This window comes from Scyliorhinus canicula, chromosome 11, assembly GCF_902713615.1.
Source record: "Scyliorhinus canicula chromosome 11, sScyCan1.1, whole genome shotgun sequence".
Lineage (NCBI taxonomy): Eukaryota > Metazoa > Chordata > Chondrichthyes > Carcharhiniformes > Scyliorhinidae > Scyliorhinus > Scyliorhinus canicula.
In genome coordinates this window covers 41,064,126-41,208,304 of record NC_052156.1, presented here as the reverse complement: position 1 = coordinate 41,208,304, position 144,179 = coordinate 41,064,126, and the positions used below count along the sequence as shown (strand labels likewise).

The 144,179-nt window shown below is 46.0% G+C and overlaps 3 protein-coding genes and 1 pseudogene across 8 annotated transcripts in view; 3 read left to right on the top strand and 1 right to left on the bottom strand.

Moving 5' to 3' along the window:
• The window catches only part of LOC119974027 (dynein heavy chain 12, axonemal-like), a 63,165-nt gene extending 47,729 nt beyond the window's left edge, over nt 1-15,436 (top strand). For all 3 annotated transcript variants that reach the window (XM_038812829.1, XM_038812827.1, XM_038812828.1), the window contains 4 exons: nt 3,734-3,905; nt 8,349-8,892; nt 12,276-12,429; nt 15,050-15,436. In XM_038812829.1, coding sequence (XP_038668757.1) covers nt 3,734-3,905; nt 8,349-8,892; nt 12,276-12,429; nt 15,050-15,216 — 1,037 coding nt within the window. In that variant the 3' untranslated portion in view covers nt 15,217-15,436. The remainder of the gene's footprint in view (nt 1-3,733; nt 3,906-8,348; nt 8,893-12,275; nt 12,430-15,049) is intronic.
• An 8,166-nt stretch (nt 15,437-23,602) lies between these two features.
• On the bottom strand, nt 23,603-120,009 carry appl1 (adaptor protein, phosphotyrosine interaction, PH domain and leucine zipper containing 1). 4 transcript variants are annotated; one of them, XM_038812824.1, is made up of 23 exons: nt 119,849-119,980; nt 114,704-114,820; nt 101,893-101,991; nt 98,138-98,197; nt 93,786-93,857; nt 92,176-92,263; nt 91,310-91,351; nt 90,204-90,262; nt 89,795-89,941; nt 85,632-85,714; nt 74,209-74,367; nt 71,097-71,285; nt 56,931-56,973; nt 55,211-55,267; nt 51,642-51,733; nt 50,982-51,164; nt 50,253-50,305; nt 48,648-48,822; nt 48,515-48,551; nt 47,905-48,051; nt 36,854-36,904; nt 32,611-32,700; nt 23,603-26,005 (listed from the first exon to the last, which is right to left on the bottom strand). In XM_038812824.1, exons 3-23 carry the CDS (start codon nt 101,914-101,916, stop codon nt 25,853-25,855), a joined length of 2,004 nt encoding a protein of 667 aa, XP_038668752.1. In that variant the 5' UTR covers nt 101,917-101,991; nt 114,704-114,820; nt 119,849-119,980; the 3' UTR covers nt 23,603-25,852. The 4 variants fall into 4 exon arrangements, with proteins under 4 accessions (XP_038668752.1, XP_038668751.1, XP_038668754.1 ...); XM_038812823.1 differs by lacking the exon at nt 114,704-114,820 and having other exon boundaries at nt 119,849-120,009; XM_038812826.1 differs by lacking the exons at nt 114,704-114,820; nt 119,849-119,980 and adding an exon at nt 92,709-92,742 and having other exon boundaries at nt 101,893-101,949.
• Nucleotides 120,010-124,156: 4,147 nt separating this feature from the next.
• LOC119973685 lies at nt 124,157-124,600 on the top strand (annotated as a pseudogene).
• A 13,016-nt stretch (nt 124,601-137,616) lies between these two features.
• hesx1 (HESX homeobox 1) lies at nt 137,617-141,063 on the top strand. The gene is made up of 4 exons (XM_038812822.1): nt 137,617-138,303; nt 138,585-138,778; nt 139,395-139,496; nt 139,615-141,063. The coding sequence occupies exons 1-4, from the start codon at nt 138,120-138,122 to the stop codon at nt 139,735-139,737; spliced, it is 603 nt and encodes a 200-aa protein (XP_038668750.1). The 5' UTR covers nt 137,617-138,119; the 3' UTR covers nt 139,738-141,063.
• Nucleotides 141,064-144,179: the final 3,116 nt, after the last annotated feature.

Genomic DNA, 144,179 nt, shown 5'->3' with positions numbered 1-144,179 from the left:
TTAGGGAGCACCCATAGTTGTTGCTACATGGTTGAAGCAATGTTTGATGGTTAAAACCCAAAGCAGAGTGACGCACTGTCAGTTGAGGCCTAACAGGATGATGCAAGGCCGCAGCATCTTGCTTGATCCTAACTGAGATACAAACCCAAATTTCAGTGCACCATCAATGATTAGAACGCATGAATTGCTGAATAGGAAAAGACCAAGGTCCATCTACTGTTCTGGCAGTCACATGATACAAAATGAATGGAGTGGCTGAACAATCAGAGCCCTCAATCTCTACCAATTAATCTACATCAGAACCAGACATGGTAGACCTTCCTATTCGGCCCAAGCATGTCACCCTTGCCATGTGTTATAAAGTTGCTGAATACAACATGAATAAAACACCACAGGATACCTCTTGATCCATTGTGCCTGTGTCAGCTTTTTGAAAGAGCTATCCATATGTCGCATTCCTTACTTCTTCCATTGCAATTTATTTAACTTCAGGTATTTACAATTTATGGCTCAAATTACTCCTCAACCCAATATCAACAAAAGAAAATCTAATTTACATTGAATAAATACATTCTATCGACTTCCACCACCTCCCTCAGGAACTGGTTCCACAGGCTGACCACTCGCTCACTGAAATGCTGGGTGGAATCTTGTGGAGATGACAGACCTGAGCTGCTGGCTAGAGAGCTGGCAAGACTTCCACATCGCCTCTTTTTGGGAAGACCCGTCTCACCTTGTGCTATTCAGGCACTTGACAGGCCAGCGGACGCCTTCGCCTGAGACCCCAGGGGTGTGGGTCCAGCTCACTGAGTGCTGCTGGCAAATCAGAGGCTGGCAGCTCCACAGTGCACAGCAGCCCACCAAGGAGAGGATGGTTGCTGCTACTACACTCACCGCAGCCTTGAACTGAAAGTGGATCCAGGCATAGCTTTTTTTTAAATGTTTTTTATTGAGTTTTCATATTTTATATCCAACAAATTACAAATTATTAGAAAAAAAATACACGCAAAAATTAACATGTATATTTACAGGTAAGCATCTTCATAATAACAACTGTGGCCGCCCCCTTTAGCCGGCATACATATTTTACATTCCCCAATATGGCCGAGGCACATGTTTATAGGCATTTATTTGCAGTTTGGTTTTGGGCCTTAGCTTGCCATCAAACCTCCATAACGAACCCGTAGCCCCCCCCGGCTACCTTCCCCCGATTCCCGTCCATTTTCCCCTGATTCTCCGAGGGTCAGACGACGGCTTCCACAGAACGTGGGAGCCATTCATGCAATTGTTCCGGGACCTGTTTGTGGCCAACGAACAAGATCCAGGCATAGCTGAGTGACTGCAGAGTCATAAGGTGGGGGTTGCAGGGAAGGGGGTGAGGTGGTTAGCAGTAAGGTCAGGGGGTGGCTTTCACTAGTAAGTTAGTAGTAAGAAGGAAACTCAAGCAGACTGGTGGAATGAATTACCAGGGAGATTGTTGAAGCAGACAAGTACAGTAGGCTTTAAAAAAGAGATTGATGGGTGTGGCAAGCAAGCAGGTTGCTAGCGTTGATCTATGAAAGGTGACCAGCTTAATTGCCTGTTGACTTTTTTTTAACCTGTAATTGTTGTTTTAGAACACAGGAACAGGAGGAGCTAGTTTCATCATTCAATTAGATCATGACTGGTCTGTATCTCAGTTCTATTTTTATTCTCTTTTGGTCCATTTCTCTTGACACATTTTCCTAATAGAAATCTGACGATCTTTGTCTTAAAATATTGAATTTATCCGACATCAACCCCACTTCGGTGAGAGATTTTCACTTTTTCACTATCTGTGATGTGAAATATACGTCCTGATTCACTCCTGAAGGGCCAAGTTTTTGTTTTCAGATTTCTTTTATTCTAGATTCCCGCAGGGCAGCACGGTGGCACAGTGGTTAGCATTGCTGCCTACGGCGCTGAGGACCCGGGTTCGAATCCCGGCCCTGGGACACTGTCTGTGTCTCCCCGTGTCTGCGTGGGTTTCGCCCCCACAACCCAAAGATGTGCAGGTTAGGTGGATTGGCTACTCTAAATTGCCCCTTAATTGGAAAAAAATAATTGGGTACTCTAAATTTATTTATTTTTTAAATAGAAAAAAAAAATTCTAGATTCCCGCATCAGAGAAAATAGCTTCCCTGTATTCTGGTCGACTGATTTTTTCTTATTTGAAATGCCTCAGTTAGACCACTCCTCAATCTGCTAAGTTAAGAGACTATGAAACAAGTTTATGAAATTTATTCTTTAACTTTATTCTTAGTTTCTAGTCATCTGCTATCAAAAAAAATCCAATTTGACTTCCTTGGATCCAAAGCAGATGATATCACGCTGCCCAATATTGAAATCCGTCTGCCATATTTTTGTCTATAAACTGAATCTGTTTATGTCCCTTCATAACTTCATGCTCCCATCTACACAACTTACTGTTCCCTCTAATTTAATAATTGCAAGTTTGGATGTATACGTTTCTATTCTTTAATTCACATCATCGATATATGTGATGAAAAGCTGAGGTAAGGATCCCTGTAATGGCCCTTGGAGAACACAGCTTGCCCCATCGGGGAGCATGGTAGCATAGTGGTTAGCACAGTTGCTTCACAGTACCAGGGTCTCAGGTCCGATTCCCAGCTTGAGTCACTGTCTGTGCGGAGTCTGCACGTTCTCCCCATGTCTGCGTGGGTTTCCACCGGGTGCTCCGATTTCCTTCCACAATCCAAAGATGTGCAGGTTAGGTGGGTTGGCCATGCTAAATTGCCCTTAGTGTCCAAAAAGGTTCAGTAGTGTTGCTGGGTTATGGGGATGGGGGTGGAGGTGTGGGCTTGGAGGAGGGGGTTGCTCTTTCCAAGGGCTGGTGCAGACTCAATGGGCCAAATGGCCTCTTTCTGCACTGTCAATTCTATGATTCATTGCACCAAGTGCAATCCCTTTATCCCTTTTCTCTATCTCCTATCTATCAACCAATTATCAAACCATGTCCCAAGGTTACATGTGCTCTTATGTTCACTCATAGGCTTCAGAACTAATAAAGTGTCCATCTGTTGTTATTTTTGGCACATCCATTATTAGAGCATATTTTATTCTGCATTTGTTTGTCTAAGTTTATTTGTAGAACCTATCAGATACATAAATAGGGAAAATAAGTTTAGAGACTTAATAGGTTTGGAATTGTATATATTTTAATATGGGGCAAATCACTGTTTAAAAATAACTGGGGTCTTATTTTATAATAAAGTGCCCAGTGAAGTGATAAGGGAATGCATCATGGAAGCTGATTTTATTCCCTCATCAGAATATTCACCAGGCGATCTTTTCGTTTAATATTGTTTCTCCTTCCAGTCTGTCTCCCAAACAGTCTGCTGTTGAAAGGCTATGCAAATGTGACTTTCGAGCAGAAAGATCCTTGGTCTGTGCTCAGCTGCCTGGTCAACACATGTGTCACAATTGGCTTTTTCGACTTTACAACATCAAATCTTCTTATGATACCAAATCGTGTTTAGTGCTAAATTTTCGGAATTTTTTGCTGCAAACTCTTGGGCCTGTTCAGACTCATTCCACATTATTCTGTTACAGCTGAGAAAAGGGAGGACACGCTTGATCTAACTCAGAGTTGAATCCAAACCAAGCTTAAGTATATAAGAGTGGGCATCATACCCACGTCCCATCCAACTTCACCCTACTACCTACCTTAAACTAAACTGTCTCTCTTCCACAGGAGCCAATGTCTTGTCTCAAGCTTCTGATGGTCTGTCTGTGTTATTTGAGGCTGCTAAAGTTGCAAACTCAGAATGCCTGGCACTCCTGTTGGAACATGGGGCTGATGCCAATGTTCCCAAAATCTCTGGTCACCTGCCCATTCACAGGGCATCTTACAGAGGGCACTATCAGTAAGTCTGAGGAAAATATATTGGGCAGAGCATAGCTACAATTGTGATTTTGTTTTTGCATTTTGAATAAAAACCTCACGAGAAATTGTAATACCATGTTTTGAAAATGTTTGTTAATGTTAAAATACGGTGACTGACTGTAGGTCAGTGATTAATAGTGGAGTTGGCCCCCCTGCCCCCAATCCAACTATCCACCCCCCCATCTTGACCACACATTCCCCTGACTCATCCAGCATCTCACCCCAACCCACACACTCATTGCCTACCTACCCACTCACCCATCCACCCAACATTCCCCCCACCCACTCACCCATCCACTCAACACCCCCATCCACCCAACACCCCCATCCATTCAGCACCCCCCATCCACCCAACACCCCCATCCACCAACACCCCCCATCCACCCAACACCCCCCACTCACTCCCCCATCCACCCAACACCCCCATCCACTCAACACCCCCCATCCACTCAACACCTCCCATCCACCCAACACCCCCCATCCACCCAACACCCCCCATCCACCCAACACCCCCACCCACCAACACCCCCATCCACTCAACACCCCCCATCCACCCAACACCCCCCATCCACCCAACACCCCCATCCACCAACACCCCCATCCACCCAACACCCCCCACTCACTCCCCCATCCACCCAACACCCCCATCCACTCAACACCCCCCATCCACTCAACACCTCCCATCCACCCAACACCCCCCATCCACCCAACACCCCCCATCCACCCAACACCCCCATCCCCTCAACACCCCTGTCCACCCAACAACCCCCATCCACCCAACACCCCCCATCCACCCAACACCCCCATCCACCCAACACCCCCATCCACCCAACACCCCCATCCAGTCACCCATCCACCCAACACTCCCATCCACCCAACACTCCCCCATCTACTCACCCATCCACCCAACACCCCCATCCATTCAACACCCCCCATCCATCCAACACCCCCATCCACCAACACTCCCATCCACCCAACACCCCCATCCACCAACACCCCCATCCACCCAACACCCCCCATCCACTCAACACCCCCCATCCACCCAACACCCCCCATCGACCCAACACCCCCATCCCCTCAACACCCCTGTCCACCCAACAACCCCCATCCACCCAACACCCCCCATCCACCCAACACCCCCATCCATCCAACACCCCCATCCACCAACACCCCCATCCACCCAACACCCCCATCCACCAACACCCCATCCAGCCAACACCCCCATCCACTCAACACCCACCCCCCATCCACTCAACACCTCCCATCCACCCAACACCCCCCATCCACCCAACACCCCCATCTACCCAACACCCCCATCCCCTCAACACCCCCATCCACCCAACAACCCCCCATCCACCCAACACCCCCATCCACCAACACCCCCATCCAGTCACCCATCCACCCAACACTCCCATCCACCCAACACTCCCCCATCCACTCACCCATCCACCCAACACCCCCCACCCACTCACCCATCCACCCAATACCCCCACCCCCTCACCCATCCACCTAACACCTGCATCCACTCAACAGCCCCCATCCACCCAACACCCCCACCCACTCACCCATCCACTTAACATCCCCCATACAATTAACATCCCCTCACCCACTCACCCATTCTCTCAACATTGCCCCCCCCCCCCACCCAACCCATCCACTCACTCACCAATGCACTAAATCCCTTTGCACCTTTACAATGTTACCTGGTGCTGTAAAAGTGGGGCATGGCCTTTCCGCTGCTCCATTGTTCTCTGTGGATGGAATGGTAGCAGCTGTGACAGGATGACCCAGCTGCAAGCACGGAAAAAGATAGGGCTGTAATAACCCCACAGCCAGCGGTGATCACCCCAGCATCGCCACTGACTGGAAAATCTGACTCAAAGGTCAATGACCTTTCATCAGAACTTTACCTGTGGCGTGGTGCTCCACAAGGAGTCCCAGCTGGGAACAATTTATTTTGTAAAATAGAAACAGAAGGTGTTGAAAAAACCCAGCAGACTTGGCGGCATTTGTGGAGAGAGAAACTGAGTTAATGATTTGAGTCCGTATGACTGCTAAAGAGAGGGAGAAATGTAATGGATTATATGCTGTTTAAGAGGGGATGGAACAACAGTGTGAAGGCATAAAGTAAAGATAGAAAAGTATGTCAGTAGGTGAACAAAGGTCAATGCTCATTGAAAGTAAAACTGACAAACAAGTGATGGATGGCGCAATGGCAGGGGTGGGGCCCGTTTGCATTAGGACAAAAACATTTTTGGTTTTCAAAAAAAGAGAAAAGTCACAAAGTTGTTGAACTCAATGTTGAGTCCTGAGGGCTGTAAGGTGCTGTGGTAGTCACCACCGACGTATATATTGTATATAGCGGATGTCGATGTAGTTACTTTATGATAAGGCCCTGTACTACAGGTACCGGGGTAGTTCCCTGCCTGCTGGGTCTGCCCAGTAGGCGGAGTATAAATATGTGTGCTCCCCATACAGCAGCCATTTCACCAGCTGCTGTAGGAGGCCGCACATCTTAGTGTAATAAAGCCTCGATTGCATCCAACTCTCGTCTTTGTGTAATTGATCGTGCATCAGGTGCCCAATTGGAAGAGGAGGTGCTGATTCTCCAGTTTGCATTGGGTTTCACTGGAACATTGTAGCAGACCAAGAACGGACATGTGGGCATGACAGCAAGATGCTGAGTTGAAATGGCGAGTGACAGGAAGGTTAGGGTCATGCTTGTAGTTGAGCAAAGATATTCCACAAAGCGGTCACCCAGTCTGCATTTAGTCTCCTCAGTGTAGTCTGCATTGGGAGCAGTGAATACATTAGACCAGATTGAAGGAGATGCAAGTGAAATGCTGCCTCACCTGAAAGAAGTGTTTGGGGCCTTGGGCTATGAGGAGGAAGGAGGTAAAGAGGCAAGTGTTGCACCGTCTGCAATTGCAGGAGAAGGTGTCATGGGGATGAGGTGATGGATGGAGCGGACCCTGTGGAATTCTGACAGTGGGGATGAGCGGAAGATGTGTTTTGTGCTGTTTCTCTCTCTACAGATGCTGCCAGACCTGTTGAGTATTTCTAACACCTTCTGTTTTTAGTTTAGGTTTCCATCATCCGCAATATTTTGCTTTCATTTTATGTTGTTTTGTACCTTCACACTTTCTTTCCCCTTTGGGGAATAGTGGAGAAGTTTTGGAAGGATCAACAGGCTGATTTATCAGTCTGTTGAACCACATCATAGACATTCCTTCCGTGGTCAAAAAGCCCCGGGTTGTCTTTTGCACCCAGAGTCTCTGGCTCCAAGGTAGGGGCAGGGGCGCTATTTACTGAACCACAAGATTTCTACAACTGGGAACTGGCAAAGCACCTTATCATCAGCCATTGTCAGAGCTCCATTCAAAAACCATGCAAAACATGTCACCTACATGCTTCTAAATAAAATAATCATTCTTAAATAGTTAGGAATATCTGTCTAGGACCCATTTTTAAATGGGAGATATTATTGATATTATTGTCACACTTGCACATCCTGTGTTAATCTTCCAGGTCAAGTGGCACAGTTAGAAAACATACCCTCGGAGTAGCCCGATAACCTGGACAATGCCAGGTGTAAGCATTTATGAGATAGGAAAGTAATAATGGCATCATTCCAACTTTTGCATTTCAGCAGAGTTTCCTGCTGTTGCTTATCCCTGTTTGCATTTCCACTACATTGCATCAGCTGATGGCTGGAAGTGGAATTGGCAAATTCTGCAGTAGCTTGCAAGCCCCGTGATGTGTTCAGACTCCATCACCACCCTGGCAAGAGAAGTCAGATCATGTCTAACTATAGCTGACAGTGAGAGAACAGTGCACGTGCTGTGAGCTGCAGCTTTATAACACTGGGAGCCTGAAGTCGGTGGGCTTATGTAAACAAAACCGAATAAGGGAACTTCCGTTCAGCTTCAGTGTTCACTTTAATATGAAATAAAAGCACAAATTGCTGGAAATTACAATTTGCTGCTCAACATTTGTGGTTAAAAAATGAACAGGTGTGCAGTGGTTAGCACTGCTGCCTCAAGGCTCCGAGGATCTGGGTTCGATCCCGGCCCCGGGTCACTGTCCGTGTGGAGTTTGCACATTCTCCCCGTGTCTGCGTGGGTCTCACCCCCACAACCCAGAGATGTGTATGGTAGGTGGTTTGGCCACGCTAAATAGCCCCTTAATTGGAAAAAAAAGAATTGGATACTCTAAATTTATTCTAAAATAATGAACAGGTAGATGATTAAATTGCAGACCCTTTGCCTGAAGGATACAAATCTGAAATATTAATTTAATCTGTCTCCTTTTTTAGTACCAGTGGATCCACTGTGTATTTCTGGAATTTTATTTTTATTTCCAATTTCGGTGAATTGCAGCTTTTCTCAATTACTAAAATGTATTATTGCCTGGTTTACCATAGATCAGTGAAGCAGTTAATTCCAGTGACGGATTACTCTGCTATTAAGGAGAGTGGGATAAGTCCAGTGCATTCTGCAGCAGCAGGTGGCCAGTATGAATGCCTCAAGTTGCTTCTGCAGTTCCACTTTGATGTCAATTTCATGCTCAGTCCCAGGCTTCGCAGAGGTTATGATGACCACAGAAAATCTGCTCTCTATTTTGCCGTGTCAAATAATGATGTCTTCTCCGCCCGCCTCCTCCTGAAGGCTGGAGCCTTCCCCAATCAAGATCCCATCAACTGTCTCCAGCTCGCTCTGAGACTGGGCAACTATGAACTCATAAACCTGCTTCTTCGCCATGGAGCAAATGTAAATTACTATTGCAGAGTGAACACAACTCACTTCCCGTCTGCGCTGCAGTATGCATTAAATGATGAAGTTATGTTGCGGATGTTATTCAGTTACGAGTACGACATCCATCGCTGCTTCGATTGTCCACATGAAAACAAAATTCATCCACTGTATTCCTCTGAAGGATGGACACCTTCAGTCATTAAAGACAACATGGTAGGTACCGGATTAGTCTGCATATTCCATTCAATGTCAGGGTAACTGGGCACTTTACAATGGCTTTGAAACCCCTGGCCAATCACTATTAGAATCACAGAATCATAGAATTTGCAGTGCAGCAGGAGGCCATTCGGAAAGGTCACCCTACCTAAACCCACACCTCCACCCTATCCCCGTAACGCAGTAACCCCACCTAATCTTTTTGAACACTAAGGGCAAGTTAGCATGACCATTCCACCTAACCTGCACATCTTTGGACTGTGGGAGGAAACCAGAGCACCTGGAGGAAACCCACGCAGACAAGGGGCGAATGTGCAGACTCCACACTGACAATGACCCAAGCCGGAAATCAAACCTGGGACCCTGTGAACCAACTGTGCTAACCACTGTACCACCATGACGCCCTTGATTGAGTTTTTTGAGGAGGTGACAAAGATGATTGATGAGGGGAAGGTGGCAGATGTTGTTTACATGGACTTCAGTAAAGCCTTTGACAAGATGCCATATGGCAGACTGGTACAAAAGGTGAAGACACACGGGATCAGAGGGGAAGTGGTAAGATGGATATAGAACTGGTTCGGTCACAGAAGGCAAAGGGTAGCAGTAGAAGGGTGTTTTTCTGAATGGAAGGTTGTGACTAGTGGTGTTCCACAGGGATCTGTGCTGGGGCCTCTGTTGTTTGTAATATATATAAATGATTTGGAGGAAAATGTAGCCAGTCTGATTAGTAATTTTGCAGATGGCACCAAGGTTGGTGGAGCGGCAAATAGTGTTGAGGATTGTCAGAAGATACAGCAGGACATAAATAGATTGGAGACTTGGGCAGAGAAATGGCAAATGGAGTTTTATCCGAACAAATGTGAGATAATGCATTTTGGTAGGTCTAACATAGAGGGGATAAATACCGTAAACGGCAAAACTCTTAGGAATATAGAAAGTCAGAGAGATCTGGGTGTACATGTCCACAGATCTTTGAAGGTGGCAACACAAGTGGACAAGGTAGTTAAGAAAGCATACGGAATGCTTGCCTTCATTGGACAGGGCATCGAGTATAAAATCTGGCAAGTTGCAGTTGTGTAGAACCTTGGTAAGGCCGCACTTGGAATATTGCGCATGATTCTGGTCACCACACTACCAGAAGAATGTGGAGGTTTTGGAGAGGGTGCAGAGGAGGTTTAACCAGGATGTTGCCTGGTATGGAGGGTGTTAGCTATGTGGAGAGGCTGAATATACTCGGACCGTTTTTATTAGAAAGACGGAGGTTTCCATATTTGCCAACATACTGCAGTCATTAGCGTTAATCTTTATTAAAGTAAACCAGGTGACTCTTTCTGATGAATGCACATGTTCAGTTGAACAAAGGAACCGGGAACCTTCTAATCAGCTACAAATCCCATGCACATAGTCCTGACTTTCCAGTTTGCCAACTGAGGAGTTGGTATCTTCTTTCTTTCCATTTGTTTGTTTGGTACGATGGATTCTGTCCACATGTTGAATAGACATTCTAAGCACCCATTGAAGTAAATGGACTATGGCGGTCAGCACCTTACGAGTTGAGAACTGTCCTGCTTCAGGTGCGTGGTGGCTGACTAGTGGGATACAATGGTTCCTCCAAAAATTGGCAACAGGTGGTAGGACCAGTTGAGTTGGGCTTATCACTCAGAACTACTGTCTCCTGTGTTGTGTTAACACTCTGCAGTTAAACTGGAATGTCCTCTCCAGGGTGTAACCTGGGCAAAATCTATGGACTGGGCTGCCCAAATGTCAGGGTTGTCCTCCTGACTTCCCTAGTTGAGTCCAAAGAAATGTCAAGAATTGTGTTTGGCACCAGCTTTGTTGAAGGAGTTACTGGAAAACTGACATGTTTGGACATTAGTTAAGGGCAGCACAATGGCACAGTGGTTAGAACTGTTGCCTCATGGTGCTGAGGACCAGGGTTCGATCCTGGCCCCCGGTCACTGTCCATGTGGGATTTGCACCACGACAACCCAAAAATGTGCAAGATAGGTAGATTGGCCTCGCTAAATTGCCCCTTAGTTGGGAACAAATATTTTCTAAGTTTTTTAAATTAAAATTTAGAGTATCCAGGGCAGCACGGTGGCCTAGTGGTTAGCACAGCTGCCTCACGGTGCTGAGGTCCCAGGTTCCCATGCAAACATGGGGAGAATGTGCAAACTCCACATGGACAGTGACCCAGAGCCGGGATCGAACTTGGATCTTTGGCACTGTGAGGCAGCAATGCTAACCACTGCATCACCATGCTGCCCAGGGTTTTCTAAATTTATTAAAAAGAAATGTTTGGACATCAGTCTGCCTCTGGGCTCCATTCCAGATTTTTGCCAGTCTTTATCCCTTAGCCTTTTGACACATGAGTTATCCGCAAGGTAATGGGGCTATTTGGCTGGGAGTATGGTTCATTTGTAAAAAGCATGTCCACGTGCCAGTGTCCAAGGTCAAACTTTCTCTGAAGCCTGAGGCCACGAGGGACTCTTATCTTATTTTCTTACCTACCTTCCAGAAGTTCTGCTTTTTAATCCGGATACTTTGTGCACCCATAGCCACAAAGTGAGTACATGTATTGATGAAGTTTTGAACTCCAGATTCTGGGTTAATTTAGTTGATCTCAGACGAAAAGGCAAGTCATTTCCATGGCTTTGGACAAGTAGGGGAAGATCTTTCAGGACTTTCACATCTGCTTGTCCTGATGTAACCTCTGCTGGAAAGTGTGTGTGGGCACACGAGGGGAGGACAGGATGCAACTTCCTCTGCATAACTGACCTGCCGCCTGCTGTTTCCCACTCAGTCTCTTGTCTGATGAATCAACACTGCTCAGTGCTGAAACTGTGTCAAAAGTGGAAAGATTTAATTCTTCAGCACCAAAATATTTTAACTTGAAACACAGAAATTCACCAAAATGGTAATGAATTACTGGACTGCTGAGGTACAAAATAGATTCCTGGACACAAACCTCTGGAGAAGTACCCTGGTCCACTGATCTGAATATTCCAACAACCATACCTCACTCAAGCAAATGTTTACTCTATGGGAATTCAGCTTCAGCCTTTGCTTTTTTGTTGTAATTTGAAAAGATGATAACAATCCATTGACTTCTTTGAAAACAGTTAAGATGTCAGCAGTGGGAGAGGGGTACAAAGGAGATAGGGGAGCCGAGGAGCTGGAGGAATGGGGGGGGGGGGGGTGTTAGGTATTTTAGTTGTTTTCATTATTTGCATCCCTCTTTGCTTGTTTTGTTTTATGGCTGTGTTTCATATATATATATATAAATGCCTCAATAAAATATGCTTCAAAAAGAGGAAGGAAACAGTCCATGACACAAAATTTATACAAATATTCTTTAATCTTTTGAATTTTTATTTCAGTTTTGTGACGTAATTACATTAAACTGGTTAAAGCACCTGTCTGGGAAAGTGGTCCGTGTGATGTTGGATTATGTGGCTTATGTTCGTTTCTGCTCTAAACTAAAAGCCACACTTAAACAACAAAGTGAATGGCCAGAGATCACACATATCTTGAGTAAGTTCCTGATCATTTGGTCTCAATGTCTTTGGTGATCAGTAATGAATATTAGAATTGCCAGGACACATTAAGGGTTTGTTTCTACTGTGAACCTAGTGTTTCAAAATACCAAAATTGCAGTATAAACTTCAACATTGAACCCAACCCCTCAGGTGTCAAACCTGTTTTAACATGTTCATTGGAGCCCCTTGGGATTTAAATCTCCTTAAAATTAATTTAGAATGCGGATGTTTGCACCCAAGTTCTGAATAATGTTACAATCTCAGTGGGGACCAGAAACTTTAAAAAAATAAATTAAAACTCAGTTATTAACTGAAAAAAATTATGCCACAAGATTTCCCAATTTAAACAACTATAACACTATTTCATAAACACATATACTTTAAACCCCCAAATCACAACAGACCACTTAAGTTCTACTTTTATTATTATCCAAGAGTTCCTCTGTACTTTCTAGGATCTTGCGGGTTACTTCACTTCACCTGGGACCAAATCAAGGTGTGCTACAGCTCTCAGGAAGTCACTTTTATTCTCCTCCGTGTTCCCACTATTCTTGAAGCATGATATTTCTTGGGGTCCTTTAACTAGTACCCGGCTAGGTGACCCACCAATGGTCCAGAGTATCGTATGTTGGGCAGATTTGTAAATGTGTTTTGAAAAGTTGGAGGAAAACTAGAACCCTTGGGGAGTCTGTTCTACATCCTCCAAATGTTATGCCGATTGCATAACAACGGAGCCATAAACACATCAAGAGCACAACACTTATATCTTGACAAGTAGACCAATATAACAACATGGATAATAACCTGGACTATAAGAAAAACGCCAAATGGCTACCTAATATATTCACACCCCCCACCAAACATCCTACCAGGTTCAGGTGTCATGGTACGACAAATAACTTCCTTGATAAAATACAAAAGATACCATAATGTTCCCGCAGGAAGTTCCTGATTGGTGGGTGATGTCCAGAACCAAGGGTCACATCTGAGGATACGGGGCAGACCATTTAGGACAGAGAGGAGGAGAAATTTCTTCACCCAGAAGTTCCACAGGCTGTGGAACTCATTCCCACAGAAAGTGGTTGAGGCCAAAACATTGTGGGCAGGATTCTCCAAACTGCCAGACCCGTTTTCTGGCACGGCGTGCCCCTGCCAGCAGGATACTTCATTCCGGCAGCCAGCCAATGGGGTTTCCCATTGTGGCCAACCCCACACCAACGGGAAATCAGCGGGCGTGAGTGCGCTGCCGGCAAAGTGGAGGATCTTGCCAACGGACAATCTTGTCTTGAATGTTTTCAAGAAGCAGTTAGATATAGCGCTTATGGTAAAGGGGATCCAAGGATATGGGGAAAGGCAGGATTAGGCTATTGAGTTGGATGATCAACCATGATCATAACGAATGGCGGGACAGAGTGGAAGGACAAAATGGCCTCCTCCTGCTCCTATTTTCTATGTTTCTGCAACTCTTTCTTTTTTAAAAAAACTTAAGAGTCCCCAATTCATTTTTTTCATTAAAGGGCAAATTCTAGCATGGCCAATGCACGTAGTCTGCATATCTTTGCGGTGTGGAGGCCAAACCCATGCAAACATGGGGAGAATGTGCAAACTCCACACAGACAGTGACCCAGAGCCAGGATCGAACCTGGGTCTTCAGTGCCGCGAGGCAGCAGTGCTAACCACTGGCCCACCATGCTGCCCTAACTGTCTCTTTTCAAAGCATCACCACGAATTCAAGGCAGCACACCACCACCTTCTCATGAGCAATTAGGGAGTGGCAAGAAATACTAGCCTAGCCAGCAATGCCCATATCCTGTGAACAAATACATTTTAATAAAGGCCAACCTGAACAATGTTACTGACCATCTCCATGGTAGATGCTGGCTCAATATGAAGAAAAGTGGGGACAAACTCTTTCGGAGAGATTGTGTTGCCAAAAATCTCTGATGCAAATACAACCATTTTTAGATGTAGGAAAAGTATAAATGACTACAGCTGCAGACTCAAGTAGAGCCCTCCTGTAGCTGTGGTGCAATTGAGGATGTTGCCAGTTTGGAATGGCTGCTGAATACACACTAGTCTGCAGTGAGGTTATTTCAGACTCCAAAATACTGCATCTACTGATTGGTTAACACATGTATGATGGGCCTAAGCTCTTTTGACATAGTTTAACTTCTAAGCAATCTTAATAGACAACCAAAGTTTTTTGTTATTAAAAAGTCAGCATTTAAACAATTATGAACAACAATGTGAAAGCAATGCAAAGCTATTTGTATAGATTAATGCTTTTGCTTCCACAGCATTCACAAATTAGGTGCCCCTCTTAATTTGGTACACGCATCATAAAGGCACCATTTAAATGTGCTGAAGAATTTGCTGGGGTGTTGTAGAAATCTGCCCAAATTTGTATCTTTCTGATTTCGATGTTACAAATGTAGTAAATGCTAAATTCTGGTATTTCCCGAAGCATTTTGTCTTTTGATACATCTAAGTTACATGAAACTTTGTGTGTCGAGATTTGTGGAAAGTGATGTGAACTAATTAACACTCTTTAAAAAAATTAATTCATAATCTCTTAAGTAGGTGCACATTTATGATTATTCCCTCATTAATTCCAGAAAACCCACGTTGTTTGAAGCATCTGTGCAGGCTGAAGATCAGAAAATGCATGGGCCGGATGAGGTTGAGGTGTCCGGTATTTATGACCTTCCTGTCATTGCCCATGCGTCTTAAAGAATATATTCGCTTTAAAGAATACAACCTTTATGATGGGCAAGAAACTTGATACATATCTGATAATCCATTTTTACATTTTAAAGATATCTTCATAGATCTGGATAATTCATAGATCGGTGCTGTGCAATATTTAATAAGTGAAGATTACCATTTAACTTGATCTATCCATTAAATCAAGATACATAAATCACAATATAGATGAATCATTTCACTACCATTACTTTCATTATTTTTGAATTTAAAGAAATTAAATGGGCCTGTTGTTTCAATGTGCTGTCATTGTCACTGAATTATTTTGCTGAGGAGCACCAATGTCTAGAATGAAAGCAGTAAGAAGTCTTACAACACCAGTTGTCTTAAACACGTGTTTGAAACAAACCTGTTGGACTTTAACCTGGTGTTGTAAGACTTCTTACTGTGCCGACCCCAGTCCAACGCCGGCATCTCCACATCATAGAATGAAAGCAGGGAGGGGAAGAATTAAAATAAATGAGGTACATTATCAAACTGTTGGAGTCAACTGTCATTGAAAGTTCACTAAAGCACTGGCTTACCCGGCTTATTATGACAGATGTATTTTTGGTGACTTAATTGTGTAAAGTTTAAACAAATACTTAGGCAGAGTGGTTCTTGAATAAATGTTTAATATCAACAAACAAATGAAACAAACTGCTCTTTCCAGTATTTAACTTTGTTTTTAGGGTTTATTATTCATTGAACATCAACCGATGTACATATATTTCCATTTTTTAAGTAAAAGCAAGTACAATATCATTAATCAAAATATATTGGTACAGGAGTGTAACAGTTTGAATAGTTTTAAACAAATTGATTAATGTATCTTTAGTCATAAAAATATTGTAAATAATACACCAAACGCTTGTTAGACACAGGTAGGATCCTCTGGTAGCGGGATCCTCCGCTTCACCAGCTGGACACCAATGCCCACAAGTTTCTCGATGATGTGGGGTGGCCACAATGGAAACCCCATTGGCCGGCTATGGGAACGGACTGGCGGGACAGAGAAGCCCGCTCAGTATCTTTGTGATATCAATGGTCGATCTCTGATTTAAGAATAAGGTCTAATGAGTTGCATCTTCAATTCATTTCAACTTAGCAATGTCTCAGAGCAGAAAACAGGAATTAGATTTGTTTTTCTTTCTACCAAGTGAATGAACATCTAACAACTTTTCCCTTTCATTGACCAAGAACCTTGTTGGTAAATTATTTAAGAATCTATTCACAATACTCAAATTGTGGTAACCTATCAATTACTCAACATTCATCCACTCTGTGTCCCTGTATAGATTTAAAGAAACTAGTTTGCAAACTGATTTCAGATCTTTGTTATTTTTGGCTAAATGCAGCTCTAAGTGCTGACTGAGTGCTAATAAGCTGTTAAGACTTATTCAAACAACTTTGAGTTTATATCATGTAACCACTGCATTTAACATCATTGAATAGCAGCAGACAATTGTTCAGTTGGACAAAAGACAGCAAATAGGGTTTGAAAGAAATATTTTTAAATATGTAATCATGTAGTTACTGATGATTTTGTTTTTCAAGAAAGCTGCAGAGTGGGCTTATTCTTCCCAGACCTGAACTGTAAAATAAGAACATCTTTCCTTAACATTCGTACCACAATTTTGTGATGCTGTTTGGACGCCACACCAGCACTAGTTGCATGGTGTTAGATTTGGAGTATAAATAGGGTGTCGAGGCCTAAACTGAGTATGAAGTGTATTTAGATCATCTCATTCTTGGTGCCTCATTTGATTCAAACTGCCTTTACACTATAACTGCATTTTCTGCTGGACAACACCACCACAGTTACAGTGTGAATGCAGCGTTAGATCTTAACTAAATGCATGGATGATTTTGAATGGTAGGTTCATATAACTATTTTAGATAGTTGACAGTAAAAATGTTTTTCCAAGTTCCTTTTGCTGGCCAAGCAATAGGCCCTAGTTAAATTAGTGTCAGTATTAGTTTTGGGTTAAAGTGAATGTGGTAGTCGAGTAGGGAATTGGACAATTTTTGGAAGCTATTACCGTCTTGCGTTTCTAATCTGACCATGCCTGTATTGGCTCCACTATGACATGTACTTGGCAGAATATAATGTTATAAATAAACAACCCTAAAAGATTAAAACATTTGGAAAGCAATTGGCACCTGCCCGTTGCCTCATTTTTCCAGTCCGTAAATAATTTTATTCCGGGGGGGGGGGGGGGGGGGGGGAAGAGAGAGAGAGAGAGAGAGAAAGCATGCTTAAGCTAAAAGGTGGGTTTGGGGCTGGGGAAGGCAGCGGTTTAATATTGAAAATTCCACATCATTATGTCACACTCTGTTCCTTTTGTTGGCACAGAGGAATGCGAATAAGAAAACGATACATGGTGGAGTATGAAAACATATCTGGAAGTAAAGTGAAAATATTACTCAGGAGTGTCTCACTACTGAAAATATTACTCTTGCTGATATTGCATTTTTGTATTTGTACAACTGCAACTTTCCATTGCAAGGTCATTAAGGTTATTTTTATCCTTTTTCTGAAGCTTTGCTTTCACCTGTATAAATTTTATGGGGGCAGCAAGGTGGTGCAGTGGTTAGCACTGCAGCCTACGGCACTGAGGACCCGGGTTCGATCCCCGCCCTGGGTCACTGTCCGTGTGGAGTTTACACATTCTCCCCATCTGCGTGGGTTTCACTCCCACAACCCAAAGATGTGCAGGGTAGGTGGATTAGCTATGCTAAATTGCCCCTTAATTGGAAAAAAATAATTGGGCACTCAAAATTTATTTTTTAAAGAAAAAACAAATATGACATTTTGTGAAATTTGCTGCTCATTTGAATCCAGACAACAACTTGCATTTATATAGTGCAAGACACTTCACAAAGTGTCGAACAACCAAAGGAGGTCTGCTAAGGAGAGTAAAAGGCTGGTGGAGAAGATGTTTAAGGAGTGAATTCCAGAACTTTTGGCCAAGGCGAGTGAAGGTAAGATGGGGAGTATCAAAATCGTGGATGTGTGTAAGACCAGAGTTGGAGGAGCAGAGAGATCGCAAAAGCTTTTAGGACTAAGGAGTTTACAGAGTGGAGAGTGTGACTACAAAGGAATTTAAAAACAAGGACTAGAATTTTAAAGTTAAATTGTCGCCAGACTGGGAGACATCCCAAGGTGCAGGACAGGAGAATTATAAAGCAAATTTGCCACTGAGCCACACCAATGTTAGACGGTTGTTGGAAGCCAATCACCTCAGCCCCAGGCATCATTGTATGAGTTTCTCAGGGTGGTATCCTAAGCACAATCATCTTCAGCTGCTTCACCAATGACCTTTCCTCCATCATAAGGTTTGCTGATGATTGTAGTGTTCAGTACCATTCGAGACTCCTCAGGTATGGAAGGAGTCCATACCCACATATACACCAAGACCTGGGCAACATTCAGGCTTGAACTGATTATGTGGCAAGTATTACAAGTGTGACAGAACAGAATCAAACACTCTTGTTTTTATAAAGATATATCCTTATTGCTACGTCTTATTTTTAAACTCAACTTTTCCGCTGAACAGAGACAGAGTGTCAGCCATCTTGATGTCCCCAGAACAAAACAAATTCACTTGTGTTTCGGGAATGTCACACCTTGTTATGTCCAAGAGAGTTGAGGTCAAGGATAGCTGATTAGCATTTCTACCTGAATGCAGGGTTAATGTGGGCAAGAGGATACAGGAAGGTTACAGGTTTCCCTACAAATTAATGTATACCAAAGACAAGCAGATAGCAGCAATTCTATGTGGTTAGCAGAGAGAAAAGTCTGTTTGACTTTGCGAGCTATCACAGCTGGATGGAAGAGAGATGATCTCTAGTCGAAGAGTCACTCCTTACAGCTGTCTACGGATCGGGAGATTTGTTCTGGCATGGCTGGGGGAGAAGAACCATGTGAACAGGCTAGCGCTGGATTTAAGAAAATGGCTGGTGATAGCCATTCAAAGTTGGTGCTCTGCAAAGCAGGGACATGGGAGGCAGGGACACAGGAACCCACTAGAAGTTGAAGTAACTAAAGTTCATTGGAAAGAGTGATGGGTGACAAGTATATAAATGGAATTTCACTTCCTGTAGTTAAAATAGTTGCCCACAAAAATAAAGTAGTGCTTCGTCAATAATGTTAGTCATTTGTTACAATAAAGGTTTAAAGGTGTTAATTGTGAAAGCTTGTCGGTAATTCTTTCAGCTAATAATTGGAAGTTATAATCCCGTTTTAAAAAGTTATAGATGTCTAGAGATCATAACAGAAGAAATGTTCATGCTACGCAAGAGACGAGTTATGACCATCCCCAATAGAAGAGAATCTAACTACCTTCCCTTGACATTCAATGGCATTACCATTTCTGAATCCCCACCATCAACATTCTGGGGGTTACCAGTGACCAGAACTTGAAATGGACCAGCCATGTAAATACTGTTGCTAAAGAGCCGTTCGGAATTCACCTCCTGATCCCTCAAAGTCTGCCCACCTTCTACAAGGCACAAGTCAGGAGTGTGATGGAATATTCCTTTCTTGCCAGGATGGGCATAGCTCCACAAATATTTAAGAAGTTCAACACCATTCAAGACAAAGCAGCTTAGCACCTTATCCACCACCTTCAAAATCCACTCCTGCCACCAATGAATAGTTGTTGCAATGTGTACCATCTACAAAATGCAATGAGGCAACTCACCAAGCCTCCATTAATGGCATCTTCCAAAACAGCAACCACCCAAAAGAACAAGGTCAGCAGATGTATGGAAACACCAGTACCTGCATGTTCCCTTCCATGCCACTTAGCAACCTAACTTTGAACACTCGCCATTCCTTCACTATCGCTGGGTCAGAAATCTGGAGCTCCCATCATCATTTTGGATTAACCTTGGACTGTAACAGTTCAAGACAGCAGCTCACCTCCATTATCTCAAGGGCAATTAGGAATGGGCAACAAATGCTGACCTTGCAAGCAACACTCACATCCCATGCAAAGAATTTTAAAAATACTGTAAATGCTTGGTCAAAAGGCAAGTTTAAGGGAGCCTATTTAAAGGAGGAACAAGAGGGAGCAGCTGAAGACATGAAAATGAAAAATAAAAATCGCTTATTGTCACGAGTAGGCTTCAATGAAGTTACTGTGAAAAGCCCCTAGTCGCCACATTCCGGCGCCTGTCCGGGGAGGCTGGTACGGGAAACGAACCGTGCTGCTGGACTGCTTGGAAAGCCAGCAATTTAGCCTGGTGAGCTAAACCAGCCCCGTGACTACTAATGTGGAAGCAATTACAATTGGCCAATTGCTTAAGGTGCCAGAATTAGAGAGATGGGTAGTGGGACTGGAGATTAGAAAAAAGGTGGGGTGAAGCCAGGGATGGTGTTTAAAAACAATGATGAGAATTTTAAAGTTGAGGGGATACTCAACCAGGAGAGAGTGGGTCAGTGAGCACAGGTGATGGGGAAGAACGATTTGCTTTGGACAACCTCAGGTTTACAGAGGATGGAACATAGGAGACCACCCAGGAGTGTGTTGGATTAGAGATAACAACGGCATGATGAGTTTTCAGCAGTGGACGAGCTGAGACAGTAACGGAGTCAGGTAATGTTAGTCATTGCATGGATGTGATCAGAAGCTCATCAAGGTCATAGCTGACACCTAGGTAGCGAACAGCCCAGCTCAGCCTGGGGATGGAGCCAATACAGTAACTAGGGAACAGAGTGTCTTCAGTCTTCCCCATATTTAATTTGAGGAAATTTCTACTGATCCAGTACTGGATGCTGGACAAGCTGTCTGATAATTAGGAATTGTGGAGGCATCGAAAGAGGTGATGAGATCGAGTTGGGTATCGTCAGCATTCAAGTAGGTCATTGAACATGGGGCTGATGAGTGGACGTGACTCGGCACAAGTTAGATAAAACTTGTTAAGAGCACAACTGATGTTAAATGTTGGGAGTATTCAAAACCCAGGAGCGAACTTTGGAATGCCTGCTCTCAACTGTATTTTGCAATTTGGTATAATGAAGGAACGATGTGAGGACGAGTGGAGTCCCGGACACTTTTGTGATGATTTTAAACAAATTAAATGTTTATTAAACAGTGAAACACTAGAATGTCAACTCAAAATACATGTAACTACATTAATGACTATCCACAATATCTTTAAATTGACCCAGTTCCAAACCTCTCTATATTCTTAACCTCAAAGCTAAATGTCCCAAACAACATCCCATAGGTTTTTAAATTATCAGCGAATTCAGAAGCAGTTACACCAGGCACCACTATCTTTTGGGGTTGCTTCTCATTTAGAATAAAGACAACTGGCTTCTCAAAACACCTTTTCTTCAGGGACAGTGTGTTGGGTGTGGACACAGATTCCTGCCATGTGGGCTTCCATCTTAAAACAGCTACCGTGCATAATTCCCTCTGATATACTGTTTTTCCTTTTGTCTTACCTTATCTGAACTAACTTTTGCAGATTTTCCTCTTCATTATCTTTATTACTTTAGAATGTAAATGTGAAATTCACCCCATCTTTTTTGCACATTTACCATCACTACTTTAATTTTTGAACTCATCTCCCATTGTTACTAACTTGCCTCAAATAAACATTTGTTCGGTGTTGCTAGGCTAATTAGCATATCAAATCCCTACTTCTATCCACACAATGTGTCTTTTTATTCCAATTTCCGTTTTAAAAAGCTTGTTTTTCCTTTAAACATCAACCACCAGAATGCATTTCAAATTATTGGATTTCTTAATTTTCCCATTTTATCACTATGTCCTAAAATAGTTTTTGAAACATTGACCATATTCTATGTCGGGTCAAACACGAGGTGCATTCTAGGCAGAAATAACAAGTGGAGCATCTCAATATTACATCAGCGTCTCAATTGCTGCATCTTCAATGTTAATTTAAAGATTTAGTAACTCCTTCTGCTCTAACAAAACAGGAAGGCAGAAACCTGAAGTGTCAGGTTGTCTCAGCTGGTTGTACTCCTCACCATATATCCAAATATGTGCACTTCCAGCAGGGCTTGCTGAACAGAAATCAAAAAGCAGGAATCTTAATTTCTACTCCCTAACTTAAGTATGAGATCAATTGACAGGATTTGTTGTTGCCTTTCTGAAATCAGCCCATTCAGATTAAAACAATGACTGGGCCATGGCCTTTTGTGGCTCAGTTACTCACTGAATAAAGTTACTAAGCGATTTACAAAGTTATTTTCCAAATTCCCAAACATAAATAAGTACCAAAAAGAAAACACACAGAAATGCGCACTCAAGTGTTTTATTCGTTTGATTTGGGATGGTGAAATACAAAATGTGGATCTTTAGAAAACACTATTCTATAAATTAATAAATCAATTAGAGGGGATTTTTAAACTTGTAATACTTCTATGGTTTTTAAAAAAAATTCTAATTAAGGGGCAATTTAGCGTGGCCAATCCACCTACCCTGCACATCTTTGGGTTGTGTTGTTGAGACCCACACAAACACAGGAAGAGTATGCAAACGCCACACGGACAGTGACCCGGGGCCGGAATTGAACCCGGGTCCTCAGCGCCGTGAGGCAGCAGTGCTAACCACTGTGCCACCCTGCCGCCCTTAGTACTTCTACATTAAGACAATCTGGGCTGGTGGTTAGAATAGGCCTAGTTTTAATACATTAGATTTTTTTTTAAACTGGTTCTAAGTTTAAATATTCAAATTCAGAATTTACAGTCTTCGTGGAAGCTGTACTTCATAATTAGATGATGCATAGTTAGGGCAGCACGGTAGTACACATGGTTAGCACTGTGGCTTCACAGCGCCAGGGTCCCAGGTTCGATTCCCCGCTGGGTCACAGTCTGTGCGGAGTCAGCACATTCTCCCCGTGTCTGCGTGGGTTTCCTCCGGGTGCTCCGATTTTCTCCCACAGTCCAAAGGCATGCAGGTTAGGTGGATTGCTAAATTGCCCTTAGTGTTATTGAGTTATGGGGATAGGGTGGACGTGAGGGCTTAAAGTGGGTCGGTGCAGACTCGATGGGCCGAATGGCCTCTTTCTGCACTGTATGTTCTATGTATCTATGTATGTAAATTCACTGAGGCAAGGCTATATTTATAACTATATTTGAAGAGGAATGTTGTTACCTTAAAATAGATCATTCTGAAAACGTGTAGGTGTTACAGAATTTTTTTTGCTGATAATTTTATAGTTACAATGTGCTTTATTTCAACAAGGTGCTGTGGTCTGTGCTTACAGTACAAGTTTTATCCTTCAAGGTGAATATCAAGCCTATAATATAATGTAATTTAATGCAAGTGATTTTGCTTCTTTGGCATGTTGATAAATTTTGCGTAAATCATACTAACGCCACATTTAAGCCAATTAAGAATTAAAATAGGAAAATCGCAATTAGTGCGTCACTCAATGATACGACATAGTTCTTTTACATTTATATATAATTCAACTGTAGTACCATAATATGAGAAAATGAGCCATTCCGATCTTAATATAAGGGACAACCATTTGGTAGCATGCAGCGGTTGCAAACAACCTCAAATAAAACCACATTACTTCATTACAAAATACAACATGAATCAACTACAAGCTCACACCTACTGCATGATACAAGTGATGGACACTGTAGAACTGTAAAACAGCTTTGTGGGAATACAGAGTAATATCTACTCTAAAGCTCGACCAAAGTACTTCGAATTTCTCACTGCTCAAAACCATTTCACAGTTGTGAATGATATCCTCAAAAGGTAATAAATAAGGATAATGTGCGACAGCCAGAGAAATAAAGCAATTTTCTGTGTTCCTAAAAAGATCCCCCCCCAACCCATTATTCAAAAATGTATATAAAATATATCATATTGCCCATTCACCCAATCTTAGAATTAAATTCAACAAAACATAAAATAGTTGTCAAAACTGTGATCCTGGCATAAATGGCCAAAATCAATTTGGCACCTTGCAGGTGGCTTAATTCAGTTTGAGCAAAAGTTAATTGAGGGCATCAGATCAATTTTAACTTCACAAAGCTGAATTCAAAATGTTCGACAATAGATCGGCTATAATAGTTGTAATATTGTGCATCAACCTACAGTCTACACTGTTACCCCATAGCTGTTGAATCTCAAATGGTGTGTCATAGTTGTGAAGCTTATAACAGATGTCCCAAAGAAAATATAACACTAGACTGTAAATCAGATGATTTCATTAAATGCACAAGACAACTGGACAAATTTTAAAAACGTGATTCACTTCTTAAGTAGAGCTCAACATACTCAATTATAAAGCAAGTATTAGTAAAGGGGAAAAAGAACTTCCATTCAATTTATCAAAAACAGTAATTGCTTCCTTTCTAAGTTATAATTTTATGAAGATACATACGAGATCTCTTAATTAAAAAAAACATGAACAATGTATGTATGCAAACTACACAGTATAAGGATGAAATGTATAAAATATAGAATACATAGTCCTTTACTTTCAAAAATTAAAGCTTTCAAATAAAAAGGCAAAGATATGCAGATAATTAGTAAGCAATCTATTGCAATTCAAAAAACAAACTTTACAGTGCTATCTTGATTGTTTTCCCTTATTGCATTAGTGGGTTATGATAGGCAAGCTGCAGGTTGAAAGGTTTTTAAAAGCTTCCATCACTTGGATTGAGCTGCCTAAAACAACTTTTACAAGTTAACTTTTAGATTAATTAGTGATCCTAATGTTTTTTATAACTATATTATTGTGATTCTGGCCTGAACTTGCAATTGTAATAATTGCAAAACTGTCAGCATTTGAACAAAGGAAGATAAGAAACAGGAGCAGGCCAATTAGCCCTTCAAGCCTGCTCTGCCATTCATTGAGATTATGGCTGACTTTCTACTTCGACACCATTTTCTTGCACTACCCCCATATTCCATGATGTTTAGAATTTGTAGGTTTGCCACCATTACATTGAAATTGAAAGCAACATCTGGAGTCCACGCATGTGCAATTGACCATGAAAATCCAGAAGCTGCCATCAATAATTTTACGCTCTTCCATAGTATCTGCTGCCAAAGTCCAGGAAGACCGTAATCAATTGGAAATCATTGCACCAATAACAAACTTACTCTTTTATTCTGTAATAACACTGTTAAAACCCCCCAAAATGTTACACCTTGTTAATGAGGTGTAACTAGATTTTTTAAACGGCACAATAAGTCAGAATTACTGCCAAAGAACTTCTCTGCAGGAAAACTAATTTTATATTTATGTAATGCCAAATCTTTCCTTATAAAAATTCCAGGTTACATTTTTTTTAAGTTTAATATGTTAGCTTCTAATGCATAAGTCTCCACCAGTTATTTAGCTCTCCATAAAATTTAAAGTGAAGTACAGTGTATTTAATTTCCCGATTTGCTAGCTATGTGAATAGTTTGATGTAATTCGCTGCTTACCCTGCTTGATGACATCACCTTTGTTGGTGCCTGAAGATTCCCATTACTTGGCACCAATTCAAACTAATGTCAAGAAAGGGGAAATCTACATCAGAGATTTCTGCAGCCAACATTCTTCAAGTTCAGAGGTAACTATCTCGTATTGCTGCTGACTGCAAAATCTGGGCTTTATTTAGTGCATGTCACCTGCTATTCTAAGAACACAAATGCGACCTGGTTAACATTTTCATTCTCAACACTTCAGGCTTCCACTTCCTTTTTCTTCTTTCCATCATCTCCTGCATCACTGTCTTCTGACTGGCTACTATTACCCATTGGTGCAAACTGGCCCTCACCACTGGTCTGGTTTGGTCGAGTGGAGGCAGCTATCAGGCGGCTTTGTTCCTCTAAATCCTGAAAACAACATTGTTTTAATATGGTTAGTTTCTCATGGATAGTAGGGAACCATGTTTTAAAACATGTTTCGAAGATTCCAATTAATAATCAACTAGATCAGGTTGATCACAAGAAGAAAACATCTAAACATAAACTAATGTTGTAGCTAACATGCCTACGAATCATATAAAATGATAAATCCTCAAGTCGCCACGGGTAGGAGACTTATTGGCTGCCCTCACATGTAATATATGTATTTAAAATTTGTTGCACACGGACTTCTGGTGGAGGCTATGAGGGAGTAAGTCGCACACTTGGTGGCTCCCACTCCGGTCGGACTTTTGGACCTTTTCCCCGACTTTTTTTACTCTTTTAAGCGCTGCATTGGAAAGTAATAGCACTCAGGCACTGAATCCATACAGAAGTGTATGGAACTAAGTAGTAGGAAGGATCACAAACAGCTGAAGAAGTGGGCAAGCAAGGGCAAAGGGGAGGCTGTGAGTGAAACCAATATGGCCGATGTCCAGACCCGGGCACCACCAGCTCAGCCGACAATGGAGCACCTGTTGCAGATTATGCAGGAGAACTTCCTAGCACTGAAAAGTGATCATTTGGAACCGCTCCACAAATCGTTTGCCCGAATGGAGAAAAGGCTGGATACCCAGGCTGAGAAGATCCAGGAGCTGGAGAAGATGGTGGAGGAGCAGGCAGAGTTTCAAAAGGTGACGGACATGGAGATTCGAAGGTTGAGAGACCAACAAAAAATGCTCCTGGAAAAGCTGGAGGACCTGGAGAACAGGTCTCGCTGGAATTTAAGAATCGTTGGCCTCTCGGCGGGGGGCTGAGGGGCTGGATGCTGCCATGTATGTGGCAGGTATGTTCCAGAAGCTGCTGGGGAACGAGGTGTTCCCTCACCCGCCGGAGGTGGACAGGGCACACAGAGCGCAGGTGAGGGAGCCGTGGCGAGGGGGTCTCTCACGAGCGATAGTGGTCCGGTTCCACAGGTTCCTGGATAAGGAGCGGGTTCTTCAATGGGCCAAAAGCACACGGAGCTGCAACTGGGACAATAGCACCCTGCGCATTTCCAAGACCTGAGCACAGAGGTGGCCAGAAGGAGGGCAGGCTACAGGCAAGATTTTATATAAGCAGGTGAAATTTGGGCTGCTCTATCCGGCGCGACTGTGGGTTACGCACGAGGGCCAGCACCATTATTTCGAGGAACCCGAGGAGGCGATGGTCTTTGCAAAGAGGCAAGGGCTGGTCCCGAGCTGAGGACTCTTGGACTCGTGTTGGAACTTTTAATTCTTTCTCTCTTGTTTCTGAGAGATGTCTGCATGTTTTTCCATGCTTTCGTATCTTGGTTTTTATGTGTTTTTTCTCTTCATGTCTTTTTTTTGCCTTTGTGTTTGAGTTGTGTTGGAAAAAGAGAATAGTTAGAATGGTTTGGATATGGGGGGTGTTTTTCAGGGAATTTTTGCGATCTTTTTCTGCATTCAGATAGGAATGGTTGACAGTGCCTGCTATTTTGTTTTGTATGACTTAAATTGCACTATTGTTGGGGCTGTCTCTGTCCTGTTTAGAGCATTTGTTCAAGCAGGGCTGATTTGGGGAAGTGGTGTGGATGGGCCGGGGAGGGGAGCCAGGAAACAATAGGTGAAAGACTCGCTGGTGCCGGCGTTGGGAGCCACCAGGCTAGCTGGGTGGGCTAGTCAACGGAAGCCAAGTGGGGGTTGTTAATTTAGCTAGTTTATGTCAGGGGTTAGGTTATAGGGTGGTGTTACTGGGGTGGGGGGTGGGAGTAGGTCTGCTGACGATGTTGGAAATTGGGCATGGTAATAATGAGGCGGCCAGGAGGCGGGCTAGAGGAAAGCGTGACACATGGCTTGGGGGCTGGCCAAAGAAAGGAGATGGCTGATCGGCATGGGGGGGGGGGGGGGGGGCGGGGGCAAGGTGCCCCCGACCAGGCTAATCACCTGGAATGTTAGAGGGCTAAACGGGCCATTCAAGAGGGCATGTGTGTTCGCGCATTTACGGGTTTTGAAGGCGGACGTAGTCATGTTACAGGAGACTCATCTGAAAGTGGCTGACCAGGTCAGATTAAGGAAGGGCTGGATTAGTCAGCTCTTCCATTCGGGGCGCGACACTAAGACCAGGTGGGTTGCGATCTTGATCAACAAGTGGGTCCAATTTGAGGTGGAGGGCACAGTTGCGGACAGGGGTGGCAGATTTGTTATGGTTAGAGGTAAGCTCGAGGAGGTGAGAGTAGTCCCGGTCAACGTATATATATGCTCCTAATTGCGATGACGTAGATTTTGTTAAGAGGTTGCTGGGGAAGATCCCTGACTTGGACTCACACAAACTGATCATGGGTGGGGACTTTAACACAGTTCTTGATCCTGGCCTGGACAGGTCGTGTTCAAAAACAGGTAGGGGCCAGCGATGGCAAAGGAGCTGAGAGGGTTCATGAAGCAAATGGGGGGAGCTGACCCATGGAGATTTAGTCGGCCGTCGGCAAAGGAGTTTTTGTTCTATTTTCACATCCACAAGGTGTATTCCCGAATCGATTTCGTTATCATGAGCAGGAACTTGCAGACTGGGATGACGGGTGCAGAATATTCGCCAATTACCATCTCGGATCATGCTTACTGGGTTGATCTGTAGATTTGCAAAGATAGTGTTCAGCGCCCACAATGGAGGCTGGAAGTTGGGCTGCTGGCGGATGAGGCGGTATGAGTGAGGCTGAGGAAATGCATGCATAATACCTGCAGGTAAATGATACTGGAGAAGTCTCAGCAGCGGTGCTCTGGGAGGCGCTGAAGGCAGTGGTGAGAGGGGAGCTGATTTCAATCCGAGCCCACAGGGACAGGACAGACAGTGTAGAAACGGACCGACTGGTTAAGGAAATTTTATGGATGGACAGGAGCTATGCGGAGTCCCCGAGGCCAGGGTTACTTAGAAAACGACAGAGGCTGCAGACCGAGTTTGGGTTTTTGTCTACAGGGAAGGCCGTAGAGCAGCTTAGAAGGGCAAAGGGCACAATATACAAGCATGGGGAGATGGCCAGCAGAATGCTTGCACAACAACTAAGAAAGAGAGAAGCGGCTAGGGAAACAGGAAAGGTAGTCGACGGGGAGGGAAACCTGGTGGGGACCCGGTAGGACTGAACAAGGTGTTCAGGGACTTCCAGAGCAAGCTGTACACCTCGGAATCCCCCACGGGACCGAAGGGCTGAGGCGCTTTTTGGACGGACTGACCTTCCCAAGAGTAGGTAGGGGGCCCCGATCAGGACTGAAGAAGTACTGAGGGACCTGAAGGTCATGCAGTCGGGTAAAACCCCGGGGCCGGACGGATACCTGGTGGAGTTTTATAAAAGGTTCTCCGAGATAGTGGGGCCAGTGCTGGGTGTTCAACGAGGCAAGAGACAAAGGGGTCTTACCCCCGACGATGTCGCAGGCCACTATCTCGCTTATACTGAAGCGAGATAAAGACCCGGAGGCATGTGGGTCCTATAGGCCAATCTCTTTTATTAACGCAGACGCTAAGTTACTGGCCAAGATCTTGGCGTCTAGAATTGAGGACTGTGTACCAGACGTGATTGCGGAGAACCAAACCTTCAGGCAGTACTTCTTCGGTCCTGATCGGTGCCCCCAGCCTGTCTACCCCTACCTATTCTTGGGAAGGTCAGACGTGATTGCGGGGGAAAGAGCAGGCAACTGGTGGCCAATCTAAGGAGGCTGCTCAATGTGATTATGATGTCCCCGGAGAGCGGGGAGGCAGAGGTAGTGGTTGCAATGGATGCCGGAAAGGTGCTGGGACGTTTTGGGTTCGAGGTGGGATTCATTGACTGGGTTAGGCTGCTATATCAGGCCCCAGAGACTAGTGTGAGGAGGAACAGGATGACATCTGACTGCTTCAGACTGCAACGCGGGACCAGACAGGGGTGCCCCCTCTCCCACTGCTGTTTGCGCTGGCTATAGAGCCGCTGGCAATTGCTCTGAGAGCTTCAAGGGACTGGAAAGAGCTGGTTCCAGGGGGAGTGGAACATAAAGTCTCGTTATATGCGGATGACCCGCTGTTATACGTGTCAGACCCAATGGCGGGGATGGACGGAATCATGGAAATCCTGAGGGAATTTGGTCGGTTCCCAGGATATAAATTGAACATGGCAAAGAGCGAGATGTGGGTAGTGCAGACGAGAGGTCAGGAGAGTAGGCTGAGGGGGGCTGCCACTCAGGACGGTAGGGAAAAGCGTCAGATATCTAGGGATACAAGCAACGCGAGACTGGGATAAGTTGCATAAGCTAAACTTGTCCCGGTTGGTGGAGCAAGTGAGGGACGAGTTACAGAGATGGGATGCGCTCCCGCTGTCATTGGCAGGGAGAGTGCAGACGGTGAAGATGTCGATTTTCCCGAGATTCTTGTTCATATTTCAGTGTCTCCCCATTTTCATTCCGCGGTCCTTTAAGAGGTTAGATAAAATTATCCTGGGATTTGTCTGTGCGGGGAAGGGGGTGAGGAAGGTGATGCTCGAGAGAAACCGAGGGGATGGGGGGCTGGCGTTGCCGAACTTTAACAACTACTACTGGGCAGCTAACATAGCCATGGTAAGGAAATGGATGGTGGGTACAGGGTCAGTTTGGGAGCGGATGGAGGCTGCTTCGTGCAGGGGCACCAGTTTGACAGCCTTGGTTACGGCACCTCTGCTGCTCCAGCCGGCACGGTACTCCACCAACCCTATAGTGGTGGCGGCTCTACGGATTTGGGGCCAGTGGAGGAAGCATATAGGGGAAGTGGGAGCATCGGTTTCGTCCCCAATCTGCGGTAACCACCGATTTGAACATGGCAAAGAGTGAGATGTGGGTAGTGCAGGCGAGAGGTCAGGAGAGTATCATTTTCATCAGTTTCATTTGCCCCGGGGAATATGGACGGTGAGTTCCAATTATGGCGGAGGGCAGGGATTGCAAGGATGGGCGATCTGTTCCTGGAAGGGAGCTTTCCTGAGCATGAGGGTGTTGGAGGAGAAGTTTGGGCTGGTGAGCGGGAATGACTTCAGGTACTTGCAGGTGCGGGATTTCGTACGCAGATTGGTACCATCCTTCCCACGCCTCCCACCAAGGGGATTCCAGGACAGGGTAGTTTCCAGAGGAGAGGTGGGAGGGGGGAGAATCTCCGACATTTATAAAGAACTAATGGGAGCAGAGGAGACACAGACCGAAGAACTGAAGCTTAAGTGGGGGGAGGAGCTGGGAGGGGGGGGGGGGGGAATAGACCTGCATATGGGCAGACGCTTTGAGTAGAGTAAACACGACCGCAACATGCACCAGGCTCAGTCTGATCCAGTTCAAGGTCGTACATCGGGCCCACATGACGGTGGCCCGGATGAGCAAATTCTTTGGGCTGGAGGACAAATGTGCTAGATGTGCCGGAGGACCACCGAACCATGTACGCATGTTCTGGGTGTGTCTTAAACTAAGGGGGTACTGGCAGGGATTCGTGGACGTCATGTCCCGGGTATTGAATTCTAGGGTAGCAATGAGTCCGGAGTTGGCAATTTTGGGGTTTCAGAGGACCCGGGAGTCCAGGAGGAGAACAAGGCCGACGTCTTGGCCTTTGCTTCCCTGGTAGCCCGGCGACGAATACTGTTGGCATGGAGGGACTTAAAGCCTCTGAAGTATGGCTTTCGGACATGGCGAGCTTTCTCAGGCTGGAGAAGATTAAGTTTGCCTTGAGAGGATCGCTGTCAGGGTTCGCCCGGAGGTGGCAGCCATTAGTTGACTTCTTCGCGGAGAATTAAGGTGTTAGGGTAGCGTGGAGTAGGGGGTTGCTTAGGCAGGTTCTTGCGAGAGGGGAGTCGATGCTTGCAATGTCATATTTGCTTTTTGTACACTACGGTATAATGTTGCTGTTTATTTATTTAATTTTTTTTAATTGTTGCACACGGAAATGAAAAATATAAAAACTCAGCTGTTGACACAAAGCACTTTGGGCGAGATTCTCTGCAAATGCGGAAAGTCGTAAAGGCTGCCGTGAAACCGTCCGTGTTTCACGGCAGCCTTCACGCCCGTTCCCAGGACCCGATTCTCCCCCCCCCAATCGGGGCTAGGAGCGGGACCCCGGGAATCACGGCCTTAACAACCGTCGTTAAGGCCGCACGCCAAGATGACGCGCGGCCGGCTCCAACCCGCGCATGCGAGGGTGACGTCATCACGCCATTGACGGAATCCGAGCATGCGCGGTTCCGCATTTCTCCACCGCCGCCAAAACGGGCATCCAGCGCCCGTTTTTACGACAGCAGCGAGCAGGTGTGTTTGCTGCCATGACAAAACGGGTGTAAAGGCCCGGCCGCGGAGAATCGCCGCAAAAAATGGCGAGCGCCGATTCATGACGTGGGTCGGGGGAGGGGGGGGAAGAATAGCGGGAGGGGGTGAAAAATGGTCGGGAGGCCCTCCCGCTATTCTCCCAACCGGCGTGGGGGGGCGGAGAATTGCGCCTTTTGTTCTGAAGCTATCTATAAAATGCAAATCTGTTCAAACCTGTATTGATAAGGCATCCAAACAAACTAAATAGGAGCCAAAGGGCTCATCAGAATGATTTGACTGCATGTAGAGTTGGTTTTGTTTTACCTTTTCAATCTGCTTTTGTTTATTAAGTTCTTTAAGTTGCCTTTCCTTTTCTCGGTCAAGTTCTTTCTGTTTATCTGTGGTTCGACGATCCTAATACAAAAAGATAACAAAGCATTTATTGTACTGCAAACGGGTTTGTAAATGTTAAAACAGGCGAGCAAGACTTTTGGTCTAGATAGTAAATAACACCATGCCTCTTTTCAGGCACCCAAGGGCCCAATGTGGGAGAACAGGAAGCACGTATTTATAACAAGTGTGACACCAATAACAAAAAAAGGCATACAGCCGAACCAGGTGTTAGGCCCTGTGATTCTGTAAAATGGGCTCTACTGCCGGTTTGAGGCACCCTCTCCAATATTTCTTTACCTGATATAGACTGTGTTCAATAAAAGACCTAACACAGATAGCCCTTAGGGGGATCACTATAGGATGCCTCTGAAAAGATAAATAGAAAAAAATATTTATCTCGATTTAGAAAGAGAGTCCCACTTCAGGCCAGTAGACTGTTGCAGGCCACTAGTTGCCCTCTGTAGAATGCAAAGTATGAAAACATAAAGGGATGACAATTTGCTGCTGTCACAATTAACTTCAACTTTAAAATATTTTTATTGAAAACATTTTCATTTTAAACATAATAACATAATATAAAACAGATGCTTCAAATTACAATGTACAAAGAACACAATATCAATCTTAACCCCCCAACATTCAAGTAAAACCTCCTTAACAACTGACGGTGACTCGTTGATGAAGGAAATGAATGGCTGCCACCTTAGGTAGAACCCTTCCCACCGACCCCCTCATGGTGTACTTGACCTTTTCGAAATGTAGAAATGCCATTAGATCACTCAACCAGGCCGAGGCACTGGGCAGAGTCAGAGAACTCTCCCCAAGCAGAACTCGCCTCCGGGCTATTAATGACGCAGAGGCAGGAACATCCGCCGTCCCCCCCCGTCTACAGAACCGGGGTGTCCAGCGGACATGGCTCCAGTTCAACACTAAGTAACTCCCCCATATGCCATTGAAGGAAGAGAATTAAAAACTTGCTAATTTGGGCAAAAACTTGACCAGAGCATTTGAGTGTAGTTAGCCAGCCCCCAAGAACAACGCTCACATCTGTCCTCCACCCTAGAAAAAAAACCTCATCATCGCCTTGGTCAGATGAGCCCTGTGTAACACCTTGAACTGGATCGAACTAAGCCAAGCACAGGAGGGTGTGGAGTTGACCTTGCAAAGTGCCTCACTCCGTACCTCATCATCCAGAATAGGGCCCAATTCACCCTCCCGTTTCACCTTCACCTCATTCAATGGAGCCAACTCCGCTGATAGGATCTGGCCACAAATACCCAAAATACTCCGCCCACCAGGGCCCAGACTCTTTCCCCCCCCCCCCCCCCCCCCCCCCCCCCCCCCCCCACAAGACTCAGCCAAAGATAAAATCCTCTTCAGTAGGGAGGACAGTGATGCCAAGAAGGAAAGGCCCCATGGAAACAAATTGTGAAACCGGAAATATCTAAACAGATTGGTTCCTGGGAGCCGGAATTTTTCTGACAGCTCCTCAAAACTGGCAAACCTTCCCTCCACGATCAAGTCCCCAAACCTCTTCAAACCCTTCGACCCATGACTTGAACGTTGAAGATCACAAAGAGATGATTACTACAGATAGGAGCCAACATTGACATGAAGCTAAATTTAAAATTCTGTCTGAATGCTTTCAGATTCTCATGGTGGACACCACTGCCGGATTCTAAGAAAATCTTGTAGGAGAGAACAGAAGCAAGGCAGTTACTAAAGCACCCAAACTAGAGCCCCTACAAGAACTCACCTCCATTTGCTTTCGAATGGAACTCGGATCACTTAGCCACCCCAGTACTTGCTCAATACTGGCTGCCCAATAAGAAAATAACAAATTGGGTAAAGCTGTCTATCTCTCTGGAGGAAAGATCCTTGGGGTCTTACTCGTCAAATCAACGAGGGCACTAATTTGTTAACTCCGACACTGGAGGATTTAGGGAGAAAAGTGGGGAGGCATTTCAATAGTCTGAACCCTGCCCACTTCTGCAAGTCAGATTTGACCCCATTCACCAGACTAGCATAATATAATTTATGGTGCGAGGTCCATACAAATCAGAATACAAAAGCTAGATCTGGCACGGTGAAATGGCAACATCCTTAGGTAGGCTCTCTCCCTGGGGGGTTGATCGGAAAGTATTTGCTCTATTCCAAATTCAACTTTTACCCAGAGAAGGAGTCAAAACTTCTTGGGGAGCATGGTGGCGCAGTGGTTAACATTGCTGCCTCACAGTGCCAAGGTCCCAGATTCGATCTCAGCTCTGGGTCACTGTCAGTGTGGAGTTGCACATTCTCCCTGGGTTTGCGTGGGTTTCACCCCCACAACCCAAAGATGTGCAGTGTAGGTGGATTGGCCATGCTAAATTGCCCCTTAATTGGAAAAAATGAATTGGTTCCTCTAAATTTTTTTAAAAACTTATAAGCAGCTTTATTATCTCATCCATAATGGAAACTGGGTCCTTAATATGAAGAAGCAGATCATCTGCATACCAAGACACCCTATGCTCCCTTCCTCCCTGATTTATCCCCTTCAGTGGGTGGCACAGTGGTTAGCACTGCTGCCTTACAGAGCCAGGGACCCGGGTTCAATTCTGGTCGTGGGTCATTGTGTGGAGTTTGTACGTTCTCCCAGTGTCTGCGTGGGTTTCCTCCGGGTGCTCTGGCTTCCTCCCACAGTCCAAACATGTGTGGGTAGGTGGATTGGCCATGCTAAATTGCCCCTTAGTGTCCAGGGATGTTCAGGTTGGGCTATGGGTTTACGGGGATAGGGCATGGTGAACGGGGAGTTGACATGTGTGCTCTTTCGAAGGGTCGGTGCAGACTCAATGGGCCAAATGACCTCCTTCTGCAGTGTAATATGATTCTTTTATGATTCACTTACTGGACGATCTTAATGCTGTAGCCAGTGGTTCAATTGGTAAAGCAAATAGAAGCAGAGACAAGTGAGATCCATGCTTCGTACCCCAATTCAGTGGCAAATAACCCGGGCTCAAGGCATTTGTGCGAACACTAGCAGTGGGGGCCCTATTCAGTAAACAAACCCAAGATATGAACTTTTGCCCAAAACCAAACCTCTCAAGAATCTCAGAGATATCCCCATTCCACCCTATCAAACACTTTTTTTGTATCCATGGAAACAATCACCTCTGGTTCGGGCACTGGAGAGGGACAATATTTAATAGCCGACATACTGGCCGACAATTGCAGACCCTTGACGAAGCCTATCTGGTCTTCCAAGATCACCTCTGGGAGGCAGGATTCCAGCTGCAGTGCCAGTACCTTTGCGAATAATTTAGTGTCTGCATTCAAAAGTAAATGGGTCGAAACGATCCACATTCCGTATGGTCCTTGTCCTTCTTCAGGATCAAGGAAATAGAGGCCTGCGCAAGTGTAAGAGGCAACGAACACCCGGACAAGGAGTCATGAAGAATATATAATATTAAAGGGGTCATCTGACTGACAAATGTCTTATAAAACTCAATGGGGAATCCATCAGGGCCGGAGGTTTTACCAGTCTGCATTAACCCAATTCGTTTCAAATTTCCTCAGGGTCCAACAGGGTTTCTAACTCTTCCCGTCTCTGCCTCCCCACTGATGGGAAGATAACCCATCTAAAACTCAGTCATGGCGGAAATCATCTCTGGAGGCTCCAATCTATAGTGGTCCTGATAAAATGTTTCAAAAGACGCGTTGGCTTTAGGCGGGGCGGAAAGCAAATTGCCACCAGAGTCCCTTATCCGCACAATCTCCCAGGAAGCAGCCTGCCGCCTCAGCTGGTGAGCTAAAAGGTAACTGGCCTTCTCCCAGTGTTCAGAAAACGTCCCCCTCAAACGTCATTGCTGCCTACGGTGCTGAGGACACGGGTTCAATCCCGGCCATGGATCACTGCCCGGGTGGAGTTTGCACATTCTTCCAGTGTTTGCGTGGTTCTCAATCCCACAACCCAAAGATGTGCAGCGTAGGTGAATTGGCCACGCTAAATTGCCCCTTCATTGGAGAAAAAATTATTGGGTACTCTAAATCTATTTTAAAAAGTCAGATGACCAGCGACTTGGTCAAAGAGGTAGGTTCAAAGAAGTGTCTTACAAAGGTGGATGCAAGAGAGAAATCGAGTGTTACTGTCAGTTTGTTAAAATAAAGCTAGTAATTAATGGAAATTCATTGGTCTTACCAGTTCTGAATGGAAAGCAATTTGTTTGCCCAGTCCAACGGAGTCACAGATCTAGAAAGAAAATGACTATGATATTCACAACTGCTAAATACACTGTTTTGATCTACAAATAAGAATTTATTTTAAAATCAATTTGAACACATTTTACAACCTTAGTGTATCTAATGCTGCATAAAGAGAACAACCCATGGTTAAAATTCAGTTCAAGGGCTGAACAGGATACAAAGATTTTGGAAGATCTGGTTCAACCAGGAAAGGGGTCTGAAACAATGTTGAGGCTAGGGAATTTGTTCTGATGGCCAAAGGCTTTGATATTCTTAGTGTTTAGCTGAAGGAAACGGTGACTCAACAGAGTATTGAAGAAGCAACCGAACAGTAGATGAGAGGCTGAGAGTTAGAAGTCTGTGTCATGACTTCCGGTTGCGGCTATGACTAGCTAAGTCGCACGTTTGGCGGCTCCTGCTACAAAGGTGTTTTCGGGCCGACTGGAGGGCCCCAACGGCGCTAGAAGGACAAATCCCGGTGGGGGAAGGATCCCTGAGGAGAACCAGACCAACTTTATGGTCGGTACCCGGAGTGGGGTGGCAAAGAAAGCAACAGCAGCTCCCCAAAAAAAGCGGGGGAAGAAGACCAAAATGGCGGCCGGTGGCGCACCCGAGGAATGGAGGAAATGGGCGGAGGAGCAGCAGGCCGCTCTCCTGCGCTTCTTTACGGAGCTGAAAGTGGAGCTCCTGGAGTCAATGAATGCGACGACCACCAGGCTGATGGGAGCCCAGGCGACCCAAGAGGCGTCGATTCGGGAGCTGCAGCAGGAGATGACTGCGAGGGAGGAGGAGGCCACGGTCCTCGTGGGAAAGGTAGAGGTGCACGAGGCACTCCACCTGAAATGGCAGAGCCGTTTTGAGGAGCTGGATACCCGAATGAGGCGGACGAACCTGAGGATCTTGGGCCTGGCAGAAGGCCTGGAGGGGTCAGACCTCCCGGGATACGTAGCAGAAATGCTGAGCTCCCTGATGGGGGCAGGGGCCGTCCCTTCGCCCCTGGAGCTGGAAGAGGCCTACAGGGTCATGGCTAGGAAGCCAAGAGCAAATGAGCCCCCGAGGGCGGTGCTGGTGCGGTTCCAGCGACTCAGCGATCGTGAGAGAGTGCTGGAGTGGGCCAAGAGGGAAAGGAGCAGCAAGTGGGAGAACTCGACGGTGAGGGTGTACCAGGACTGGAGTGCGGAGGTGGCAAAGCGGCGGGCCCGGTACAACCGGACGAAGGCGGTGCTACATGCAAAACGGATCAGGTTCGGAATGCTGCAGCCAGCGCGCTTGTGGGTCACCTACAAGAACCAACACCACTATTTTGAGTCCCCAGAGGAGGCGTGGGCCTTTGTACAGGAAGAGAAACTGGACTCGAATTAGACCCAGGGGATACTTGGCGGCCGTAGCCGCTCGGGTACTTTCAGCGGAACAAGCGGTTCTTTTTCGGCTGGGTCGGAACTGGGCAACTCTTATTGGAACGGTTTCCCTTTTTTTTTCTTTCTTTGTTTGGATCTTGAACTCTTGCTTTGGTTTTTCTTCTGATGTTTTTCCCCCCTTTGCCAACTTCCCTTAGTTATTGTTATTGTGGTTATTCATGGTTATTTATGGTTATTTATATTGTTTGGTAGAGGGCGACTGTTAAGTATATTGTTATTTGTTATCTATCTGTTATTTATAATGTTAAGTTGGGGAGGCGGGACGGGGGGGGAGAGCAGATCGGGGATATGGGCTCCTAGGGGGGGTTCTTTACAGGCATGGATGGGGACGGGGGTGGAACTGAAGATGGCGGGGTGGGGTGTGGCAGGGCGAAAGCGCGGGCTTTCCTCTGTTTTCCCGCGCGCGGGGCAGAGGAGGGGGGAGGGGAGGAGCGCGGGGCGTGGCTAGCAATGGCGACCTTTCCCGCGTTGGAGCGGGGCCAGGGAGGAGTGGCAAGGGGGGGGGAGGCCCCCCCCCCCGAGCCGGGAGGAGTCGGAGTGTGGCAGGAGCAGCCGGGTCAGCGTAAACCAGCTGACTTACGGGAGTACGATGGAGGGTACATCGCGGCTAGGAGGGGTCCTAGCCTGGGGGGGGGGGGGGGGGGGGGGGGGGGGGTTAGGGAGGGACACCGGGTTGCTGCTGGAAAGACCAGGAACGGGAAGTGGAGGACTGGAGGGGTGGGGGGAGGGGGCCATCGCCATGGGGAGCGGGTCAGAAGGGGAGGGTCGACCCGGGGCGAGCAGGGAACAGGACATGGCTAATCGGCAGGGGAAGGGGGCGGGTCGTCCCGCGACCCGGCTGATCACTTGGAACGTGAGGGGGCTGAATGGGCCGGTCAAGAGATCAAGGGTATTCTCACACCTGAAGGGACTGAAGGCTGATGTAGCAATGTTACAGGAGACCCATTTGAAGGTAGTGGACCAGGTTCGCCTGAGAAGGGGGTGGGTGGGACAGGTGTTCCACTCTGGATTGGACGCAAAGAACCGGGGGGTGGCAATTCTGGTGGGAAAGAGGGTGTCGTTCGTGGCGGAGGAGGTGGTGGCGGATAAGGAGGGTAGGTATGTGATGGTGAAGGGTAAGCTGCAGGGGGAGAAAGTGGTGATGGTCAACGTATATGCCCCGAACTGGGATGACGCGGGTTTTATGAGGCGCCTATTGGGCCTCATTCCGGGACTGGAGGCAGGGGGCTTGATCATGGGGGGGGACTTTAACACAGTGCTGGACCCGGGCTAGACAGATCGAGCTCAAGGACCAATAGGAGGCCGGCAGCGGCAGAAGTGCTGAGGGGGTACATGGAGCAGATGGGAGGAGTAGACCCATGGAGGTTTGGTAGGCCGAGGGCGAGGGAGTATTCCTTTTTCTCCCACGTCCATAGAGTGTACTCCAGAATCGATTTCTTCGTGTTGAGCAGGGGGCTGATCCCGAGGGTACGGGAAGCTGAGTACTCGGCCATTGCGATCTCTGATCATGCACCACATTGGGTGGATGTGGAAATGGGGGAGGCGCGGGACCAGCGCCCGCTGTGGCGGCTGGATGTGGGGCTGTTAGCGGACGACGAGGTGTGTAAAAGGGTCCGGAAGAGCATTGAGAGCTATCTGGACTTGAATGACACGGGTGAGGTGCAGGTGGGGATGGTCTGGGAGGCCCTGAAGGCAGTGATCAGGGGAGAGCTGATCTCCATAAGGGCACACAGAGAAAGAAAGGAGAGGCAGGAGAGGGAGAGGCTGGTGGGGGAGCTATTGGAAGTGGATAGGAGATATGCGGAGGCACCAGAGGAGGGGCTGCTGGGAGAACGGCGCAGCTTGCAGGCCAAGTTCGACCTGCTGACCACCAGGAAGGCAGAGACGCAGTGGAGAAGGGCGCAGGGCGCGGTCTATGAGTATGGGGAAAAGGCGAGCAGGATGCTGGCACACCAGCTTCGCAAACGAGATGCGGCTAGGGAGATTGGGGGAGTGAAGGAGAGGGGCGGGAAGGTAGTGCAGAAGGGGCAAGAAGTGAACGGGGTCTTCAGGGATTTTTACAAGGAGTTGTATCGGTCTGAGCCGCCGACGAGGAGAGGGGGAATGGAGGACTTCCTAAACAAATTGAGGTTCCCAAGGGTCCAGGAGGGGTTGGTAGAAGGGCTGGGGGCGCCAATAGGGCTAGAGGAGCTAGTCAAGGGAATAGGTCAGATGCAGGCGGGGAAGGCGCCGGGGCCAGATGGGTTCCCGGTGGAATTCTTTAAGAAAAATGTGGACTTGGTGGGACCGGTACTGGTACGAGCCTTTAATGAGGCGCGAGAGGGGGGGGGTTCTGCCCCCGACAATGTCGCAGGCTCTGATCTCCCTGATATTGAAGCGGGATAAAGACCCCGTGCAGTGCGGGTCCTACAGGCCTATCTCACTTCTGAACGTGGATGCCAAGTTGCTGGCAAAGATCCTGGCAGCTAGAATAGAGGATTGTGTGCCAGGGGTAATCCATGAGGACCAGACGGGGTTCGTGAAGGGGCGGCAGCTCAACACGAACGTGCGGAGATTGCTGAATGTAATTATGATGCCGGCAGTGGAGGGGGAGGCTGAGATAGTGGTAGCGCTGGACGCGGAGAAGGCATTCGATAGGGTAGAGTGGGAGTACCTGTGGGAGACGTTGGAACGGTTTGGGTTTGGGGAAGGGTTTATTAAGTGGGTGAAGTTGCTCTACTCGGCCCCGACGGCGAGTGTAGTGACAAACGGGAGGAGGTCGGAGTATTTCGGGCTCCACCGAGGGACCAGGCAGGGATGTCCCCTATCCCCCTTACTTTTTGCACTGGCGATTGAACCGTTGGCGATGGCACTGAGGGGTTCAGGAGGGTGGAGAGGACTGACTAGGGGAGGGGAGGAACATCGGGTATCGCTGTATGCGGATGATCTACTGCTGTACGTGGCAGACCCAGAAGGGGGAATGCCGGAGATAATGGAACTATTAGCAGAGTTTGGGGACTTTTCGGGGTACAAACTAAATTTGGGCAAAAGCGAGGTTTTTGTGATACACCCGGGGGACCAGGGAGAGGGTATTGGGAGACTCCCCTTCAAGCGAGCAGGAAAGAGCTTTAGGTACTTAGGGGTGCAGGTGGCAAGGAACTGGGGGACCCTCCACAAGTTGAACTTTTCCAGGCTGGTGGAACAGATAGAGGAGGAATTTAAGAGGTGGGACATGGTACTGCTGTCGCTGGCGGGGAGGGTGCAGTCAATCAAAATGACGGTCCTCCCAAGGTTCTTGTTTTTATTTCAGTGCTTGCCCATCTTCCTCCCTAGGGCCTTCTTCAAAAAGGTGACGAGTAGCATTATGAGCTACGTGTGGGCGCACGGCACCCCAAGGGTGAGGAGGGTCTTTTTGGAGCGGAGTAGGGACAGTGGAGGGCTGGGGGATTTCATCCCGGGGAACATCGACGGGGGATTTCAGAGCTGGTACAGGGTGGGCATACGGCAGCTGAAGGACCTGTTTATAGAGGGGAGGTTTGCGAGCCTGGGAGGGCTGGAGGAGAAGTTTGAGCTCCCCCCGGGAAACATGTTCAGATATTTACAAGTGAAGGCATTTGCTAGGCGGCAGGTGGAGGGGTTCCCCCTGCTCCCCAGTAAGGGGGCGAGTGATAGGGTGCTCTCGGGGGTCTGGGTCGGAGGGGGGAAGATATCAGACATCTACAAGATAATGCAGGAGGCGGAAGAAGCATCAGGGGAGGAGCTGAAAGCCAAGTGGGAAGGGGAGCTGGGAGAGCAGATAGAAGACGGGACGTGGGCGGATGCACTGGAGAAGGTCAATTCTTCCTCCTCGTGTGCGAGGCTGAGCCTCATTCAATTTAAGGTGCTGCATAGAGCTCACATGACGGGGACAAGGATGAGCCGGTTCTTTGGGGGGGAGGACAGGTGTGTAAGATGTCGGGGAAGCCCAGCGAACCATGTGCATATGTTCTGGGCATGTCCGGTGCTGGAAGGGTTCTGGAAGGGGGTGGCAAGGACGGTGTCGAAGGTGGTGGGGTCCAGGGTCAAACCAGGATGGGGGCTTGCGATCTTTGGGGTCGGGGTAGAACCGGGGGTACAGGAGGCTAGGGAGGCCGGAATACTGGCCTTTGCGTCCCTAGTGGCTCGACGAAGGATATTAATTCAATGGAAGGACGCGAGGCCTCCAAGCGTTGAAACTTGGATTAACGATATGGCTAGCTATATTCAGCTAGAAAGGATCAAATTTGCCCTGAGAGGGTCGGTACAGGGATTCTCCAGGCGGGTGGCAACCTTTCCTTGACTTTTTAGATCAGAGATAGGCGTTCGGGGTCGTGGCAGCAGCAACCCGGGGGGGGGAGGGGGGGGTGGGGAGGGGAGGGGGGGAGGGGAGGGGGGGAGGGGGGGGGGGAGGGGAGGGGGGGGGGAGGGGAGGGGGGGGAGGGGGAGGGGGGGAGGGGGGGGAGGGGGGAGGGGGGGCAGCAATGGTCGTGGGGGGACATGCACGACTGTAACGCGGGCAAGTCTGCTCGCCGCTCATGTCTGAAACTGTAGGCTGCCTTGTTTGTTAAGTTGTTGCTTAGGGGGGGTGGGGGGGAGGAATGGTGCACGCGAGAGGGCGGGCGAGGGAGGGATATTTGCCTAGAGGGATTGTGTTGTAAATAATTTACAAATTAGTAGGGGTAAATGTCTGTATGGAAAAACTCTTTCAATAAAAATTATTTAAAAAAAAAAAGAAGTCTGTGTCATTAGCTGACCCCATATTTGCAGATGAGGAGAAGGAAGCTAGGGATGAATGACATTGGGATGCTAGATGTGATGATATGGAGAGTATTGCTGGAGATGCTCTGGCTTTGATTGGGTATGAAAACTGGAGCCAATCAAGGGCTGTCCCACCAAGCTGGAGGAGGATGATATGGTTCACTGTGTTAAAGTGGTCACGAGCACCATAGTCACAGTCAGCTGGTTTTTAGGCCCTGTTTGGAGTGAGTACAAAGGCCGATGGGTGTGTAAAATTCACACTGCTAGCTGGTGTGCCAGTACCCAGTGCCATCCTGTCCCTGGGCTATTTTCTTGAAGGTGGAATGGGGAGAGGGTATTTTGGACCAGCAAGTAGCCAACTAATGTTGTCAAAGGCACAGAATCAAAGGGTGATTGATTCAAGGATTCATAGAATTTACAGTGCAGAAGGAGGTCATTCAGCCCATCGAGTCTGCACTGCCCTTGGAAAAAGCGCCCCACTTAAGCCGATGCCTCCACCCTATTCCCGTAACTCCACCTAACCTTTTTGGACACCAAGGGCAATTTAGTATAGCCAATCCACCTAACCTGCACATCTTTGGAATGTGGGAGGAAACCCAAGCAGACACGTGGAGATCATGCAGACTCCGCACAGACAGTGACCCAAGCCGGGAATCGAACCTGGGACCCTGGTGCTGTGAAGCAACTGTGCTAACCACTACGCTACCGTGCTGCCCAATTTTCCAGCCAATTACCATGGGCCTGGCGGCGTCGGCATCTCCCAGCAGCAGACCAGGTCCCCTTCCACAATGATGGTCTTGACACTGAGGGAATATTTTACATTGAAAAGTGGAGAGAAGATAGCTCTGACTTGGGATGCCCTCTCCCCCACTTACCTGAAAAGGCAGCCTGATGTTTCTTCAGGTCTGCGAGGGCCTCCTATTGGGGAAAATCACAGTCCAGTGACTGTTTCCCATACAGTACAGGCTTCTGAATGCCATTTGACCATGGCGGCAGGGTTCCAAAGACCACAGGTAAAATCCCACAGGGGAAAGTGGTGCTTTACAAGGGCAGCTATAGAAGATAAGGCAGTGAAAGATACAGGAATGTGTTCATGGTGACCTTGTTAATAATCTTGGGGTTGGCAACAAGATTTTTAGTGCTCAGAGAAGGGATGCCAAAGGACTAGGGCTGAGACAAAGGTATTGCTTAGTGATAAGAGCCATACTACACCACAGTTTTGGAAATGTGGGTGATGGAGAATATAGCCAGTAAGGGAGGCTTTAGTTAGTGGAAAGTTGTCATTAGTAAGCGGAGCTTCAGTAAAAGCTGGGACGTTGATACAATCATCTGCAAGGTTGTGAATAGTAAGGGTTTGTTCATGAGTGAGTGGACATATTGAACGAAAATGTGGAGGAACAATGATTGTTGGTCAATGGGAGAGGGGGGGCTTAATGTGGGAATGGTATCAATGACGCAGGAAGGAGCCCAGCAAGATTAGCCTGCAATACGAACATTGGACAGGAAGGTCAGACAGAATAATTACTGCTCGTTAGAAGCAGAAACGCCTGCCACAATAAAGCCAAGTGGGGTACAGAGGTTGGTTGTTGACTCACTCAGGTAATTTAACCCCATTAGAGAGTTGAAGAGAATGAAAGTTAAGCAGTAATGGGTTGAGGGCAGAGGTGAGGAAGGGAATTTTTAAGAGGAAAATTGATTATTACTTAGTCATAACTAAGTAAACCAAAGAAATAGTAGAAGCATGAAAGAGGCGGGAAAAGGATATAGGCTGTCAAAACACATACTTATGTGAACACAAAATAATTTTCAGGTTAGATATGGTGGAGATTAGATGAGACAGGACAGGAAGGAGACACGCAACATATAAATCCAATAACTAAGATTGAGTCCGCTGGAAGGGATCAAGGCAAAGTGCGAGGAAGAGTTGGGAGAGGGTATGGAGGAGTGGTTCTGGAGTGAGGTGCTCCGGAGGGTGAATACCTCCACCTCGTGCACAAGGTTGGGGTTGATACAGCTGAAGGTGGTATATAGTGCGCACCTCACAAGGGCGAGGATGAGCCGGCTCTTTGAGGGGGTAGAAGACGTGTGTGAGCATTGCGGGGGGGGCGCGCAACCACGTTCATATAAGAACTAGGAGCAGGAGTAGGCCATCTGGCCCCTCGAGCCTGCTCCGCCATTCAATTAGATCATGGCTGATCTTTTGTGGACTCAGCTCCACTTTCCAGCCCGAACACCATAACCCAAGCTGCCGGGCGGGCCCGGATTGGTTTTGGTCCTATGTCATATTTGGTCATATGTTTTGGTCCTGTCCAAAGCTGGAGAATTACTGGAAGGAGGTTTTTAGGGTAATCTCTGGTGTATGTGAAATTGGACCAGGGTCCTCAGGAGGCCATATTCGGGGTGTCGGACCAGCCAGGGTTGGAGGCAGATGTTGTAGCCTGCGCCTCGTTGATCACCCGAAGGCGAATCCTGTTGGGATGGTGATCAACTTTTAAACCCTGTAAATTTAGGCAAGAGTGAGGTATTTGTAGTACACCCGGGTGATCAGGAGGAGGGAATTGGGAGACTCCCATTTAAGAGGGCAGTGAAGAGTTTCAGATACCTGGGGGTGCAGGTGGCCAGGAGTTGGGGGACTCTCCATAAGCTTAATTTTACCAGGCTGGTGGAGCAGATGGAGGAGGAATTTAAAAGGTGGGACATGGTGCCGCTATCGTTGGCGGGTAGAGTGCAGTCCGTCAAAATGACGGTTCTCCCAAGGTTCTTGTTCCTGTTTCAGTGTTTGCCCATCTTTATCCCTAGGGCCTTTTTAGAAGGGTGACTAGCAGCATCATGAGCTTTGTTTGGGCGCATGGGACCCCGAGGGTGAAGAGGGTCTTCTTGGAGCGGGGTAGAGATGGGGGGGGCTGGCGTTACCCAATCTCTCGGTATTATTGGGTGGCCAATGTGTCGATGGTGCGCAAGTGGGTAATGGAGGGGGAGGGGGCAGCATGGAAACGGTTGGAGAGGGCGTCCTGTGGAGGTACAAGCCTGGGGGCCCTGGTAACGGCTCCGTGGCCGCTCTCTCCTACGAGGTATACCACGAGTCCGGTGGTGGCGGCTACCCTCAAGATTTGGGGGCAGTGGAGGCGACATAGGGGAGAAGTGGGGGGCTCGATGGAGGCTCCGTTAAGGGGGAACCATAGGTTTGTCCCGGGGAACACTGATGGGGGAATTTCAGGGTTGGCATAGAGCGGGCATCAGACAGCTGAGGGACTTGTTTATTGATGGGAGGTTTGCAAGCCTGGGGGAGTTGGAGGAGAAATTTGGCCTCCCCCGGGGAACATGTTCAGGTATCTGCAGGTAAAGGCATTTGCTAGGCGGCAGGTGGAGGGATTCCCTTCGCTTCCCGCGAGGGGGGTGAGCGACAGGGTGCTTTCGGGGGTCTGGGTCGGAGAGGCGAAGATATCTGATATCTACAAGGTTATGCAGGAGGTGTCAGTAGAGGAGCTGAAAGCTAAGTGGGAGGGGGAACTGGGGGAACAGATCGAAGACCGGACATGGGCTGATGCTCTGGAGAGGGTTAATTCTTCCTCCTCGTGTGCGCGGCTTAGCCTCATCCAATTCAAGGTGCTGCACTGGGCCCACATGACTGGGACGAGGATGAGTAGGTTCTTTGGGGGTGAAGACAGGTGTGTCAGGTGCTCGGGGAGTCCAGCGAACCATGCCCATATGTTCTGGGCATGCCCGGCACTGGAGGAGTTCTGGAAGGGGGTGGCGAGGACGGTGTCGAGGGTGGTGGGATCCAGGGTCAAGCCAGGATGGGGACTCGCGATTTTTGGGGTTGGGGTGGAGCCAGGAGTGCAGGAGGCGAAAGAGGCCGGTGTGCTGGCCTTTGCGTCCCTAGAAGCCCGGCGAAGGATCTTGCTACAATGGAAGGATGCGAGGCCCCCAAGCGTGGAGACCTGGATCAATGACATGGCGGGTTTCATTAAGCTAGAGAAGGTCAAATTCGCCCTGAGAGGGTCAGTACAAGGGTTCTTTAGGCGGTGGCAACCTTTTCTCGACTTTCTGGCTCAACGATAGGGTACAGGGACAGTAGCAACCCGGGGGGGGAGGGGGGGCGGACAATGACTATGTTTGTTTATTTAATTTAAATTTATTTTTAAGTTCTTTTGTTGTTCATGGGGGGTGGGGGGATGTGATACATGCGTCGATACGGTCTGGGGGTGTTACAGTTATTATGGGTTATTTTGTTGCATTTCATTGTTTGTCGTTATGTTTTATATTTTCTGTAAAAAATTCCAATAAAAATTATATTTAAAAAAAAAACTTTTCTACCCTGTGCCCTGGCTGGAACCTGCTGGAATTCTTGATTCTTGAGAAGGTCAAATTGAACTGAGGGGAAGGATGGAGAGGGTTCTACAATTCATGGGCGTTATTCATTATGCACTTTCAAGAATTGGATTACATCGAGCATTGTGGGAGGGAGGGGGAGTCTGGAAGGGTTGGGGGGGAGACTGTATGTGTTAATGGGGAATATGGGTGATTCCTGATTCCTTTTTGTTATTTGTTTATGTTAACATGCGGGCAGTTGTTTGGAGGTTGGTGGGAGGATGGGATTGTTGTTGTTGATATGGGGATTGACATTATATTAGTTACAGATTATTTAGCGTTGGTGGGTGTAAATGTGGGAGAAAATGTGAAAAAGGAGAATAAAAATTTTTTTTTAAAACTAAGACTGAGTGATCTGAATTATGTGATTATAATTGAAATGTGATTTTACTGTCAATTCGACGTTACTGATTTGCTTTAAAGCAGAATAGGAAACATTATCACAAGAAATGCTCTTTCAGACCTTTCCACCTTCATTGTTTGATTCAAACACATAGCAGATTGAGATCGGTCGTCCTTCTATTCTACCTCCTTCTGTATGTAGCACAAACCCGAAGAGACGTTTGTTCTCTTTGTGAGTTGCACAAAGTACCACATTTTGCAAAGGGAACTGTAACAAAAAAGCATGACGTGGAGAAAAGACTCAGTGAAGGTTCTGCAACACAGGAGTAATGGGTTTTCATCACACTTAGAAGCAAAACAGAAATACCTTGGATATAAAGCAATTTCATACTTAGTATGTGAACTAAACATTAGCAATCTTGAAAATATGAATGTTAAGGGCAGCACGGTGGCATAGTGGTTAGCACAGCTGCCTCACACCGCTGAGGTCCCAGGTTCGATCCCGGCTCTGGGTCATTATCCGTGTGGAGTTTGCACATTCTCCCCATGTCTGCGTGGGTTTCGCCTCTACAACCCAAAAATGTACAGAGTAGGTGGGTTGGCCACACTAAATTGCCCCTTTGTTGGAAAAAATAATTGGGTAATCTAAATTTATATAAAAAACAGAAAATACGAACGTTCATAGTCATTTTACAAAAATATTGATGACAGTTTATAATTTTAATACCTACTCTCAAGCGTGTGACTTGAGTCTGAGGATCAATCAATCTAAAATGTAAAGCAAATTATAATCAGCCACACGCATACTTTAATTGGTCAAAGACAGAGAACAGTTCTGCGAACCAACAAAAAAAATAAACTTACTTCAAACAGTCACCAGTCACGAGTAAATGTGACTCAGTCATCCGGAAGATGTTATGTATAGCACGGGCAGCAAGGATCTGACGCATTGTCTCGCAAATAACATCAGAGTTTTCATTTGCTTTTACTTCCATTGAACCAAGGAATCTCACAATAAACAACTGATGAAGAATAGATTCTGCACCAGATACAGAATAAAAAAACATCAATCTGTTTCAGTTGGTTCACTTTATACATGCATGGAGTCATAAAGGGTAAAAATAAAAGTGAATAGGATCAGCGAGCAGTATAAAGTTTGGTCAGCAGCTGTATTCTAAGACAAATGTATTAGAGCTTGAACTACCCCATCTCGGAGAAACTTCAGTCAGTTGTACGAGTAACATTTTAATTTACCGTATGCTTTATTCTTATGACAAGACAGTACAGTATTCTAACCGTAAAAGGCAATAGCTTAAATACTGTCATCACAATCAAACCCATCACAAAAATGACTACGGACAGTGCCGCCCAGACTAAGGCCGGAATCTTACAACCCCCCTGACCTATCCCACTGTATTTTTAGACACTGGGGAGGGGGGTTCCCACGACATTATGCTGGCTGATTGAGCCCACCTCGCCAGTAACTTAGGCTCTTGGAAAATCGAGGTTGAGTTTTTAAAAGGGCGTCCCGATCTAAAACAAAAAGTAAAAACAGAAAATAGGACTCCACCCCCCACCACCCCTCCCCAACTCCCATGGACACAGAACCCCTGACTATACCCCCACCCACACCTGGCACTGCCCGGGCAACTAACCCAATCTCCCTTGAGGCTGTCCATACCTGTGGGCCTCTTGCAGGTTCAGTTCGCCCGATGCACGTCGTGAGAGGCCTTTCGTGATTCGCGGCGGCATGAGGGCAAGCCGATGTGAATGGACAGTCCAACCTGGGCGGGACTGTCAGGCATTAATACTTAATCTGCATTGGTAATTAAATGCTATGGATGGGGATGGGAATTTGCGGCGGGGGGGGGGGGGGGGGGAGAGAATGTGGCGAGAACAATCAAGTGAGGAAATGCCACCGGCTGAAAAGCTGTTTTGGGACTCAGGCTCAATTCTCCGGCCCCTCCACTATTCCCGCCCAACAAAAATGAGGCAGAAAATACCCCCCTAATGCTGTTAAATAAATATGTTCTAAATATGAATTGAAAAACTGTGACATTAGCAAACCTTCGAGATGCTTCCCATTTTTCCTTAATCCTCATTATTCTATGATGTGTAATGGGTAACATGGTTAGTACTATATGTTAGATTGTGAAAATGTTACCGATCTAACAAAGGAAATTAGAATTCTCAGGACTATTAACTAATTAAGCTTTACACAGCAAATAATAACCATTTTTATGCATCTGTGGAATGACCTAGGCGGATGAGAGACAATTGTCATGAATATGACCTAATGTATCTAATACTTATTGCTGTATACTCAATAAGGGAATAATCACTTAATCATTTTTCCTTTTTTTTTTAAACAAGTGTTTTTAGTGCGTTTTCATATTTTGTATTTCACAACTTATATGCTACACTTTACATACTATTTTCCCTTTTTTGCCACAGAAACACTGAACGTACCTTCAGATTCCTCTGTCTTTGGCTCCCCAGATTCTCCAAATGGATTTGTCCGTCTAATGGAAGAATTACAAATGGCAAAATGCCCAATTACGTTTAAAGGAACCAGTTTTCTTCCTCTGTAAAGTTTGCTTTCCTTCATTCCCTGGAGGCATATTTCGATGGACACCACTCTGGGACATGCCCACAACTTCATTTGTGAGCTCAAGCAGTAGCTGTGGGCTGTTTCACTGCAAAAGGCCTTGCTATTTGTCCAAAAATGCACATGTTCACTTGAGTTGAGATTTCTAGATAGTAATGAGAAGCAGGAGTCCTCTGATTTCTCCACCCCCACCCCTCCCCTTTTCTCCAGTGCAGGGATGCTCTGGTAAATTGTGCTCCAATCACTGCCTTAATAAGATTACCTAACTCAGCACATATTGAGGATCAAACCTCGGAATCCATGTTATCTGTTTGTTTGAGCTACTCACAGTAAGAGAAACATTTCAAACCTAACAGGAGAGTGGAATTTCTCAATAAAGAAATTATCGACTCTGAAAAGCTTTTCTTGTGCCATATGTCAGTATGATTATTTCAATATGTTCTTAATCCAATTATGTACTCGAAACATCCGAAACGAATCATAATCTTCCAAATGAAATAGAAAGCCTTCAGACTAATCAGCAGATTTACCCTCTTACTACTGATCTGAAACGGTTCACTCAACTGAGAAAGCCTTGCAATGTTCCTTACCTGGTACCTTGTCCTGTAGTTTTTGCTTGGTTAGACAAGTCCTCGCTGACAGAAGAAATTATGTCAAACTGAATGGGTGTATCTGGGGCAACTATTGAATCTAGTGACACTGCAGAGAGAGCAGGAGATTGTGATCCAAGGGAGCTGGCACTGTTTGTCCGAGAGGGGTGAGGTCTGTTGTGGCTGTGTGATGAAATCAAGTACAATAAAAAAAAAAAAATTTCTCCAGGTCGTTTGAAATCAATATACATGGTGTTACATTCACAATGTTTAAAAGATACCCAAGACACAATAAAATAGGTGAAACTTAGAGTCCAATGCGGATTCAAGTCAGTTTTAGAACAATGATGGTGAACGCCAACAGTTTCACTGCCATTTATACATTAAATCCAGGCCCAATAGGTTTATTTATATCAATTAAAGCATTACTTCAGAACAATGAACAGACCGGCATGTGATTATTTTCCCCCAATAGAATACGGCGATAATAGTTCTGGAATTCTAGTGCAGGGCAATGGACCCAAAATGTCAACTCTATTTCTCTCACCACAGATCCTGCCTGACCTGCTCAGTATTTCCAGCATTTTCTGTTTTTGTGTGTTTTATACACAATGTTTTCATTCTGGAGTTGGATTCTGAAGAGGTTTAATTTCTGCTTACATTGTAGGCCTTGTAATTTCATGCCTTTGTTGAAATGAAGGGGAGGGTGTAACAGCCTCCAGAGCAGACTGGTTTACACGAGCAGCCAATTCCTGTAATAAGAACAAAGAATAGCTTATTGTTTTATCTTTGAATGCTGCGGGTTTCCATAACTGCCAACTCACCAGTAGGCAATGGTAAACAATACTAGTAGGCCACAAAATAACTGCTGCCTGCCAATAAAGTCTTCAGTGACAAAGGTAAATTTCACATAATACAGCCAACTACAAACCCCAGGTTACAGAAACGATGAAGTTTAAAACAATGCTTGAAGAGAATACTTCAGAACTTGCTTTCAGCCATTTGTGCTTAATAGATCACAAAAATGACTGCTGTGGCTTTGGTTTGATGCAATTTGTTTCCATGCACATTGCAAATTATCCGATCTATAGGGCTATAACTATGTTACTTGCTAATTATTCCACTGATTTCGGAAATATTTTATTACATAGTCAGAGCCTAGGGTTATTTAGGAGCTCACTGAACAAGTGAACTCTTCATTTGCATTTTTCAGTCAAAGGTTATTTGTCCCAAAAGGCTAAAGATTTAGCATTTTTGTGGAACAGTGATATATAATAATAATCTTTATTATTGTCACAAGGAGGCGTACATTGACACTGCAATGAAGTTAAGCCCCTAGCCGCCACATTCCACCGCCTGTTCGGGTATACAGAGGAAGAATTCAGAATATCCTATTCAAGCACGTCTTTCGGGACTTCAGAGCACCGGGAGGAAACCCACGAAGACACAGGGAGAATATGCCGACTCCGCACAAACAGTGACCCAAGCTGGGAATCGAACCTGGGAACCTGGAGCTGTGAAGCAACATTGCTAACCACTGTGCTACTGTGCTGCCCTATTCCTTTATCCTACAAAATGATTGAGGCAATTCAGTCAAATGCATAGTACTGCACAGCATCCATATCAAACCGTTCAGTTTCCTTAATACTTTTGGCATTTTACGTTTAGCAAAGCTCGGTTTTCCTACAATTCTCTATTAAGAGTCTACCTGCAATAATAATATACCTGTTTGGATAGACATGTAAAGGTTTATATGGTATTTGCATGGGAAAAGATCATTCAAACAGTTAATGCTGAATAATCTAACAATTGTTTGGATTTTTGTTTTTATAATCATTTTTATGCTCACTGTGGCTTTATTAGTGCACAGAAATGAAATATTTTCATATTTAGTAACAATTCCCCAAATCATCTACAATGTAAACTGGATATAATGCAGAGCTTGCTCTGTCTGCTACAGTGTGTTATAAACCATCACTGTGTAATCTGTTCAGTTTTGATTGTTTGCAGCACAACAGGATATAAAAATGCAAGTGTTTCTGTCATTATACAAGGGTGTCCCATAATACAGTTTTATATGAACATGCAGCAGTCGGCCATTCAGATCTCTCGATCCTGCTCCACCATTTATTAAGATCATGGTTGATCTGATAGTAACCTCAAACCTGCATCCCATCTACCATCAATAACCTCTCACCCTCTTGCTTACCAATAATCTATCCAGCTCTTCCTTAAAAATATTCTAAGATTAAAGATTCTGCTTCCACCATCTTTTCAGGAACAGAGGGCGGGATTCTCCGCTCCCCACGCCAGGTGGGAGAATCACGTGAGGGCCGGGCGAATCACGACACGCCACCCTGACAACCCCCGTGATTCTCCCACCCCCCCAATCCGGCCTGGATGGGCCGAGCGGCCTGACGTTCCCGCCCTGTTCACGCCGGCGGCAACCACACCTGGTCGCTGCCAGCGTGAACATAGCGCGAAAGGTAAGTTTGGGGCCTGTGGGGGGGCGGAGAGGGGATCGAGCACCACGGCCGTGCTCCGGAGGGGACTGGCCCGCGATCAGTGCCCACCGATCGTCGGGCCGGCGTCTCCAAGAGACGCACTCTTTCCCCTCCGCCATGTCTTGCGGGGCAGCGGAGGGGAAGACGGCAACCGCGCATGTGCGGGTTGGAGCCAGCCAACCTGCGCATGCGCGGCTGATGTCACTTAGGCGCCGCCGTCGCATCATTCTCGGTTCACCGCTTTGACGCAAGCGTCAAGGCCCGGCGGCAGAGTTTCTCACAACGCCGCTCCTAGCCCCGTGGGGGGGGGGGGGGGGGATAGGGTGCGAGGAGCGGCCTCCGACGCTGTCGTGAATCTCAGCCGAGTTCACGACGGCCTTCCCGATGCCGCGCGGGAGAGGAGAATCGCGCCCAGAGTTCCAAAGACTCACAATCCTCAGGGAAAAGATTTCACCTCGTCTCAAGTTATAAATGGACGACCCTTTAATTTTAAACAGTGACACACCCCACACCCCCCCCAGCTCTAGATTCATCGTATCCACATTTGCCCTGTCAAAATTCCTCAGGATCTTGCATATTTCGATCAAGTCACCTCTTACTCTTCTAAACTCGAGCGGATACGCCTAGCCTGTCAAACCTTTCCTCATCAGGGAACCTGCCGAGACTAGGTACTAACCTGGTAAACTTTCTCTGAACTGCTTCCAACACATTTACATCCTTCCTGAAATAAGATGACCAATACTGTACATGATACTCTACATGTGGTCTCAACTGCAGCATAACCTCCCTACTTTTGTATTCAATTCGCCATAGTGTTCAATTCCCCTCACAATAAATGGTAATATTCTATTACCTCTCCTACTTTTCTTACACTTATGTTTCTTTTTTTTTTTTAAACTGCCATAAGACACCGGAGCAGAATTAGACCACTCGGCCCATCGAGTCTGCTCCGCCATTCAATCATGGTTGATATTTTTCTCATCCCCATTCCCCTGCCTTCTCCGCCTGATCCCCTTATTAATCAAGAACCTGTCTATCTCTGTCTTAAAGACACTCAGTGATTTGGCCTCCACAGCCCTCTGAGGCAATGTGTTCCACAAATTCACCACCCTCTGACTGAAGAAATTCCTCCTCATCTCTGTTTTAAAGGATAGTCCCTTTCGTCTAAGATTGTGTCCTCTGCTTCTAGATTTTCCTACAAGTGGAAACGTCCTCTCCATATCCACTCTATCCAGGCCTCGCAGTATCCTGTAAGTTTCAGTAAGAGCCCCCCTCATCCTTCTAAACTCCAACGAGTACAGACCCAGAGTCCTCAACCGTTCTTCATACGACAAGCTCTTCATTCCAGGTTTTTGTGAACCCCCTCTTGACCCTTTCCAAGGCCAGCACATCCTTCCTTAGCTCATCTCAATTTAATTCTAAGGATTAGGCACTTGGGTCCTTTGAATTTTATACAGCAAAGCATTTGTTAAAATATAAGTTTCCCAAAGAAGAACCTATGCTCAATAAATTCATGTTTCCACGTTATGGAATGCCTGTAACCAAATTACAGATTTGAATCAACAAAATGATTTCACATAAATAATTGGAAAAGAGATCCTGTGGCCTTATGACATTTTACAGCTTAAGGCATGCTTTGACCCAAAAGCCTACTGGCACTTACTGATTCTTTAATTTAATTGTTGCAAATAGGACACTATCAGTCATAATAACATGCAATCTTACTTCTGGGTTTTCGCTAAGATAGATACGTTTGGAAATGTTATTGATTGTTGTAATCCACTGCAAAAAAAAAAATCAAGAAATATAATATGTATGATCTAGAAAGTAACAAGCACAGTATATTCTCTTCACATCATAGAACATGGATGTTTTCATTAATAAGACCAGACTTTTAAAAAAACACTTTCTATTATATTTAGATCATGAAATTACTACTAAAGTAAGCATCTCTATGTACTGTTTACTAACAAAGCAGTGGAATCAACATATGGCACAGGAAAGACTGACAATTCACAAAATCTTTACCAATAATCAATTGTTTAGGCATATATCAAGTGAATGGCAATGACACAAGATTAGAGTTTTAGATAATAAAAATTCAATTGAGCTCTAAGTCGTGGCTTTGCTATCAGAACACACGGATGTTTTGACATGGGCAACTGATCTCTGCAGCGATGTTTACTGTATGCTGCATAGAATGTTTTCTAAGAACAATGCAATATTAGGCTTTGCGCAATATATTGCTTGGGTGGCAAGATAAATCTCTTTTTCAGTACACAAAGTATCAGGTTATTCAGTTGAACAATTTCCAAATTAACTTGTCCAAACATCAAAGTGGACAGTTTCAGCCTTTGGTGTTTCCTATATTCCTAACAAAGTGGGACTTTTGTCTGGAATACGGTTTATATTTTGTATGTTATTAACTTTTTTTTAAATTCATTCATGGGATGTGGGTGTCACAGGCTAGGCCAGCATTTATTGCCCAGTGCAGTAGCAGTGGTTAGCACATTTGCTTCACAGCTCCAGGGTCCCAGGTTCGATTCCCGGCTTGGGTCACGTCTGTGCTGTCTGCACAATCTCCCTGTGTCTGTGTGGGTTTCCTCCGGGTGCTCCGGTTCCCTCCCACAGTCCAAAGATCGTAGGTTAGGTGAATTGGCCATGCTAAATTGCCCTTAGTGTCCAAAAAGATTGGGTGGGATTGCTGGGTTACGGGGATAGGGTGGGGGTGTAGGCTTAGGTAGGGTGCTCTTTCCAAAGGGCCGGTGCAGATTCGATGGGCCGAATGGCCTCCTTCTGCATTGTAAATTCTATGAATTTCTATGAATATTCCTTATTGCCCTTAAGGGGCCAGTTATGATTCAACCACATTGCTGTGGGTCTGGAGTCACGTGTAGGCCAGACCAGGTAAGGACGACAGATTTCCTTCCATAAAGGACATTAGTGAACCAGATGGGTTTTTCCGATAATCAACAATGGTTTCATGGTCATCGTTAGACTTTTAATTCCAGGTTTTTATTGGATTCAAATTTTATCGTCTGCAGTGGTGGGATTTGAACCTGGGTCTCTGGTTTACTAGCCCAGTGACAATACCAATATGCTACCACTTCCCCTGTGTGTCGCACAGCACTATAACATTAAATGTGTCTGATAACATAATCGGGCAATTTTCTAACTTTTTGTTCATTATTTCATTGTTACTTCATCCATTTCTTCCCTTGGGAGGATAGTAACGGTTGCTTTGCTTTATAATGTATATAGTATCTTAGTATTTTTAATTTTGCTAATATTAGCATAATGATTACAAATGAGCAATCAACACTTAATAAAAAATATATGTTGTATTACAGTATATATACAAACATATGCTATTCCAAGGTCATACTAAAACAGTTACATCATGAAATAAATGCAAATACTGTGAAAGACTACCCTCAAAGCTTACCTCTTCACATTCTTTTTTACTGTCTGCTTGCAGAATAACAGCTCTGGAATAAGAGAAAGAAAAATCAGTTATATTTTTTCATCAAGTGTTGAAACATTAAAACAAGTGTCAGAATGTGTCAAACCATTTAATAATCATACAGGACATTACTAAAGGGCTGGATTATCATAACCATAAACCGAACCTGACTCTTCAAAATTTGTATTCCTCTTTTCTCACATGTTGTAAATGAGTGGTTCTGAAAATGGCCCTTCTGCATACTGTTTTCATATTTTCACCATACCCACTGATGTTCATCTGATGGTTTTGTGACAGTGGAAAATGTCATCTAAAGCTATACAGAACACAGGATCTAAAGTTCAATTCTCACTCTAGATAATTGACTTGGTCAGGTCACCGTTTTGTTGGTATCTTTGGGCCAAGAGAAATATATTAACCCAGGATTTCTCATTCTGATCAGTATCCAAGCCTCATTTTAATCTGATTTATTTGGCGGGAACAGGATGCTCTTAGATTAGAACTTCATTTTACTTATCACTCAATGTTATTCTTTTTCTTAAATGTATTTTATTACAAACATGTATCAAAACAGGTTACAGCGAACAAACACCCGGGAAACATGCTTCCCTACAATCAACTACACAGTCTGTACAGATTTTTCACCCCACCCCTCCCCCGCGAAGAACAGCCCCTCAAACACGGCCACAAACATCCCCCACCTTTCCACAAACCCCTCTGAAGAGCCTCTTAACTCATACTTGATCTTCCCTAATCGCAGGAAGTCGTACAGGTCACCCAACCAAGCCGCTACCCCCAGTGACGATGCCAACCACCACTCCAGCAAAATTCACCGTCATGCAAACAGAGGCGAAGGCCAAGACATCAGCCTTCCTCCTCTCCATGAGCTCCGGCTTCTCTGAGACCCCAAATATTGCCACAAAGTGGTCCGGAACCACCTCCTCCACCACTTTCCTGGCTAAGACTACGAACACTCCCGCCCAGAATCTTCCCAATTTTTTTGCAACGCCAAAACATGTGCATGTGATTCGCTGGCCCCCGCCCACACCTCTCACACTCATCTGCTACCCCCTGAAATAACCCACTCATTCTTGCCCGAGCCATATGCACCACCTTAAACTGTCTCAGGCTCATCCTTGCACATGAGGAGGTCCCACTCAATGTTATTCTTAATTGAATGTATAAAACAATATAAATGCAAATCTTTCTTTCTTGTTTTAAACAGTTTCTTGTTAAAACATTTATATATACGGTAGTTGATTGGTGAACTATTGGCAGCCTGGGATGCCACTGATGGTGTGCGCTACATGGGATGGGGGTGGGCTATACTTCCCGTTGTAGCACCGGCTACTGTTTTGTCACACGTAGCAAGTTTTCTGCAGGCACAGGACCTTTGACTAAAGCCAAGCATTTACAGTTTAATCTGTATATCCCCTGTTCGGATAATTCTGGTTGGGTTCTCAACATCTATGCTGTTTGTCCTCTTCCAATTAGAAGAAATGCAGGGCAATCCAAATGGAAACCGATTCTATGTGTGAAATGGTGTGGATGAAGGGGGGTAGTTTTACAGCAAATGTTAAAGTAGTTGTCAACAGCTAAACAACAACAAATAACTGCCAAACAAAGTGATAACCTTTAAGCTGATGCCATCTAAGTTGCTGTGAGGCATATCATATTCATTCAGGCATTTTATCAGGACAAGTCGTATGTACTCTCATTTCAGACAACCCTACAAAGTATTTCCCACTAATATTGGTACTGGTGTTCACGTTTGTGGAATTGCCCCACAGACTAGATGAGTAACAGTCTGACATAGTTATATTCACAGAATCATATCATTCCATCCACATCCTAGGCTTTTGCATTATGATCCCAGAGTATCAGTAGAAAAAACGCACTACACTAATAGATGAGGGCACAGGGGTAAACAGACAGGCAAGAGTTGTCCTGGGAATACTCAACCATGACTCTAGAGCCGATGAAAGCTTGGATCAAGGTCAAATAAGACCAAAGAAACTCTTCATCGCCCTGTACTTACCGCTCTGAACCAACAATCAGTATTTTTCACCTTAAACATTACTTTGCTGAAACTCTGAGGAAGTTAGGGCAGAATGTACTGTGGAATGGGGATATAACAAAACGAATTACCACTGATCAAGCTGGCCCATTCTTGAAGAACAAACTTAGAAGCTGCAGCCTGCATCAACTGACATGGAAAACAATAAAGAACTAACTGCTTAATTTTGTACTCAACTTACCTCCTGTTGCAGCCATGACTGTCCATGGATAGTAGCAAACAGGGCACAGCCCTTTTCAAGACAAAGTCTCATCTTCACAGTGAATACATTCTCCTCTGCCATGTTGTGGAAGGGAAGTCAATGAGTTACCAATTTAGAAGCATGCTGGGAATATTGACTACATTTTAACACTGCTTTTAGCCAAATTAAGTAGGTCAGGTAATGTAAACTATGTTGTACTGGCCTTATTATGATAAATTGTTCTTCCGAAGGACAACAAAATGCGTACTCGAATTGTTTTTAAACCAAGGGCAAAAACATTCATATTTCCTCTTGCGTATGTTCCCAAACTTTATCTCTTCAAAGTTGTTTATTTCACACTATAAATGTAATGATTTTCGACTCATAAGTCAGAGAGCTTTTTGCAGCTGGTGCAGTTCTCTCTCCACAAATGCATTTGTGTTAATAAATTTCCTTAAATCGAACCTCGAGGAATTTGTCTTTATTATGATTTCCACGACACATGTTAAGTGGGACAAACTAAGAACAGATCTAGAAGCACAAATTGCCCACCCATGAGGTTCTGTGGACTAACAGCCTCAGAGCTATATACATCAAACCTATAAACCAATGACCCTGCACAGCCCTCACTGCTTGATTACCATTGAGCCTAGTAACTAACACTGGCTCAATTTGGATTATAGAACTAGGCTGTGCCGGATGCATTGTTATGCATAACTTAGACTGAGGTACCTCCTCACCCAACTACTAAACACCAAGAGGGAAAGAATAAACAAAATAACCCACAATCGTAGGTACTAGTATCCAGCCAATTTGGTTCACTAAACATAACACTAGAATGCAGCCGAGTGCCTCAGACACCGCAAAAAACATGACCTTTGACAATCTCCAAAATATAATGTTGAAGGCCTCTGCACCTGAACTGCACCCCAAGCTAAGACCTATAAGTATAGCTGTGGCATGGATACCTAACCACCCAAGAAGATGGACAGAAACCAGGATAAATCTAACCAAACCAATTAGTACCCTTTATGTTTTCCTCCATACTCTCTAAAATGGTGGAAAGAGTCATCAATAAAATTTCACAAGAGAGAGGTACAAAGCACACAATGTAGTTAAGGAGGACTGTAAAATACTGTATTTGATAAACTTAGCGAGGGTGACATACTAAGATGCTTAGCATCCTTAAAAGTGGGGGAAATCACCAGATTCAGATTAAATGTATCCCATGTTACTACGAGAAGAAAGTTCTGAGCAACATTTTGCAATCCTCTCTGGCTATACAGAGTGCCAGAGGACTGCTAATGTTGTACCGTTATTTAAAAAGGAAGGGATAGGTTGAGTAATTACAGGCCAGTCAGTCTAACCTTGGTGATGGGCAAGTTATAAATTGAGAAAGGATATAAATCAATAAATAGGGAGACAGGGTTTAACTAAGGACTGCCAATGTGGATTTGTTACGGGAAGGTCAAGTCTAACGAACATTTTTGAGGAAGTAACAAGGAAAGTTGATCTGGGTGCAGTTGATGTGTACATGGATTTTAGCAAGGCTTTTGACGGAGTCCCAGAGGACATACTGATCAATAAATTAAAATTCATGGCATTGAAGGGAAAGTTAGATCTAAAATTAGCTCAGTTTCAGAGGGCAAAGGGGTATGGCAGTGAGATTCTTCAGGATTCAGATGGCAGTGCTGCCTGCCCAGTGGCAGGGTTTGGGTCTTCAGTTCTGGGCTGAAGAGGAACTTGCAGTGAGAGGGAGAGGATCCAGTTGTCATGGTCCACGTCCAGGTAGGCACCAACGATATAGGTAGAACTAGGAAAGAGGTTCTATGTAGGGATTATGAGGAGATAAGGATTAAAGTGAAAAGCAGAACCTTAAAGATTACAATCTCAGGATTATTACCTGAGCCACATGCAAATTGGCATAGGATACATAAAATTAGAGAGACGGAAACGTCATGTGCGAGAAGAGGGTATAGTTCATGGGGCACTGGCACCAGTACTTTAAAAAATATATATTTAGACTACCGAATTCATTTTTTCCAATTAAGGGGCAATTTAGCGCGGCCACTCCACCTAAGCTGCACATCTTTGGGTTGTGGGGGTGAAACCCACACAAACACAGGGAGAATATGCAAACTCCACACGGACAGTGACTGAGCCGGGATCAAACCTGGGACCTCGGCGTCGTGAGACAGCAGTACTAACCACTGCACCACCGTGCTGCCCTCCTGGCACCAGTACTGAGGAAATGTGGGGCTATAACGTTGGGATGGGCTACACCCAAACCATGCTGGGACCAAGTGTTCTTACAAATCGCATAACATGTAACTAGGGAAGTAGAGAGTGTTTTAAACTAAATAGTGGGGGCCAAGGGGTCAAATGTGGAAAGATGTCGTATATCAAAGAGTAGAATCAAGGCAAGAGGGGAAAATAGCAAAATGCGAAATGAGGGGCGCAATTCTCCTCTCCCCCCCCCCCCCCCCCCAAACGCCGGGTGGGAGAATCGCGGGGGCGCCGGGCGAGTCCCGCCACGCCGCCCTGGCACCCGCACGCGATTCTCCCACCCCCACCCCCCAAACCAGCGCGCCGAGATTTACGGCTGGCAGCTCGGAGAATCGCCACTCGCCATTTGTTTTTTTTTTAAATAATTTGTATTCAAGTTTTTCAATAACAAATTTTCTCCCCACAATTTAAAACAAACAAGGCGTGTTTCCACACCAACACAAGAAAAGAACTCAGCCCCCCAAAATAAATAATAACAAAAAACCAACAGCAATACAAGAAAGTAACAACATAGCAAACCCACCGCCGCAAAAACAAACCCCTTAACCATCCCCAAATCCAGCCCCCCAAAGTTGCTGCTGAGACCTACCACTCTCTACCCCTTCGCCAGGAAGTCGAAAAAGGGCTGCCACCGCCGAAAGAACTCCTGTACCGACCCCCTCAGTGCAAACGTCATCCTCTCTAACTTGATGAACCCAGCCATGTCGTTGATCCAGGCCTCCGAACTCGGGGGCCGCGTATCCCTCCACTGTAACAGAATCCTGCGCCGGGCTACTAGAGACGCAAAGGCCAGAATGCCGGCCTCTCTCACCTGCTGCACTCCCGGCTCCGAAGCTACCCCAAATATCGCGAGCCCCCAGCCCGGCGTGACCCTAGACCCGACCACTTCCAAGAAGGACCCGCCACCCCCTTCCAAAACCTCTCCAAGGCCGGACAAGCCCAGAACATATGGGTGTGGTTCGCCGGGCCTTCCGAACACCTCCCGCACCTGTCTTCCCCTCCGAAGAACCGGCTCATCCTTGCCCGTCATGTGAGCCCTATGCAGCACCTTCAGCTGAATTAGGCTGAGCCGTGCGCAAGAGGAGGAGGAATTCACCCTCTCCAGGGCGTCCAACCACGTTCCATCTTCAATCTCTTCCCCTAGCTCTTCCTCCCACTTCGCTTTGAGCTCTTCTACTGAGGCCTCCTCCTCCTCCTGCATCAGCTGGTAAATAGCCAATATCTTTCCTTCACGACCCACGTCCCCGAAAGCGCCCTGTCCTGCACCCCTCTTGGCGGCAGCTGCAGAAACTCCGCCACCTGCCTCTTAACAAATGCCCTGACTTGCATATACCTAAAAGCGTTCCCAGGGGGGAGGTTCCACTTCCCCACCAGCTCCTCCAGAGTCGCGAACTTCCCATCCAGGAAGAGGTCCCCAAACTGTCTGATGCCTGCCCTGTGCCAACTCCCAAATCCCCCACCCGTTCTCCCCGGCGCAAAATGGTGATTGCCCCGTATCGGGGCCCAAACTGAGGCCTTCACTTCCCCCCTATGCCGCCTCCACTGTCCCCAGATTTTAAGGGACGCAACCACCACTGGACTCGTAGAGTACTTTGCCGGGGGGAGTGGAAGTTGGGGCCGTCACCAAAACCTCCAGACTCGTACCCACACAGGACGCCACCTCCAATCTCTGCCATGCGTCACCCTCCCCTTCCGTCACCCACCTGCGAATCATCACCACATTGACCGCCCAATAATATCCACACAGGTTGGGCAGCGCAAGGCCACCTACCTCCCTTCTTTGCTCCAAAAATACCCTCCTTACTCTCGGGGCCTTCCGCGCCCACACGAACCCCAGAATCGACTTATTCACCCTTCTGAAAAAAGCCTTTGGAATCAATATGTGGAGGCACTGGAAAAGAAACAAAAACCTCGGGAGCACCGTCATCTTAATCGACTGGACCCTGCCCGCCAACGAAAGCGGTAGTGCGTCCCACCTCCTAAACGCCTCCTCCATCTGCCCCACCAGCCTCAAAAAGTTAAGCCTATGCATTGCCCCCCAGGTCCTAGCCACCTGGACCCCAAGATACCAAAAGCTCCACTCAGCCCTCTTCAACAGGAGTTCACCTATCTCCCTCTCCTGATTCCCCCGGGTGCAGGACAAACAGCTCTCTTTTCCCCACATTGAGCTTATATCCCGAAAAGTCCCCAAACTCCTCAAGTATCTTCAGCACCTCTGGCATCCCCTCAGCCGGATCCGCGACATGCAACAGCAGATCATCTGCGTACAGCGACAACCGGTGCTCCTACCCCCCCCCCCCGCACAATCCCCCTCTAACTCTTCGAGTCCCTCAGCGCCATGGCCAGGGGCTCAATCGCTAACGCGAAGAGCAGGGGAGACAAGGGGAGACAAGGGGCACCCCTGCCTCGTCCCCCTGGAAAGCCGAAAGTCCGCCGACCTCCTCCCATTCGTCACCACACTCGCCACAGGGGAGCTGTACAGCAATCTGACCCAGCTGATGAACCCCTCACCAAACCCAACCCTCCGCAACACCTCCCACAGGTAACTCCACTCCACCCTATCAAAAGCTTTCTCCGCATCCATGGACGCCACTATTTCTGACTCCCCAGCCGCCGGCGCCATCATCATGACATTAAGGAGCCTCCGCACGTTGGCATTCAGTTGTCTCCCCTTTACAAACCCCGTTTGATCCTCATGAATCACCGTCGGGACCACATCCTCCACCCTCCTGGACAGCACCTTTGCCAACAACTTGACATCTACATTAAGGAGCGGGATCGGCCTGTAAGACCCACACTGAAGGGGGTCCTTGTCCCGCTTCAGGAGAAAGAGATAATTGTCCTGGACATCGTTGGGGGCAGAGCCCCCCCTCCCCTCTCTCCTCCCCCTCTTCCCCCCTCCTCTTCCCCCCCTCCTCCTCTTCCCCCCTCCCCTTCTTCCCCCCCTCCCCTTCCCCCCCTCCTCTTCCCCCCCTCTCCCCTTCCCCCCCTCCCCCTCTCCCTCCTCTTCCCCCCCCCTTCCCCCCCTCCCCCTCCCCCTCTTCCCCCCCCTCTCCCCCCCTCCCCTCTTCCCCCCCCCCTCCCCCCTCCTCTTCCTCCCCCCCTCCCCCTCCCCTCTTCCCCCCCCCTCCTCTTCCTCCCCCCCTCCCCCTCCCCTCTCCCCCCCCCCTCCCCCCCTCCTCTTCCTCCCCCCCTCCCCCTCCCCTCTTCCCCCCCCTCCCCCCCCTCTCCTTCCTCCCCCCCCCTCCCCCTCCCCTCTTCCCCCCCCTTTCCCCCCCTCCTCTTCCTCCCCCCCCCTCCCCCTCCCCTCTTCCCCCCCCTCCCCCCCCTCCCCCCCCTCCTCTTCCTCCCCCCCCTCCCCCTCCCCTCTTCCCCCCCCCTCCCCCCCCCTCCTCTTCCTCCCCCCCTCCCCCTCCCCTCTTCCCCCCCCCCTCCCCCCCCCTTCCCCCCCCTCCTCTTCCTCCCCCCCCTCCCCCTCCCCTCTTCCCCCCCTCCCCCCCTCCTCTTTCCCCCCCCCCTCTCCCCCCCCTTTCCCCCCCCTCCTCTTCCTCCCCCTCTTCCCCCCTCCCCTTCCCCCCCTCCTCTTCCCCCCCTCCCCCTCTCCCCTTCCCCCCCCTCCTCTTCCCCCCCTCCCCTTCCCCCCTCCCCCTCTCCCCTTCCCCCCCCTCCCCCTCTTCCCCCCCTCTCCCCCCCCTCCTCTTCCTCCCCCCCTCCCCTCTCCCCCCCTTCCCTCCCCTCCTCTTTCCCCCCCCTCTCCCTCCCCTCTTCTTCCCCCCCCTCCCCTCCTCTTCCCCCCCCCCTTCTTCCCCCCCCTTCCCCCCCCTCTTCCCCCCCCCCTCTTTCCCCCCCCCGCCTCTTCCCCCCCCTCCTCTTCCCCCCCCTCTCCTCTTCCCCCCCCCTCTCCTCTTCCCCCCCCCCATGAAGCACTCCCTTCGCTCAATTGAAGCCAACCCTTCTCTTTGCCACCTCCCCGCTCCAGTCCTGATAAATCCTAACGTCCGTGTTCTCCCACCTGCTGCTCCTCTCCTTCTTCGCCCATCTCAACACGCACTCCCGGTTGACCAAGCGGTGAAAACGGACCAGTACCATCCTGGACGGCTCGTTCGGCCTCGGTTTCCGCTGCAGCACTCGATGGGCACCCTCCAGCTCCAGGGGACCACGAAACGACCCCGCAGCCATCAGCGAGTCCAACATTAGGACCACATAGGCCCCCAAATCCGAGCCTTCCAGCCCCTCCGAGAGGCCCAAAATCCAGAGATTCTTCCGGCAGGAGCGGTTCTCCATCTCCTCCATCCTCGCCAGCCATTTCTTGTGCAGCGCCTCGTGCGACTCCACTTTCACTGCCAGGCCCAAAAGCTCATCCTCGTTGTCCGAAGCCTTTTGCTGCAGCTCCCGAATCTCCACGGCCTGGGCCGTCTGAGTCGCCACCAGCTTGTCCAGCGAGGCCTTAAACGGCTCCAAAATCTCAGCTTTGAGCTCCTTAAAAGAGCCCGAAAGTCCGAAAAAAGCGGGAGCTGCCGAACGTGCGGCTTAGCTCCGCATCACCGCCACCAGATCTTCCGCCACTCGCCATTTGTAACGGGCGAGTGGCGATTCTCCGGCCCGGATGAGCCAAGCGGCCTGCCCAATACGACGTGTTCATGCCGGCGCCGACCACACATGGTCGCTGCCGGCGGGAACGCTGCGGGTGCGGCCTGTGTGGTGGGGGGGGGGGGGGGGGGGGGGGGGGGGGAGAGATCGAGCACCGGGGGGGGGGGGGGGCGCTCAAAAGGGGTCTGGCCTGCGATCGGTGCTCACCGATCGGCGGGCCGGCCTCTCTGAAAGATGCACTCCATTCCTCCGCCGCCCCGCAAGATCACTTCGACATTTCTTGCGGGGAGCCCGTGGGGAGGACGGCAAACTGCGCATGCGTGGCTGACGTCATTTACGCGGCGCCCAGACCCGGCGCACGTAAATGACGCGGCGCCGCTCCTAGCCGCCCGGGGGTGGGAGAATAGGGGGCAAGGAGCGACCTCCGACGCCGGAGTGAAACACTCCAGTTTTCACTCCGGCATCGGCACTTAGTCTCCCGTTGGGAGAATCCCACCCAAGGTTCGGAGAATGGCAAGGAGGAACTGAGAGAAAGAAACCCAAGAATGCACAAAGAATCAGGACTAAATGTTACAAAGATAACAAAGACAAAACTAAAGGCTCTGTATCTGAAAGCACAGAACAATCATAAAGCAAACCAACTGATGATTCGATAGCCATTACGGAGACTTGGTTACTTGGAGACATGGATTGGGTCCTGAATATAGAGGAGTATATGACATTCAAGAAGAATAGGAAGCTTTTTAAAAGTGGAGAGGCAGCCCTGTTAATCAAAGATGGCATTGGTACAATCATTATAGATAACTTTGGTTCAAGAGATCAGGATGTAGAATCGGTTTGGTTGGAGATGAGAAATAATAGCGGATAGAGGTTACTAGTGGAGTGGTCTATATGCCCCCAACAGTGAGCACAATGTAGGACAAAGTATACAAGAAGAACTATTGTGTGTTTGTGATAAAGGAACAGCAATAAACATCTACATAAACTGGTAAAATCAGACAGGCAATAGTAGCCTGGATGAGGAGTTCAAAATACTTTTGAGATTGTTTCTTAGAGCAACAGACTTTGTATTGTGTAATGTGGCAGGATTAATTCATGATCTCAGAATAAAATAATTCATAGGTAGCAGCGATCACAATATGATTGAATTTTATATCCAGTTTGAAAGGGAGAAGAGTGGACCTAAGACTTGCATTTTAAACTTAAATAAGGGCAACTATGTGGGCATGAAAGCCGAGGTAGCTGAAGTGAACTGGAATACTAGGTATGGGGATAGATCAATAGAGAAGCAGTGCCAGACATTTAAGGGTAGCACGTTAGCATGGTGGTTAGCATAAATGCTTCACAGCTCCAGGGTCCCAGGTTCGGTTCCCAGCTAGGTCACTGTCTGTGCGGAGTCTGCACGTCCTCCCCGTGTGTGCGTGGGTTTCCTCCGGGTGCTCCGGTTTCCTCCCACAGTCCAAAGATGTGCGGGTTAGGTGGATTGGCATGCTAAATTGCCCGTAGTGTCCTAAAAAGTAAGGTTGGGGGGGGTTGGGGTTGTTGGGTTAAGGGTATAGGGTGGATACGTGGGTTTGAGTAGGGTGATCATTACTCGGCACAACATCGAGGGCCGAAGGGTCTGTTCTGTGCTGTACTGTTCTATAAGTATATTTGTACTATAAAAAACATTTTAAATGGGAGGTCCATTGTCCATGATTAGCTAAAGAAGTTAGGGAAAACATTAAACTTAAGGAAAAAGCAATAAACTGCACAGAGTGGCAGGTCAGAATATAACGAACAACAGAGAATGACTAACGGGTTCATCAAGAGAAATAAATTTAAAGTATGACTGGAAGCTAGTTAGAAATGCAAAAATGGATAGCAAGAGTTTCTACAGATATTTAAACAGGAAAAAAGTAGGTAAAGTGAATGTTAGTCCTTTAGAGAATGAGATTGGGGAGTTAATAGTAGATAAAGAATTGGCAGATGAAATGAACAAATATTTTGCTTCTGCCTCACTACTGAGGATAGAAGACACATTCCAGTAATAGCTGCAAATCGGGAGATGGAGGGGAGAAGCAAACTTGGTAAAATTGCAATCAGAAGGGAAACGGAACTGAGCAAACTATGGAGCTGCAGGCTATCAAGTCTCCGGGTCCTGATGGACTTCATCCTAAGGTCTTAAAAGAGGAACCTAATGAAGTAGCAGACGTATCGTTGTTAATTTTAGAAAACCTGCTAGATTCTGGAAAGGTTCCATCTGACAGGAAAGTAGCAAACATAATCCCTCTATTCAAGGGAGGGAGATAGAAAACAGGAAACAAGAGGTGAGTTAACTTGACGTCTGTTGTGGAAAAGATGTTAGAATTGATCATTAAAGAGGTCGTAGCTGGGGACTTAGAAAAACTCAAGGTAATCGGGAAGAGTCCACACGGTTTTATGAAAGGAAAATCAAGGCAGCACTGTGGCGCAGTGGGATGGTTCTGCTGCCTAACGGCGCCGAGGTCCCAGGTTTGATCCCGGCTCTGGGTCACTGGCCGTGTGGAGTTTGCACATTCTCCCCGTGTATGCGTGGGTTTCGCCCCCACAATCCAAAGATGTGCAGGTTAGGTGGATTGGCCACGCTAAATTGCCTCTTGATTTAAAAAAATGAATTGGGTACTCAACATTTTTTTTTTAAAAGAAAGGGAAATCAAATTGAACTAATTTCTTAGCGTTCTTTGAAGGAGTAAGATGGGAACATGTAGATATAGAACATAGAAAAATACAGCACAGAACAGGCCCTTCGGTCCACAATGTTGTGCCGAACCTTTGTACATGCACAGATATATTGTACGTGGATTTTCAGAAAACATTTGATACATGCCACATCAAAGATTATTATGGAAAATAAAAGCTCGTGGTGTAGGGCAACATATTAGCCTGGATAGAAGACCGGCAGGCTGGCAGAAAACAGAGTATGCAAAAATAGATCTTTGATTAATTGGATGCGAGGAGTGGAGTCCCACAGTGGTCTGCACGGTAGCACAGTGGTTAGCACTGTTGCTTCACAGCACCAGTGTCCCAGGTTTGATTCCAGGCTTGCCTGTGTGGAGTCTGCACGTTCTCCCCGTGTCTGCATGGGTTTCCTCCGGGTGCTCCGGTTTCCACCCACAAGTCCCGAAAAGACATGCTGGTTAGGTGAATTGGACATTCTGAATTCTCCCTCTGTGTACCCGAACAGGCGCTGGAATATGGCGACTAGCGGCTTTCACAGGAACTTCATTGCAGTGTTACTGTAAGCCTACTTGTGACATTAATTTTTTTAAAAGATGATTATTTTTAGAGGCCTCAACTTTTTACAATTTGCATCAATGATTTAGATGAGGGGAGTAAAGACACGGTAACCAAGTTTGCAGATGACAAAGACAGGTAGGAAAGTTATGTTGTGAATGAGACATAAACTCTGAAATGTCATACAAACTCAAAACATTAATTTTGTTTCTCTCCCCACAGGTGCTGCTGGTCCTAATGCATTTTCGCAGCATTTTCTGTTTTATTTCAGATTTCCAGCATCCGTTTTATCTTGCTTTTTTTCAAGGAAGGACGGTATGCTTCAGTTATACAGGGCATTGGTGAGACCGCATCTCGAATATGTGCAGTGATGGTCTCCTTATTTAAGGAAGGATGTAAATGCATTGGAGGCGGTTCATTGGAGATTTACTGGATTGATACCTGGAATGAGCGGGTTGGCTTATGAGGATAGTTTGGACAGACTGGGCTTGTTTCCACTAGAGTTTAGAAGAATATGGGGTGACTTCATTGAAGTACATATGATCCCGAATGGTGGACGTGGAAAGGACGTTTCCTCTTCTGGGCGAGTCCAGAACTAGGGGGCACTGTTTTAAAATTAGGGCTTGCTCTTTGGACAGAAATTAGGAGAATTGCTTTCTCTCAGATGGTTGTGCGACTTTGGAACTCGCTACCTCAGAAGGTGGCAGAGGTGGGATCTCTGAATATTTTTTTAAATATAAATTTAGAGTACCCAATTCATTTTTTCCAATTAAGGGGCAATTTAGCATGGTCAATCCACCTAACCTGCACATCTTTGGCTTGTAGGGAAAAACCTACGCAAACACGGGGAGAATGTGCAAACTCCACATGGACAGTGACCCAGAGCTGGGATCAAACCTGGGACCTCGGCGCTGTGAGGCAGCAGTGCTAACTATTGCGCCACCGTGCTGCCCTGGGATCACTGAATATTTTTGAGGTAGATAGATTCTTGTTAGGCAAGGAAATCAAATATTGTACGTAGATGGAAACGTGGAACCCGAAACACAAACAGATCAGCCATGATCTTATTGAATGGTAGAGCAGCCTCGAGGGGCCAAATGGCCTACTTTTGCTCCTATTTCATAGATCTATGAAGGTAGCAGGCCAAGTAGATACGGTGGTCCAGAAAGCACACAGGACACTTCACTGGCCGAGGACAAGAATAGGGAGGTTATGCTGGAATTGTATAAACCCTAGTCAGACTACAGCCAGAGTACAGCAAACAATCCTGGCCACTGCTTAACAGAAATCATATGATCATACTAGAGGTGCAAGAGAAGATTTATGAGGGTGTTGACAGGAATGGAAAATTTTAGCAATGTTGAAATATTGGACAGGCTAGGTTTATTTGCTTTGAGACATGTGGGGTCATTCAGCGCTAACTAAAAGAAAATTTTCCAGTTTAATCTACCGTCCTTATCTTGGTAGATAGCCTTGTAGATTATTGAACCTCAAGTACATTTCCAGTGTTTTTGAAATCTAAAGAAGCCTTCTGCCTCTACCATCCTTTCAGGCTGTCCTTTCCAGGCCCATCCATCCTGCAGGTGAAATAATTGCTCAACTTCCCAGTAATCCTTCAACTAATTACTTTAAACCTATGCCCCCGGTAAGTCCATGTATTGTATCCACTGCATTCCCTTTATTCCAATGTATGCAGGACAGTACATTGTTGGAGGTTATGCAATAAATTAAGCTGATCGCCGATTTGGACAATACTTACTTCTTCCCATCAAAGGCAGTGATTTGAAAGCAGTATCTTCGGTCCTCACAATCCACAGCCATAACTGTACAGTTGTCCAAATCCATGACAAGACCTCCTGCAACGTCCCCTCGAGCTTGCCGCATCAGGTTTCCACCCTGGGTAAAGTAATAATGTCTTTCCCAGGTAGATGATACTAATCTCGTTTTACTAGAACCCAATTAAGACAGATTATTAAAAACAGAACTGTGTACTGCCTTGTATTTTTCGAACAGTTATTGGCCCATCCACAGATTAGTTTGCAACCAACTTCATGATGGTCATTTCTAGAACTACAGGTTTCAGTGGATCACCATCGATGCACATTTAATTGTTTCCGTGGCTATTTTTGGAAAACAAAATCATTCTAATTGAATGAAAGCTAATAGAAATGCTGCTTGAAACACCTTAATGCACTGAATTAGATACAACAGTGCATTTATCACATATAAACAGGAAACTCTGACAGAATGTGAAAGGATACAAACAAATATCTGAGAGAGGCTAGAAAAAGCATGGACTCTTTCAGGAGTGAGATGAGAAAAGTGGATGCAAGTCTCAATCAACCAAACAATCAAGTAAATAATAATCTTAATAGGTTAAGAGGAGGTCTTCCATTTGGGCTTGTATGATACAGTGTATTAACATACTGCCTCCTTTGTATCAATGGAACCTAGGTTTGGATTCAATGCACAGAAGACAGGCTCCTTTCTCTGTAGCGTGCAACGGTCAACGTGAGCTGAAATTAAGCTCCTACAACTCAGTACTCAATGGGCTAAAATTTTGGCAATCCTTTGCGCCTCAATCAAATAGAATAGCTGACAGAAATAGAAAGAATCACATTCAAGCAGTAAAGAACACTCTAGAATCATAGAATCCCTACAGTGCAGAAGGAGGCCATTCGGCCTATCTGCATCGACCCTCCAAAAGAGCAGCCTACCTAGGCCTACACCAGTACCCTATCCCCGTAACCCCACCCAGCCTTTTAGACACTAAGGGGCAAATTAGCATGGCCAATCCACCTAACCTGCACATCTTTGGACTGTGGGAGGAAATCGGAATACCCGGAGGAAACCCATGCAGACATGGAGGGAAATGTGCAAACTCCGCACAGGCAGTCACATAAAACTCTGCTGAGTGGAGACACATTATTGAAGCAAAGTAGATTAAGCTTCAACTTATCTTGCTGCGCTGTAAATGACCTAGAAATGCTTGATGCAGATAATTGGAAAACACAAACTGAGTTATATTCCTCAGCACCAAGCAACTAGCAAAGCACTGATTACAACATTGTAACTCAATAATTGTATCCACCCACTGGAGTGAGAAATAAGGCTACAGAAAAATGTCTTCTGGAACTCAACTTTAAAATAACAGAATGATATAATAGTTCAGAAATAATTAAGGAACATGCAGGAGAAATGTATAAGATCAGAGACACTAAGAGTGGCATCTCAAGGGAGACTGGATGCAGTGCAAGTTAAAATGGAAAGAAATTTAGGCAAACCTTTGGAAGTTAGAATCCTGGGAAATACAGTTCATCCTTTCATACTTTCCACATGATGTGCAATAATAGTAGAAGAGGATTGCTATTCATTATATAATTGAAGAACTACCAAGAAACACAATGTCACATTCCAATGTAGCACCACGAGCAAACTGTTACCACAGGAGAATCAAGAGGTCCCACAAGAAATAGTTGCCATCATTTATGGCGAGTTAGAAAATAAGGCTGAAAAGGAACAAGTGAGGGTTGTATCAACTAATGTGGACTTGCTGTTTAAAATAAACCAATCTTCCTTGAAAATATTAGAATAACCAACTGAGAAACTGCAACTTCTATGCTATTATTTAAAAAGGACAATAGTTGAAGTTGAAAATGAGACAGATTGAAAAATATAAACTGATCTCAGAAATCAACTGAAAATGGATAAAAATAGTTTTGGGGATCAGCATGCAGCACAGTGGTTAGCACTGGGATGTGGCACCGAGGACCCGGGTTTGAATCCCAGCCCTGGGTCACTGTTCATGTAGAGTTTGCACATTCTCACCATGTCTGCGTGGGTTTCACCCCCACAACCCAAAGATGGGCAGGTTAGGTGGATTGGCCATGCTAAATTGCCCCTGAAAAAAATAATTGGGTACTCTAAATTTTAAAAAAAGTTTTGGTATTCTCATTACAGTTGAGGGTTTGTAAAAAATACAGACTATCAGATATACCAACGGATATAATGGGCAGCATGGTGACAGAGTGGTTAGCACTGCTGCCTCACAGCTCAAGGGACCCGGGTTCAGCTCCAGCCTTGAGTCACTGTTTGTGTGGAGTTTGTACATTCTCCCAATGTCTGCTTGGGTTTCCTCCTGGTGCTCCTGTTTCCTCCCACATTCCAAAGATTTGCAGGCTAGGTGGACTGGCCATGCTAAATCGTTCCTTCGTGTCCAAAGATATTGGGTTTCGGGGATACCAAAGGTGTGGATTTCAAGAAGGTGGGGGCATGTAGAGTGTTCTTTCAAGAGGGTTGGTGCAGGTTAAATGGGCCCTATGACCTCCTTCTGCACTGTAGTGATTCTAAGATTCTGTTCAATGATTGACCAGAAAAATCAGATCGACTGATTGCAGTTAAAAAGATCAACCAATTCAGGCTATAACAGGTTGTAAGGAAAATCAACAATTGCTTTACTCAAGAAAAAATAAAGCATGTGGGAATATCTGGCCAAGAAACTATTGGGGAATATAGGTAGTCGATTGAAAATATATGGAAAATGAGCATGCAAGTTAAATTAGACTAAATTAGACTAGAAGGCTTATGTTAAAAAAAACACTAGCACAGACTCATACAATGACTTGTTTCCATTTTGCTTTATGGTTTCAAGTGATTCTCTGCCTGGCCAAAGCTCTGCTTCCTGGATGTGTCAGTATCTACTGTTTGTTTGAAGTGAAATCAGCTTTGAGCAACTTCATAACCATGACACGCACATGGTTGTGTCATAACTTCACATAATGGACACACATATATATAATAGCTTCACAAATTGCAACTGTTAATTCTTCAGAATCTAAGAAACAAATCCCATGATAATGTTTGACACTTACTGTCTTGTATTCATATAACCAGTTTTTCTAGTTAGATTTCTATTGATGTTGAATATTTTGGTGTCTGGATCAGGGAGGTACAATGAATTACTGGCTACTTCCAGGTCCTGAATGGTCTGGTGCATGGTTTCCAGTTCACTCTCCATTTCCCTTCGGACACTAGAACAGGGACAAACAGACTGATTTTATTGTTTTACAAATATTTTAACCATGAATATTTTAAAGGGTGAGGACTGTATCTAACACCATTCACTAAAAATATCTATGTACAATAAACCATACTACTTATAGTAGTTCTAATTTGTATTACAATCAAGGTCACTATGCAAATCAAACTTTGGATTGATAAATAATACATCTGTGGTGCTGAACACCCTCACAGTGACTCTCACGTGGAGCTGAGCCAATATAGAGACCAGCACTATCAGGAAGCCAACATGAGCAAGACAAATTACTAACATAACAGCTGCACTCTCTATGTTGGGAATCTGTCGTTTTACACTACCAAGTGACAGATCTATGAACTATTCTCAAAAAGTGATGTTAAGCGAATCATCATGGGTTTAGGCAAAATCAAGAAAACTTCACGTAGATTCTGTTTGATGCAATATCACACCATAGTGCCAAGAGATTTATCAAGAGGACACACTCAGATGATCGAATCATCAGTTCAGATTGGGATACTGACTTCAAAGGCAGCAGACAGTTTGGGCGAGGGAGATCTGGTAGTCAGATATGGGGCAGGTACGCTGGCACAGGTGGTTTCGGAAAACTGTTCCAGGTGCAGAGTCCCAGAACCAAGACAGACATTCTACACTTTCATGGGACATTTGAGATAATGAAGCTAGAATCTTTGTAGAAACATGGGGCGGAATTCTCCGCTCCCCACGTGGCGTGGGAGAATCGTGGGAGGGCCTTCCGACATTTTTTACACCCCCTGGCGGCGAACGGCGATTCTCCGAGCCCGATGGGCCGAGCGGCCAGCCCTTCACGCCCGTTTCACCACGGCAGCAACTACACCTGGTCGTGAAACGGGCGCCAGATGCCCGTTTGGGGCATCTAGGGGCCCGATTGGGACGGGAGCACCAAGCCTGTGCTCGGGAGGGGACAGGCCCGCGATCAGTGCCCACCGATCATCGGGCCAGCGTCCAAAACAGACGCACTCTTTCCCCTCCGCCGCCCGGCAAGATCAAGCCGCCACGTCTTGCTGGGCGGCTGAGGAGAAAGACGGCCACTGCTCATGTGCGGGTTCGTGCCGTTTGCGCGATGAAGTCATCCGCGCATGCGCGGGTTGGAACCGGCAACCTGCGCATGCCCGGATGACTTCACATTCTCGGCGTGACGAGGTCGCTGCCGAGAAAGACGGAGGCCCGCTCCTAGCCCCCCGGGTGGGGGTGAATTAGGTGCTGGGAGCGGGCTCAGAGACCGTCGTGAACCTCGGCCGAGTTCACGACGGCCTCCACGAATTCGGCCTCCTGCGGAGAATTCCGCCGCTGGAATTGAAGAATACAGCTGACATTTTAATGCTTATAGCTTTGTGCTGTTCATTCTTTCATCGGCCCAAATAACTCTTTACAACAGTTTCAAAAAAGCGTCCAGTTTCTGAGGTGTAATCATTGGGCGCGATCCAATGGTCACCCTGCACCCGAAAAGCAGCAGGGCGCAGTCTGGCCAATAAAAACAGGGAGACCCCCACACCCGGGATCTACCCTGCTCGCAACGCATCGTGAGATCTAACCCGATCTCGCAAGACGTTGCAATGTAAATTCTTCCCATTGTGGGCAGGATCAATTTTTGGCAAATCTGCATATTGCAGCGAAATAGCTAGGCTCACTCTAATATGCTGTTTCCTGAGGTACCCGAGGTGTTGGGATCTACCCACTTTGCATTGGAGACCTCAGGCAGGCACCATTCAGTACAGGTCTCCACAAGAGGGCCCAGACAGAGTGGCACTTGTAGAGGTCTCCCAGGAGATCGGAGGCCCCCCAAGTGCAGGGTGGTACCCTGACACTGCTGGTGCCAACAGGACATTGCCAGCCTAGCACCCTGGCAGTGCCACCTGGGTGCCAGCCTGCACTTCCAAGGTGCCAGGTTGGCATTTTTGCGTGGGTGTGATCGGGCCAGGGTGCTCTGGGCAGGTGTTTGGCAGGGGTCGGGGGCTTTGGAGGTCAGGATGCCATTACAAAAATGACGTCTCAAACTCTCAGTACACTGAGGAGTTCCGAAGAGCGGGGCTCCTCGGTGTAAAAATGGGGCTATATGCAGCTGAGGCCCCTTATTTAATGTGAGTGGCACTGTATAGCCATGTGGTTTTTGGCACTGCGAGCTATGGGGCTTTGCTCTCATTTAGTTGAATTGCACCCATTTTGTCCAATTTTGTTTCCTACGGAAGCTGTAATTTTTATCACTCCTAACAAAAATGGAATAAAAACCGGGGACTTCTGGTTGCGGTGATGCAGAGCTAAGCCGCATGTTCTGCAGCTCCCGCTATCAAAGGACTTTCAGGCCTGTTTTAGGGCCCCAAACGGCGCTGTTTGGACGATTCCCGGTGGGGGAAGGTGTTTGGAGGAACATTTCCTGAAATGTATGGTGCGCACCCGGAGTGGGGCAAAGAAAAAGGCTGCAGCAGCTCCCCAGAAAAAGCAGGGGAACGAGGACAAAATGGCAGCCGGCGGAGCACCCGAGGGTTGGTGGAAGTGGGCGCAGGAGCAGCAAGCTGCTCTTCTGCGCTGTTTTGCGGAGCTGAAGGCTGAGTTGCTGGACTCCCTGAATGCGACTACCAGCAAGCTGCTTGAGACCCAGACAGCCCAGGGGGCGGCCATTCAGGAGTTGCAGCAGCAGGCCGCTGATCGGGAGGAGGAGGTCGTGGTCCTCGTGGGGAAGGTGGAGATGCACGAGGCACTTCACAAAAAGTGGCAAGACCGCTTGGAGGAGCTGGACTTTCGCACAAGGCGAAAAACTTGAGGATCCTGGGCCTGGCAGAGGGGCTGGAGGGGTCGGATCTTCCGTCCTATGTGGCCATGATGCTGAATTCGTTGATGGGGGCGGGGTCCTTCCATTTGCCCCTGGAGCTTGAGAGAGCCCACAGAGTGCTGGCCAGGAGGCCCAAGACGAATGAACCCCCGCGGGCGGTGCTGGTGCGGTTCCATCGGTTCAGTGACCGGGAGTGTGCGCTGCGCTGGGCCAAGGAGAGGAGCAGCAAGTGGGAGAATTCGATAGTGCGAATCTACCGGGACTGGAATGCGGAGGTGGCTAAGCGGCGGGCCGGGTTTAACCGGACGAAGGCGGTGCTGCATAACAAGCAGGTTAAATTTGGAATGCTGCAGCCTGCGCATCTGTGGGTAACATATAAGGACCGGCATTACTACTTCGAGTCCCCTGAGGAGGCGTGGGCATTTGTGGAGGCGGAGAAGCTGGACTCAAACTAGGGTTTGGGGACTGCGGGGTCTTGTGTACTACGGTTGTTGCTGTTTTTGTAATTTTGACATGTGTTTTTTATGCTGGTTCTTGCTCTGTTTCCGGGTGGTTTTGTTGGGTATGGTTTTGTGTTATGTGGGGAATGTTGGGGGTTTGTTTTTCTTCTGTACGGAGCTGGGGGATGGGGTGGAGCTGGAATTTGGGAGCTGCGTCAGAAAGGTGGGGTGGGGCAGTGTGAAAGCGCGGGCTTTCCTCTGGTTTCCCGCGCTGCGGGGCAGGAGGGGTGGAGCTGGCGGTGGGGGCGTGGCCTCTACTGGTTTTTTCCCGCGCTGGAGCTGTGCCAAGGAGGAGTGGCAGGAGGGGGGGGGATGACCCCATGTCGGGTGGGATCGGGTTTTGGCGGGAGTTGCCGGGGTCAGCAGAAGTCAGCTGACTCACGGAAGTACCATGGAGGGCACGTCGCGGCTAGGAGGGGTCGTAGCCCGGGGGGGGGGGGGATACCGGGTTGCTGCTGGAATGGCCAGGAGGGAGCTGGTGTGGGCCAGGGGGGAGCTGGTGTGGGCCAGGGGGGTAGAGGAGAGGCGGTATCGTCATGGGGAACAGGTCGGACGGGGTGTGCTGGCCTGGGGCGAGCAGTCGATGAGCTATGGCTAGTCGGCGGGGGAGGGGGGCGGGGTGCCCTCTGATCCGGCTGATCACCTGGAACGTGAGGGGGCTGAATGGGCCGGTTAAGCAGGCACGGGTATTTTCTCATTTGAAGGGGCTGAAGGCGGCCGTGGCTATGCTCCAGGAGACCCACTTGAAGGTGGCGGACCAGGTTCGTCTGAGGAAGGGGTGGGTGGGGCAGGTTTTCCACTCAGGATTAGACGCGAAGAACCAGGGGGTGGCGATTCTGGTGGGGAAGAGGGTGGCGTTCGAGGCGTCTGAGGTGGTGGCGGACAAGGAGGGCAGATATATTATGGTGAAGGGTAGGCTGCAGGGAGAGAAGGTGGTGCTGGTAAACGTGTATGCCCCGAATTGGGACGATGCTGGCTTTATGAGGCGGATGTTGGGCCGCATTCCAGACCTGGAGGCAGGGGGCATGATCATGGGGGGAGACTTTAACACGGTGCTGGATCCCCCACTAGACCGGTCCAGTTCAAGGGCGGGTAGGAGGCCGGCGGCGGCCAAGGTGCTGAGGGGGTTTATGGACCAGATGGATGGGGTGGATCCCTGGAGGTTTGGGAGGCCGAGGGAGTACTTTTTCTCCCATGTGCATAGGGTTTACTCCCGAATAGATTTTTTCGTCCTGAGCAGGGGATTGATCCCGAGGGTGGAGGATGCCGAGTATTCGGCCATAGCAATTTCAGACCATGCTCCGCACTGGGTCGATCTGGAGATGGGGGAGGCGCGGGACCAGCGCCCGCTGTGGCGTCTGGACGTGGGGTTGCTGGCTGATGAGGTGTGTAGGAGTGTCCGGGGAAGTATTGAGGGGTATCTTGAGACCAACGATACAGGGGAGGTCTGGGTGGGGATGGTTTGGGAGGCTCTGAAGGCAGTGATCCGGGGGGAGCTGATTTCCATCCGGGCCCATAGGGAGAGGAGGGAGAGGGAGAGACTGGTGGGTGGGTTTCCTAGATGTGGATAGGAGGTACGCGGAAGCCCCGGAGGAGGGATTGCTGGGGGAACGACGTAGCTTGCAGGCCAAGTGCGACTTGTTGACCATCAGAAAGGCGGAGACACAGTGGAGGAAGGCGCAAGGCGCGGTTTATCAGTATGGGGAGAAGGCGAGCAGGATGCTGGCGCATCAGCTCCGCAGGCGAGATGCGGCTAGGGAAATTGGTGGAGTGATGGATAAGGGTAGGAATGTGGTGCGGAAGGGGGCAGAGGTGAACGGGGTCTTTAGGGACTTTTACGAGGAACTGTACCGGTCGGAGCCACCGGTGGGGGGGGGGGAATGGAGAGCTTCATGAACAGGCTACGTTTCCCAAAGGTGCAGGAGGAGCTGCGGGCGCCGATTGAGTTGGAGGAGCTAGTCAGGGGGATTGGTCAAATGCAGTCAGGAAAGGCGTCGGGGCCGGATGGGTTCCCGGTGGAATTTTATAAAAAGTATGCGGACCTGGTGGGCCCCCTGTTGGTGTGAGCCTTCAATGAGGCATGGGAGGGGGGGGCTTTGCCCCCGACGATGTCACGGGCACTGATTTCTTTGATCCTGAAGCGGGATAAGGACCCCCTGCAGTGTGCATCATACAGGCCAATCTCGCTCCTCAATGTGGATGCTAAGTTGCTGGCGAAGATCCTGGCCACCACGATAAAGGACTGTGTGCCAGGGGTGATACACGAGGATCAGACAGGATTTGTCAAGGGAAGACAGCTTAACGCGAATGTGCGGAGGTTGTTAAATGTTATTATGATGCCGGCGGTGGAGGGGGAGGCGGAGATAGTGGTGGCGCTAGATGCAGAGAAGGCGTTTGATAGAGTTGAGTGGGGGTACCTGTGGGAGGTGCTGGAGCGGTTTGGATTTGGGGAGGGGTTCATCAAATGGGTGAGGTTGCTTTATGAGGCCCCTATGGCGAGTGGAGTTACTAATGGAAGGAGATCAGAGTACTTCAGGCTCTACCGTGGGACCAGGCAGGGGTGCCCCCTGTCCCCCTTGCTTTTTGCACTGGCAACTGAACCTCTGGCTATGGCGTTGAGGGAGTCGGGGAGGTGGAGGGGTCTGGTGCGGGGTGGGGAGGAACATCGGGTATCGCTGTATGCGGACGATGTGTTGCTGTATGTGGCGGACCCAGAGGGGGGAATGCCGGGGGTGATGGAGCTGTTGGCTGAGTTTGGGAGCTTCTCGGGCTATAAGCTGAATCTGGGCAAGAGTGAGGTATTTGTAGTGCACCCGGGTGATCAGGAGGAGGGAATTGGGAGGCTCCCGTTTAAGAGGGCAGTGAAGAGTTTTAGGTACCTGGGGGTCCAGGTGGCCAGGAGTTGGGGGACTCTCCACAGGCTTAATTTTACCAGGTTTGTGGAGCAGATGGAGGAGGAATTTAAAAGGTGGGACATGGTGCCGCTATCGCTGGCGGGTAGAGTGCAGTCCATCAAAATGACGGTCCTCCCGAGGTTCTTGTTCCTTTTTCAGTGTTTGCCCATCTTTATCCCTAGGGCCTTTTTCAGGAGGGTGACTAGCAGCACCATGAGCTTTGTTTGGGCGCATGGGACCCCGAGGGTGAAGAGGGTCTTCTTGGAGAGGGGTAGAGATGGTGGGGGGCTGGCGTTACCCAATCTCTCGGGGTATTATTGGGCGGCCAATGTGTCGATGGTGCGCAAGTGGGTGATGGAGGGGGAGGGGGCAGCATGGAAAAGGTTGGAGATGGCGTCCTGTGGAGGCACAAGCCTGGGGGCCCTGGTAACGGCGCCGTTGCCACTCCCTCCGACGAGGTATACCACGAGTCCGGTGGTGGCGGCTATCTTCAAGATTTGGGGGCAGTGGAGGCGACATGGGGGGGGATGTGGGGGGCTCGATGGAGGCTCCGCTAAGGGGGAACCATCGGTTCGTCCCGGGGAACATTGATGGGGGGTTCCAGGGTTGGCACAGAGCGGGCATCAGAAAGCTGAGGGACCTGTTCATTGATGGGAGGTTTGCGAGCCTGGGAGAGCTGCGGGGAACATGTTCAGGTACCTGCAGGTAAAGGCGTTTGCTAGGCGGCAGGTGGAAGGATTCCCTTTGCTTCCCGCGAGGGGGGTGAGGGACAGGGTGCTTTCGGGGGTCTGGGTCGGGGATGGGAAGATATCTGATATCTACAAGGTAATGCAGGAGGTGGAGGAGGCGTCAGTAGAGGAGCTAAAGGCTAAGTGGGAGGGGGAACTGGGGGAGCAGATCGAGGATGGGACATGGGCGGATGCCCTGGAGAGGGTTAACTCTTCCTCCTCATGTGCACGGCTTAGCCTCATCCAATTCAAGGTGCTGCACCGGGCCCACATGTCCGGGACTAGGATGAGTAGGTTCTTTGGGGGCGAAGACAGGTGTGTCAGGTGTTCGGGGAGTCCAGCGAACCATGCCCATATGTTCTGGGCATGCCCGGCACTGGAGGAGTTCTGGAAGGGGGTGGCGAGAACGGTGTTGAGGGTGGTAGAATCCAGGGTCAAGCCAGGCTGGGGACTCGCGATGTTTGGGGTTGCGGTGGAGCCGGGAGTGCAGGAGGCGAGAGAGACCGGTGTTTTGGCCTTTGCGTCCCTAGTAGCCCGGCGGAGGATCTTGCTGCAGTGGAAGGATGCGGGACCCCCAAGCGTGGAGACCTGGATCAATGACATGGCGGGTTTTATTAAGATGGAGACGGTCAAATTCGCCCTGAGAGGATCGGTACAAGGGTTCTTTAGGCGGTGGCAGCTTTTCCTCGACTTTCTGGCTCAGCGATAGGGAACTGGGTCAGCAGCAGCAGCAACCCGGGGGTTCTCTTGTTGTTTACTGGGTTTGGGGGGGTGGGGGGGGGTTGCGTTATATGCGTTGCTATGGTCTTTGGGGTGTTATACTTATTATGTTGCTTTTTTGTTGCTTGTTATTGTTTGGTGTTATATTTTTTGTTAAAAATTTCAATAAAAATTATTTTTTTTTAAAAATGGAATAAGAACCTGAAAAAAAGAATGCTGGCCGCGACCAGGTTTTAAATGTGAACAATGCAGTCTTCCTGCCAGAAGCGGCGACAGAGAGCAGGTCACGTCCAGCAAGCAAGACAACAGGACTGTGAAGAACGGAACATTGGGGAGATACGGTTTTAAGGTGGTGAGGAGGAACTTTCAGTACCTGGACATTCAGATTTGGCACGCTTGGTAGAGCAGATGAAAGAGGACTTTCATCTCCCATTGTCATTGGCGGGAAGGGTTCAAACGGTGAAGATGATGGTCCTCCCACGGTTCTTGTTTGTGTTGGTCTCCCGATTTCAGGATTTGTGTGGGCAGGTAAAATCCTGCGGGTAAAGAAGGTGCTGCTGGAGCGGGGTGGGGGGGGTTGCTCTCCCGAACTTTATGAATTGCTACTGGCTGGCAAATATAGCGATGTCACATTCCAATGTAACACCACGGCGCCTCTGTCATTCTCACTGTCAGATACTCCACAACCCCGGTAGTGGTGGCGGCCCTCAGGGTGTTGGGCAGTGACAGCAGCACCTGGGACTGGAGGGGTCTTCGGTATGTGGCAATCACCGGTGTTTGTTCTGGAGGAACTGGATGGGGAGTGGGGGGGGTGGGGTTCAGGGGTGCAGCGGGCGGGGATCAAGCGGTTTGCGGCTTTCTTCATTCACAGCAGCTTTCCATGTTTGGAAGAGTTGGAGGAGGAATTTGAGCTGCCCGGCAGGAATGGATTCCAGTATTTGCAGGTGAGGGACTCTGAGCGGAGGCAAGACTCTGAGAGGGCAGCAGGGTAGCATGGTGGTTAGCATAAATGCTTTACAGCTCCAGGGTCCCAGGTTCGATTCCCGGCTGGGTCACTGTCTGTGTGGAGTCTGCACGTCCTCCCCCTGTGTGCGTGGGTTTCCTCCGGGTGCTCCGGTTTCCTCCCACCGTCCAAAGATGTGCAGGTTAGGTGGATTGGCCATGCTAAATTGCCCGTAGTGTCCTAATAAAAGTAAGGTTAAGGGGGGGGTTGTTGTGTTACGGGTACAGGGTGGATACGTGGGTTTGAGTAGGGTGATCATGGCTCGGCACAACATTGAGGGCCGAAGGGCCTGTTCTGTGCTGTACTGTTCTATGTTCTATGTTCTAAGTATTGATCTTTCCGCACCTGCTGCCCCAGGGGCGAAAAGATAAGGTTGTGTCAAGAACAGGGGTAGGAGAGGGGAAGGTGTCGGAAATTTATAAAGAGCTGATGGACTGGGAGGGAGCCCCAATAGGGGAGGTGAAACTAAGTGGGAAGAAGAGTTGGGTAGTGAGTTGGAGGCTAGGCTGCAGGAGGATGCCCTGAGGAGAGTTAATGCATCCTCGTTGTGCGCTAGGCTTAACCTTATTCTGTTTAAGGTGGTCCACAAGGCACATAAGACTGTGGCCCGGATGAGCAGGTTTTTTTTTAAAAAAGTGGTGGAGGATAGATGTGGGTGGTGCGCGGGTGGGCCCGTGAACCATGTCCACATGTTCTGGGCGTGTCCAAAGCTTGGGGTATACCGACGTTATGTCAGAGGTTGAAGGTGGTCCCGACTCCAAAGGTGGCGATTTGTGGTATGTCAGAAGACCCGGGAGTCCAGGGCGAGAGAGTCTGGGCTTTTGCCTCTCTGGTAGCCCGGAGACTTGTTAGAACGGAGGGACCTGGGCTCCCCGAAGTCAGAGGTGTCAGCGAGTGACCTGGCAGGCTAGAGAAAATAAAGTTTGCCCTGAGGGGCTCGGTGGAAGGATCTGCCCAGAAGTGGCAGCTGTTTATCGACTTCTTTGGGAAAAATTAACCTGTCAGCAGTTGGGGGGAGGGTGTTAAAAGGGGAGTTGGGCAAGGGGGGTGTGGCAGGTCGGAGGGGCATTTTTTTGTTGTGCTGGTAATTTTCAGCCATGTTGGCTGTTTTGGGGTTGTGTTTCTGTCTATATATATTTTTTGAAAACCTCCACCACTTAAAAATCTTCTTGTTATAAGGACGAGAGCGCCAGAGGCACAAACAGGCCATAATCTCACAACTGAATCTGCCTGAGAGAGAAGCCAAGGAGAGTCAACGGCAGGACAAAGCAGTGCTACTGTGAGCTGCATACAGAGGTTGAGAGCCTCTGGTGAACAGCTTACCAAGAAGAAACTGAAAACATGAATAAAGCAGTATAAAGATGATTTCTTGAGGTATGGCTTTGTTAATTGTGTCAATGCAAATGAGGATACAAAGTGTTATATGCAGGGAAGTACTAGCAAATGAAAGTTTTAAACTCTCAAAACTTCAAAGGTATTTGAAGAATTAGCATGGCGAGTTCAAGAACAAACCTCTATCTTTTTCCATAGGGTGCAGCGAGAACATAAATCAACAGCTTAAGTTCTTAGCAGAAATGTAACATTGAATGTCAAAGCAAGTCACGTCGCAAGGACCAAGCAGGCTCACCTGTTGCATTAAAGGTAAGCAAAGTGGGCAGCACAGTGGCGCAATGATTAGCACTGCTGCCTCACAGCGCCACGGTCCCAGGTTCGATCCCAGCTCTGGGTCACTGTCCATGTGCAGTTTGCACATTCTCCCTGTGTTTGCGTGGATTTCGCCCCCACAACCCAAATATGTGCATGGTAGGTGGATTGGCCATGCTAATTTGCCCCTTCATTGGAAAAATTAATTGGGTACTCTAAATTTCTATAAAAAGGTAAGCGAAAACGTCGGCTGGCATGGTTCCCAAAGGTCACTGGATAGTAAAAATGGGTCCCAAGAATAAAGTTTGAAAAGCACTGATCTAAATCATGCAATCATCACAAAGCTGTGGATGCAGTTACTTCATCCAGACACAATAAAAAGGGCAAAATCAGTTCCAAAGAGGAGACAGATTGGATTTGAAACATTAACTCTATTCCTCTCTCCACAGATGCTGCCAGACCTACTGAGTTTTTCAGCACTTTGTTTTAACTGCAATTAAAGAAAAATCTTTTATTTTCTTCTTTCACTGCTCCTTGTTAGTGAGTAAATGGTTCTAAGGGTGCCAATTGCCCTCTGGAATGCACCAAATGACTATTCATGCATGAACTTTGATGGGGTTTTTGACAGTCGAGGTAATCATAGTCTATCCCAACCCACAAACAGATCAATGGCAATAATCAAGGAGGAAAGCCAAATCTGTTCCCAAACTCAGCTCACGATCTCAATGCACAAAAAGAGCTTTCTATATTGCTCACTTACTCTCATATTAACATATTAACCAGCAGGGAGTTCTGCCAATCTAATTTTCTTACTGCAAATACTATAATCCCCTTTTAAGTAACTCAAATAAAAGCTTGTATTAGTCAGATGGAAGGGACATAAAAAATATTATGATTGATTAAGTTAGAGAGGGAATGTAATTTGTAACCAGAGCAGTTGCAAAGGCCAATTATTACTTACCCTTGTACACTGGCACCAATATTTGTCAAAAATTCTTCCAACTGTTGTGTCATGTGTTCAGAACCCATCTTAAAAAAGTTTATCTGAAATAAACCAATTATTATTAGTACATCTAATGAAACCCGTCCAGTTGCAGATTTGTCTGATCCTGTCTTATTGCAGTATTAGGATGTTGAAACAAGAACTTTATACTGCCCTTTCATCCTCATTCAAATCTATGCTGACTAATGGAGGAAAGTTTCCTTTTATTGCTAATGTTGGGTTGTACAAAAGAAGTCAAGCACCCCTGTTGCAGTGGCGTGCAGAGGTCTGGTGATGCCCGGGGCAAATCTTGATTGTATGCCCCAAAGACTCAAGTAGCACCAACACCTCCCCCCCCCCACTTTATGTGCATGGCAATAGCACTCGTCTTAAAGCAAGGTCAGTCTTGCATTGTGTCATTATAGTTCCTCCGATGCCACACTTTTGAATGCATTTCACAACGCTCTCACTGGGGCCAAGGGACAGCAAAATCCTTCAGGCAGTTACACCGGCAAACGTGTTTCCTTGTGACATGGATAACTGCACAAAATCAATTTGGTCAGAGACCGTTTAACTTTTATTAAAACCTAACCCCATATTAAGAAGCAATAAAATGCTCGAAGCCCGGCCCCCTTTTCTCTCTGTCTGTATAGAAGAAAACCAGTGATGAAAGTGAAGATATTTGTTTGCAGTGATTAATCTCCTCCCTCCCCACTCTTCCAGAAACATCGCAAAGCAAACCACCAAGGCAGCTGTGGGTGAAAGCAACCTGATTAGGCTGACAGGAAATTAAATGGAGGGATGGTGGATTACAAACTCTTCCCCGTCTAGCTCTTCATGACTTGCAAATGGAAAATGGAAATTGAAAGGCCGGGAACAAGCAGCGACATGCCAAACAATTCCAACAAGTACCGAGTGCAACTTTTATTTTTCATTAGTGGATGTCAGTCTTCTGCCATCCTGTGACCGTCACCCATTATTTGTTTCACGTTGATTGTATATTGGGAGCAAAATAATTGGGGAGGGATACATGACCTGTGGCTGTGGCTTCACGGTCCTGGTGTGGACAAACTCAAAGACATCTCCAGCTGGAAACTGCAGGAAGGAGAAACTTGCGGGCCTGGGGGGTGGGGGGGGGGGGGGGGGGGGTGCTTTTGAATATGATCATCAAACATATTCAAATGCTCTTTTAATATTTCCACATTTCCTGTTGCTAGGCCGACTTAAATGCTGTAAATAATTAATCGTATCAAACAATCCATTTTGATGTGCTAAATGCAGAGGGAGCCATCCTGAACATTGGCTTGTTATGACATTGTGGTGATAAATAACTGACAGACCATGCCACTGCAACAGCCTTGGATTCTTTTCGTATTAAAAGTCCTACTTTATAATGTGCAAAAAGTAAATTATGCTGTAGAGCAATTGGACAAAATTAAACAGCCCCACCATCTCTCTCCATTAATTTGATAGGAGATGCTAATTAATGAAGATATGAACCAAGTAGAATGCAGAATACTTTTGCTATAATCAGAACATAATTGATTTTTCTGTTCGATTATCACAAATTAATCGAAACATCCAATAAACATGCTCTTTTTCCTGGCAATTCCGATCGGAATTCTGAAGGGCGAGATGGAATCAGGTGGATATGTTATATTTCTAAGAGAAATTCGGGCTCAATGGACGATTCGGTGTGATTTCAACCTGTCAGTGGTTTATGTCACCTATCTGCGCACAGTGGGATTGGCTTCTCTGGAGTCACTGGGAGTCGTGCGGCAGAATTCTAGGCTGTCAGGCAACAATTAGCACAGTTTAAAAAGAATCACAACTCGTGAATGATGTGATGTGAGGAGAACTTATCATCATCCACACACAGACATACATACACATACACAAAAGCATTGCTCCAACTGCAATTCATTCTTCCATCTCTCTCAGCCCACAGCGGAAGATTCAATCTTGTGTGGATCGCCTTCACACAGAACACAGGCAGAGAGAGACCCAAAGGATCTCTTCCCTGCGTACTGAACGCTTCCCTCCCCACACGCTGCGGGTAGAAGCGAACGGGAGGAAGGGGAGCCTTGAGGAAGATCTGCTGATGCCCCCATCCAATGGATTCCCGGGGCCAACGCACCGTCACCCCCCCCCCCCCCCCCCCCCCCCCCTCTGCACGCCGCTGCCCTGTTGTATACAATCCAAAAGCTAAATCCAGCCATGATTGTTGCAGTAAAATTAGCAATTTGGGTCAATTAACAAGGTGCAGTGATGAGTCTTCGTGAGTCAGCAAATAAGGAATACTGGGTGAAATTCTCCGCCCCGCGACACCGCAAACGAAAACTGTAATTGGGCATCAAGCCAAAACGGAGGTATGCGTCCGGCACCAATTTGGGTGCCATGCTCCAGTCCCTTGCTGGTGGCGATAACGGGGTTTGCACCTCGCACGGCATGCAAAAATCGGCATTTGCACTTTTAAAATTTGATTAGCGGGTTGAACACGGTATGCTCCACTCTTCCGCGATGCTTCGCTCCTCTCAGATCGAAGTCTCGCGGGCGTGAATTACTACAAGTATTGACAAACATGGACTGGGCGCCACGACTGCAGAGGGGGATTGGGAGGCAAAAAAAAAATCCTCAAAAAATGTTGAAAACTGGGGGATGGCTGCACACGCATAGTGACTTGGTGCCAAGTCCTTGTACTTGGGGCAACCCCTTGGGATCGGGCTGGCCTGACTCAGACCACTATTGCTGCAGTCTGTCTTTTTTTTTTAATTTAGAGTACCCAGTTATTTTTTTTTCCAATTAAGGGGCAATTTTAGCGTGGCCAATCCACCTAACTTGCACATCTCTGGGTTACATAGAACATAGAACAGTACAGCACACAGTACAGTACAGGTTGTGGGGGTGAAACGCACGCAGACACGGGGAGAATGTGCAAACTCCACACAATGACCTAGGACTGGGATTTGAACCCGGGTCCTCAGCACCGCAATCCCAGTGCTAACCACTGCGCCACGTGCCGCCCCCAGTCAGACTTTTAAGTGCACCCCTTTAGCGGTTCCTGGCCGCTCACTGATGAGTGCTGTCTGTGTCCTTTAAATGCTCAGAACGCTTCTGATGATTTGGGAGTCCACCCAGGCCGCCCCTCTCCCAGCTATTTCATCAAGGGCCAAAGGTCAAGCTCAATCATGAGCCCAACACTCCTTAGAGGCGGTTTCCCATTGCAGAGGTAGCCCGGGATCAGCAGAGCTCACCCTAATCAGAGAAACTCTCCCTGGGCAGGGGACTCACTGGACCCTCACCCCTTTGGTTCACCAGAGGTCTCCTCCTGGTGAGACTGGTGCCTCTGCCACCAACTCCCAGGCAGTGTTCAGGAGGGCAGGCTTGAGTCTGCAGCCCAGCCTGTGGAAGAGGGTGTCCCTCCGTTCATCACTGGCATGGAGCTGTGGGTCCACCTTGGACTCCCAATCTCGGGGAGCAGGTCTTTTTTAAGCCATCTTGGTGGTTGCAGTGAGTGTGTAGTACGTGGAGCATTTAAAAACAGCTCCAGTTGCCAGGCTGTTTGGCGCTAGCTCCGGCCCCAGCGGTTGGAACACCCGTTGTGCCGAAATTGCTCGGAATGTGCACCAGCGGAGTGCAGGCCCATTAGCTATTCCTAAATTGCTCCCCGAAAGGGAATGCGACATGCACGCAATTCAGTCCCAGCGTCAAAACATAAGTCTCCCAAACTGAGAACTTCACCCGCTGTTAGTTCAGTATAGAGGAGCTTATTCTTCCATCTAATGCTATACCTGACCAGAATTCTGACACTAGATTCCAAAACTGACTGTTTTGTCCATCTTTCTTGTATTCTTTCATCGGACAGGCAAGGTCAGCATGTGTTGTCCATCCCCATGTGCCCTAGGTAGTGGTGGTGAGCCACCGCAGTCCATCTGAAGCAGGTAAACCCACAGTGCTGCTGGGAAAAAAGAGTACCAGGAGTTTGAAACCAAAGATCCCCTGCGATGACTCTCTCCTTGACTGCATTAACTGAAACCACAGTATTGGGGATTCATTTGGAAAGTTAGCAACATAAATAGAGCAAGTATGAAAAGAATTGTTTTAATTTCATGATATTCTCGATGTGTGCGATATCAACAGACCTGTGCTTGCATATAGCCTAGGAGAGGTTCTAGCAGTGCAATCTTTTTCTTGTACTGTAATGTGTTCAATGCACAAAAATAGTGCATCATGGTCTGGTGCTGCTTCTTTCTTGATGTGTACAGATCTTCAGTTGCCTCTAGTTTTATCTGTTCAGAAAAAAATATTTTTTCAAAACGTCTAAATACATTTTTTTAACTTTTAACATTGACAAGAAACAAATTGAATTGCATTAACTGAGTGGAGTTCTTTAAAATCCTATGGGTACATTACAATATTTTGGTATGATCAAATATAACAATCTTTTCCAGTTAGTTATTTTAAGAATCTGTAAAAGCAGACACAAAATTATGTCACTGAGGGAGAAATATACTTGTGTAATAAATGGCAAACTAAACCTAGTGCTCAAACCTTATCATTTTCCTTCCGCTTGGATAGTCTGCTGTATTTGCTAATAGCCATGTCGTGATCTATGGAACAGACAAATAGATCAAGATATTTTGGTTTCATATGTATACAGACATATGTACACATAATGCAATAGAAGGACGTAAACAAAGAAACAAAAGCTTAAAAGTCTCATTCGATTTCATATTCAGGTTTCAATTAATAATGACAACAGAAGCTATTTAGTTACATAAATACCTATAATGGCACCCATATCAGCAATGTTAGCATTATGTGACATTGCACCAAACTTACTTCATCATTCCACATAAAACCCAGCATTTCCTGTTCTATTTTCCCTAACCCATTGTAAAATCTACACAATGGCAAAAAGTCAGTTTTCATTCTTAGTTTCTGGGTAATCACGATTGTTGAATATTAGAAGGCAGAATCAAAATAACTTATATACACCACATTCAGTAGAGCTGACACCACCTCCTCCAAACATACAAATCTAATACACCCTGTTTCAATGGCAAAGTAAATGTAATAGGTTCGCTCAGGGTTTAAAAACCTGTTTCACTGAATCTTTCCAGCTACCGATTTAGCACTGCCAGACAGCTTACTTGAGAGATATCATTGGTGTGTGTTTCAGGAGCCATTGTCTCTCAAACCCCATGGAATTCAATACAGAGCAGTTCAAGGCCTTCAGTTACATTATTATGTTCAATTAAAATGGTTCTGTAACAAGTCTCTTATTATTCCCAATAATTATCAAAATTTCCATCAGTGTGTGATGTAAATTATATTGAAATTCTGTGAAGAAAATATACACCAATTAACGGGCTCTAATCAAGAAGTTTTGAACAGCTATCATTGAATTGAAGTTGAATAGTCTAATGGTTATGATTGATACAGTGCAAAACTATTTATATATTTGGCTCAAATTATCATAAAAGTTGGCCTTACACAGATTATTAAAAAGGCAATTGATGCAGGAAATTTGTCATATTAATGGGCATTCTGAAATTTGGTCAGACCTTTATCCTGAAGTCTGTAATGTTGAAGTTGAATACAAAAAGCATTACTCATTTTTTAACTGACATTTTGATAAATGAAATGACGCTCACCGTTACTCGCTATAGCAAAGACTTCACTTAGGGTTAGCATTTCTGAAAATAAACAAAAATGTTATTAGTAAAAGGAAATTGGTCATGATTTAATGTATTTTATTCAATTCACATTTAATAATAATCAGTAGCAGTTTTACAGTAGCACTCACTTTTCAATTGGAAGGTAGTATGTTCAAGCACCATTCTAAAACATTTTTTTAAATTTTCCAATTAAGGGGCAATTTAGCTTGGCCAATCGCATCTTTGGGTTGTGGGGTGAAACTCACGCAAACACAGGGAGAATGTGCAAACTCCACACGGACAGTGAACCGGGGCCGGGATCGAACCTGGGTCCTTGGCGCCGTAAGGCATCAGTGCTAACCACTGTGCCACCGTGTCGTCCTCCATTCTAAAGCATGATCATGATGAGTGCAGCTATGAGAGACTGCAGTATTATAGGAGGTGTCATCTTTTGGAGATGTTAAACTAGGCCTCAACTCCCTGCTGGGTCTCTGTCTTGCCAAGATATATCCCTCAATGAATTTCAGTACACAAGATTAACAAGGTTATTCATCCAATTGTTGTTTGCTGACATTGCTGTGTGAAAATTGGCCTGCATGTTTTCCCACTTAATAGTACACACAAAAATAACTGACTTTTTTGGGCTTCTTTAAAAAATATGAAAGACTTGATATAAATGCATTTGTTCTGCCCTTTTTGTCCTGATTTTTCTACACTTTGCTCTTTCATCTGAATGCACATTTGATAATCTAAAATAGTATACACCCAGTGGACAGAAATATATGCTACTTTTAAACATTTGCAAGTTGGCATTTGTTTTTAAACATAACTACAAAAGGAGAGGAAACGATCAACTTTCATACCTTTTAAATCCTTTTCCTTAAACTGTGTAATGGAGAACATCATAGCATCAGCTAATTGTGTTGAAAGTACAGCATGGCAGGAACTGAGCTAGAAGACAACAGTACATTTCATTCTCTAGAAAAATATACAAAAATCTGAAGTCTTTCAAATTTAGGTTTCGGTATAAAATTCCATATTGACGGACCTTTTTTCAGCACCAGGAGTCAACTTAACTTTTAAATGTTGGACCACTCAATGGTTTACTGACTTTATTCAAGTACTAGCTGAGGCACACAGATCTGTTCAATCACTGGTCTGCACTAAATTAGCTGGTTATCATCTGGAGTAGCAGCAGAATATTATAATCTGCCTCAAATTAGCGAAGACAACAACTGATAAAGCTTCTATTACTGCTCTCCAAAAACAGATTCGTCCAGAATGTGGTTGTAAGGACATCAGGTGAAAACAAGATTGAAGTGAGCTATGCTGCTCCTTAGAGCCACAAAGCAAGCTGACACAATCTACGGATCAAACATTTAGAATGACCACTGACCTGAAACACTGCACAATGCCCAGAATCTGTGGAACTAAAAGGAGAGTAGAAAATTGGCAGTAAGAAGGGAAAGAAACAAAATAAGTGTTGGATCATTCCATATGGGGATAAAAATGCAACAGCACTATGAACACTCATCCCTGTTGTTCCAACTTTTTCATGACTACACCAAAGTAAAAATTCTCCTGTTTGAATCCAATGCATTTTTAAAACTCAATAGTCAATTGGATTTTATGTTTAATTCGCTCTGGAATGTGGGCATTGCTAGCTAGGGCAGTATTTAATGTTCATCCTAAATTTCCTTCAGGAGGGTGATGGCGAGCCAGTTTTTGAACCATTGCAGTCCATGAGGTGCAGATACGCACAAAGGCAGAGGAAGAGTGTTACAGGGTTTGACTCTGACAATGAACGGCTGTATGAGGGCGGCACGGTGGCGCAGTGGTTAGCACTGCTGCCTCAAGGCGCTGAGGACCCAGGTTCGATGGGTCTTTAGGTTACAGATTATGACAAAATAGAATTCTGCTGCTGCCGGTAGCCCACAGTGCCTCATAGGTGCCTAATTTGGAGCTGCTCGATCCGTTCTAAACCTACCTAACTTACCACAGTAGCGGTGCTGATAGAGCATGCCAATAGGCATTTGGAAATTGATATCTAGGTCTGGTAAATTTATTAATTGACCTTTCACTTTTTTAATTTTAAAAATCATGTCATATAAATAGTGCATCCCATTGTCCCCGGACATATTAAAACATGAACAATCTGTTGGCTTGGTAACTCCACCTCAGCTAGTAAGAGGCTAGGTCAGATCCACGTCACAAATATTCAAACCGGGGTGATGCGTTACCCCTTTAGAATGTCAAAGTATGACGGGTTTCTCTCTTTCCAAATCTTTAGCTGCAGCTGTGAAATTGGAGAGCAATATTTCTTCATAGAAAATGAAAATTATTGTCAGCAAATTAAGAAAAAACATCAGATTAAGAGCTGTTTTACTTCTAACCTGTTAACATGACTTGGATTAAAGTAATGAAGGCTCAAGGTATTTGAGCCTTGACAGAAACAAATTAAGATAATACTTACTTCATCTATTACTTGAGCAAACTGCTGCAGAGTGGAGGTCATGACCTCATCATCACCACGGAGGGGAAAACGCTGTTAAAAAACAAAAAGAAAAAAGTTATTTATTTGTTGCACAGAGAATATGTGCACCTTGGTGAAAAGGAGCAAAATTTTCTTCACTATATTTCATTTCAATTTCCCTCATTAAATTGTTTTAATTATCCTGTCCAACTAGTTATTATTCACATTTGGATTGTGAGCAGCAGCTGACTATTTAAATCTCGTGGGCTACACTATAAAACCATTCCTATTTAAGTCACCTAATGTCCTCACAGCAAAATTCTGCATTTCATGATCATTGAAATAATAAACAGCTTTGATGTGCACAAATGGAGGGACCTTTACTGCATGAATGGAATTCCATTTAGTAAAATTTCATGGCCACAATTCAACGGGCAAAAATAGACTCCCTGCAGCACCAAGAAAAACCCCGCTTTTCAACAGCACTTTGCCCTTTTTTGGGGTTCGGCAGGGAATGCCCCATCGAGGCTGCATTTACATCATTTCCTCCACTGGCAAGCTTAGCTGCAGGAAAAGGACTTGCGGTTAAAGGCACCATTTTTAAAGACCACCCCGAACCTTTGACCCCCCCTCCCTCAGCATCCCACCGCAGCCTTCGGACCCCCCACTAAACCCAGTTTACCTCTTACGGGGTCCATGGGCCTCCCCTCACCACACATCTTATAGGGAAGCCGTCCCGAACCCTGGCATGGGCAACCAGGCTCCTGAGTAACTTGGCACTGCTGGCCAGGCAGTGCCACTCAGGTAGCAGCACCAGGGTGCCAGGGGGCACCTTGCCCAGAGCTCGACCACAATGCTGTTGTGGCGAGGTACCGCAGGCACGGCTGTTATGTCCCGGGCGCTGGAGAATACGGCGCAGACATATTTAAAAGAGCCTAATAGCTCACTTGAATATGCTAATCAGGATCTCACTGAGCGAGGGGGAGATACAGATCACGAGGTCTCCCAAGATTCTGTTGAATCTCGCAAGACGTGTCTAGGTCACAAATCTCACGCGAGGCCTCTCACAAGATTCAACGGCCTTGTTGAGTCACCAAGTCAGGCGCAATGAGACTGGTAAATCACACCCCAGTTAATTGTGGGGAGGTTTGGGTTGGGACTCTAAAAATAGGCCTTGATTATTGGAGTCTTCATGGTGATTAAAACCATTTGTACAGACATTTTTAAAAATTAGGAAGTATATATTCGTTTTTTAATTAAGAAAAAAACACCCAGTGTTAAAAAAAAGTGTGATTTTAGTTTTCCTCCAAATTGCAAAATTCTGTGCCAAGAGCTTGCTCATGTCTTTATGAAAACCACACTAAATTACTAACCGAAATTAGTATTGTGGAAGCACAGGAGTCTGGCCTTAGTTTCTCCGATGGTCAGAATTGACCCCCCCCTGTTGGATTACCTACAATATTTATCTAGACGAGGACTGCTGCAATGTTTTCGCACATCACTCTACCAGGGTTATGGCAGTACTGTCAAAACCTAGGACAACGTTTGCTGCTCACCGGAATAACCTCACCTTCCTGCATTCTAGATGCATCATTCTCCAGCTAAGAGCATTTAGATTTAATTAATGGATGACAGCTTATCCAGTGAACATTATGCAGACTAGGAAGACTACAGATTTTGATCCCTGGGCTGTGTTAATTGCTCGTATATGGGGGAAAGGGGTGCTGTACCAAGCCTGAGCATTTTAGGTGCAGAAATATTGGACAACAAAAAACTTGGACTGGTTTCTGATCCCAGTGTTCAAATAGCCTGAAAATATTCTTATGAAGATTACATGTGAATAGTGATCCTTTAGCAAAGGTACGGAAGGAGCTTAGAAAGGTGCAACGTTGTTTGAATATTTGTAACGTAGAACTGACTGAGCCTCTTACTAGCTGAGGTGCCAGGCCAACAGATCGTCTGTTCATATTTTATTATGTCTTATGACAATGGAATGCACTATTTCTTCGTCATGATTTTTTAATGAAAACTTACAAGTTCAAATAAATGAATGTCAGATGTAAATTTTGGATTTATGGGAGGGGAAAAAAAATCTAAATTCAATTCAATCAATGTCCAATGTCGTCTGGCACCACCATTGTGCAAAACAGGATAGATTTGGAACAGATCTAGCCATTCAAAACGAGCCATCTATGAGATGGGACATCAGTAGCAGCAGAATGCCGTATCACAACAACTTTAAAATTTAGCAATAGTTAAAACATTTTTTAAAGTTTCTGAAATGGGACAAGAATACATTTCATATCTTGGATTTACAATTGGTTTTATTGGTAATAAAAATGACCGAAAAAGCTAGAGTAAGAACTAGAACTGTGTGATAATGTCTGTTTACACAGGTTTTATCCACTACTGAAGCAAACCATTTTTTAATGTACAGAAAGGAATATAGTTTAACTGCTTCACATTTACTTACTAGTTTAACGGAGCGGCGGCTTGGTGGCATAGTGGTTAGCAAGGCTGCCTCACAGGGATCCGGGTTCAATTCCGGCCTTGGGTGACTTATTGTGCAATTTGCACGTTCTCGCCGTGTCTGTATGGGTTTCCTCTGGGTGCTCCAGTTTCCTCACACAGTCCAAAAACATGCAGACTGGCCATGCTAAAATGCCCCCCACTGTCCGAAGATGTGCAGATTGGAAGATTGGACATGATCAATGTGTTGAGTTACTGGGGTAGGGCATGGGAATGGGACTAGGTAGAGTGCTCTTTCGGAGGGTCTATGCAGACACAATGGGCTGAATGGTCTCCTTCTGCAATGTAGGGATTCTATGGATTCTATGTCCCTATGTAAATTAATTTCTTCAATGTGAAAATGCAAAAATATACCAGGCTTACTTTAAACCTAGAATACCCAATTATTTCCCAACAACAAGAGACAACCAACAACCTTTTCAATGCAAGCAACAATGCAAAATAGATAAAAGTTAAAATCTGTCTATCAGAGGTGCTGGAATAGTCGAGAATCCCGAAGTATCCAGCTGATGGTGCCTGCATTAACTGGGGACCAACATAATGAGCTCTGTCAGTGTACTCTGTATATCTAATGAGGAAATGAATGTATCAGAGAACAATCTATGGAAAACATTTTACATTTCATGCTGTCGTATTTTAAATTTCCATTATCGATGACCACTTACACTGGTAATTTAAGCAGTATATAAATCTTAGCTGTGTCATAATAGAACTGGATTTGGTGGATCTACATGCTTAGAAGTTTGTGACAGTTTTGGGCATTCCCAAGCACGTCATTGAGTGTACTGTAATTAGTAATTCTTAATTGCCCTGAAAATCATCAAGCTTACAGGTGTGTGTCTGTTTATGGGTATGTGTATACGTTTGTGTACATGCATACCTTTCAATCAACTGCGACTGCATCAACTCTGTTCTAGAAAAATCTAAAAATGAATCCCATTGCTCAATGCTTTCCATATATCCCTGTATCTTCTGCTACAAATATTTAGTCAATTTTTCCCTTAAAAAGGGCAGCAGTTGCGCAGTGGGTTAGCCCTGTTGCCACACAGCGCTGAGGCCCCAGGTTCAATCCCGGCTCTAGGTTACTGTCCATTCTCCCCGTGTTTGCGTGGGTTTCGCCCCCACAACCCAAAGATGTGCAGGCTGGGTGGCTTGGCCATGCTAAATTGCCTCTTAATTGGAAAAAATAAATTGGGAACTCTAAATTTTTTTTTTTTTAATTCCCTTAAAAAAGCTTATTTGCCTCAACTAGTTACTGTGGTAAATCATTTCATGTTCCTTGATAAAGAGATTTCTCAAACTCTCCTCACTCTCGGGCAGCACGGTGGCGCAGTGGTTAGCACTGCTGTCTCGCGGCCCAGAGATCCCAGGTTCAATCCCGGCTCTGGGTCACTGTCCGTGTGGAGTTTGTACATTCTCCCCGTGTTTGCTGGGTAGGTGGATTGGCCATGCTAAATTGCAACTTAATTGGAAAAAATTAATTGGGTACTCTAAATTTTTTTTAAAACTCTCCTCACTCTCAATTTCAAATGGATGATATCACATCACTGATTTTTCCGATTGGAGAAATTAATTTATTTTTCTACGCAGTTCTCAAAAGCCTTCACAATGTTAGCGTCTATTAAATCTGCCTTTACCTTTCTCTGTTCCACTGGAACTTTCCTACTCCTTTCTCTCATAATTATTCTATGGCACTCACATAATCATTCTAGTAAATCTGTGCTTTAATGTTCTTTCTAGAAATCATAACCAAACAAAGGTATATATTTTATCATCAGTAACTGCAATGGTAGATGCTTTGGCTTTGATCAGTTAATCTTTACCTGTTTCTCATATCCTTTGAGTAGTTTGGAGGTCAGGTGCGTTGCTGCACTCAACTCATTCTGCAAGAGAAAACTCAGGTCAAATTAGGCTTCTGGCTTTTCTCCCTTCTGTTCTTGAAAAATCATACTCTTGGTTGGGCATAGTTTTACAGGGACTGGCATCTTTCTGATACCTCACCAAATTTCCCAATACACTTGTCAGCCGGTGTTTTTCTTTCCACTCATTCAGCATGCACGGAAGTAAAAAACCATGATCCAAGTGTCACCAGCTTTGTTTCACCATATGGAACACCAAGGCTTAGCCTGGTCAGCACAGGGTGGCACGGTGACACAGTGGTTAACACTGCTGTCTCACAGCGTCAGGGACCTGGGCTCGATTCCAACCTTGGGTGACTATCTGTGTCGAGTTTGCACATTCTCCACGTGTCAACAGGGATCTCCTCCGGATGCTCCGGTTTCATCCTACAATCCAAAGATGTGTGTGCAGGTTAGGTGGGGTTAGATAGGGCAAGGGAGTGGGCCTTGGTACAGTGTTCTTTCAGAGAGTTGGTGCAGGTTCGATGACCCACATGGTCTCCTTCTGCACTGCAGGGGATTTATTAATTTTTTTTTTTTATAATTTAGAGTACCCAATTATTTTTCCAATTAAGGGGCAATTTAGCATGGCCAATCCACCTACCCTACACATCTTTGGGTTGTGGGGGTGAAACCCACGCAGACACGGGGAGAACGTGCAAACTCCACACGGACAGTGACCCAGGGCCGGGATTCGAACCCAGGTCCTCAGCGCCGTAGGCAGCAATGCTAACCACTGTGCCACCGTGCTGCCCCTGGATTTATTAATTCTATGGATTAATGTACATGCATGTTTTTCATTGGGACTCATGGTTGATTTCATCATGCCATAGCCAAGATTAACGTAGTACCCTAAACATTGTTCTCATTGAGATCAGCACAGATATAGTCTCAAGCCAAATCAGTCTGTATAAATTAGTGCCACACTGAATATTGTCTGTGTTAACTAAATCACTGCCGAAGCTTCAAACTTATTCAAAATCCAGGGAACAATAACTTTCACAATGCATTTCCATTCATATCATAGCAGTCCAAGTTCTCTTTACAGGGAATACATATTTGCATGTAGTAATTCCACCACACCACTTTTAAAATTACTTCCCCAGAAACCATCAAGGGATATCATCTGGATTTTTCCTCACAATATATTCAGAACACTAGTAAAACAATTTATACACATGCAATGAAATTCAATGTGTTTAAGAAAGCTGCATTGTTTCAGCTGTTTTTTTTTCCACCTCCATTTTTCCATTTAAAATCAAGGATCATTGTGTGGAATTCGCACATTCTCCCCCTGTCTGCATGGGTTTCACCCCACAATCCAAAAATGTGCAGGTTAAGTGGATTAGCCATGCTAAATTGCCCCTTAATTGGAGAAAATAATTGGGTACTGTAAATTTATTTTAAAAAAACATCAAGGACCATAAGTCTTGGCAACAAATTGTGTTCATGGCTTTTGCTGGACAAATTCAGATAGTTTGTCAGATGGAAAATTGAGAGCCTGATGCTATGTTAATCAAAATGCTGGAGCTGCCAGAGATGTTGGGTGTAACTAAGTACTGTATACGTGGCCAACCATTGCACTAAAATATTTGCTGCAAAGCTCAAATCTGATTTCTGCTTTTCAGTGTGACAAAATCTGCAGCTAAACAAATGAGATTTATGGTTAGTTTTGAAAGCAACACCACTTCAGGGAATTGTTCTATCACTGCTCAGGCTTCACCGACCACAATATAACTGCAACACGAACTTTTAAAGCTTTTATTAACATTTTTTAAATCTCTTGTTAGCCTGCTGGTCCTCCATGACAATTGCAATCGTCTTCGGCTTGCCTTTTGATAACCTAACATTTAAAATATTATTGGTATTTGAAAAGTCACAAGCAATATACTGCAAAATGCATTTAATTAAATCTAGACAATGCCTTTTCAGGATTCCGCATGATGCAAAGAGGGTGTATAATTGTGTCCATTTGTACTACTCTGACACAAGTTGCAATTGCATTAATGATACTATAAAATTTTGCATTGTATTTTAGAGCAAGTCGTCATCACAGAAACAGGTCATTCAGCCTAAGTGGTCAATGCCAGCAAAGGGTGCATTCAACGGAAAACCCTGTTGACAATGGTAGGACCAGAAAATCCCGCCACCAGCCAATGGCAGGCCGCCGTGGGGTTTCACCCGTCTCACCCCTCAGCTATTACATCCACTTGTGAACGTCCATTCAGTAATAAAACGTGTACAAGTTAGGGTAGTTCAGGTGAACTAGAAACACTCTTGAAGGTTTCGGTATATATTTTGAGTGCAGAAATTTCTCCAGTGGCTCAGTGAGCCTCACAGACCGAAGGAGATCCTAATAAGATCATCATCAGTGTCAAGTTAATTAATCACAGCCGAAGTTGTGGTAGTGGCACTAGAATTCACTTTCCTGCCCCTGTTATGAATTAAAAATATGCCACCGTGAGCATCATGCGACTGCGTGAGCTGGTTTAGCTGTGATACTTCCATTCTCACTAATCCTCGTCAAGAATTCACACATGACTATCAAATTTGGCAAGGCAGCAATGGTGTCTGGCACAATACTGCAGTAAAGAATTGATGTCGTCAGGATGAAAGGATATGTCTACCCTGGTATATCCCCAAAGATACAGTGGACAAAGATACATCATAATATGGCTGAACAAAATGCAAAAGATGTGAGTGATAGGCAATGCCAGTATTTATTGATCATTCTTAATTGTCCTCAGAAGGTGGTGTTGATTATTGTGCAGCCAAAATAATTCAAGTGGCTTCAATTTCCCCGAGCTGAAGGAAGAAAAAAAATCAAATCTCTTACTCCTGATTACCAATGGTGAGTGCAAACCAGCTAACTGGCATTGCAGCTTGCTAAATTTTGTCCACATAGTACTTATTATGTGGAGTAGGCACTAGTACCTCCACTTGAATTCAGGGAATGCTGCAGACAGCTGTTGAACTGTTCTTGCCACCCAAACAGAGATCAGATCACTTTTCACAGAACAAAACTAGGTTCTGAATTATGGAGTAAATTCATCAACTGCTTTCTGGAAATCCTTCACAAATCCACTCTGCCTTTCCACCATCCCACCTCCTTTAAGAACTTACATAAAACCCATCTCTTTGACCAAGCTACAGACTAAGCCCGAATCCTTGCCTGATACTTCCGCCTTTGGCTCCGCATTCATTTCTTTCCTCTGTAAAGCCATTTGGGATGTTTGTGCTACTTTAAAGGCCATAACTAAATGCAAGTTATTGATGATGCGGTAGTGCTGATATTATTAGTTCATCATATTTGTGCATTTGCCAGCAAGTGCCCAAAGCAAAAATACTTCATCACACTCCGGGAAACTCATCTGCTACTGAGCATCTTTTCTTTTAGGGACTTAATAAGCATTTTGTAGTCTGCAGTGTCACACATATGAGGCAGGATAATTAGTAGATGTAACAACAACAAAGAAGCAAAGGAAAAGAAAGGAAACTATAGATTTGAATCGGGCAAGGACAAAATGTTCAAGGTATTTGCCTCTGAAAATAGTGATTGTAAAATGGAGCAATTTTACAGACTGTAAAGTTATAACTGTTTTCCTTATTCCAGAGTACACATTTTGTTCTCTGTTGATCTCCTGCAATCGATGACCTTGTGTCATAACTTGGAACTATACCTGTGCATCGTAAATCCGCTTCATTGCGTTGTAAAGTTGGTTGGTATAATTTGAGATTGCAGCAGCATCTTCTTCAAACACTCCCAGCAGTGAGCGGGTCTATCCAAAATTAAAAAATAAAAGCTAAGTTTGTCAAATGTCATATCCTTTTGAACTTTAACTCATGCAGGTTAACACTCATGAACTCAATGAATCTCTATCATGTAATAACAATACAAGTTCATTTACTAAGATATACTCTACTATAGGCGATGGTGCATGTATCTAGAGCAAGGCTATGCCAGGATTATAGGCGAGAATCAGGATCTTAGTAAGAGCTATTATTGGCTAATTTGTCAACTCCAGAACTGGTTTAGTTCACATTCTTGAAAATGAAATGAAATGAAAATCACTTATTGTCACAAGTAGGCTTCAAATGAAGTTAGTGTGAAAAGCCCCTAGTCGTCACATTCCGGCGCTTGTTCGGGGAGGCTGTTACGGGAATTGAACCGTGCTGCTGGCCTGTCTTGGTCTGCTTTCAAAGCCAGCGATTTAGCCCTGTGCTAAACAGCCCCTTTGATTAGAAGGGAATGCTCCACTATCAGAGGTACCATTTTATACCATGTTGTGAAGTTGTCCTGGTGTCCCAGAAAAAAATTATTCCTCAATCAGCACCTAAAAGATGCTCCTATTTATTTCACTGCTGTTTGTGGAAATTGTTATCTACAAATAGGCTGCCGTGTTTCCTCCATTCTAACAGTGACTATACTTCAAAGATGTGTCATTGGTTGGACATCCTGAGGTTCTGCAATGCAAGTTTCTCTTTTGTTGCTGTGACTAATGTACCTTCCATTATACTCCAAGGCTGCCTCTGATAGTTTAAGGCTTTGAAACCAGTGCCAGGGCTGTAAATATGACCAGCACACAGTAGCAGCATTTTCAGACTTCTTAACCAAAATGTTTTTGGCATTGCTGGTCTATGATTATTCTACACTTACTGATATTAGAAACAGTTCAGTAATTGTAAGTTCGATTATCCTTCCGTTTACAAAAGATGTCAAACGCACAGCAAACATTTCAGGTGGGGTGTACTCAGTGCAATTCTGTTAATGGCTGAGGAGGCCAATCATGGAGATGCAAGTCTCCCACAAGTGCGACACGTGAAGCTATCAAGTGTTGTAGGTTGTTTTCAAGTGTTGAGGCGTGCATGCGAGCAAACAGAAGGTGTCGCAATTTTTCTTTTGTCATCAGTTAGTGACTCTTAGGTGAAATAATCAATGTCTGGGCCTTCATGTCATGCTTGCGAGCATCCTTGAAGTGGCACTTTGAGTGTCCCACTAGTCATCTGACTCGAACTACCTCACCGTACCAAATGTCTCTGGGTATGCAACTTTCTTCCATCCTGCGTATATGCCAGAACCAGCAAAGCCATGTCGGATTGATGAATGCTAATAAACTTGGGAACTCTGCAGCACTTGGTATTTTGACCCACCAGGATATACCTATGATATGAAAAATATCGAACTTTTTTTCTTAAGTTGTCCATGTTCAACAGCCATACAACATGGTGCTGAGATTAGAAGCCTTATAAACAAACTATCAGCTTGGTCCTAAAGGTCAGCTTGCTGTTATTCCATATGCCCTTCGAGAGTTGGCCAAAGCTGGTAGCTGCTTTCCCTGTGTATCAAGTTCTGCATAAAGTGATAACATCTGTAGACCCTTCTTAACTCTATAGGTTGCCATGAGGAAAGAGGAAAGCCAGTACATTTGAGGTTTATTAAATTGCTGGAGTTACCAGAAGCTGTTAACTTGAAGGAAACACTAATTGCCTAATGGGGCTCCTCTCCAGAATCTGTTGGATTTACTGTCCTAACCATTAACTCTTGATGTGGTAGTTGTCGATGCCGAACAGTACTCACCGGCAGGGCCCAGATCATCAAAGATATAGATGTGATCTTGTCCTCCAGTTTTGCCATTCCCTGGCCCCTCAAGCCAGCCAGCCACCAACAAAATCCACCTAGCCACTAATCGCCCTTGATAGTCCTCTCCTTGGCAAATTAAATTGAGTTGTTCTCACTAAGCCACCAGCAATTTAACCCCCTCAGTAAAATTACCCCTCAATACTAAACCATCTCAATAAGCCCCCATCACAGCACTAAAATCCCCATAAAGGCCCCCACCACAGCACTAACTCCCACAGCCCCTCACCATAGAACTAAATCCCCCCACTACTGTACCAAATCTCCCACTATTCCCTCTAGAAACGCCTCAGTACTTAATGCCCCAAAATCACCACACCAAATAATGCCCCAAAACCACCACACCAAATAAAGCCCAACATAGCACTAAAAGGGCAGCAAGGTGGCCTAGTGGTTAGCACAACCGCCTCACGGCGCTGAGGTCCCAGGTTCGATCCCGGCTCTGGGTCACTGTCCGTGTGGAGTTTGCATATTCTCCCCGTGTCTGCGTGGGTTTCGCCCCCACATCCCAAAAATGTGCAGAGTAGGTGGATTGGCCACGCTAAATTGCCCCTTAATTGGAAAAAATAATTGGGTAATCTAAATTTATTTTTAAAAACATAGCACTAAAACCCACCACACAAACCCCTCACGTGGTCGTCAATCCTCCTATAAAACCCTCTTCATTACACTTCATAACTCTCAAAAATACCTCATCACAGAAAAATCCCCCTCAAATTAAAGTAATGACCATCACTATGACACAAAATACCCCCAAATGACCCTTCACTCAAGTGCTAAAACGCAGGCCAGAAACCATGTAGCCTCTGGTCAATCAGCATGAGCTTCTGCAGTCCAGCTGTACGAGTGGTGTCAAGAGAGTAGCTCCTGAGGTTGCTGGAGGAAATGGCCCCCTCCACAACTCTAAAGGGCAGCTCCAAGGGATTAATCCAACCACCACAACTTCAACTCCCCCAGGCTTCGCTGCACTCAGGCCTGACACCACACTAGACCCCAGCTATCCTACCTTGAAAAAAAACCCATCTTTAAAAACAGCTGTCAGACATTGTAAAAAGAAAAGTGGTATAATATTGCTCTAACCTATATTACAGAGGAGAAAAACATTTCAAATCAATGCAAGATCTAATTGATGGAACCATCAATTCTACGGACACGTGCTTGTAGGATTAGAATAGCGGTTTTAATATACTTACAACAGAGCCAGCCTGTTTGCCGTTGAACTTTCGATGAACTGGCTGGCTGGCTCTGTGGCACGGATCTTTATACAGCAGCTCCAGGGGGAGGAGTTCTGGGCAGAGCCAAGGAAGGGAGCCCAGTACAAACTCTCGAGTACTCCCAGAGCTACTCCCCTGGTGGTCAGGTAGTGCAACTGCACTTACAATATCGGTACATATATACAATGGAACAGAGTGACATTGGTAACTTATAATACCGTGTGAATCTCATTCACCACACTAATAATGTGACAACTCAATGAAAAACACTGCAACTAAACATTGCAAATTCATGTTACAATTTTGGCAAGTTACTGCATGAGACTGAAGACACTGCAAATTCTGCTGGTGCAGGAAACTCTGTGTCTCACCCACATTAACATGTACATACTACTGTATCTGCAAGCAATAAAAGTGGTCCAAGATGAGCGGTGAGTGACTGTTCACTAATTATTTTTCACAGTAAATGTAAATTCACAACTTAATCATGCAAATGACTATAAGAAAAAAATTCTAAATCAAGAAAGCCAACATATTTTATGAAGAATCAGAACAGTGCGACAATGGTTATCTTAGCAATTGGCAAGTACTGTAATTGGGAAAAATTCTGGTAACAGCTATTCATCTTCATCCCAAAATCCACTTTCAGCAATAAACTTGCATAACATTTTTCATGTTCTCATGATGTTGAAAAACAGTTCACAACCAATGGAGCACATCTGAAGAGTGGCCAATGCAGAAACCAATAGCAATTTATGGACTGCGACCAGATAAATGACTGGGAACTCTTGTGCGGATTTTCTTTTTAGTATTCTTTACGTCAATGGCTCTTTTACATACATCTTATGGCACAAACCTGGTCACATTTTAATATCTACAACAGTGCAGCACTCCCTCAGTACAGTGAAGTGTCAGCCTACATTATTGTACTTAAATTCCTGGAGTGGGGTTGGTATTACATCTGAGAGTGCTACCAGTAAACCACAGTTCGCACTTAATCAAAATTGATGCATAGTATTTTCAAATCTGCTAAAGGATGTGCTGTAAAACTGGTCAGCTTGGATTAACCTCCCCAGTATAGACAGATTGCCTTGCGTATATAGTGAAACATTAAAGTAAATCCATATGTGCAATTGGTAGAAGGTAAATGGATGCATAGTCTTTGGGAATCCATTGCAGTATACAGCTGCTGAGTCAGAAATGTTATAAAAATTACATTTTCATGCCCGGCGGAAATTTATAAGGAATTTGCGATAGACCTGGCACCACATCTGTTGGGGGCATATAATGAAGCGCTGGAGAAGGGGGAGCTGCTGGAGACGATGATGCAGGCAGTAATCACACCAATCTCAGAAAAGGGGAAGGACTCGGTGGAATGTGAGTAGTAGAGGCTCATATCAATATTGAACACGGATGTGAAAGTATTGGCTAAGATGTTGGCGGGGAGGATGGAAGATTGTGTCCCGGGGGTGGCTGCAGAAGATCAAACAGGCTTCATGAAGGGCAGGCAGCTTGCGAAGAGGCCGGTGAAAGTAGTGATGAATCCATCGGGGGCTCTGGTACTGGAGGTGGTGGTGTCCATGGACACGGAGAAGGCATTTGATCAGGTGGAGTGGCGGTATTTGTTCAAGGCTTTGGGAAGGTTTGGGTTTGGGCCGAGATTTATGGCATGGGTGTGGTTGTTGTATGTGGCCCCAAAGGCGAGTGTGAGGGTGAATAATATGAGTTTTCAGAGCTTTGACTTACACAGGAGTATGAGGCAGGGGTGCCCGATGTCGCTGTTACTGTTTGCGCTGGCCATAGAGCCATTAGAACATAGAACATAGAACAGTACAGCACAGCCCTTCGGCCCTCGATGTTGTGCCGAGCAATGATCACCCTACTCAAACCCACGTATCCACCCTATACCCGTAACCCAACAACCCCCCCCCTTAACCTTACTTTTTAGGACACTACGGGCAATTTAGCATGGCCAATCCACCTAACCCGCACATCTTTGGACTGTGGGAGGAAACCGGAGCACCCGGAGGAAACCCACGCACACACGGGGAGGACGTGCAGACTCCGCACAGACAGTGACCCAGCCGGGAATCGAACCTGGGACCCTGGAGCTGTGAAGCATTTATGCTAACCACCATGCTACCATGCTGCCCTAACCCTAACCCTGAGAGCAATGGCTCTCAGTGGGTCGGCGGAGTGGCAGAGGGTTATGAAGGGACAGAGGGTGCATCGGGTGTCGCTTTATGCTGATGACCTACTGCTGTCTGTTTCGGATCCGCTGGAGAGTATGGAAAGGTTAATGGGCCTGCTGGGGAGGTTTGGAGGGTTCTCGGGGTATAACCTGAATGTAGGGAAAAGTGAGGTTTTCCCAGTGAATGAGCTGGAAGGCGAGCAAATTTAGGCAGGGGGGACGCTATTTACGGTAGTGAGGGATTGGTTTAGGTATTTTGGGATTCAGGTAGCAAGGGAATGGACTGGGCTTCATAAGTGGAACTTAACGGAGCTGGTGGAGGAAGCTAGGGAGGATCTTAAGAGGTGGGATACACTGCATTTGGCATTGGCGGGGAGGGTGCAAGTGGTGGAAATGAATACTCTGCCGAGGTTCTTGTTTATTTTTCAGGCTCTCCCGATCTTTATAACAAAGGTCTTTTTTTTTCGGAAATTGGATACGATCAGTTCGGACTTTGTATGGGCGGGGATGGTGCCAAGGGTCAGGATGACCCTGCTACAGAAGGAGAGGCAGCAGGGGGGCGGTTAACATTGCCGAACCTGCTTCATTATTGTTGGGCGGTGAATGTGGATAAGGTTCGGCGCTGGTGGGGAGGGTGCAAGCTGATCTGGCAAGGTGGGATGGTCTCCCTCTGTCACTGTGCCAGCTGCTTCTTCCTGCCGACGGCATTTGTAGAGAAATTGAAGGGATGATTACCTCGTTCATATGGGGAGGGAAAGTGGCCAGAATTAGAACAGTGCTGCTAAAGAGAGGAAGGCAGGCAGAGGGTTTGGGTCTTCCGAACATGATGTATTATTACTGGGCGGCAAAAGTGGAGAAGGTACGGAGCTGGGTCAGAGGGGTTGACTCCCAGTGGGTCAGAATGGAGGAGAGTTTGTGTAGGGGGTCGGGATTGAAGGCGCCAACAACAGCGCCACTCCCGACGGCCCAAGAAAATACTCAGGGAGTCTGACAGTAATAGGTTTGTTGAGAATTTGGAGGCAGTTTCACCATCACTTCAGCTTGGGGGCAGGCTCAAGGGAAATTCCAATTCGGGGGAAACCATAGATTTGAGCCAAAGAAGTGGGATGGAAATTTCCGGAGTCACACAGAGTCACAGAATTTAGAGTGCAGAAGGAGGCCATTCAGCCCATCGAGTCTCCACCGGCCCTTGGAAAGAACACCCTATCTAGGCCCACAGCTCCACCCTATCCCCACACTTCCACCCTATCCCCATAACTCCACCTTACCTTACCTTTTTTGGACACTAAGGACAATTTAGCATGGTCAATCCACCTAACCTGCACATCTTTGGACTGTGGGAGGAAACCCACGGGGAGAACGTGCAGACGCCGCAGACAGTGACCCAAGCCGGGAATCGAACCAGAGACCCTGGCGCTGTGAAGCGATTGTGCTTACCACTATACTACCATGGTGAGATGGGAGGAGAAAAGAATTAGGACACTAAAAGATTTGTTTCTTGGGGGTCGGTTTGCAGGATTGAAGGAGCTGTGAGCGAAGTATGGGCTGGAGCAGGAGGAAATATTTAGATACATGCAGGTTCGAGACTTTGCCAGAAAGGAGATACTGAGCTTCCCGGTAGAGGCAGCCTCCACATTGCTGGAGGAGGTGCTAACGACAGGGGGACTGGAGAAGGGGGTAGTGTTGGTGGTTTATCGGGCTATTTTGGAAGAGGAGAAGGCACCGCTGGATGGGACCAAGGCAAAGTGGGAAGAAGAGTTGGGAGAAGGTATGGAGGAGGGGTTCTGGTGCGAGGTGCTCTGGAGGGTGAATTCCTCCACCTCATGCGCGTGGTTGGGTCTGAGACAGCAGAAGGTGGTATATAGAACACACCTCACAAGGGCGAGGATGAGCCGGCTCTTTGAGGGGGTAGAAGATGTGTGTAAACATTGCAGGGAGGGGGCCCCGCAAACCACGTTCATATGTTTTGGTCCTGTCCAAAGCTGGAGGATTACAGAAAGGAGATGTTGAGGGTAATCTCTAAAGTGGTGCACATGAAACTGGACCGGGCCCTTGGGAGGCCATATTAGAGGTATCGGACCAGCCGGGGTTGGAAACGGGTGCGGAGGCAGATGTTGTAGCCAGCACCTCGTTGATCCCCCGAAGGCGAATCCTGTTGGGATGGTGATCAACTTCTCTACCCTGTGCCCTGGCGTGGCGGAGGAACCTGCTAGAATTCTTGATTCTTGAGAAGGTCAAATTGAACTGAGGGGAAGGATGGAGGGGTTCTACAATTCATGGGCGTTATTCATTATGCACTTTCGAGAACTGGATTACATTGAACATTGGGGGAGGGCAACTGTATGTGTTAATGGTGACTATGGTGGATTCCGGATTCCTTTTTGTTATTTGTTTATGTTAACATGCGGGCTAATATCGGAGGTTTGGTGGGAGGATGGGATTGTTGTTATTGATATGCGGATTGACATTGCATTCATAGATAGAATTTACAGTGCAGAAGGAGGCCATTCGGCCCATCGAGTCTGCACCGGCTCTTGGAAAGAGCACCCTACCCAAGGTCAACACCTCCACCTTATCCCCACAACCCAGTAACCCCACCCAACACTAACGGAAATTTTGGACACTAAGGGCAATTTATCATGGCCAATCCACCTAACCTGCACATCTTTGGACTGTGGGAGGAAACCGGAGCACCCGGAGGAAACCCACACACACACGGGGAGGATGTGCAGACTCCGCACAGACAGTGACCCAAGCCGGGAATCGAACCTGGGACCCTGGAGCTGTGAAGCAATTATGCTATCCACAATGCTACCGTGCCACCCACGTTACTGATTATTGTTTATTGTTGGGTGTAAATGTGGGAGAAAATGTGAAAAAGGGGAATAAAAATATTTATTTTTTAAAACGGTTCGCCGTGTTGGGAAGGAGAAGGGGTAGAGTGGTTTAGGGTGGAGGAGAAATCTTGTAAGAAGTCTAGTTTTTGCGGGCTATGGTGATGGCAGCCTTGCCAAAGGGATGTCTGTGCTAACGCCAACGTGCGAGAATCATGGGTTTGAGCCGGGGGGGGGGGGGGGGGAGAGAGAGAGAGAGAGAGAGAGATGGATAGTGTATACAGGAGGTGAAGGGAAGTGGGGCTGGCCAAGGTAAGGGATCTGTATTTGGAGGAAGGGTTTGCCAGTCTGTGAGGAGCTAAGGGAGAGGGCAGAGCTGCCGAGGGGAGTGAGATCAGGTATCTGCAGGTTAGGGACTTTGCGTGAAAGGTTTGGAGGTGGTTGTTGTTTCCGGATGTGGAAGGGAGGGAAGAATTGAGGATATATACAAGCGGCTGGGGGGGCAGAGAGGTGAGCAGGTGGTGAAGATCAAGGAGAAATGGAAAGCGGAGTTGGGAGGGGAGACCAATTGGGGAGTATGGAGTGAGGCACTGTGTAGGGTAAACGGAATCTCCTCCTGTGCAAGGATGAGCCTGATACAGTTTAAGGTGGTGCACATGGTGCATATGTCTCGGGCGAGAATGAGTGGGTTCTTTCAGGGGGTAGCAAATGAGTGTGAGGGGTGTGGGCAGAGGCCAGCAAATTAAGTACATATGTTATTTGATTGAGAAAAATTGGGAAAATTCTGGGCAGAGTGTTTGCAGTCTTAGCCAGGATAGTGGAGGAAGAGGTGGACCCGGCCCTTTGGTGACGATATTTGAGGCTTCAAAGAAGCTGGAGCTTATGGAGAGGAAGAAGGGCGATGTTGTGGCCTTTGCCTCTCTGATTGCATGGTGGCAAATTTTAGTTGTGCGGCGGTCGGCATCGCCACCGGGTGTAGCGGCTTGGTTGGGTGACCTGTACAACTTCCTGCGGTTGGAGAAGATAAAATATGAGTTATGGGGCTCTGCAGATGGATTTAAGAAAAGGTGAGGGATATTTGTGACCGTGTTTGAGGAGCTGTTCGTTGCGGGGGGTGGGGGTGAAAAAGGGGGGAAAATTTGTACAAACTGTATAGTTGATTGCTGGGAAGTATGTTTCCCAGGGTGTTTATGTGTTTTGATACATGTTGGTAATAAAATACATTTTTTTTAAATTATATTTTCAGTCAGGGATCACAGTCCCAAATATAATGTGGCAACCATTGTCTGGTTATGAGCCCGATCAAGGTTTGATTTTAATATCTGACGGACAAAAAGAGCATGAGTGATGGAGGGATGGGTTTGGAGATGTGAATGAGGTAGGGACAGAGAGACAGAATGAGGGATAGAGAGACAGAGAGAAACTCAAGGGAAGGGGTCGGTCTCTCAATCTGTTCTAGTCTGGTTTATAACGGTGATATTTGTGTGTGTGTGGATGTTGCTCAGAGATTGTGTAACTGGGATGCTGGGGGTGTTGGGCTGTTGTAGGGAGAAATGGGGAGAGCTGTAGGAAACGAGGGAGAATGAGGGAAACGGGAAGAGAGAGTCTCCTGGGATCTTGCTGTGCATGCAACACACTGTAATTGCAACAGTGACCAAAGAAATGGTTCAAGGTCAGTAATGTACTGTCGAATTTTTGAATTAAAAGTTCCTAAATCTGTGCACTGGAGAGGGAGAGAGACAAAGATAGGGTGGAGGGAGAGAGAGAGAGAGAGAGAGAGAGAGAGAGAGAGCGACAAAGAGAGGGTAGAGGGAGAGAGAGAGAGAGACAAAGAGAGGGTGGAGGGAGGGAGGGGGGAGAGAGAGAGAGAGAGAGAGAGAGAGAGAGAGAGAGAGAGAGAGAGAGAGAGAGAGAGAGAGAGAGAGAGAGAGAGAGAGAGAGAGAGAGAGAGACAAAGAGAGGGTGGAGGGAGAGAGAGAGAGACAAAGAGAGGGTGGAGGGAGAGAGAGACACAGTTTTTAAATCCATCCTCCACTTGTGAAGTTGGTGGGAGAGGGACGCGATTTGAAAGTTGTTTACGGTGAACTTTTATTCATGGATGACCTTAGTGACCACAATTTGTTGTCTTTCACTATTGCAATGGAGAGGGATAGGGCGATACGGCAGGGCAAGGTTTATAATTGGAGGAGGGGTAATTATGATGCGATTAGGCAAGAATTAGGGAGCATAAGATGGGAACAGAAACTGTCAGTGAAAGGCACAAATGAAAAGTGGAGCTTGTTCAAGGAACAAATACTGCGTGTCCTTGATAGGTATGTCCCTGTAATGCAGGGAGGAAATGGCCGTGTGAGGGAACCATGATTCACAAAAGAGATTGAATGTCTTGTCAAGAGGAACAAGATAGCTTGATCTTGGTTTCGGACAATGCTCGGCACAACATTGAGGGCCAAAGGGCCTGTTCTGTGCTGTTCTATGATATCTTACTACCTGACAAAACTTTACTGTGCAGATGATGATCAGATTAACCTGAGCATTGACACAATCTCATCATTAAACCTTAGTGGAGCAATGGGTTCTTTCCATCCAAGCACTGAGAAACTAAATGTGCAATAGATTCATAAAATATGTACATGCATCTGAACATTGGAAACTTCAATAAAAATGTACATATTAGGCAGGGGTAGAAAGAAATCAAAATAAGTTGGCTTGCACCAATGCCTCAGTGAGCTTGTCCAGTGAATTGCTGAGATCGCAGACCACACCAATTCCTATCCGATCAGTACTGAGCTAGTTAATCTCAGCGAAAGTGTCAATGAGGGTACTATAATTTATTTCAATTGCCCTTGGTTAGGAAGGAAAAAAACTGGTTGTTCATGCTCTTGATAGCTATCCAGCAAGCCCTTGTGCACGCATAGAATAAGAGCTGAAATACTGAAAACACTCAGGCCAGGCAGCACACAAAAAAGTTAATATTTGATGTATGGACACATTGTCAGAATTAGTGCACACATTTCTGTTCGGTAAGGACAGGACAATCCATGATTGTGCTGTTCTCCCTCTTCCCCTACCCTTGGAATAAGTGGTTTTTGGCATTCAAGTTTGGCTACTATCATAAATTAAATATACTTTCGTAAAATATTCAATATGGACTGGGAAAAAAACAACGGTGCTAGTAAAAATGTGCACCCAGAAAACATCCTTAACCAATATGTTTCTAATGCAATGAGGAACAAAGCAGTGCTGAATCTAATTCTGGGGAATTAAGTAGGGTAAGTGAGCTTTGTGGAATTGGGAAGCCCTCAAGGTAATATTGATCATAATATAATTAGGTTTGAAGCAGTTATGGAAAAAGACAAAGAGAAAAATCAACGGCAAAAATACTAAACTGTTAAATTTCAGTGACTTGCTGAGGATCTAGTAAATGTGGAGTGGGCAAATGAACAGCCAGGAAACCATGCAATGGGCGGCCTTCAGGTTTGAGATACTTTGGATGCAAACCAAATACTTCCATAAGGAGGGATATCCTAAGATTAGAAATCCCTAAATGACAAATATAGGTGAAAATAAAACAGGAAAAGAATGTTTATGATAGCACACTTGAAAACCAGGCAGACTGCAGGGGGAAACTGAAAAGGAAGTTAGAAGGGCTAAGAGAGAGTAAGAGAGATAACGGAACAGAAAATCCCCCCCAAAAACACAAAGTGAGTAAAATGGCGGAGCCAATAGCAAAAAAAAACAATCATGAGGAAGCAGAGGTCACGACTGAGGTATTGAACAAGTGCTTTGCTTCTGGATGAAATTAAAATGAGATTTGAGAAGTGGAGATCTGGAATAGATCAAAATAGATAGGAAGGTGCTAAATACACAGGCATCACGTAAAGTTAACAAATCAAGTGCGCCACATGGGATGCATTCTCTGTCGCTGATGGAATCAATGTTGAAGATACAAGAATCTCTAACCCCAATCTTTCCTTGGAGTGGTGTCAGAGGACTGGGAGGATTGCAAATATTAACCATTGTTCAAACAAGTGAAAGATAAGTCTAGTTAACTACAGACCAATGAGTATAATGCGAATGGTAGGAAAACTATTAGAAGCCACTGCCAAGGAAAAAAATTCTCAATTGGAGAAGCACAGGTTAATAAATGGGAACCAACACAAATCTGTTAACGGACAAATTGTTTCTGACAAGCTGATTAAGTTCCTTGATGTAACAGACGATTGAAGGTAGTACAATAGATGTTGTTTATTTGGACTTTCAAAAGACTCTTAATAAGTCAAGAAAATAAAAACACATGGTATTATAGTGGTGGTGGTTACTTGGGTACATAATCAGCAAAGAAGTTGAAGATAGAGAGTAGTGGTGAACAAATGCTTTTTCTGGCTAAAGGTGGTTGTCCCCAGTGGTTGGAAGTAGGACTTTTGTTTTTCTTTAAATATCCTTGGATTTGGGTTTATTGTCACATGTACCGAGGTTCAGTGAAACGTATTGCTCTGCATACGGTTCAGACAGATTGTTCCATACATGAAAAAACATAGGACATACAATAGATATACAATGTAAAAACACAGACACATTCATTGGGAGAAGCATAAAAAGTATAAGCCCAAGTACTGTTCAGTAGAGAGGATGCGTGGAGACTTCAGTTCAGTCCATAAGACGGTCATTCAGGAGTATGACAGCCGGGGTGAAGTTGTTTTTGAATCTGTTAGTACGTGTTGCATCTCCTGCCTGATGGAAGAGATTGGAAAAGAGAATAACCTGAGTGGGAGGGGTCTTTGATTATGCTGTCCACTTTCCCAAATCAGCAGGAGGTGTAGACAGAGTAAATGGATAGGAGGCGAGTTCACATGATAGACTGGGCTGTGTTTGTGACTCTGTTGTTTCTTACGATCTTGGGTATAGGGTGTACAATTCCTAAGTCTGCAGATGCTACAAAACTTGGCAATGTAGTGGATGACAACAAACATCAGGGGATATAAACAAACCAATGAAACAAGTAGACACAGTAGTTGTGACTGATTTTGAATTACTGCAAAGCAATGGGAGAACTGATACTATTTTGAAGGCAAAGAGACATAGAAACATAGAAGATAAGAGCAGGAAAAGATCATTCGGCCCTTCGAGCCTGCTCCACCATTTGTCACAACCATGGCTGATCGTCCAACTCCTAATCCTGCCTCTCCCCATAACCCTTGATCCCATTTGCCTCAAGTGCCATATCGAGCCACCTCTTGAATGTATTCAACATCTTCCCCTCAACTACTTCCTGTGGTAATGAATTCCACAGGCTCACCACTCTTTGGGTGAAGAAATGTCTCATCTCTGCCCTGAACTGACAGAGAAATTTCAGCTAGCTGGGGGAAACGAGCTACGGTACCTGCAGCTCAAAAACTTCCTACGAAAGGAGACAAGGACGTACCCACAACCGCCACGACAGACACTACTGGAAGACCTACTGGACGCAAGTATCCTAGAGAAAGGGTACTGTAGTGACATGTATGACCGACTGGTAGATAGGGACGACACCATACTGGACACAAGAAGGAAATGGGAGGACGACCTGGGGATGGAGATAGGGTGGGGACTCTGGAGCGAAGCACTGCATAGGGTCAACTCCACCTCCACGTGCGCAAGGCTCAGCCTGACGCAACTAAAAGTGGTACATAGAGCCCACTTAACGAGAAACCGTATGAGTAGGTTCTTCCCGGAGGTGGAGGACAGATGTGAGCGGTGCCAAAGAGGCCCGGCCAACCATGCCCACATGTTCTGGTCTTGCCCCAGACTTGTGGAGTACTGGACAGCCTTCTTCGAGGCTATGTCCAAAGTGGTGGGGGTGAGGGTGGAGCCATGCCCGATAGTGTCGGTCTTCGTGGTTTCAGACCAGCCAGATCTATTCCTGGGGAGGGCGGACGCCCTTGCCTTTGCCTCCCTGATCGCCCGCCGTAGAATCCTGTTTGGCTGCCGGTCAGCAGCACCGCCCAGAACTGCAGACTGGCTGTTCGACCTCTCGGAATCTCTCCAAATGGAGAAAATCAAATTCGCCATCCGAGGGTCAGACGACGGCTTCCACAGAACGTGGGAGCCATTCATGCAATTGTTCCGGGACCTGTTTGTGGCCAACGTACAAGAGGAAGAATAGTCGGGTGGCCAAGAATCAGGGGAAAATGGACGGGAATCGGGGGAAGGTAGCCGGGGGGGGGGGGGGGGGGGGGGGGCTCATTATGGGGGTTTGATGGCAAGCCAAGGCCCAAAACCAAACTATAAATAAATGCCTATAAACATGTGCCTCGGCCATATTGGGGAATGTAAAATATGTATGCTGGCTAAAGGGGGCGGCCACAATTGTTGTTATGAAGATGCTTACCTGTAAATATTCATGTTAAATTTTTGTGTTTTCTTTTTTTCTCTCTAATAATTTGTAATTTGTCATATATAAAATATGAAAACTCAATAAAAAAACATTTATAAAAAAAAATCTCTGACCTGAATGGTCTACCCAAATCCTCAGACTGTGACCCCTGGTTCTGGACACACCCACCATCAGGGACATCCTCCCTGCATCCACCCTGTCTCGTCCTCATAGAATTTTATAAGTCTCCATGAGATCCCCTCATTCGTCTGAACCCCTAACCTAGCCAATCTCTCCTCATACGTCAGTCCCACCATCCCCGGAATCAGCCTGGTAAACCTTCGCTGCACACCCTTGAAAGCAAGAACATCCTTCCTCAGGAAAGGAGACAAAACCTGCACACAATATTCTCGGTGTGGCTCATCCAAGGCCCTGTATAATTGCAACAACACATCCTTGCTCGAAACCTCTCACAAGAAAGCCAACATACCATTTGCCTTCTTTATCGCCTGCTGCACCTGCATGCTTACCTTCAGCAACTGGTGCACAGGGACACACAGGTCCTGCTGCACACTCCCCTCTCCCAATTTACAGACATTCAGGTAGTAATCTGCCTTCTTGTTTTTGCATCCAAAGTGAATAACTTCACATTTATCCAAATTATACTGCATTTGCCATTGATTTGCCCACTCACCCAACCTGTCCAGATCATGCTGAAGAATCTCCGCATCCTCGTCACAGTTCACCCTCCTACCCAACTTGGTATCATCTGCAAACTTTGAGATGTTACATTTTGTTACCTCGTCCAAATCATTCATTTTGAATAGCTCGGGTGCCAGCACCGATCCCTGTGGCACCCCACTAGTTACTTCCTGCCAATTTGAAAAGGACCTTTTAATTCCTACTGTTTGTTTCCTTTCTGCCAACCAGTTTTCAATCCATCTCAATACACTCCCCCCCCCCCCAATCCTGGGGTGTATCTTCACAAATCTTTAAAGGTGGCATAACAGGTTGAGAAAAAGTGTAGAAAAGAATAATGGATGCCTGAGTTTGTTAATTGGATCATTTAATTTTTTTTTAAAAGGTAAACCTTCACAAATCACTAGTTAGGCCTCAGCTGAAGTATTGTGCACAGTTGTCAGCACCATACATTTGGAACGACGTCAAGGCCTTGCAAAATGTACAGAGATTTCCTCCCACAAGTCCCAAAAGACGTGCTTGTTCGGTGAATTAGAACATAGAACATAGAACAGTACAGCACAGAACAGGCCCTTCGGCCCTCAATGTTGTGCCAAGCCATGATCACCCTACTCAAACCCACGTATCCACCCTATACCCGTAACCCAACAACCTCCCCCTTCACCCTACTTTTATTAGGACACTACGGGCAAATTAGCATGGCCAATCCACCTAACCCGCACATCTTTGGACTGTGGGAGGAAACCGGAGCACCCGGAGGAAACCCACGCACACAGGGGGGAGACGTGCAGACTCCACACAGACAGTGACCCAGCCGGGAATCGAACCTGGGACCCTGGAGCTGTGAAGCATTTATGCTAACCACCATGCTACCCTGCTGCCCCGAATTGGGCATTCTGAATTTTCCCTCAATGTACCCGAACAGATGCCGGAGAGTGGTGACGAGAAAATGTTCACAGAAACTTCAGTGCAGTGTTAAAAAAGCCTACTTGTGACACAAATAAAGATTATTATTACTGAGATGATAGAAGGGATGAGGACTCTAGATGCATGGAACAATTGGAGAAGTTGGGAATCTTCTCCACAGGACAGAGAATGTTAAGAGATGACCTAGTTGAGCAATCAAAATTGATGGGTTTTGATCGAGGAAATAAGGATAAAAGGTTTTCTCTGGCAAGCAGATCAATTAACAGCTCAGATTTTAAAAGTTAGCAAAAGAACTAGTGGGGAAGTGGAGAGTAATTATTTCACACAGAGGGTTGTTCATTTAAGGGGAAGCTAGACAAGCACATAAGGGAAAAAGGAGGGTTATCGTGTTAAAATGTAGATGAGGGGGAACAGCACGGTGGTGCAGGGGTTAGCACTGCAGTCTCAGCACGGGTTCGATCCCGACCCCGGGTCACTGTCTGTGTGGAGTTTGCACAATCTTCCCGTGTCTGCATGGGTCTCACCCCCAGAACCCAAAGATGTGCCTGGTCAGGGAATTGGCCACACTAAATTGCCCCTTAATTGACAAAAAAAAGAATTACGCACTCAATTTTTTTAAAAATTAGATGAGGAAAGATGAGAGCAGAATGGAGTGGAGTATAAACACCAGTATGGGTTGTTTGGGCTAAATGTGCTGTATATTTATATGATCTGGAACTCACTACTTGAAAGCCTGGTGGAATCAGATTCCGCAGGAACCTTTCAAAACACAATTGGACATGCATTTGACAGGAACTAATTTCCATAGTTATAGGGAGAAAGCTGGGTTATGAGGCTAAATTAGGCAGCTTTCAAAGACCTGACACCAGCATGACAGGGTAAATGGGCACACTCCTTGGTGTGATTCTATCCTGGATTATACAGAACATGTGAACAGTGCGAATTCCACATCCTGACGCCCTTAAGAGCAAAAATAAGTGGTTCTACTGCTGCTTACTACAGAAGACAGAGATGCATTCATATAGTGCCATTAGCTGCCTCATGAGAGCCTGAAGTGCTTTCAGGGCCAATAAAATGGACTGTGCACGATCGCACAAACAGCAGTGAGATGTACGATCAGGTAACCTGTCTATGGTGATGAAGCCATGATGTGGTAAGAAGTCTTACAACACCAGGTTAAAGTCTCCATTTCACCTGAGGAAGGAGCTGCGCTCCGAAAGCTCGTGTTTGAATCAAACCTGTTGGACTTTAACCTGGCGTTGTAAGACTTCTTACTATGGTGATGAAGGCTGAGAGTTAAATATTGGCTCGGACACCAACTCTAGCGCCACGGGACTTTGTTTTAATGTGTTATTTGAAAGACTGGAGAGGCAGCCTGGATTCCTGGCGTGGGACTCAAGCCTCCTGACTCGGGGAAGGGGAGTGTTGTCACTGAGCTACGGCCGTTCGTCCCCTTGCAGCACATTAGGCAGGTAAAAGGCTGGGTCGGATGGTTCCTGAGGTGATTTAGATAAACATTGCCTCAGGTTTATTAAGGTATGAACTCTGATCTGAACCAGCCCTGGATCACTGGTGTTTGTCCCCACCAATGATAGTAAATCTCACCTCAGGTGTAATTGTCACAAGGTCTTTACTCAGTGCATCTCCCTCCCTCTCCCAGTTAACATTATTTACTCCAGTTAACCTGAAGGATTGCTTTAAAGGTGAGTCGGTCGGTGCCCGGGCTGCTCCCAGGCTGACTGCATGCGATCCGCCTGGGCTCGGCTGCAATGGACCCCTACCTGCGGACTGTCTTCCAGAGTCTCCTCGATGGGTAGTTTTTCGATCCCCAGCATCTCTGCGGCCTCGCCACAAAATCACCGCCCTTGGCTCCAGTTCCGAGACGACGAAGCATCCAGACTGGAAACGTCGCTGCGTCAGCGGCGCGAGCGCTCCCGCCTGCGGAACCCCGCCCGCCGCGCGTGCACACGCGCTCGGAGGCCGCGGCTCCCGATTGGCCGCCTGCCCTGTCACTCAATCGCAACATCCGGTGTCAGTATGGCTGACGCAGAGTGCTGGGCTGGCCCGGGGGGATGGGCCTGGGGGTGAGGTTGATGTGGACTTTATTCCATTGTGTATAACTGTCACAAACCTCTGCACAACTTAAATTTGTCGGCCCCAGACTGAGTTAATTTTCCCGCCATTGGTGCAAATTCGGAAGAGCACACACACAATTTGACCTTTTTGGTGTGTGCACTGCGATGCCTGGAAGCGCAGAGCTGTAGTGCCATGACCCCTCTGCCTGTTGGAGCATTGATTTATATGGCTATTTGGAACAAGGAGAACTCCTACCCTACAATCCTCCTTTTTATTATTCATGACATGTTGGTGTCAGGCAAGCATTTATTGCCCACCTGGAGAAGTGGTGGTGAGCCACCTTCTTGAACTACTGCAGTCCCATGTGATGTTAGATAAGGAGCCTTGACATTGACAAGGAAATACAGCATTGCCCAAAACCTGCTTGATATGCTATCAATAAACACACGACGAGTGGTGAACATAACTGAGGCTTTAATACACTAAATGGAAAGCCTCCTGGCCTCTGATCCCGAACTGGATCAGAGGCGGAAACTAGCCACCTTAGTACTGGGCCTGAGGGGGTGGGGGTGGGGGTGGGGGGGGGGGTGGGGGTGGGGGGGGGGGGGGGGCGGAGCCATCAGGCAGTGGTTTACCACATTCACTATAATACAGTGGCCATTTACCACACTGCTCGTGCAAACATTGGCCACATGATGGAGCGAGTGTTTGATGATCACAACATCAAAGCTCAAACCAAGCTCATGGTCCACCATGCAGGCCTGATTTTTTCCTTACTATATGGGGCTGAAACATGAACAGACTATGGGGGGGACCTGTAAGCACTGGAGTCAAACTCCCTGTGGAATATCTTGCATATTGTGTGGGAGGTCAGACGCATCAATATCAGTGTACTCTCACAAACAGGCAGCAGAAGAATTGAGGCCATGATCAGCCACCATCAGCTTCGTTAGGTTGGTCGTATGGTCCATATTATGAAATGTGAAATGTTCAGAATACAAAAGGTTAATGTCATATCATAATTAACCATCAGATGGAGCTAGATGCAGAACTATATAATGCTCTGACTCACAGGCTTCTGGGGGAATGCTGGCGAGGAACAGTGAGAGAGTGTAGAGTACAGTTATAGATAAGAGTGTAGAGACTAGTGTTAGTGGAGTTTAGGTTACTAGATTATTGTTTACTAAAGGAGTAAGTGGTCGAGCTTTCATAAGTAGTTTAAAGAAAAGTTAACCAAAAAGAAAATGCTGGAAAATCTCGGCAGGTCTGGCAGCATCTGTAGGGAGAGAAAAGAGCTAACGTTTCGAGTCCAGATGGCCCTTTGTCATCAGCATTTTCTTTTTGGTTTCAGATTCCAGCATCTACAGTAATTTGCTTTTATCTAGTTTGTAAAGAAAAGTTAGCTTTGTTAATGAACTTAGCTTTTGTGGTCTTTGTGAACACCACAACATCCATCCTAATAACAGAATCACAAAGTACATCACACAGATGTCACCTCCCAGGCTCTCAAAACAGGCTGTATTTTCCCAGTTCAGTCAGACTAGATGCACCAGTGTAGGGCAGAAGAGCTGCTTCAAGGATGTGCTGAAAACCAGCACGAAGAAATGTACATGGTATTCAACTCTTGGGAAACAATTACCTTGACCTAACCAGATGACGGCAGAATCTGTGGGAAGGGACCCAGCATTTTGAGACTCAACTACTACAAAATAAAGAGGAAATCTAGAGTGGCAAAAGGAACACACCTTGATCGAACTGTTAATACACACCCAGACATTCCACATGACAGCATATCTGCCATAAGATCTGCAGATCCTGAATCAACCTCAACAGCCATCTTGAAAGTCATGGAAGACAACCACCCTTGCCAGCGAGGGATAGCTCATAATAGAATAAGGAAGATTTTGACCCAGCAACAATGAAGAGGGAAAACAATTTCCCCCGGAGGGTGGTGGGAATCTGGAACTCGCTGCTTGAAAGGGTGGTAGACGCGGGGGTCCTCACAACATTTAAGAAGAATTCAGATGAGCACTTAAAACACCATAGCACATAAAGCTACAGACCAAGTGCTGAAAAATAGGATTAGAATAAATTGGTGCTTGATGGCTTGTACAAATACCATGGGCTGAAGGGCCTCTTGTTGTGCTGTAAAACGTTATGAAGGAACGGTGATCTAGCTCCAAGTCAAGGTGGTGTGTGACTTGGAGAGGAACTTATAGTTGGTGATGTTCCCATGTGCCTCCTGTCTTTGTCTTTCCAGATGGTGGAGCAGTGGTTCCCAAACTGTGGGTCGCGAATCCAACTGAGGTCATAGAAGCAGCAAATTACGTTAAAGTGTCTTCTGCTCCAATTTAGCGTGGCCCAACCAACACTGTGGCCTTGCCCTTGCACTGCTCATCTCTTGTCATGCTTTCCAGGCCATGGTCTCCTGCTCGTGGCTGCGTCACTGAGTGTTCAGTCACCAGGGAGCTTGGCTGAAACCTCAGTGGCTAGTAACTGTCACATGTCATGTTTTGAAACATTCCACGTTCCTCATAAAGCCCAGCTCCGACCAAGAACCTGGTGTTGATGCCTTCAATGCTATCTGTGGTCTAACTAAGCCCAATCCCATCACCCTGGTACAGAACGACTGGGCTCCCACATCAACCACCTCAAGGCATTCAATCTGAGCTTCTGCTGCTTCAAAGCCAAGGATCATGAGCTGGAGCTGCTCAGATGAAGTGAAGGACTGGTGGGTGTTCCTGGCTGGACCATCCCATCCCTAATTGTGTTTGGGAAGATGATGGTGAGCCGTCTTCTTGAACTGCTGCAGTCCATGTGGTGTAGGTGCACCCACAGTGCTGTTGGGAAGGAAGTTCCAGGAGTTTGACCCAACGGCAGCGAGGGAACGACGATATGGTTCCAAATCAGGATGGTGTGTAGCTTGGAGGGGAACGTGCAGGTGGTTGCTTTCCCATGCGTGTACTGCCCTTGTCCTTCTAGGTGGTAACGGTCGTAAGTTTAGAAAGTGCTGCCAAATGGGGTTTGACGAGTTGCTGCAGTGCAGCTTGACTTTTAAATGATGGACAGGCTGTGGGAGTTAGGAAGTGAGTTATTCTCCAAGAATTCATAGCCTCTGACCTGCTCTTGCAGTCACAGTATTTATATGCTGATCCAATTTAATTTCTAGTCAATGGTAACCTCCAGGATATTGATATTACCCAAGTACTTGTACATGTTAAAATCTATGTTTTTAATTATATATTTGCTTTATAAGCAAACATTAATAATTATACTGAAAGTTGCAATGTTGTTTTATTGCTATTTTATAAATTTAGCGTACCCAATAATTTTATTCCAATTAAAGGGCAATTCAACATGGCCAACCTGACCGTCACATATTGGGTTTTGGGGTGAAACTCATGCAGACACGGGAAGAATGTGCAAACTCCACACAGGTAGTGACCTGAGTCCGGGATCGAACCCGGGTCTTTAGCGGCGTAGGAAGCAGTGCTAACCACTGCGCCACCGTGCTGCCCAACAGACTCTGTTTAAATAACTAAAAGGAATGACAGGAGCACGTCCCTCACCACGCCGCTCGGCAGCTCTGTTTTTTTGTATAAATTTAGTGTACCCAATTAATTTTTATCCAATTAAGGGGAATTTAGCATGGCCATTCCACCTACCCTGCACATCTTTGGGTTGTTGGGGCGAAACCCACGCAAACACTGGAAGAATGTGCAAACTCCACACGGTCAGTGACCCAGGTCCGAATTCGAACCTGGGACCTCAGCGCCGTGAGGCAGCAGTGCTAACCACTGCGCCACCGTGCTACCCAGCTCAGCAGCTGGGTTGGTTGCAGTCGTTGCGACTTGCTGTAAGCGGCCATTGGTGGTACCCGTGTGTGTTAAAGAGGGGGCAAAGAGAAGGGGGGTGGGGGAAACATCCTGTGGCTTTTTAAAAACATATATTAAATAACCCACTCCTCAGGGCCTTTCACCCCTCCCCACCTTTTTGTTATTTAATTTCCCTCCCCTTCATTGTTTTGATCAATCAAGTCACCATGTCATCCAAGAGAAAGCTTATTGGGGAGCAAAGAGAAGAGCCAAGAAGATCACCCAGATTGTCAGCAAAACCCTCACTTCCAAAGCAGAGCCAAAACATAAGAAGGCGCCAGCGAAAAAAGAAAAGGTTGCCAATGACAAGAAGGAGGAAAAGAAAGCACCAGCAAAAGGAAAAAAGGAGCAAAAGGCAAAGAAGTGCCGAACCAAGAGGATGCAAAGGAAGAAATTCCCTCTGTGAACGGAGAAGCCAAAAACGATGAGGCACAGTACACTGAAAGCTGTGAAGAAAAAGAAGCCAAGTCAGAGTAACTGCATCTGCCCGTCATCTCCATCAATGACATCCATACCTCCATACTGTGTTGTTAACAGAGAGGAATATTTTTAGCAACTATTTTATAAATACAAGTTTTTTTTAGCATGAATTTAGTTTTGGAAACATCCACATCCAAAGATTATTTGGGGGTACGCAAAGCCTAATGAATAATTGTTTTTACATTGTGATTGTCATAGTTAGTGTGATATATGGAATAAGTCAATGGTGGTAGTTAGTTATTGACGTCTGTCAATGTTTGTCTTGTGTCATACTTCCAAAAGTCTGATTTTAATTTGTGGTGTTAGGCTACGTCACGTGGGGAAGAGTAAGGAGAAAGTTGTTAGTGTCAAAATATTCCAGTGGTTTTGTGGGTTAGTTTTGTAACCAGGTAAAATATTTTGGTGAAAAAACAATTAAAATGTGGGGCCTGGAAATCTAATGTGAAAAATATTTTAATTTTAAATCTGCCATTTTTGTAAAGAAAAACCTTTGCAATGATGTAAAATTAGTTTCCAATGGAAATTAACATCTCTTTTAAAAAGGCAGCTGGCTGTATGTACCCCCTTTCTAATGACTTAGGCCAGGCCTTTGAGATTGGCCAATTAGAATACGAGTTGCCTTATTAGTGGCCCAATCAGGGAACCCCTTTCTGTGTATATAACAGGGTGTGTCAGATCCTCTGCACTCCTGGTGTAGACAGCAGACTGAATGGTTGTGCAGCTGTTGGGTTTGTAAATAAAAGGAATTCTGGTGATGGGACTTCTGCTTCTGTGGACTTATCACAAACTTCCTGTCAGAATGTTTGCTGGATGATTTACCTTAATTAAAAAAATAAACCTCCCCAAAAAAAAATAACTAAAAGGAATGTATGCATTCAACTAGCAGTAAATATTCATAGCACTGTCCGTGTGGAGTTTGCACATCTCCATGTGTCCGCATTGGTCTCACGCCCACAATCCAATGATGTGCAGGGCAAGTGGATTGGCCACTCTTAAATTGCCCCTTAATTTTAAAAAAATCAAATGATGTAGAGTTTTACAGCACAGCAAGAGACCCTTCGGCCCATCGAGCCCACGCCGGCCATCAAGCACTTATCTCCTCTAATCCCATTTTCTAGCACTTAGTCCTTAACCTGTATTCAATGGCATTTTTGCTTTTGTTTCTTTTAAAATTTTAACTACCCGATTCTTTTTTTTCCCAATAAATGGGCAATTTAGTATGGTCAATCTACTTACCCTACACATCTTTGGGTTGTGTTGGTGAAACCCACTCAAACACAGGAAGAATGTGCAAACTACACACGGACAGTGACCCAGAGCCAGGATCGAACCTGGGACCTCGGTGCCGTGAGGCAGCAGTGCTATCCACCATGCTGCCCTAAGGTGCTGATCTAAATGTCATTTGTGAGGGACTGGATACTGCCATCATTGAAAATGGAAATGTTAATGGAGCCACCTCTTCCTATTAGATGTTTTATTATTCACCATCATTCATGACCAGATATGGCAGATCTGCAAAGCTTTCATCTGATCGGTTGGTTGTGGGATTACTTAACTATTTCTGTAACCCGCTGCTTGCATTGTTTAGCGTTCAATTAATCCTGTGTTGTAGCTGCAGCAGGTTGGCACCACATTTTCAGGTGCCCATGGCATGCTCTTCTAGGCTTCTTATTGAACTAGGCTTAATGATGATGATGATAGAGTGAAGGATTTTCTTGGCCATGAGCCAAGTTAAAGGTAGGAGAGGAATACAATTCTGCTGCTGCTGATGTTCGCCCATACCTTAATCATGGCCAGTTTTCAGCTACTGGATCTGTTCGGCGTGATCCCATTTAGCGTTTGTTAGTGATACCTAAAATGATGAAAAGTCAGTGTTAAAATTGACATCTCCACAAGAACTGTGCAGTGGTCACTCTAGCAATACTGACATGAACAGATGGATTGATGAGGAAGAGGTCAAATACATTTTTCCTGATGTTGGTTCTCTCACTACCTACTGCAGGCCAAGTCTGGCAAGTATGTCCATCAGTGTTCTGTCAACAGTGATGCTATCAAGCCACTCTTGGTGATGGACATTTGAAGTCCCCTAACCAGAGTAAACCCTGTGCCCTTGCTTATAATTACAGAATCCACAGTGCAGAAGGATGCCATTCAGCCCATCGAGTCTGCATCGGCCCTTGGAAAGAGCACCCTACTTAAGCCCACACCTCCACCCTATCCCAGTAACCCCACTTAGCCTTTTGGACACAGGGGCAATTTAGCATAGCCAATCAACCTTATCTGCACATCTTTGGACTGTGTGAGGAAACCAAACACCCAGAGGAAACCCACGCAGACACTGGGAGGGCATGCAGACTCCGCACAGTCAGTCACCTGAGGCCGGAATTGAACTCTGGTCCCTGGAGCTGTGAGGCAGCAGTGCTAACCACTGTACCACCGTGCTGCTTCTTCCAAGTTGTGTTCAACATAGGGGAATATTGATTCTTTGGTTGTGAGAGGGTGGTAGGTGGTAATCAGCAGGAGGTTGTTCATGTTTGACCTGCTGCCATGGGACTTCATGGCATCTGGAGTCATTGCTGAAGACCCCTGTGAGGAAGGGTGCTGATTACCACAGGGTAGGCTATTGATGAGGCAAAGGCATGAATTATTATGGAGGTAAAATAGGCATTCATTGGAACAGAGAAAATATGAGTCTGAAGCTCACCTGATGGTTTAATAGGATGTTGAAATTGCAAACTGGGGTCAGCACGGCGGCGCAGTGGGTTAGCAGTGCAGCCTCATGGCACCGCGGTCCCAGGTTCGATCCCGGCTCTGGGTCACTGTCCTTGTGGAGTTTTCACATTCTCCCTGTGTTTGTGTGGGTTTCGCCCTCCCACAACCCAAAAATGTGCAAGCTAGGTGGATTGGCCACACTAAATAGTCCCTTAATTGGAAAAAATGAATTGGGTAATCTAAATTTTTTTTTAAAGAAATTACAAATTGATTTAGCCCGAGTCATTGGCTTGAGAGGTAGGTTGGAGTTGTTTGCGAGAATATAGATTTTATTGCAAGTCTCCCCAATGTTCAGTTGGAGTAAATTATAACTCATCCAAGACTGAATTTCAGGCAACAGTTTGCTGGCAAGAGGGAATGGAAGGATCAAGAGAGTTGGAACTCGATGTCATCATGTAGAAACTAACCCATGTCTGAGTGTGATGTTGCTGAGAAGCACAGGTAGCTTTAAGTGATCTATGTTTGTATTGTTAGATATTAGAAATAAGATACATATTTAAGTGGATTTAATTTTACGTTTCTGTGTAAGAAGGGGGAAAACACGTATGGGTGGTTTGGTTTCAGTTCAAACTGTTTCTGCATTGTGCTGAGAGAGTTTACAATGTGAAAAGTAAACACGAGCTTAGAGAAAGAATGAGATGTTGGTTAGCAACCAGGAGACACTTCAGGCAAGACTGACCTTGTAATTGTGTTTAACTGAATTTAAGGCAGTTGGTACTTAACAGTGAGAGGGAAGGTAGGTCTCCCAGTCCTGCTAGAAGCAGAAACGCCATACAATTGAACAATGAGCAAGAAAGCAAATCCAGAGTATGAAGAGACGTTTCCAGGAAAGTTTAAAACCAAAAACAGGAATTGGAATTTGAGCAGGCTATGCTCACTGAAGGTAAATACAAAACTGTAAAGGGCAGACTGAGTGAAGTTAACTAGAGAAAAGCCAGACATCTGAAGCGGTTGTAAGGTTGGTGTCTTTATTCCAGTCTTTGGAGCAATAGTATTTAGTTGGGGACTGAGTACCTGAGATTGTGCGCAAGTTTGAAAGCTCGTGGCTATTCAAACAAAAGAATACGGAAAGGAGAGTTTGAAAACCTAGATATGGATCCTTGCTGAAAACAGCAGAGGAAAAGCATTGTTTGAAAAGAGATTCTGAAGCCTGTTTTTCAACAGTAGAGTTTGAAAACATTGTGTGACAATTATCTGGGGGTATTTGAGGAGAAATTCACAGAAGATTGATTAGGTGACGTTCACCTCTTGGTTTCAGAGTTGTGTTGTCTCACCACAGCTTGTTGGGTTACAGGGACTGTGTCTTTATTGAAAACCTTACAGCATAAGATACCTTTTTGTAGCCTGAGTTATCCTTAAAATCTGTGTACCTGTTGTTAAAAGCTAATTGGCAGTCCTGTGACTGTTCATCCACGTTTTCTTAAATAAAACCTAAAAATTACGATCTTTTGAGCCAGGGTTCCAAATTGTCGCCTTCCCGTCCACTTATAACATCAACTGGGATTATAACAAAAGGAAGAGGGGCAAAATGGCTCATGCAATGATAGGGTGATTTTTGTAGTAACTGGACAGAAAGTGAAGCTATTGCTAGAGATGCCTGACCATTAACAGATACATAAGATTTGAACCATAAAAGAACAATCCCACTGAACTGGACAACAGAAGAGAGGCATTGGATGAGGATGGAGTGGTCAGCCATGTCAAAGGCTGCGATAGATAGGGAGGCATTATGCACAAGGGTCACATCACAGAAAATATTGTTGAAGATATTTGGTTGTAACCATTTAAGGAGAGATGGATACCTGATTGGAAAGATATAGGGTATTGCAAGCGAAATGGGTACCAATTTTGGAGGTGACAGCACATCCAATGATTTGAGAGGAAAGGGAGGTTGGAAAAGATGTAATTGTTTGGAACTTTGGGCAGGTGCCATGTCTCTGACACTATGGATGTTCTTGTGTCCTTTCAGGAGCTGAGGAATGATGTACAAATTGATCTTAAAAGTAATTTGAAAATATTGTGGGTGGCACAGTGGTTAGCTCTGCTGCCTCATGGCGCCGAGGACCCGGGTTCCAACCCGGCCCCAGGTCACTGCCGTGTGGAGTTTGCACATTCTCCCCATGTCTGTGTGGGTCTCGCCCCAAAGATATGCAGGGTAGGTTGGCCACGCTAAATTGCCCCTCAATTGAAAGAAAAGACAAAATATTGAAGAAAATCTTCATTACACATTGTGGGTCTTGAAAGCGCAATCTTTAGATTGAGTTCCTTTGCATCTTCCTCATAGCTTACTTGCTCACCTAACTTTGTATTGCAAGCAAACTTGGATATATTACCTTCTGTCAAAGGGATCTGAAGGAGCTAAATTAATAATGATATGGGAAAATATAATCAACTTTTTCATCTGCTTGAAAATATAAAGGGTTGTGCAACTACAACCTTAGCCAGTCCCAAATTGGATTAACATCATATTATTTATAACCCTTTTCCTTTCATTCAAACTGAAATTGATTTTTACCGCAGCTTATTTGAATCTTTTCTCCTCTCGGTTCAAGCTGGCACTCTTTCATCTCCACCATCAGTTAATGGTGTATCCAAAATCACCAACTTCTTGCCATTCATTTCCCTCTCCTTTGTTTTCCCCTTCATTGTCACCTATTGCCCCCGCCCCTTGTTTCATTCATTGCCATCCATTTCTCTGCTTAGCATTACGCTTCCCTGGGTCATGCTGCTGCCGGAAGGGATTCTGTCTGTTGAAAACAAGGCAGGAAATCTGATCCTCTAATTCCCAGCTAGTGGTCACTGACCAGGATCTTTTCCATTAGTAACAGAATTCTGTAGGATGGCATTGAGTAGAGGTGTGGACTATACTGATTCTTGTCACAAACACGGAGCAAGTCCACACAATGCTAAGCCTGTATGAAATGCTGATAATTGGCATGTAAGACTGGAATCCTGCCTCCTGTCTTCATCTGCAGTTTGCAAAAAACGAATGCAATGATGTTCATTGTAACATGAGAGCTTAAGATTGTAGTTTTTCTATTATTCAGGTTGATGAGACATCAATCTTTTTTGGGAAATCTAGGCAAAGAATCAGGAAGATAATATAGAATTGGACCTGGAAAAATTATTAATTTTGCTTCGAATTTCCACACCTCTTAACATCTTCACATGATCTGTCTCTGACACCTACCTTCCTTGACCTTGCTATTTCAATTTCTGGGGATAGTCCACTAGTATCCATTACAAACCCACTGACTCCCACAACTACCTCGACTACAGCTCTTCGTACCCAACATCCTGCAAGGACTGCAAGGAGTCCAAAGATGTGCAGGTTAGGTGGATTGGTTATTCTAAATTGCCCTTAGTGTCCAAAATTGCCCTTCGTATCGGGTGGGGATAGTGGGTTGTGGGGATAGGGTGAATGTGTGGACCTTGGGTAGGGTGCTCTTTCCAAGAGCCAGTGCAGACTCGATGGGCCGAATGGCCTCCTTCTGCACTGTAAATTCTATGATACATAAATTCTATGACTCCATCCCATTCTCCCAGTTCCTTCACCTCCTTTACATCTGTTCCGATTGTTGCTCTGTTTCGGTCCCAACAGCGTCGCCAATACTGTTGGTATTTCTATTTATCTTAGTGAACCACAAACCTCCCCTTATATCGATCAAATGATCACACAACCAGTTAGTTAGTTCAAAAGATGGTTTATTTACATACACAAGAGTTATCTCAACATGCACATGCAAGCACAATATCTACTACGAGTTAAACTAAACCTATCAGCTACTAGCTATACTTAACTTCAGGGCGACCGGCACTGTGCAAATGGATAAGTCCTTTATCTGGATTTCACTTGGCTGGTTGAAAGAAAGTGACTCTGTCTCTGCTGGGCTCATCCGTCAGGTAGCGATCGTCTCTGCTGGGCTCATCCGTCAGGTAGCGATCGTTGGTCTTGAACTTAGCTGGCTGTTCCTGCTGCAATTGGGCTGGCACAGGCCGGATCCAAAAGAGACAGAACACATGGCTGCGCTCTCTATTATCCCTCTGGGACTTCACACTCTTTGGGGCGGTCCTTAGCCTTGGCCCCAAGGTTCGCCAGGGCTCTGATCACTCTCTTCGATTTCAGCCAATTAAGGGGCGGGTGTCTTGGTAGCTGGGCGGGTCCTTAGCGGTCATTGACCTTGGCAGTTGTGCTTTATGAGCAAGGGAGTGGCGCTGATCAGTCTGTGGCTGTACTGGTTGCTTGATTGGAATTCTATTGTCCTGGGAAAATGGGCCATTGAAATGCAAACGGGGGTTTCGGTCAGGTCTGATTATCTATGTTTTAGATACACATAGGCTGTGTATCTGTCTGAGTCCTGGGTTGGACATAATTCCCATGGTCCTTCGCAGGTGGCCATCTTAGATGGCTACACGATGATGTCACTTTCCAAAACGATGTTGCTGACATGTTTTCATTCTTCCTTAATCGTGGTTTCCCACCTACTGGGTTGACAAGGCTCTCAAACCATATCCAACCCATCGCCCGCACCTCTGCTCTCACCCCTTCCCCTCTCTCCCAAAACCAGGATAGAGTCCCCCGTGTCCTCACTTTTCACCCACCATTCAAAGAATCATCCTCCGCCAGTTCCGCCAACTCCAACATGATGCCACCACCAAACAGATCTTCCCCTGTAAGCATTTCGCAGGGACCGTTGGCAATTTAGTGTGGCCAATCCACCTCCTTGCACATCTTTGGGATGTGGGGGTGAGACCCACTCAGACACAGGGAGAACGCGCAAACTCCACACGGACAGCGACCCAGGGCCGGGATTGAACTTGAGTTCTCGCCGTCGTGAGGCAGCAGTGCTAACCACTGTGCCGCCCCCTAATGTTCTTTGTTCTAAGGAGGAACAACATAGATTTATTTCTACATTATGTCCAAGTGATACTAAAGAACCTTTCCAGATGCAAATGTGATCAAACCCCAAGCATTTGAATTTCTAACATCAAATGATCTGGTGGATAAATACACTTATGAGAATCTATGAAGATCCCAAGTTTAATCTCAGCTAAGGGGAATGGTTGTGGTGGGGTGGGGGGGGGGGGGGGGGGGGGTGGCAATTGTGTATCATAGGCTGAAGGAAATAAAGACTAGAGTGCAAACTTTCTGTAATATCAAATTACTTGCGGTGCAGATGTGTGCATATTCATACGTACTCCAATTGATAATATGGCTGAGTCAGGACTGTACATCATGTTTCTTTTTCATTCTTACTTATTCAAGGGATATGGGCTTTGCTGGCTAGGCCAGCATATATTGCCCATTCCTAATTGTCCTTGCGAAGGTGGTGGTGAGCTGTCATCTTGAACTGCTGCAGTCCATGTGGTGTAGATACATCCACTGTGCTGTTAGGAAGTTCCAGGATTTTCTGCCCAACCTCTCTGGGTACTATTGGGCGGCTAACGTCTCGATGGTACGTAAGTGGGTAATGGATGGGGAGGGGGCAGCATGGAAACGGATGGAGATGGCATCCTGTGGAGGCACGAGCCTGAAGGCACTGGTAACGGCGCCGCTGCCGCTCCCTCCAACGAGCTACACTACGAGCCATGTGGTGGCGGCTACCCTCAAAATTTGGGGCGGTGGAGGGGGAAAGTGGGGGGCTCGGTGGAGACCCCGCTGTGGGGGAACCACCGGTTTGTCTCAGTGAACATGGATGGCGGTTTCCTGGGGTGGCACAGTGCGGGCATTAGGAAGTTGGGAGACCTGTTTATTGACGGGAGGTTCACGAGCCTTGGTGAACTGGAGGAGAAGTTTGAGCTCCCCCAAGGGAATATGTTCAGCTACCTTCAGGTCAAGGCGTTTGCTAGGCGACAGGTGGAGGGGTTCCCTTTGCTGCCCCCGTGGGGGGTAAGGGATAGGGTGCTTTCGGGGGTGTGGGTCGGGGATGGGAAGGTGTCTAACATCTACCAGGTAATGCAGGAGGTGGGGGAGGCGTCGGTAGAGGAGCTGGAGGCTAAGTGGGAGGTGGAGCTGGGGGAGCAGATTGAGGAGGGGACATGGGCGGACGCCCTGGAGAGGGTTAACTCTTCCTCCTCATGTGCGAGGCTTAGTCTCATCCAGTTTAAGGTGCTGCACCAGGCCCACATGTCCGGATCTAGGATGAGTAGGTTCTTTGGGGGTGAAGACAGGTGCGTCAGGTGTTCGGGGAGTCCAGCGAACCATGCCCATATGTTCTGGGCATGCCCGGCACTGGAGGACTTCTGGAAGGGGGTGGCGAGGACGGTGTCGAGGGTGGAGGGATCCAGGGTCAAGCCAGGCTGGGGACTCGCGATATTTGGGGTTGGGGTGGAGCTGGGAGTGCAGGAGCCGAAAGAGGCCGATGTTTTGGCCTTTGTGTCCCTAGTAGCCCGGCGGAGGATCTTGCTGCAGTGGAAAGATGCGAGACCTCCGAGCGTGGAGACCTGGATTAATGACATGGCGGGATTCATTCAACTGGAGAGGGTCAAATTTGCCCTGAGGGGGTCGGTACAAGGGTTCTTTAGGCGGTGGCAGCCTTTCCTCAACTTTCTGGACTTTCTAAGTCTGGATGGTGAGTGGCTTGGAGGGGAACTTTCAGGTGGTGATGTTCCTATGAATCCGCTGCCCTTGTCCTTCTAGATTTAGTGGTTTTGCTTTCGGAAGGTGCTGTCGAAGGAGCCATGGTGAGTTCCTACAATGCATCTTGTGTCTAGAATATCTGTCTCAAAGTAATCACCATCTTCCAAACAACTATGAGCTCCCGTGACTCACTGTTCCTTTTTCAAAAAATAATATTTTATAGAAGGTTTCATATTTAACAAACAAACTAGACTACAACACAACCATGGAACTTATTCAAACATGGTACAATTGTCACGTTAACAACACAAGAAATCAAAGATATAGGAAAAAAACAACACCAGTATGCCCCCAACCTCACCAATAAACCCTACTTCCCCCCCCCCCCCCCAGCTGATGTAATTAATACTTTAAAGTGAGAGATAAATAGCACAGTGGTTAGCACTGTTGCTTCACAGCACCAGGGTCCCAGGTCCGCTTTCGGCTGTGCGGAGTCTGTACGTTTTCCCATGTCTACGTAGGTTTCCTCCGGGTGCTCCGGTTTCCTCCCACAAGTCCTGAAAGACGTGCCTGTGAGGTGAATTGGACATTCTGAATTCTCCCTCAGTGTACCCGAACAGGCGTCGGAGTGCGGCGATTGGGGGCTTTTCACAGTAACTTCATTGCAGTGTTAATGTAAGCCTTCTTGTGACAATAATGAAGATTATTATTATTATAAATTGCCGCCACCTCATGTAGAATCCCTCTTCTGATTCCCTGATGGTGCCACTCTTCCAATGCTATCCTGACCAGCCTCACATTCTTTCCACCTTCCATAATTTAACACTACCTGTAGATTAACTTCACCCATCAGCCCTGTGCTCACAGGCTTACATTGTGCACCAATACTTAGTTTCTCCCCATACTCCTGTTCAAGTCCATCCATGGTTCCCCCCACCCCACCCCCCCCAAACTCTATAACCTCCTTAAGCCCTACTTTAAAAAAAAATTCATTGATGGGATGTGGGTGTCACTGGCTGGGCCAGCATTTATTGAGTGCATTTAAGAGTCAACCCAATTGCTATGGGTCGGGAATCACATGTAGGCCAGACAGGTAAGGACGACAGATTTCCTTCCCTAAAGAGGCAGGATCAGAATCCAGGTGGATTTTTACAAACGTTGACAATGGTTTCATGGTCACCTTTAGACTTTTAATCTCAGATTTTTATTGAATTCAAATTTCGCCATCTTGCATGGCAGGATTCCAACCCGGGTCCCCAGAGCATGACTCAGGGACTCTAGATTAGTTGCCACTGCCTCCTCCAGAAATGGTATTCCTCTAACTCCGGCTTCTCATGTATCCAACACTCTTTCACCCCACCAATGGTGAATGTGCCACCAGCTATCAATGATGTAGAGATGCCGGCTAATGTCCCCTCCCTTGGCATGGTGCCAATTTTGTCTGACTGCATTCCTGCGGAACATCTCAGACATTCCACAATATTAAAGCTATAGAAATGTGAATTGCTTTTGTCTAAGGCAAAAGAACTCGTGTTATTTGCAGTATTTTGGGTCTGACAACAAAGACTTACATTTATATAGTGCCTTTTATAACCACAGGACACCCCAAACTGTTTCCGATTCCAGCATCCGCAGTAATTTTACGTCCCGAAGTGTTTATAGCCAATGTAGTATTTTTGAAATGTTGAAATGTTAAGGGCAGCACGGTAGCATGGTGGTTAGCATAAATGCTTCACAGCTCCAGGGTCCCAGGTTCGATTCCCGGCTGGGTCACTGTCTGTGTGGAGTCTGCACGTCCTCCCCCTGTGTGCGTGGGTTTCCTCCGGGTGCTCCGGTTTCCTCCCACAGTCCAAAGATGTGCGGGTTAGGTGGATTGGCCATGCTAAATTACCCGTAGTGTCCTAATAAATGTAAGGTTAAGGGGGGGGGGGGGGTTGTTGGGTTACGGGTATAGGGTGGATACGTGGGTTTGAGTAGGGTGATCATGGCTCGGCACAACATTGAGGGCCGAAGGGCCTGTTCTGTGCTGTACTGTTCTATGTTCTATGTTCTAGACCAGGGGTGGGCAAACTTTTCCGTGCAAGGGCCGCATTCAGAAATTCACAATTCACAAAGGGCCGCATAGTATATTAAGTAAAATAATTACTTCACCCGGTTATGATTGTGGGCGCCTCATATAGAACATAGAACAGTACAGCACAGAACAGGCCCTTCGGCCCTCGACGTTGTGCCAAGCAATGATCACCCTACTCAAGTCAACGTATCCACCCTATACCAGTAAGTAACCCAACAGCCCCCCCACCCATTAACCTTTAAAAAAAAAATTAAAAAAAAAAAAAAAAAAATTTTTTTAATTTTTTTTTTTTTTTTTAATGACTTGGTGGGCCGCAGAAATACCTTTGGCGGGCCGCATGCGGCCCGCGGGCCGTAGTTTGCCCACCCCTGTTCTAGACACTTGACTTAGTGGCCAATTTGCATGCAGAAACCTGATAATGAGCAGATAATCTGATTTTATGAAGTTGATTGAGGGATAAATATTGACCAGGAGACCAGACATAACTCCCCAGCTCCTCTTTCAAATAGTGCCATGTTCACATGACAGTGTATCACTTGAACATCGCTGGGAATGCAGCAGTCCCTCGGTACTGCCCTTGCGTGTTAGCGGAGATTTTTTGTGCTCAAAGTGGGACTTGAATTCACAACCTTCCCTCCATCCACAACCTTAGAGGCAAGAGTCCTTCCAACCGAGCCTGGAATGTGATGGGAGTCTGTCGTCAAGACAATTGTACCGATCACAAGTGTTTAAAACAGTGATAGATGGAGCATCTCAAAAGTTTTTTCTGCAAGTTTCGAGACTATTCCGGTATGGATTAAACCTGAGGCACTCTCCAGTAGGAAGCACTAGATGGCGAATAGGAGTTCGGGTTGATTGCCTTTCTCGCTCAATTGCCAGGCACAACCCTGCATTAACTCCACCGCAGCTTTACCCTAGTACCCCAAAGATTATGCTTTAACATACCAGGGCATCGAAAGATTTATTTTCTCTGTGTCTAAGCTTGAAACGCGACACTAGTTTACGAAATAGTTTTGCTGGTGTGTGACCAGTGACATGGAATTCCGAGTACTGCTCCACTCACTGAATCCTTGTTGGGCACATTCTGCGGCGGAACCCCTTCTTATTGCATTGGTGGCGTTTGGAGACCATTTGGAAAAGCTGCATTTGCAAAGCTGCGCTGGCCTCGACAGCCAGTGATTTGAGCTGTGAACGGGCAGGCTCCACTTTATAACTTCACGGTTAACCCCGTGAGCGGAGAAAGACTAAAATGATTAAAATTTAACCTTGGACAGGGTATAACATTTGCACTGGGCGCAGGGGGTTGAAAATCGAGTGGTTTAGTCTTCAAACGTTAACTTGAAAAGAGCCAATACCCACAGGCAAGCCTCGGCGTCAGATTCTCTGCGATTGCTTTAAAACCTAGAATTTGTTTCCCTAATTTATAGCGACGCTAAATTACACATCTGATGTCCCAGACAGTAGAAAAAAGTTAATTCCGGGAAAGATTATGACCAATTCTGGAGTAAAAGCGTCCCTGAATCACTTAATATTTCAACGGAATGAATAAGCAGCATGGTTATGGATTTACAATCAGACGGTGATTGTTGCAATTAATTAATCCAAGCAGATGATAAACAATGGCAGAGTTTGAACAACATTCTCCATCCCGCTGCAGCGTGACGTCTGCCTGTACTTTTGTCTTTCAGTCATTCCCAATGCAACATTGCATATGCATATAAAAATATCAGAATATTCATCAGGATTACCCTAATAGTATTAAGAGCTTACTTTGCTTCGGTGAAAGACATTCACCTAAATGAGATTATCCCTTTGGATGAAGAGTTCCTCTTCCTTGCTATTTTGCAACCAAAACTGAAAATTGATTTGCTTGCTTTAACAAGCCAGGGCCTTAAAATAAGCAAACTGCTACCATGTAGCTTTTACGGATTTTGAAGGAAAGTTTATGTGAGCTGGTTGGGGGAGATAACACTACCTCCTCCCTCTGGGTGGCCCCCCTCGTTTTGCTCCTATTAGGTACTAATTACTTGGCAACAAATAAACAATTATCGCCTCATGCTGCCACAGGAGAGGGAGGGTGGGTCTTCATTCAGATGTTAAAACTTTTTGAACTACACAGTTTTAATTAATGACGTCGTAAACCTCTACTGATATGTGGAAGGAGTGGGCTGGGACTGCAAAGTGGAGGGAGGATAATGGCTAGTGTCTGTCCCTGTGGTGTGAGAGGCAGCTCTCAATTTGCAGAAACTTCGAAGGCGACGGAGAAAAAACCGTCCAAATGTTCCTTCACTATTGAAAGCATTCTGGGGCTGGACAGGAGCGAGGAGACGCCTAGTATAACCCCTCATCGACCCTGGGCTGATATACTTAACGTTACAGGTAAAGTTTGGCCACTTATTTCAGATGCCGGTCTGTCTTGCTACAATTTGTACGGCGAATGTAAATGTGTTTTGTGCCTCCCTCTCCAAAGCATTCCCTGCTTGTGTTCTAGATTTCTAAAATAGAGCCCCTCGTTATGTTTTTTAACTCTGAGTCTTGTACAGACACCGGCAAATGCAGGCCATAGGAGCAGCACGCTTATTTTAATGTAATAACCTCACTCATATATTCTTTGGGAGCGCTGAACGTATTTTTCTTCCCCCCCCCCCCCTCCTTTTTAGCTTTTCCAGGGAGCTCGTGTCCAGGTTCCGGGACATTCTGTGATCGGTCAGTTACAGTGAAGGATGGCAAGGGGAGGGATCGGGAGATGTGTTCTACTGAGGCAGCCGGACCGAGCGAAGACCGCTTCTCTGATCGGCCAAACTGCTGCTGGTTCCGGGGTAGAAGAGCCAGGACAGCTTTCAGCAGGAAACAGGTCAATGGAGAATCTTTCAAATAACATACACACCGCCGCAGCTTCACAGTTTTTAAACAAAAAAAGTCATGTAATTTATATGAGATCGGAATCCTTACGTGTGTTGGGGGCGTTCTAATACCTCTTATTGAAACTTGTTTTGGAAAGTCTCTTGAATTTCCATAAGGCAATTATGTTGCCTCTTCTGCTGTTGGAGAATTTAAGTCATAAATTGAAAATGACCAACATCTTAATGTTTGGAGTCTACTTTTGAAAAAGTTACTTTACTCTACATTATTATAGCTAGCTTGAAGAGAACTGAACTATTATGCATGAACCAATCAACATAGGGCCTGATTTGCATATTGCTTCAGCGGGTCAGAACAGATGAAAAATGTTTATGCAAATATAAAATGGAACTTTAATATTGCAGTAGAGAAACTTTATTTACTTATCTATTCAGTACCCCCTAGTCTAATCCTCTCCAACTTGTTCTATATACGTTTTAATTGTTATCCCTTCAACTATTTTAATGTAAAACATTTACAGAAACTGCTTCAACAGTGTGGCGGATGATCTCCTTTAACCATCCATCTGTTATAACGAGTGATGGATTTTATCTGAATCATTTTCTCAGATTGAAGTATTAGAAGAAGAATTTCAGCTGAATTGTTACCCAGGGATTGATGTTCGTGAAGAACTTGCTCAGAAACTGACTCTCGATGAAGACCGAATTCAGGTAATGATGTGAAAAATGCAATATTAATAGACTCAAAACCAAGTAAATACTTTGTATATTGCTTGCATCCTCTTGCTTAAAATTTAAAAGGCTTTTCTTTGATACTTTGATATTTCAGATCTGGTTCCAGAATCGTCGAGCAAAGCTGAAAAGATCTCGTCGTGAATCTCAGTTTCTGATGGTGAAAAATGCCCTCATAAGTTCAAGTGTACAAAAGCAGAAAGTTGTCTCTCAGCTATAGGAATTTGATCATCAAAATGTCCCAAAAACTCTTGACCGTTCCTTGATGCTCCATTTAGTAGCTTGAACCTTTTCAGATCCGGGTGGTTGCAGCCTTCATGTGCTGAGTTAATGATTTATAATTAGGGCAGCAGTGTAAAACAGTTTAACGTCCCTGGGTTAGGGAGGTGAATCTTGTCTGACTGCAGTTCATTAATTCTTTTTGGAAAGGCCTGCGTTAGCTATTGATGGGTGTGAAATTAGGATTTTGTGATGCTTCATATAAATAATTATCCCTGTGGCAGTACACTAGAAGGCTGCCAGTTGGTGTCCAGGAAGCAGTAGACTGTTTCAAAAGAAGGAAGTAAGATTAATTTTGTAATGTTTAAATGATTCTGGGACAGAACAGCTGGTCAGGTGTCAGTCTTCATTGGGGGGCCTTGCTGTGTGCACATTGGTTGTCACATTTCCCTACAATATAACAGTGACTTCACTGACTAAAATACCTGGGTGTCCGGAGGTTGTGAATGGTGCTATGTAAATGTTTGTCCTTTAATATTAATCCTATTATACTGCTAACCAGTTTCTCTCCTATTCTGGTGCCATGTTGCAGAAATGTCTGCAGGATTTATAAATCGCTGCTAATATTTAAATTCAACCTACTCCTGCTCACAGGAGGTTGGGGCATAGTAAATATACAGCTCAACAATTGGCAGGGCACGGTGGTTAGCTCTGCTGCCTCACGACACCGAAGATCCGGGTTCGATCCCAGCCCTGGGCCACTGTCCATGTGGAGTTTGTGCATTCACCTGTGTCTGTGTGGGTCTCACCCCCACAACCCAAAGATGTGCAGGGTAGGTGAATTGGACACGCTAAATTGCCCCTTTAATTGGGGGGAAAATGAATTGGGTACTCTAAGTGTTTTTAAAAATTGGCTTTGCATAAAAATCTGCTTGATAAGGACTGTAGTGGGTAAAAGAGTAAAAATGATTTGTTTTCGTAGCGAACCCGAGTAACATTTTAGAACTACTAGTTTAGTTGTACTTCCGGCATAGTGTCTGGTAGAGTAGAATTTACGATTTTTGATAAGATCTATTAAATGTGCAGCTACACTATTTCCATAATCAAAAGTTGGTAATGAATGTAACATTTTGTTGCACTTGTAAAAGTCTGAGATGAATAATTATGTTTGGAAGGTTTCTTGGCCTCCATCTGTATAATTGTGTCTGTAAGTCAAGTATTGCCCCTTAAAACATCTGTGTGTGTATGTGAAACTTGTACTACTTTGGTTGTTTGAGCAGACTTAAAATAAAGGTAATTGCAGCAACTTGCATCTCAATAGCAATAGTTGTCAAATTAATTTCTACAAGGTTTATATTTTATATAAAATGTTGTGGAGGCACAAGCAAATGGGAGTAGTTGTCTGGTTCTGCTGTGCTTTGGAACAATCTTGTAACGTTTATGGGATTTTGCAGTGCATTCTCGGAACGTTAGTAATCAGTTTGCATCAGTGCTGAGAAACTATCCAGAGAATATCTGCTAAACAAATAATTTCAAAAGTAATTGATGACTTTCCAACAGTTCATAAATGCAAGTCACTTCTTTTCAAATGCCCAAAAGTACTGTGCCTGAATGTCGAGTGTTACAAGCAGATTACTACTCCCCATTGATTGTAGTGAATGAAAGAATCAGGCTGTGCCCTCCGTAGCCATTTACGCCTGAACGACTCAGTGTTCACTCCTATGTGTGCTGACAACTTTTCTTTTTGAGTTGGAAACTATAATTGACCTTTTTGTGTTCTGAGATGTTGGCGATTGATGGTAAAGGGGCAGGAATCACTCTGGAGTTCCTGCATCGGGCTGTTATCCAAATACTGCAGCTACAGAGTTTATTTATTTGAATTTTGAATAAATACAGGATTAGGCTTGGGTGTGATGCCCCCAATCATGCTATAACATGCTGCTATACACATGGGCTCAACACATTGTAGAATGGCTACTTGAAATAATTCCTGTAACTGTACCCTAACATGCTGGTTTCAGGGTAGGGAGAAAGTAGCTCCGGTTGCTGTCAGACTGACCAGTTGTGGATGGCAAAATATCCTCCCATCAAATATTGGAGAAACCAAAGCTATCCTTTTTTGACGTCTTCCATAAATTTAACTGTTCAGTCACAATTTCATCCTCTTCAAGGTATTCACATTGGCATGCTGATCCAATTGTTTAACCCATACATACTATCCATCCATCTTTTCCACAGCTGCTGAAATCCTTAACTTTTTTTTGCAATAGATTTTTAAGTGGCCTTTAAATCCCATCTGCAGTTTCTGGTAAGGGTTTGATTCCAACCTTAAGCAGCAGGCCTTTGCTTCTTATTTTGGTATTCTCCAAAAATATTTAGCATGTATTTTATTCAAGGTGGTGATAGGTACAATTATTGCTGCTGGGAATGAACAGAAATACTGCTGTTTCCCTATCCTTATTATTTTCCTCTCAAATATATCCTTTGCCACTTTACTCAAATTACACCAAGTCTAGCTAGTCTGGGACAACCAATTATTTGATTCTACAAGTTAACTGAGAACATCTAGGGCAACAGTTAATGCTACTCTTCAGTGTGGTGCCCTAGAACATTGGTTGAACACTAGCTGCCACTTACTTATCCTTGTTCATGCCATCCCTGGATTTTAGCTCGCATCCACTGTGGGCCATCATGTGTCATTTACCTACGGAGAGGATATGGTCTGTATTCACTTTGAATCAGCTAATAACCACATTGCTGTGGGTCTGGAGTCTTATGGAGGCCAGACTAGGTAAGGATGGCAGATTTCCTTCCCTACTGCACAGTGAACCAGATGGGTTTCAACATTAATCGATGATAGTTTCACTGTCACCATTACTAGGGCAACTTTATATTCCAGATTGATTAATTGCATTTAAATTCCACCAGCTGCCATGGTGGGATCTGAATCATAGAATTTACAGTGCAGAAGGCCATTCGGCCAATCGAGTCTGCACTAGCCCATGGAAAGAGCACCCCACTTAAGCCCACACCTCCACACAATCCCCGTAACCCAGCAACCCCACCTAACTTTTTTTTTTGGCCACTAAGGGCAATGTAGCCAATCCACCTAACCTGCACATGTTTGGACTGTGGGCGGAAACTGGAGCACCCGGAGGAAACCCACGCAGACACGGGGAGAATGGGCAACAGACAGTGACCCAAGCCGGAAATCGAATCTGGGACCCTGGAGCTGTGAAGCAACAGTGCTATTCGACCCAACAAGTCTGCGCCGACCCTACAAAAGAGCACCCTACCGAGGTGCACCCCCGCCCTATCCCCATAACTCTACCTAACTGCACATCTTTGGACCGTGGGAGAAAACCCAAACAGACACTTGTAATCTGCACAATTAGTATCCGATTATTTAATTGCAGACAAACTCTCAACCAGATCCACACATGGATGTTTTTCACCTGAAATGGATAAAATTAGTAGGGACATGGCTTAATTCCTCTTCCCTGGCCTGGGGCAGAAGTCATTTATAGTATTTTATTTGGTGTGCTGGAAATCAGCTAATACAGCACAGGCAAGAATTGGACTTGAAACCTTGTGGTCTAAATGGCTGATTGCTGCATTGGTTAATGCATTTGCCACTATGCAATAGGAAGAGAATAAATTATACTCCTGAACATTTTCAATTTAAGAATATGTACACACTTTGGCAAGTGTTCACAACCCCATGCACAATCCTTTATCTTAATCTCATTACAGCTTTGTAGCATAGACTGTAAAGTTTTCAAACATGCATTCAGCCACATGCTTAATCTCCCTTTACTGATAAATACAAAACGACACAAATAATCAAAGAAAGCCTCAGCTGTTGAGCAACATTAAGGAAAAGCCCTTAATTTATAGGCTGCCAAGAACCACTAAATATTGCAGATAGATAGTAAAGTGTGCTGCTGCTTATTACACTATTATTACAGCTTGAAGTGGCGTCCTGCTGTTGCCCCATCAGTTGAGAAATTTGACTTTAATTAAAACAGAAAATGCTGGAAATACTCAGCAGGTCAGGCAGCATCCATGGATAGAGAAGCAGAGTCAATGTATCAATTTAATCACTTCTCATCAGAACTGAAAATTAATTAAAGATATAGCAGGTTTTCAAGAAGAGAGGAAGAAGGTGGCGGCGGGGCGGGGGGGGGTTGTGCGGGAAAGAATAATGAAAAGGGAAGGCCGACAATTAGGGTGGAAGTCAGCAGCAATAAAATGAAAGGAAAGATGATGATACAGGCAAAAGGACAAATTAAAAGGGCAGCACGGTGGCACAGTGGTTAGCACTCCTACCTCACCATTCCAAGGACCCAGGTTCGGTCCAAGCACTGCCTGTGTGGAGTTTGCACATTCTACCCGAACCCCCGCAACCCAAAAAGATGGACAGGGAAGGAGAATTGGCCACGC

What these genes read in the sequence shown, in the direction of transcription:
- appl1 (XM_038812823.1), bottom strand. Translation starts at nt 119,902, where the DNA reads ATGCTGGGGATCGAAAAACTACCCATCGAGGAGACTCTGGAAGACAGT. An exon ending in AGCGGATTTACGATGCACAG is followed by an intron (nt 98,198 to 101,892) that starts GTATAGTTCCAA and finishes TTTCTCTTGCAG; the next exon opens with AATGAGTTGAGTGCAGCAAC. An exon ending in AACAAAAGCAGATTGAAAAG is followed by an intron (nt 26,006 to 32,610) that starts GTAAAACAAAAC and finishes TGTTGTTTTCAG; the next exon opens with GATTTAGAGGAACAAAGCCG.
- hesx1 (XM_038812822.1), top strand. Translation starts at nt 138,120, where the DNA reads ATGGCTAGTGTCTGTCCCTGTGGTGTGAGAGGCAGCTCTCAATTTGCA. An exon ending in CAGCTTTCAGCAGGAAACAG is followed by an intron (nt 138,779 to 139,394) that starts GTCAATGGAGAA and finishes TCATTTTCTCAG; the next exon opens with ATTGAAGTATTAGAAGAAGA. An exon ending in TCGATGAAGACCGAATTCAG is followed by an intron (nt 139,497 to 139,614) that starts GTAATGATGTGA and finishes TTGATATTTCAG; the next exon opens with ATCTGGTTCCAGAATCGTCG.